The 144,179-nt window shown below is 41.7% G+C and overlaps 2 long non-coding RNA genes across 2 annotated transcripts; one reads left to right on the top strand and one right to left on the bottom strand.

Annotated features, from left to right (window-relative positions):
* Positions 1–51,086: 51,086 nt before the first annotated feature.
* Positions 51,087–113,357, top strand: LOC122459281. Its single transcript, XR_006279848.1, has 3 exons — positions 51,087–51,177; positions 107,712–107,776; positions 112,297–113,357. It is a non-coding gene; the product is annotated as an uncharacterized LOC122459281 (long non-coding RNA).
* Positions 93,375–104,947, bottom strand: LOC122459280. The gene is made up of 3 exons (XR_006279847.1): positions 104,775–104,947; positions 95,329–95,450; positions 93,375–94,172 (listed from the first exon to the last, which is right to left on the bottom strand). It is a non-coding gene; the product is annotated as an uncharacterized LOC122459280 (long non-coding RNA).
* Positions 113,358–144,179: the final 30,822 nt, after the last annotated feature.

The raw sequence follows: 144,179 nt of genomic DNA, 5'->3' as shown, positions 1-144,179 counted from the left end.
TGATTCCCCCTGCAGGAGATACAACAAAACTAGTTGCATAGGGAATCTAGGTTTCTCAAGGGGCTACCTGGAAGTAGTACGTGGAGAAAAGAAGCAACAACACTGAAGCAATGGTAGCCCGGATTTCCTCCCATCCCAGAATAGTCTCTTGCTATAGTTCAGGAACAGTAGTGGGCATTAGAAATGACCGGAGCAGAGGGGACTCCACTAAATTTTTCAGTTCTTATTTGAACTGTCTTTTCCTTTCGGGCCTGTGAGACTGTGCTGTAGAAGAGACTTCTGCACAAGATTACTGTGATCCTTCTGCTCTCTGACTGGGTGAGAAAGGCAGCGTTTTTTGTGGGTATTTCAGCACTCTTGGCCCCAGAAGGAAGCAAGAAGCACAGTGGTCCCAAAACACAAAGAGTAAACAAGCATCAACCAAACTTGTTTCCACTTCAGAAAAGCTCCTGTTTGAGCTCTCTCCATGCTTTGCATAAAGGCTGGGGTCAACTCTTACTCTGTGATCTGCCTTTCCCGTCCCTGCTTGTGCCCCCCTTTCTGCTGCTGAGACATAATTACAATTAAGATGGACATTTATTTTCCCCCCATCACTTGTGGTAAGCAAGAATTCTGTAGAGCTCCTTATTGTGAAAATATAAATGGTACTTTCAGTGCAGGGTGCAACTTTAGACTTTTCCTTCCCTCTGATATGCTGAATGAACAACTTAGCAAAATGCTCCATCAAAAACATGCTTGAAGAAGAATAACAGAGCAGTGAATAGTGGATTACTCCTAACCCCAAGCGGCTCAGCATTGCTTCAGATAAGCATCATGAAGTTTCTGAACCAGGAAGGCTGCATGACTTTTTCCTCACACGATCACCCTTCTACCCAAAATTTTGAGTAGATTCTTAGATTTTAAGGGCAGGGTGATCATTTAGTTTGACCTCCTACAATAGATGTGCTTTCACTAGAGCATATCATTTAGAAAAAATCTCAACTTTAAAAAAAAATTTCCAGTGATGGAGAGTCCACCACAAGCCTTGGTACATTGTTCCAATGGCTAATTACCCTCATTGTTAAAAATTGGCTCTTTATTTCTAGTCTGAATTTGTCTAGCTTCAACTTCCAGCCATTGGATGTAGTTACACCTTTGTCTGCTAGATTGAAGAGGCCTCCAATGTGACATTACCATTCCCCATGTCGATTCTTGAGGGCTGTGATCTAATTGCCCTTTATTCTTCTCATTAATAAGCTAAACAGATTGAGCTCTTTGAGTCTATCACTATACGGCATGTTGTCTAATCCTTTAATCATTCTCATGGCTCTTCTTGGAACCCTCTGCAATTTATCAACATCCTTCTTGAATTGTGGACACCAGAACTGAAGACAGTATTCCAGGAGCAGCTGCAACACTACCAAATACAAAGGTAATATAACCTCTCTACTGCTATTCTATACTCTCCTGTTTATGCATCCAAATATTGCATTAGCCCTTTTGGCCATAGCATGTCACTGGGAGCTCATGTTCAGTTGATCATCCTGCTTCCCATCCTGTACATATAGTCTACAATATTTGTTCCTAGATATGTGACCTTACATTCAGTCATATCAAAATACACATTGTTTGCTTTCACCCAGATGATATTTGTGATCCTAGATCACTTAGGTTCTTTTGAAAATGCTAACAACTTCCTCCCTGGAGTTCAATGTGTTTCAGTAAAAGATGGTGGATTTGACAATTCTTGTAACCTTAACTGTGATATGCCTCAAACAGATACCCTGCTACTTAGAGGTTAGTCAAAAGTTATTATCAGCAGTTTGCAATGAAACACCCACTGCCAACACTGACATTAACCTGAAGTAGGGACCTTTTCAAAGGCAATTATAAACAAAGCTTCTGCATAAAAGGCTGTGATTACTACACTGAACTTTTAATATTTGTTGTGGTAAGTTCTTAATAACAGTTAATATTCATGAATCATGTAGCTAAGCACTCAGACTTGTGACTTATTAAGAACACTGACAAATTTGTGAGGAGAAATTCTTTTAGAGTGATTTATAAAACCCAAGAGAGTTATCAAATCTCCACACATCAATTCTTGAAGTGAAAATAATTAAAGAACTAATATACACCAAAACATAAATCTAGTGCAGCATGGTTGACTAGGAAGATTTGAGCAGACTATCAATTTTCACTGCTCTAAAGTTACCTTTGCTTAAAGTATGACCAGAAATGATTTTGATCTTTTTATTTTATCAACAAGTTGTTTCTCATATGCATCTCCACTCTAAATGCTCTTTAAAGCTTCAAGAGCATTGAATTGTTTGTCACACTAAGACACAGATTCTATATTCCGTGTGTGTGCGTGTGCATGTATATGTAAAATATATATATTTGTAAAACATATTGAGTTCTTAAAAGCAATGACCAAGATTCTGAAACTTTGGTGCCTCAAGTTTAGCAACAGCAGGTGGTTGACACATCTGCAGCATAAATATGGATTTTAGGTGCCCATCTTCAGGCATTCAAGTTTCACAATTTTAGATTCTAACAAAAAGTTGGTCCTTATGAATGAAAATACACAGCAGTGTCACCCAGATGCAACACACGCAGGAAGAAGAAACACAGGATGAAACAATTACTTTATATATGTTTTCTCTGTTTCACGTGGATTATAATAGCAAAATGAGCTCTCTCGCCCTCCCAACTCCTCCAGATGCTCGGAAACTGCCAGCCAATTCTCCCACATCACATCTGTTGTTGCTCAGTTAACAGATACCTTCTTAACTAAGACACTTGGACTTGTGCTGAATAATATTCCGGAGACATATTAAGACTACAGCATGAACTATGCCCTGTAATGCCCTAATGTTTTAATAATAATAATAATAATTAATAATAAATAACCTTATAATATGTTGTCATAATAGTTAATAATAAAACCCATTAGTCAATTATTTGACTTGGGATTGAATAAACTTTCCCCAGGTAATTAGAACAAAGGTAATTAGAACTTGTTTTTTGTTAGAAAGCATGAGGCCTTGTAGAGTTTAGACTTCACTTGGCATAATAATAGTTGACTTTGTAAAAAGAAAAGGAGTACTTGTGGCACCTTAGAGACTAACACATTTATTTGAGCATAAGCTTTCGTGAGCTACAGCTCACTTCATCACAAAAGCTTATGCTCAAATAAATGTGTTAGTCTCTAAGGTGCCACAAGTACTCCTTTTCTTTTTGCGAATACAGACTAACACGGCTGCTACTCTGAAAGTTGACTTTGTAGTGACCTTTGCCTTAAACCCAGCAAGACAGGAAAAAACCTTGTCTAAATCACAGCGATCAACACTCATCCAATTGTATTGTGATATTTTTAGTTTAACCATAGTGCTTGTGGTGATGGTTACCCGAAGCTTTGTCTAACTTTAACTGTTAGCATTTAAGGTTAGTACAAACAGACCTACAGTAGCGTGATCTTCTTTTGGATGTTATTACAGACATTACGAATGAATCCTAAGTAAAGGATTACATTTCCGTGTGATGAGAAAAGTGAGAACAATGCTAAAACACTATTTCAATACAGAACCAACCAGCAGCACTTGCAGTTAGTGGCATGGGATCAGCTGTTAGACTGTACAATATATGTTTTAATCCAAAATTATTTGACCAGTTAGTACTTAATTTCAAAGAGGAAAGCTAGAAGGGGGAGGGAATAATTACTGCACAGTAAGAAAAGAACATTTAACAATATTGCATGAAGCTGATACAGGAGAATTTCAAGAGCAAAAAAGAAAGAGGTTAAGAGAAAATGCTGAAATAGCATAGGAGAATAAAGTTTTGACTCAATTTGCAATGTTGGCTAAATAACACGTGCAAAATAAAGCAGATTAGATTTAGAGATAGAACCTTTCATACAAAATGCTCTCTCTTTCTGAGGGGTAGGCCATCACCCATCTCCCTGAGAAGCACTTATGACTATTCTGCCATTTTTTCACTTTAGTCACCTTCACCGCCTTTAGTTTAATCAAAGCCACCACCCTTCCCATTCAAAAGGACTCAAGGCGACTTGTCCTGGAGCCCTCAGTGGTGCTCTTTTCTTCTTCAGTGAGAAGTCTACCACAGCTCTGGAAACTGAAGTCCTTGATTTCTCTAAAGAAAGGGTGCAGTATAGGCAGTAGGAGTGCAACTTTGTCCACAATTCCTTCTCAGTTGGCCTTCGTACTGACTTGCAGGGATAGAATAAAGCAGAAATTCTCAAAGAGCTTCATAGGGTGGATCAGAACCTCAATTAAGGATCCTTCTTGACCTCTGGCCCTCTGATTCACAGGCGTGCAGGCTATCTCTACCATTCATGATCACACAACATTCTTGTGGCAACTGCATCAGTTACTGGCATGGAAAGCCCTATCCTTAATGTGTGTCATTTCCTTTCACATAATTTAGCAGCTGGAAAGAAGGAGGAGAGCCAGCCCCCTCTGATCAGCTGGCTACCTTCAGTCTACAAGCAAGAACTCTGTGGAGCATCTGTGGTCCACAGTTTGGCAACAACTGAAATAGAGGGTAGTTCAGCCTCAGTCTGGCCCTGAATAAGGGCTTCAGGATTTGGCTCACTGTGTTTTACACTGGCCGTTTGTCCCTATTATTTCCTACCTTTGTTAACATCAGTGCATTGGTGGGAATACTAGTGCAGACATAGTGTTGATATACACTGGCAGTTTCGATATCAATGTTTTCTAACCTTGCTCATGGCTGATCTAGACAACAGAGTGGTTAAAACACAATCAGGCATGGTGCCTTGTATATGCTAATGCTCCAAATGCTGTTACCCTTGGTGAAGGTCCATTGGAGTTAGAAAATAAGCTAGTGTAGATTTGGCTGTTGTGAATGAGACAGAGACAACAAATAAATATCCTGAGTCTGTCTTTTCATTTTTCCCTGAACATGAATATAACCCCAGAAATATAAATGCTTCATGATCTCTTGCAAGCAGCTCCTGCTCTGCCATATCCTTCTGTCTCCTTTACCTCTCTTTCTCTTTCCTGTTCTATCTTTATCCTAATCCTCATTTCTTATCTCAGCTTTCATACCAAACTGCCATCCCTCCCTGTTTCATAAAATGCTTTAAATTCTTATTTGGAGATATAAAAACCAGAGCGCAACTTTGAAAAACATTTGCTTTTCAGTGAGCATGCTATCAATTTCAAATGCCTCTTCTCATTTCTCTCTGCTTCCCGCCCCTACTGCCTCCCCTCATCCCCAGTCTCTGTGGAAGCACATTTACAACTCTCAAACTTATTTGGCAAAATGAAAGCATCTTTAGTGAGGCTGGAGCAGGCAATTGGAATGCCTGGGATTCTAGCAATTTTTATTGCCTGTGTAGGGATTTAATGGTAGTAGTTGTGGAAAAATGTGCTTTGTCTTCTGCAAGCCATTCAAATGGTTGTAAAAAGGTTTTATTTTACAAAATATGTGACTGGTGGAAATCTGTCCAACAGGACTTCCAAGTCTGGATGCAGAATATGCTGGCAGCTAAGGTTTACGTTGCATTAAGAAACCATCTTTTGTCTTACCTATTTTCTGTCTGGCTGATTGGTTAGAACTTGAAACTGCTTGGCTTACCATATAGACATGCAGGGGGAGAGTCAGAATTTCTCAGTCATGAGCTTTCCCATTTTAGTTTTTATTGACAATTTGGTTCAATAACATTTTTTGTTTATCTTTGCATCAGTTCTTCTGCAGCTGAGAAATGATGGCAGACAGCTTCTTCTCCAAAGCTGACATGAACGTTGCCTCAGATACATGGAATAAAAAGGGAAGGTTTTTAAGAATGGCTGGGTTTGTATTTAGTGTGACTGTCATGTCCTACGGGATGAGTGCATCATCTTTACTAGACTTGGGAAGGAGCAGCAAAGTTCAGTGGACCAAATCCAACTGAAGCCAATAGGAATTTAACAGAGTACAGATCTTAAGACACATCTCACAGAACAGACCTACTGAAGTTCAGATCTGGATCCAATCTCCCCAGGGACTGGGGTGATCAGAACCAAGGTTTTGACTCAGACTTACCTCTGATTTCAGGTTTCAGAGGTGTAGCTGTTTTAGTCTGTTTCAGCAAAAACAACGAGGAGTCCTTATGGCACCTTAGAGATTAACAAATTTATTTGGGCATAAACTTTTGTGGACTATAACCCACTTCATCAGGTGCAGTGGGTTATAGCCCATGAAAGCTTATGCCCAAAAAAGTTTGTTAGTCTCTAAGATGCCACAAGGACTCCTCGTTGTTTCTCTGATTTTCAGTGCTTGAATTGCTAATCCAGCTCTGCTAGTTACACTAGCAAGATGTTATGCTACCAGTCATCTGTGTGGGTTTTAATGCAGCTTTACACTTCTGAAAACATCAAAACAATGAGTCATATCCACTAATGAAGGTAACATTCATAAGTGGCATTTTAGTTGGTCTTAATCACTGACGTTTATTTTGAATGTTTTATCAGTACTATTTTTGACACAATGTAGAATTACAGGCTGATGTTCAAGCAAACTAACGAGCAATTCTCTGTGTGCCCGGTTCAGTTTTCTATTTGAGGTTATATTAATCTCATTGCAGTTACAGCACACAGTACCAAACTATCAAACACTCTATATTGTGCTAGCAGAGGGTTTTGGCTTCTTAAAGAGAAAACCCATAAAGAGGGCTTAATGATATGTGGATTTTATTATGCACCTGCATGAAAAAAAAAAGTCTGCTTAGTGTAATAAGTGTACTCATTATGTGAGCTCAAAACTTCCTCATTTGGGATCCCAGCCTTGCTTTAGCATCACGAATCAGAACACAAATAAACAAATATTATCTCAGTTAAATGCCCATACAAATAAGAGCATTTTAGGATAATCATCATTGTGTTATCTGCTTCTATAATTTCTCTGCACTACACATGGCTCTTGGGTTACTTTAAACATCTGTGCCAGGCCTAGTGTTATGTGGTCCAAGAGTCCTCTTCTCTCCATGTCAAGTTTTGTGCAGAGAAATTATAGACGCTAGTGATGTATTAGATGACACATGGTCCAGTCCCTTCACACCCCTTGCCCATCTCCTTGCCCATCCCTTTTCAGTTACTGTAGGGTAAGTAACTAGTCTTTGTTTAATTCACAGAGTAGAGAGGAAGGAGGACCAGCCAAGCTTGCTTATGCAGGCAGAGTTGTGGGGGAGGGAGTATCTTGTCTACTTTGCAAATAAACAGGACAACAATCATATTTCAAGAAGACAATCATACCTTGGCTCCTGGCAGAGTAGAACTCTGTTAGCTGTCATGATTATTAGCTGAATATTAGCCATGTTGTGTGCAATCACATTCAGAACCAATTCTCTCACTGATCATTCACTTGGGCTCCAATACTATTGTTCACTGAACATGTGTCTACAGCTCTGCTTACATAGTGACTTTTTGCCATAGATTTTGCTGGATTGGGGCCTATGTTAATAGCTGAATTGTAGACAGATACTAGTAGATAGAAAAATGGGATAACAAGAGCTCAGGAGACAGTAAATCATTAGTGATCTATGGTTCATACAGATATAAAGTTTATAAAGATGTAGATTTCAGACAACCAGGATTTTTTGGGTGCTCAAAAGTTTATCATATCAGAGGAGTTTTCCATATTTAGGAGAAGGTAGAAATTCTTGTTACTGCTGCTGCAACAACGTGTGGTCAGCAAGATATGTTTTAAAAAGATGCCAGTCAAATAGTGCATAGGCTAGGAATCAAGAAGTTCTTCAAGTGATGGTCCCTGTATGTATTCTACACATGAGTACGCATACACACCATGCACCTGAATCTGGAGATTTTTAGTGAGTGATTTTTAGTGTTGGTCCATACATGCGCAGTTCTCCTTGTGCTGTGAATCAAGGGCATAAAGGGAGGTGCGGGCCAGACTCTCGCCAGATCCTTCTTATTGCCACATGGTCTTTGGCAAAAGCAAACAGGATAAATAATCAGTTTTGCTGAAAAAGTGGGGCATGCTGCCCTGGGGCGGGGGGAGAGCAGGCATGGAGAAATGTTCGGGGGGGGGCAAACAGACACATTTATAACTGAATAAAACTTAATAAATAAAGGGAAAAGAACTTGTGAAGGGTCAAGGTGCGGCTTTGTGGGTCAACTCCTGGAGACCATTAAAGTCGATGTAAGTAACACAGTGTCTACACTGACACTGTGTCAACCTAACTATGTCGACCTAAACTCTACACCTCTTGTGGAGGTGGAGTTATTAAGTCTGTGTAGCGCGTGAATTATGTCGGTGGGAGTGACATTTTCGTGTAGACACTTACAGAGTTAGGTCACTGGGTGATTGGGCAACAAAATGGCAGATGAAATTTAATGTTGATAAATGCAAAGTAATGCACATTGGAAAACATAATCCCAACTATACATATAGAGTGATGGGGTCTAAATTAGCTGTTACCTCTCAAGAAAGAGATCTTGGAGTCAATGTGCAGCTGCAGTCAAAAAAGCAAACAGAATGTTGGGAATTATCAAGAAAAGGATAGATAATAAGACAGAAAATATCATATTGCCTCTATATAATGGTACACCCACACCTTGAATGCTGCATGCAGATGTGGTCGCCCCATCTCAAAAAAGATATATTGGAACTGGAAAAGGTTCAGAAAAGGGCAACAAAAATTTTTAGGCCTATGGAACAGCTTTCGTATGAGGAGAGATTAATAAGACTGGGACTTTTCAGCTTGGAAAAGAGGCAACTAAGGGGGGATATGATAGAGGTCTACAAAAACATGAGTGGTATAGAGAAAGTAAATAAGGACGTGTTATTTACTCCTTCTCATAATACAAGAACAAGGGGCCACCAAATGAAATTAATAGGTAGCAGGTTTAAAACAAACACAAGAAAGTATTTTTTCACACAAAGCACTGTCAACCTTTGGAACCCCTTGCCAGAGAGTGTTGTGAAGGCCAGGGCCAGGGCCAACTATAATGGGGTTTCAAAAGGGAACTTGGTAGATTCGTGGAAGATAGGTCCATCAATGGCTATTAGCCAGGCTGGGCAGGAATGCTATCCCTAGCCTCTGTTTACCAGAAGCTGGGGTTGGGTGACAGGGGGATGGATCATTTTATGATAACCTGTCTGTTCATTCCCTTTGGGGCACCTGCCATTGGCCACTGTCAGAGGACAGGATACTGGGCTTGATGGATCTTTGGTCTGACCCAGTATGGCCGTTCTTATGTCAGTGTAAGCTGCCTTGTGTCGACCTAACTCTGCAGTGTAGAGCAGGCCCACAGATATACCAGTATAAAGGTGCTTAGGTCACTTATGGGAATAAGCATACCAGTATAATTGCATCCACAGCTGAGGGTTGTATACTTTAACTATATTAGTGTAGATGAGCCCTAAGGTAAAAAAACAAGAACCATTTCCCCCCTCCCCCCACCCTCACCCTGCTTTAAAAGAAGCAAGTAAACAAACTTTTCAGGGCTATTTTTATACATCATAAAGAAAAGTGGAAAAGGTGACAGCCACCCCTTTTAAAAAACAAATAAACCCCAAACTTCTTTGCAAGCCACTTAAAAAAACTGTACCAAATACAGCTGATACTATGCAAGCATTGGTGAAGATGGGAGAAAGACTGCCACCAGGGTATACGATGTGTTTAGTGAACAACTTTACTAATAAACACATCTAGGGCCAAGTCTGGGCCAGCCCTGTACAAATCTTCCCTCAGACCATATCCATTGTGAAAAAGTGATTGAGGCCAAGGCAGAGACCAAAGCCTGGGCAATTTTAACCCCAAAAGTGGAAGTTTTAGAAAGTTCTGAGTGTCTGAAAATAAATTAGAATGGTAACTGTTTTGCAATCTTATTGCTGCTCCATCTTGAGGATTGTTTTTTTAAGGTTAATAACTAAGTTTGATTGTGAAATAATTGTAATTTCATATTGGCAAATGCTGAAACAAAACAAAATATCTGCTGTAATCTTCTGGGAATATAAATTAGAATTAATTTGTAGCACATGGGAAAAGATGGTTTTAGTGAACATAAACTGAAGGATGTGACTTATGCTTTAAACCTGATGCATTAAGCTCTGTAAATTCTCCAGAGTAGGGACCCTGTCTTCATGCTTAACTGCAAAGGAACCAGTATACAGCTGGTGATTTGTTAATAATAATTCTGCATGCTTTTAGAATCAATTATATGACAGTCAATATCAGCACTATACAGCTAGATTGTTCTTGGGCATTTAATTAGTGCCTGGAGCACAGATTAGGACAAAATGATACGGGGCTGATCCTAAATTCAAATGGAGTTTTGCTTGGATAAGGACTTCAGGATTGGGCCTTTTGTAAGTAAGTGGCCATTAAGCCATGTAAATCTGTATTGTTCAAGGTTCTTATTTCATTCATTTGCTAACATTAGTTGTTCCTCTTTCTCCTGCTAGCCTGATTGCGAGGCAGTCAGGTACTATGGTAACAGGGGCCATATAAGCACATAAAACAGATATTCAGATCAGTGCAATTTTGTCATGTGGACAAAGCCAATATGTTAAAAGGAAATAAAACCTGAGAGAAGTGAATAGTTAACAAGAAGATCTTATTGGACCTGCTCTACAGTGCTTACCCACATGCTAAGGGTCCCCAGCCCATGTCTACACTGCAGCATTACAGCAGATCCCCTCACTTATTTCTTCCTTCTCTAAGCACTGCCGATGCCCAGTCATCTGGTAGAATAGATCCTGTCACAACCACAATTATCATGTAGTTAGAGGTAGCTGCTTGATCTATAAGTCGGGCTAGATTAATGGAGCATTCAGAGAAGGCATCTTTCCTGTTACTGAGCTGGTCTCAACACAGGATGGTGTTTACCTGCATCTTGTTTGAGGGGAAGGGACAGAGGACAGTCTTAGCATCCCAATAAAGCATTAATAATAATGACCTATGTAGGTCTAAACTATACAAACAAAATGGCAGCAGGGAAAAATACAGAGAAATTATTAATCCTTAGCAAGATTAAAGAGGGAAGAACTGAATATTGTCCACTTAATAAGGGGGAAGTTGCAGTTAGTTTCCAGTTCACTTCTGAGAATGTCAATGATGCCATTAATTTATGCCACTAGTGTCTTATTTTTGAAAGAGATAATGGGAGTAAATGAGCGAGCTCTGCCAACATCGGTTCAGTAGATCCCAGCTCCAATTTGTTTGGCTTCAGATAAAAAAAGAATGTCAAGTATTGTTTAATCAAAGGGAAAACTGAAGCTTATGTGTAATCCTTTGTGTTTTCTCACCCTCCTTCCACACAACCAATAGGAAAGCAGGCTAAGATAGCGACAGAATAAAGAGACTTTGTAATTGTGTTGGCAAAGGAAATTCCTAATGATCTTTTATTTTCTGTTGAAATGGTCTGTTTGTGAAGAGGGGCTTCCAGAGAAGGTTCCTAGAACTTTATAGAGTGTTGAATTGGAACAAACTGATCACTTGAGACTTCTAGCCCACTGCTTTGGCAAGGACATATAACACAGCTGGGCAGGCAAAGGGAACTACTCATTATCCATTAAAACTGGTAAACTGTGTTTTGTTGTCTTGGGGAACTGAGTCACTTTAAATCTCTCAAAATTCTCTTGCAATAACAACATTTGTCAATTAGCACCTGCCAAGCCAAACCCAGTAAAACCATACCATTTGAGGAAGCAGACACATTTCTTTTGAATTTCCTTTAGAAGTTCTTTTCAGAAAAAGTAACATGCATTTTAATGGTGTAAAAGTTTGCCTTCTTTGTGTACAGGGCTTCAAATAGATTAAACAGATGGTAAAGGCAAAATAAAATCCTTTTGTGTTTCTAATGACAGACCTAATTACTCTTTCCAATGCAACAAAGTGAAATATTGAGCATTCAATCAGCTTTTGTATGATGACAAATGGCAGAAAAGGCGAATAGTTGCAAGGGCAGCATCTCTTCAGCTTTGTTTCTTCCTCTGGAGATGTGATTCCCTTTCCATCTCGCAGAATTTAATATCAATCTTGTAACATGGTGTAAATCCCAATGGACCATATTCTGTCATGGTTCTATGCATAGAGTTCCCATTGAAACCACTGAGAGAGTGTTCTCCTTAAAAATCAGTGGCATCATGTGGGCTCCAAGATTGGCTACCTATTGTCTGATTAATAAATTTCTGTGCCTTTCAGAACAGTACACTTAAATTGGATAACCAGAGAGATGTTTACTGCACTACATTGGAATGGATTTTTTTCTTGATTAGCTGAAGTAGCAATGTTAGTCTGGTCTTTTAAAATATAGTCTTTTTGAATGCTGCTCCTGCACTGCTGTGATTTTTTCCTGACATTCTCTACAATTCCCTCTTCTGCTGGGATGCCCCCAGGTAAAAGCTGAATCAGAAAATTATTATTTGACTTTATTATTTGTATTACTGTAACCTCTAGGAGCCCTAGTCATGGACCAGAACCTAGGCACTGCACAAACAGAATACAAAGACAATCCCTGTTTCAAAGAGTTTATAATGCATGTATAAAACAAGAGACAACAGATGGATACAGACAGAAGGGGGGAGTACAAGGAAACAATGAGACAATATTGGTGATAGGCAGTAAAATACATTTATTCCTGCTATTCTAATTTATAACACTCTTGGGTGTGGCTATATAGGCCCCAGTTCAGCAATATACTTAAGCAGGTGTCTAACGTTGAGCCTATGAAATCAACAGAATGATTAAATGCTCAAACTTGCTTAAGTACTTTTCTGAATTAGGATCACAGTGGCCAGAAATAGGCTTTATGAATCTTTTTCCAATGTCCCTCACTTTTCAAAACATACATCCTGCCACACAGCTGAGACGTCTAGCATGGCCCTGTGGTTAAAGCACCAGTTCGGTTTCTGCCTCTGTCATAGATGTTTTGTGTAAATCATTTAAACTTTTTGTGCAGAATGTGGATGATAATGCTTCCCAATCTACAGTGTCACTTAGTTCATTGATTCATAGATTCCAAGGCCAGACAAGACCATTGGGATCATCTAGTCCAACCTGTACGGCACAGGCCATAGAACTTCCCCAAAATAGTTCCTAGAGCATAATTTTTAGAAAAACATCCAGTCTGAATTTAAAAATTGCCAGTGATGGAGAATTCACCACAACCCATGGCAAGGTATTCTAAGGGTTTATTACTCTTACAGTTAAAAAATTATACCTAGTTTCAACTTCCAGCCATAGGATCATGTTATACCTTTCTCTGTTAGACTGAAGAGCCCATTATTAAATATTTTGTTCCCCGTGTAGGTTCCTACAGACTTTGATCAAGTCATCTTTTAACCTCCTTGTTAGGCAAAATAGATTAAGCTCTTTGAGTCTATCACTTTAAGGCAGGTTTTCTAATCCTTTGATCATTCTTGTTGCTCTTCTCTGAACCCTATCCGATTTATCAACATCCTTCTTGAATTGTAATTGGTAATTGGAACTGACACAGGGGTCCAGCAGCGTCATAGCAGTGCCAAATACAGACATAAAATAATTTCTCTGCTACTTGAGATTCCCTGGTTTATGCATGCAAGGATTGTATTAGCATTTTTCAACATCCTGGGAGTTCAACTGATTATCCACCATGACTCCCCAAATCTTTTTCAGACATGCTTCTTCTCAAGATAGAGTCCACCATTCTGTAAGTATGGCCTACATTCTTTGTTTCTAGGTGCATACGTTTACATTTGTTTGTATTAAATACTATTTGCTGGTACTCAGCTAACCAACTGATCCTGATAACTCTGAATGAACAACCTGTCCTCTTCATTATTTACCACTCTCCCAGTTTTTATGTCATCTGCAATCTTTATCAGTGATGATTTTATGTTTTCTTCCAGGTCAGTAATAAAAATGTTAAAAAGTGTACAGTCAAAAACTGATCACTTGTGGACCCCACTGGAAACGCATCCATTCGATATTGATTCCCTGTTTACAATTACATTTTGAGCTCTGCAAGCCAGATTTTATAATCAATTTAATGTGTGTCATGTTGATTTTATCTTTCTAGGTTTTTAATGAAAACGTTTTGTGTTTATGAACACTGTATTTCTTAAAAGTCCATTAAACTGAGGGAACTGACTAGAATTCAGTATCCTAATTCCCCTCTTCATTTCTAAGAGGGGAAATGTTGCAACATTGTCTATATACCAATATCTTTTTCCAGTGGCTCAGACTCTAAATAAGCCTCACACGCATTATTACTAGGCACCTTTTTCAAAAAGCAGCACAACCTCCTGAGAGAAATAGCAGCAAAGTCCATTAAGAGTAGAGAGGCATCTTCCATTGTGAACTAAGGGTCCTTTAATGGGCCATTCTATTTGAATAGTTCCTTCAAGATGTGCAGGCTAACTATCTTGTGGGCGTTACCCCAGGAGCAAACACTTAAAATCCAGGTATAGAGTTAATACTCATAACTTCAAATACAAAAATGATACATGCATACAAATAGCATAATCATATTCAGCAAATCATAACCTTTCCATGGACATCTTACATGCCACATTTTGTAGAAGATTTGTTGCAAATATATAACATCGGTTGCAACAATGATCTATATTGTCATATTTTAATTAGATGTCACATAATGCAACCCCAAATTTAATTTGCTTTTTTTGAAACAGCATCACACTGTTGACTCATGTTGAGATTGTGACCCATTGCAACTCCCAGATCCTTCTCAGCAGTGCTGCTGCCAAGCCAGTTTCCCCCCATTTTGTACTTCTGCATTTGGTTTTTCTTCCTTAAGTGTAGCCCCTTATATTTATCTTCGTTGAATTTCATTTTGTTGTCTATAGTCCAGTTCTCCAATTTATTTATTTGCATCTCCTCTTTCCCCCCTTTTCTGTTCTGTCTCCACTTTTTCCCTTGCCACATTGTTCTTTCTGTCCTTGCCTATTATCTTCCTTTTTTGGGATCAGTTCTTTTCCTTCTTTCCTGTTCCACAGTCTCTTATCCCTTTATTTCCCAGTTACTTTATCTTTCTCCCCACAGCCCAGTATGGCAACCCCAGCAGTTCAAAAATCAGTCCTCTCCCCACTGCCCAAAATGAGATTTAAAAAAAAAACCCACACTTGTTTTTAGTCTATTTTTAAGACTTTTGAACTCCTCCTGTACCCTCTTCAATTCTAATGTGCGTGAGACAATGTTATCCACTCTTTACATGTATAGCAAGTAAGGCACTCTTGGCTCTGCAGCAGGAGCTAATGCTAGAGGACTCAATTGAGGTTGGGGCCCCATTGTGCTAGGTGCCGTACAAAAACGAAGTAGGAGACAATCTCTGACCTAAAAACTTTACATTCTAGTGCAAAGCCTGAAGGTGAGTTTGTGATATGGGAGCTGGAACTGGCCAAACTTGTGTCCTATATGGACCATCAAACATCTTTTTGATGTTAATAACTTCTGATGCCTGCTGCGCTGGGCAGGATTCAAACTGGTGACCTATAGGTGAAAGTTTCTGTATAGCTAAAGGGTGACACCAGCCACATTGCATTAGTGGGGGTTATACAAGTACCCAGTTTGACGTGGTCCTCCTGAAAAGCTGGATGACAAAGTCAAGGGAGATTGCTCTGTTATAGTAGAGTTTAGTTTTCATCCCAACTGTGCTTGAAATGATCTTATTTGTTAATTGGTGAATCAAAATATATGAATCCCTGATTCACAATAAAGGTTGCGAAAGACCCTGTGTAAACAGCAGTCAGTGTAAGAGCTTGCACTAGAACTCAAGGCTTAAGATTTAGTACACTTTCCACTAAGCTAAAGGGCATTGTGGAGAATTGGTCCCTCAAAATGACACACAGGCTGAAGCTTTTTTCCAACTTAGTGAGACTACCTACAGCGGGGGCCAAAATCACATTATGTGCAAGAGATGGCAACCCTGCATGCTCAATGTTCAGCTCTTTCTGTTCTGTTTTCAGGTCTTTTCTTGCTCTCCACAGTGTTCTTTTGTCTCTCCTTGGAGCCCTAGGTCACCTTGACTTCTTCTAAGCACCCCCACCTCTTTTCCTTCCCCGCCACTGGGCCATTACCTGAAGGAAACTTTTCTTATGCTGCTGAGCTGGTGACTCTCTGGTCTGACAAACACTCAGAGCATGTGCTGGCTCTTCAGCCCCTGCATTCTGTACATTACCTGAGGCATTCATGCAGCATGTGGGAGCAGGGATGGAATGAGAGCTGCAATAGTTAGCCAGAAGGCTGTCCTATCAGCCACTGCCTGGGAATGCCTGAAATGGGGGGCAGTGGCCGTCAGAGGAAAATCAGGGTAGCTCATTAAAAACTGGGGTCCTGATTCATCAATTCCCTGTGGCCCTCTACAGACTGCTCTGCTGGCAATGACTAGCTGTAAATGGAATACCTCAGTGGAATGGCTTTACCCTGCCCCCTCACAGTTCCTGGCACAGGGTCACTGCTCAGGTTGGGTAAGGACATGTCAAGGGTTAGCAAGGATGTGGCCAGAGCTGACAAATCTTTCTTACACTGAGGTCCACTATGTCACCAGAGATTGGGAGGAACCAAGCCATCGTTTACCACCCACCCCCCACAAACCTGTGCTGTGCACAGGAACAGAGGAAATGTGAATGAGTGCTAAGCCTGCTCCTTTTCCTCTGCTCTGGGGTGTTCTATAACATTGTATAGGTCACATTGTTGGTTGTGATGCAAGAGGTTGGGCGTGTGACAGTCTGTACCCTATCTTCAACCCTTTTTCAAGACTATGATACATTTTGTACAAATTATGCCTTGTGAAATATCAGTTGAAAACTCATAATTTACTGACCATTATTGCCCTGGTAAAATGTGTGTGGCAACACTGCATGGAAAATTATAAGATTCTACTGTATGACATAAATGCGACATATTTCAAGTGTGCAAAACCAGCCACAAACCAGTTCCTCAGAGACAAAAGGCAAACTGACACCTCAGCCAGGTGTCAACGAAATCAAATGGACCATCACCTGATTAAGTGGCCACTCTTTGATAGGAAAGAGGGTGTGAGTGAGAAATTTACATCTGAGCAAAGAAACAGTTGCAGATTCCCCTCCCCACAAACCTTCTGCCTGCTGAACCCCAGCTGGAGATGATTTTCAAAGAAGAGGAAAAAGCATAAAGAATGGGGAACAAATGATCTAATTTCTTGCTCCCTTCCTCTTTACTGACAGCATCAACGACACTTGAGGGATAAAGGAAGCATCATTTGTCTGGGGAGGGATCCTGGTTGAAAGATTTAGCTTGTAAGACTATTGGAACATGTGGAGAGACCTTTTGCTTTGAATTCACTTTAACTTAAGTTAGGTATTGTGTTCTTACCTGATATTTCTTTGTAACTAATTCTGACTTTTATGCCTCATTACTTGTATTCCTTTGACATACCTGAGTGTTTTGAATGCACATATAGTGGCTATAGTTGATTATTGTCACTGATGGCACCTGACACCAAGTGGAAGTAAGACTGTGTTGAGCGTCCTCCACTTACAACCTGCAGAAACAGGCAGAGAGCTGAACATAGTCCTCCATGGTCAGCAAATAAAACATGATTCACACGCAGTCTATCTAGGCGTCACATTGGATAGAACTCTCACATATCATGACCATCTTACAAAGACAGCAACTAAGGTCAAAATGTTCAACAACCTGCTTGGAAAACTGGTTGGAACGACATGAGGTGCCAATGCCCAAACATTACGCACTTCAGCCTTGGCACTTTGTTACTCAGCTGTGGAGAACTGCACTCTAGTAGGAGCTTGCTCATCTCACACAAGGATGTTTGACATACAACTTAATTCCAGCATGAGTATTATTTCAGGCACACTTAAATCTACTCCTCTACCAGGGTTACCGGTTCTTTGCAATATTGTTCCACCCAGTGTTCACAGAGAGGAAAGTGAAGCAAAGCTTGTGATGAAATCGCATGATATACCACATCTACCATTAACTAAAGACTTATTTCATCTGTCACATGGTTGTCTGCCCTCACGATGGCTGCTGTGGATAAGTTTACCGGGTGAGGGATTTACAGTAGAGGATGTGTGGCGAGCTTCATGGTCCGCATAGAAAGTGACAAATAATGATCTCATCTCGGATCCTACTCATCGTGAACCTGGGTTTGATTTACCGCAAATGGAGCCTTCTGAACGGTTTTGTACTGGATATGAAATTTGTGTTGCAGCAGAATTTTGCATTTTAGAGGCAGTCCACTGTGTCAATATGGACAGCCACAAACCATGACACACTTTGTTGAGGACTGCAAAATGACTGAACTTACTGAAAGTCTTTGTGCTTTGAACATTGTTGATAAGAACACTATGGCTTGGCTTGACCAGATTGCATATATCAAATAAATAAACTTGTAGTAATTTAAAAACTTTCTGTAGATAATAAGCTTGTTTTAGTGTTTTATGTAAATCAGTGTGCTTGGATTGAAGTATTTGGGAAACTTCATTTGGGATAACAGATTTGTGCATATCATTTTCTATTAATGAAATAATGGACTTTATATGAGCTTGTATTGTCCAGGAGGGGCTGGGCAGTACAAGACATACATTTCTGGGGGAAGGTCTGGGACTGAAAAGTTTCTGGTGTTGCCCTGTAATGTAATTCCTGAGTGGCCGGCTTTAGCACTCATGCAGTATAGCTAGGTGTGATTACATGCTGGAGGCTGTGTGCGAGCAGACCAGAAGTGATAGCTCTCACAGTGAAGCAGTGTAAAAGGCACCTCTGGTTGGAGAATAGAGGGGACACAACTGTCCAGACTGTACCCTGAGGAATGTCACAAGGTTGATAAAATAACAGTTGGATCCAGTTACAGGCCAAATCCACAGTTACAAGTCCAAATCCACATTTTTCTGGGTATAAAACATATACCTCCAGCCCACTCTATCAAAAACCATTTCTGCACCTAAAGCTAATATGCATTGTCATTTGGAGTCATCATATTTCACTCTTCTAATAGCAATAAGTTGTCAAAGGTTATCAGAGCCATGATGGCCTCCGACAAACCCAACTTGATTTGGGTGTACGATAGAACCCAAAACCTTCTCCAGTCTCATCACCAGAACTTTTGCCAATATTGTGACATCACTATTAATAAGTGAAATTGGCCTGTAATTGGAACATAGTGTGGCATCCTGCCCTGGCTTTGGAAGAATTGATATTAGGGCTTCCCTCAGCGTAGCGGAAGGACGCCCTCTAGGAGGGCATTAAACATTAAACATTTTAAGCATCTTGTCAGACTGGAGTTCAAGGAAGTGTCTATAGAATTCAGCACGGAAGCCGTCTGGCCTGGTGTCTTTCCCCACTTTCATATTCTTAATTGCCTCAGTTAACTCCACCTCAGTTAGGGGCACGTCAAGGTTTCGATGCTGGGCTGTAGTAATTTGCAGTAATGAAATATTTTTTGAAAAACTGATCCAAAGCATTTGTGAACGGGTTTGTGTCCAATCTGTGCAGCTCTTTATAGAACTCTTTATTAATATCCTTAGGTGATGTACATAATTTGACATATTGTTCGTGGATGGCCATGATTCTACAAGCAGAAGTCTTTTGTCTTAGGCAGTGCGCCAACAACTTGCTAGCTTTTTCACCTGTTTCCCAGAAGTCCTACCTGAGTCAAAATAGGGCAAATTCAGCCAGCACCGAGTGCAGCTTATTGAGGTCAGGATCATAGCGCATATGGAGAAGGAGTGCGGCATAAGACAAATCTCAAGCTGTTTTGCTTTTTTTCTCAAGGGCTATCATGTTGTATCCAGTTCCTTCTTCTTGGTAGACACAAAGCTTACAATTCTACACCTCAAATAGGCCTTGAGTGTCTCCCACCGTAGGTTGCTAAAAGATGTTGAGGATTTGTTTGTCTCCAGGAACAGATCAATTTCTTTTTTGAATAAAATTTTTGAACTGCAGATCTAATAAAAGTGAAGAAATAAATTTCCATCTACATGGCTGTTTCTCACCCTTGTTGCTATTTGAAGCGTTATAGGGGCATGATCAGACAGAGCAATTGTATTAATAGAGGTGTCAATTACAGAATTAACCAAGTCACTGGAGATCAAAAAGAAACCGATATGGGAATAGGAACCATGTACCAGAGAAAAGTATGAACAGACCCTACCCATTCAATGTGTAAATCACCAGATATCACATAATCCCAGCTCTTAAAGTGCAACTTCAGAGCCATTCTAGTTTTAGTTGGCTTATGCTCCTGAAGCCGAGATTTGTCCACCAAAGCACCAAACACCTCATTAAATTCCCCAGAAATCATGGTAGGGATATAATTTAGGAAAAAATATCCCATGAAAGTTTTCAGGATCATCAAGATTAAGCTCATATGTATTAGAAATGATTAGTTCAGATGCGTTTATGGTGACTTTAAGGATAAAAAGCTCTCCTGATAATGTGAAATTGACTCAGAGACCGTTACTGCCTGTGCTTTGTGCAAGAAGCTGGCTACCCTCTGGAGCTGGATGAGAAGCAGCAAGACATGGCTTTTTCTACTCAGTTATGTTCTAATTTAGCAGCCTCATCTGCTGCCAAGTGCTCCTCCTTCTCCCCATGTCTGCCAATGCTTTCTTTAATAATGAGTTCCCTTTTTTCTTTTAACTGGAGTGTTGAGACCCTTTACATTTCAGGAAATAAAAAGAAGAATCAGGACCATTTGGCTGTGTTAAGAATTATTTTTGTATACAAAGTCTTACAAACAGAGGGGGTGGAATGTTTGTGTCATTTGCTCTGTTACATTCTATCCTACACAGAAGGAGGGAAATCTAAATATGAAATGCATCGGACACTGATTTCACAGATTTTGGATTACGTTGCCAGACGCTTGCCACCTGCCAGACTTCCAGGGAATAAAAAGGAGAGGGCTTCAGATGGTGATGGGGGGAAACGGAGGGGAAAGAGGACAAAAGACAAGTTAAAACAAAAACCTAAAAACACATAACATACATATAACAACTTATTACCAAGCATAGTAGATCACAATTGAAAGCAGCAATTTTCAAACACTCAACACTAAAAACAAAACTAAACCAATTGTCAGTTCTGGAGGAGGCTGGCTGGGGAGATGCACCATCCAGGCCAGCAGCTTCATCAACATCCATTATTTAAATTATTCATTTATTTATTTATTTTATTGTATTTTATGTTAACAGGCATCATATTCTTGTCATACCGCAAAGCAGTAACTGCATTTTGAGGAGACAGAAAGGGAGCACACACTCCACAAATATAATATTTCTTAACTTAGTATGATAAAGTTATGCCCAGGTATTATCCTCTAATTTGTAATCTTTTTTGTTTGACAACCCAAGCACCAGAGTACCGGTAGCATAGCTCGGCACAGTGTGTGATACATTGAGTGGTATGGGGATTATTTGCCCAGGGCCACATACCGCCTTTTAGTTTACAACTAAACATCACTTTCCTTTCCCCACATTAAATAAACACATAGCTAATGGGGGAGAAATCTGCCTGTTCTCACAAATTATAAATTACTGCACCAAAGAACTCAACAAACAATCCAGCTGAGAAAGTGACAGACAGCCCCCCAATCTGAAGCAAATACTCACCAGCAACCACACACCACACAACAGAACCACTAACCCAGGAACCTATCCTTGCAACAAAGCCCGTTGCCAACTCTGTCCACATATCTATTCAGGGGATACCATCATAGGGCCTAATCACATCAGCCACACTATCAGAGGCTCGTTCACCTGCACATCTACCAATGTGATATATGCCATCATGTGCCAGCAATGCCCCTCTGCCATGTACATTGGCCAAACTGGACAGTCTCTATGTAAAAGAATGAATGGACACAAATCAGACGTCAAGAATTATAACATTCAAAACCAATTGGAGAACACTTCAATCTCTCTGGTCACTCGATCACAGACCTAAGAGTGGCTATACTTCAACAAAAAAGCTTCAAAACAGACTCCAATGAGAGACTGCTGAATTGGAATTAATTTGCAAACTGGATACAATTAACTTAGGCTTGAATAGAGACTGGGAATGGATGAGTCATTACACAAAGTAAAACTATTTCCCCATGGTATTCTCCCCCCCCCCCACTGTTCCTCTGATATTCTTGTTAACTGCTGGAATTAGCCTACCTTGCTTGTCACCATGAAAGGTTTTCCTCCTTTCCCCCCTGCTGCTGGTGATGGCTTATCTTAAGTGATCACTCTTCTTACAGTGTGTATGATAAACCCATTGTTTCATGTTCTCTGTGTGTGTGTATATAAATGTCTCCTCTGCTTTTTCCACCAAATGCATCTGATGAAGTGAGCTGTAGCTCATGAAAGCTTATGCTCAAATAAATTTGTTAGTCTCTAAGGTGCCACAAGTACTCCTTTTCTTTTTGCGATACAGACTAACACGGCTGCTACTCTGAAACCTGACTCTTCTATATAACTTCAATCTTCATAGAAGTGTAGGAATGGAAGGGATCTCGAGAGTTCATCTAGTTCACTCCCCTTCACTCATGGCAGGACTAAGTATTATTTACACCATGACAGGTGTTTTTTTAACCTGATCTAAAAAAATCTCCAATGCTGCAAATTCCACACTTCCCTAGGCAATTTATTCCAGTACTTAAATACCCTGACAGTTAGGAAGTTTTTCCTAATGTCCAACCTAAACCGCCCTTATTGCAATTTAAGCCATTGTTTCTTGTCCTATCCTCAGCGGTTAAGGAGAACAATTTTTCTCCCTCCTCCTTGTAACAACCTTTATGTATTTGAAAATTATTATAATGTCCTCCCCAGCCTTCTCTTCTGCAGACTAAACAAATCCAATTTTTCCTCATAGATCATGTTTTCTAGACCTTTAATAATTTTTCTTGCTCTCCTCTGGACTTTCTCCAAATTGTCCACATCTTTCCTGAAATGTGGTGCCCAGAACTGGACGCAATACTCCAGCTGAGGCCTAATCAGCGTGGAGTAGAGTAGAAGAATTACATCTCGTGTCTTGCTTACAACATGCCTACTAAAACATCCCAGAATGCTGTTCATTTTATTTTTTACAACGGTGTTACACTGTTGACTCATATTTAGCTTGTGATCCACTATGACCGTCAGATCCCGTTCTGTAGTACTCCTTCCTGGCAGTCATTTCCCATTTTGTATGTGTGCAAGTGACTGTTCCTTCCTTCTTTCCATGTTCATGATCGTCGGGTTTGAGCTTATAGATAGTGTTAAGGTCGGGGAAGGGCCTGCAGAAGTTGAGAAGGTGGGGGATCAGGGCAAGGGGGATGGGACAACAAGGGGAGTGAGATTGGGAAAGTGAGGAAGGGGGTGAAGAGAGAGTATGGAGGAGAGAAAGGCAGGGATGTGGGGAAAAGAGGTGGGCAAGGGCAGAGGAAAGGAAGGAAGTAGGAGTGATAGGGAGAGCAGAAATCACTGTCCATTTAGCTCAGCAACCTGTGTTGGGCGTCTCTGCTCTAGTGCCCCAGGGGGTGCAACTATGTTGCTCAGCTCCTCTGCAGCTTTCTGAGATACCTCTCACCCTCCCAGAAAATAGTGAGGCCCTGGTCAGTAATAAGGAGTGGTGACACAGCCAGGTATCCCACTGGCACCAATTTTAAAAAGTGGTATCTGAGCCCTCAAATTTCTACAGAGCAACAGGGAGCTGCACTGCCCCTGGTGATCTCTTTCCCCAGCACAAATACAGGAGCAAAGGCACTTAATAGCGCTCATACACCACTTAAATAAATCTTTGCACAGTCACTGCACTCCCATGAGTTCCATTTGGGATGAGTTGTTCCCTTAACTACCCTGCTAGGGTGTTTTACATTCAGCCATTTGTTGAGAATTAATCTACATGGCCCATAAGTTAATAACATAAAAGCTTGGAGCAGAAGAGATACCCCAAGTCAGCAAGTAAGTCAGTCACAGTAACTGGATATGTTCATAATTGCAGGTAGGGCAGACACAACAACTGGGAAGTAAAATTGGTATGAAAAAAACAGAACAGAAAGAACAGTTCACTGCAGGCTATTTAAAAAAAACATTCTGCTGCTTGTGGCTTTTGGAACAGAGGCACTTCCACACAAGCTTGACATGAAACTGAACTGGAAACCTTATAAAATATTTGAGCCCTTGCTGCTTGGCAAGTTCCTTTACTCTTCTAAAGGCTGAGCTGTTCAACCACAGCTTTTGCAAACGCTTGAAAAAATCATCGTCTTATTTTGTGGCATTGCCCAAAACTCTCCTCCCTCCCCCCCAAAAAGCTAGCTGCATTGTTGTGGTGGTTATTGGTTTTACAGTTAATCTGAGAAATTTGACAATCGGTGCATGAAGTTGGGGATTTAAGATTGGCTATGGGGCCAGGGCCCTATGTGCTCTCTCTAAACCAAATGTAAAAGTATCCAGCAGGCTGAGCACTTCTGAAAGGAGCCAGGGAGCAAATTTTAAGTGGTTGTCTTATGCTGCTCCTTCAGGTATGCCTTTAATTCTCAAAATATTGCAGGGACATCTTCCCTCAAGTGCTGCCACTTTAGATGTAAGAGAGGGTAAGTCTGTAAGGCTTTTCTGTACCTTGGCAGAGAATCCTTGTGCCTGATCTTCTGCTGATGTGCCTCTCCATTCTTCTTCATTCACCCATCCTGTCAGTGCTTGCAGAGAGGAGTTAATCAAGGTAACAGTCAATTGTATTGTGACCTTGATATCTACAGGGTCTGCAGCAACTTTCTCCAGCAAGGCCATCATAGCCACAGTGCCCTAAGCAGCCGCCATCTTGTTCAGTGGATGGTGGGGGGAGGGCCTGCATCTCCTTGGTTTTTGACTACTTGTAGAGCTCCCTGTAGACAAATTTTTGCCTGCTGACATTCCAGCAGTTCCTTTGTGTGTGGGAGGTGCAGGGCCAGGGGCCCAGGACTTTGGATGGAAAAGGATATTAATGGATGGCTCTGGAGCTCAAGGGATCTGCTCCTCCATGTCACACGGCACCTCCTGCAGTACCCCTGGCAATTATTATATCAAGACTGGATATTTTTCTAAAATATATGCTCTTGTTGCAACAGTAATTAATGCACAGAAGTCTTATGGCCCATATTATGCAGGTGGGCAGACTAGATGATCACCATGGTCTCTCCTGGATTTTTAATCTATGAAGCTATGTCCTGAGCTGTTGAGGAAGGGAGAGGCAAAACCCTATTTACTCACAGTGAAGGACTTAACCCTTAGAGCTGTAGCATAGTTGAAGCCAGAGGCCCCTCTTCGAGCAGCTTCTCTGGTTGTCACTTCCAAGCCCTGGATGCTTGACAAGGTGAGTTTGTTAAAAACAGGAGATGGAATGAGAGAGTTGTGTTTCTTCTCTTGTGCAGCATAACATTTCACATACCTGTTGCTAATTCTCTTCAGCATCACCATTTTATTTGTTGGACTGAAACAACTTGCAAAAACTCTGCTCTGCTTTGTGTAATTGTGTTCTTCCATGTGGGCACCCTGGTGCTTTGAATCATAATAAGCCCCCTTCTGAGCATCTAATTCCTTATCAGGATTGTGCTTCATCCTGGAGGAAGTGCAGCCTAGCACAATAGAGTCTAATAGGCTTTGAGAGAATATCTTTCAAGGGAAAGGTCAAGGAGGAACAGGTGCAGCAGGCTGGTGGCGGGTTGTGATAAAAGATCAAATACAGCTGAATAGATGTGAGCATCAAAATGGTCCGCAAGCTGCAGGTAAGGAGTAAATTGCAGACAGCATTAGTACTGTCTGAAAACATTTGAAGGAAAAAGAAACTTTTTGTCCTAAATACATACATATATATTTTGCCCTCTGCACTAGTTTTAAGGTAATCAGTTCTTTCCACAAAATTCTTATAGCTAAATGTTATTGTCTTGTTCTGTACTAGTCATTTGTTTTCAGAGCCAAACTATAGAACCAGAATGGTAACGTCGTGGAGGTTTTTGTCAAAAGGAAATCTTGCATCACTTTCAGGAGAGAGGGTGGGGGAAAAACAACAACACCCTTCTACAATAAATGGGCTGTGTGTTGCGCTATCCTGTAAAATTTATTGCAGAACTGTAAAGCTAAGTATACATTGAAGACACTTGTCTTCTGTGCCTTGGAAAATGGCCACCAAATTCAGTTTTGAAAGCATTCATTTGAAAGCTATTTGTAAAGAATTACAAGGAAGATATGACAGCATCTATAAAGCCCTAAGGGAAATGGAAATTCCAGTCCTGGGTTTGTCTCACAATGTTTCTGTCTTCATTTTTATTCCCATTGAAATACAGAAAGTTGAAAATTCAAAACAGAACGCCATCACTGCAAGGTATTTATCTTCTTTCTTTGAAGTATGCTGTCTGCATTTTCCTCTCCCATAACTCAAACAGCTGGTTAAGGATGCTAGCCAATGAATCCTGGATTTGTGAACACAAATTATTCTGTTCCTGTCTGTAAGATCGTTGGAAGTAGGAGCCCAGAATTAATTTCTGTCCCCAAAGGGCCCTTTGTCCATGCAATGCATTTGGACAGGCTCATTCTTTGTGGCTGTATGAAAGTAGAGGAACTTTTTAATTTTTAAGGGGTGCCGACACTTACTCATATTAATTATCATCCCACATTCATAGATCTCCTTTCCCCCTGAATGGCCTGCGCCCCGCACAAGGACTACTTGACCGCACTGGGATGGGACATGGAAGCTGTTTAAAAGTACATTATGGTGCTCTACAACAATTTAAAACAGGAACGAAGAATACCAGACTCATTCCTCCCAACCCACTAATCTTACTGTTCCCTTTGAGACTGATTCAAGCCCAATGAAGTCAATGGCAAGAACTGTGTTGACGTCAATGGTTTTTGGATTAGGCCATTAGTTTCTTTTTTGGAGTCTCATTTTTTTGGCCCTTCTGTTGTACTGTTCCCTGTGCCTAGAACCATTTTCTCTTCTTCTCTAAGGGCCCTCTTTTCTCTTTCAAATTCTCCCTAAAAATGCCCTCTCCTGCCACCCTTTCTCCTCCTCAGTAATGTTGCCATAACCCCCCATTTTCTCTTTTTTTTTGCCATGACTATATTGGGACATCTGGGATAACACCTTTACAAAAAGTAGTGTAGGATCTTTACCAAGTAGTCAGGGCCACAACATTTCATTTCAGGCTGAAAGGGTGGGTTCAACACTTAAAACTCTCATTAAAGTCAATGGAAAGACACTTCACTTCAAAGGGAGTTGAAATGGACCATTACTCAGAAGAAAAAGTCCCACTTACTGATTCACCAACACCACTTCCTGCTGCAGAGTCATACTTTTCCTTGAAGGTTTGTCCTAGTGAGAGCTGAGAAGATCAGAGCCTGAGATGGTGGCAGATGACAATTATTGTCTGTCTGCTATTGTGGTGTTACTACTTTGTCCAGGATTCTCATGTCACATTTGTGAGATAGAAATTGTAACAGAGTTGCTGAGACTATGTGGCAGACTCAGGGTAAAATACTCTGCGACCACTGAAGGCATTTCAGAGGCTTATAAGATATGAATTCCTGCCCAAAGGCTGACAATTCTGCTGAGATGGAAAAGATAAACTGCTCCCTATCAACAAATGTCCAGTACTGGTTTTCAAGTATTGTGCAATCTCATCCGCAGAATCCAATCCAAACAGAAATATTGTGGTGAGATCTGAGTCAGATTCTCTGACGGTGGTGAAGATGGTCATCTGATTTGTCACTGTTTCACCATAATACTGAGGGCTCTTCACAACGGATTGTACAGCTTTGAGTCACGCTCCTGTTCAGTCCTAGTGGTCAGGATTGCATAGCACGATAGATATTACTTTGGATACCACGCTGGAGTTCCCACCATTTTCTATCAAGATTATTGGACAGAGGAATGAGACGCTAAGCAATATGGTATCAAAATATTTTCATACTTTAGCTATGTTGACTCCCACTGGCTTCATAGGGAGATTGCAGCAATCTCTCAACAACTGCATCTTTTGAAAAATGGAAAGGTAAAACAAAACCATCCTTAGAAAAGTGTACAATCTCAGCAGCAAGAGCAGATCACCTAGCAGGCATAAAAAAGGCAGAAAAATGCAGTCTCAACATGAAATAATTAATGAGCTGAACTTGCAAGAAACTTGAAAACGAAGGGGGATTAAGCATTTGGAGGGTTTGCAGGACTGGGTCCTAACTGATGCAGACACAACAGTGAAATGAGGACAGACACTTGGATGGATTTTAAGCAGCGGCTGCAACTTGTGTTAAATTGAAATACAGGACGGGGTGCTACCTGCCCATCAACTATACCAGGCATTTAATTGGTTCCAGTATGGGGGTTACAGGACTCCTACCATATAACCCATAACTAGAATGGGGATTACAGGATTCCTACCATATAACCTGTCACTTGGGGTAGGTTCTCCTCAGCCTACCACACACACATACACACACGGAGCCCACGAGGGGGAGAGAAGGTGCAGAAGGGTAGTGACCTCAGCCTGTGAGGACCACAAGATCTGACCTCAGCCCACAAAGGCCACAGGGTCAAACCCTATTACATGAGCCCAAGGCCCATAAAAAAATCCCAGGTCTTTTACCTCTGGGAACCGTTCATTTAATCTTTTAACCACTTTGGAAACCACCCCCAAGTTGCGATGACTTAACAACTTAACAATTACGTCAGTTAGGTACTAAGCATATGCCTACCTAACTATTGTGGTTTGAAGATGCTGCAAGGAAGGCAAAAAACTCTGGTCTCTGCCAATTGGCTCATGGGAGAAAAAATTCCTTCTGAGCCCCAAACAGATGATTGGCTAGACCCGCAGCCTCTGTCAGGCCAGGTTCCCATTTCTCGGTCAGGGTGGGAGGGTGGCTGCTAAAATGAAGCCAAAAGAGGCTTCATAAGGCCAAGTTAAATCCTGGGATTGAGGGACTGCTGGCCAATTGGAACTGCTCCCCCCGAGTTGGTGCCAGAGACTTCCAGTGGGGTGGAGTTACCTGGATGTCCCTCAGCGAATGTCTCCTTCCCTTACTGCTGGGGCTATCCCCCTTTCTCCACCAGCCCCATCAAGTGTCCCATCCATTGAGGAAGGTTGGTGGCATTTCTAATCAGTACAAAGGGCAAAGCTCCACTTCTTTCCCCAAGTCGAATGGCTCCTTCCTGCACAACAGAGTTTCAGCTTGGCTGTGGCCAAAGAGCACTTTCTTTGACCCAGGCTCTCAGAGAAGTTGTGGGGTTTCCTTTCCAAGCAGTCCTCACCCGTTACCCATCCACTTGTCATCGAAAGGGCCAGATTCCCAGCTGGTGTCAGTCATCTTAACTCTGCTAGAACTACAGCTATGTGTATGCCAGCTGAAAAGCCTGTTCTACCTTGTTGGATTCTACAGGGCTGCTTTCCACAGGGCTGTGCCTCACAACCAGGTAGAAAGTAAAGCTAGTGCAGAATGCAGCAGTTCCACTTATAAGCGGCATTTCGCATAGGTTGTTTTACTGTCTTCGTTATATTTCCCAGTGGTTGTTTATTAATGCCTCAGTCTGAGATGAGCAGTCCTGTATTGATTTATACTGTATATTTAAGGTATGTGTTGGGTGACTCTAGCAGCTTTAAAAATCTAATAAATATCTCTGTAAAACTACACTGTGTCAACATAACAAACATTACAATTCCACAGCTTCCCTGATTTTCACAGCAGGCGACAAAGCAGAAAGGGAGGCATGCTCTATGGCAGTGGTCCCCAAATTGTGGGGCATGCCCCCTGGGAGTGGGGGTGGTGAGGAACGTTGCGGAGGGGATACACAGCAGGGCCAGGACCAGGGCCAGCTCCTATGGGGGGCATGGAGGGAGTGCCACCCATCCTCGCTCTGCCCCCAGCCCTGCTCTGGCCCCATCCACAGCTCCATTCCACCCCCTGCTCTGCCCAAAGGCCAGCTCCACCTCTAGCCCCAAACTCTCCCCCATTCCCAGTTCTGTCCCCAAACTCCTCTGCTGAGCCAACTGGCAGTAATGGGGAGGTCAGGTGGGGCATAGACAAATTCCATTCCTGAATAAAAGGGCAGGAGGCAACTGGAAAAAGTTTGGGCACCACAGTTCTATGGAGAGGAATAGGGGTATTTAATTCTACCTTCCTCCCAGGCTAAGACTGACCATGTGAGGACAGCAAAACCTGAACATTATCTTAGCTCTTTTAATAATAATAACTGGCAATTAACTTCAAAGGGCACAATAGACTAATTAACTAGGCCTTGCACAGAGGTTAAATTGCCCCAGGCACTCAAGGAGCCAATTGTGGAACTGTATTTAGTTTTCACAAGTTCCTGGCTCCCAGACCTGTGGTCCTGCCACTAGACTGCATTGTTTGCTCTTGAATTAGCAGCAGAAACCTTTAGTTTCAGAAGCATTCATCTGTCCCCTGCAGCTTATTCTCTGTTTCAAGTCTTGACCATCTGCTGGTAATATCAAAGGAGGAAATGCCAGGAAGAACAGATGAACTCTTCAGAGGCATCTCAGTCTATATATTCTTAGTAATAAAGAACAAGGGAAGAGAAAATACAGCAAATATGTTACACAATATCAACAAAACTGTTGCTAAATAGAACATTTCTTCCTTAAGGCTCGGATCCCAGTATGATGACCATATAACAAATTACCGTCATAATATATAGGATGTAGGTCAGTTCTACCATCTCATGTGTTTGTTTTTCTTCATGGCGACTATAGACCAACCATGATCACAGTCCCTTTTTACGGCATTTGGTAAATTACAACTTCAGTTAATGCAAGGGACTTCACAAAGACCTCATTATCGCCTGCTGATTTATTACCCTGGTTTAGCATTCTCTCCTAAGATAAATCTCTTAAATCCCTTTGCATTTCTTCTCTGTTTAGAATCTCCCAGGGCAACACCTTGTGAACAAGATAAAAAATGTAGCTAAAACTAAATTTAAAAATAAATACTGTATTGGTAATTCTGTTCTTTTTACCTTTTAAGTCCCTAAAGAAAAAGAGAGCCCCAGTTGTGTGTGCTTATAAAAAGAAACAAAAGCAACTATTAAACACAGTTTATTGCCTAAATGTCCCCTAGTTTGTGATTAGTATAGGATAATACATTCTAGCTTATGGAAGATCTAGTTACGCTACACCCAAATCTGTGAGTTACTGCTCCAGTCAGGAGAAAATAGATTAGCTCTGGTAATTTTGTACCATCATGCATTTCTCTCCACCTTTTATACTTGTTGTGTGAACAGCTCTTCCAGGATTTAGTGCCATAGATTGTGATCTGGTCACAACAGGTAGCAAATATAATGCACTGAGGACACCTATCCTTCAAAATGTTCCTAAGTAATGGGTGCATGTAGAACTTAGGCAAGTTGCAGTCTCCCACCTAAAATGAAGGTATTGGGCAGCTACTGCACTCAGACACTGCAACACTAGTGACAGCAGTAGCTCTCTTGTAGTACCATTCCTCTAAGCCATGCACTGGGTTGGAGAGAGGAGAATGGATATCATTCATTGTATGATGCACAGATGGTAAGGTTCATGGCTGTGTTTCCTGGGAATAGGAAACTGGTGGCACTGAAGGATGCTTGACTTAGCCAGCTACTTTTGTAAAAATATTTAGGCAATGTAAGATGTCCACTAAATATTTTTGCCAGAAAAGGTGATGCCCCAGAACTCCAGATGGAGGATGTTCAGTAGATAGATGGCATATTTATGAGTTTCACACTCCAGTCACACTTGAAAAGCTTTAATATTTTCAAGACTTGGAGAGCGTATGCCACTCTTGACTAGTGCTGTAGTTCAGCTGCAACATCTGGTGTAAATAAACACATTCCCTGTAGATTCTAAATTCCTGATCTTTTGGAATACTTTGCCAGTTGTCCTAAATTGAATATTTTCTCTTGTGCAGTCCTAGCTTACAGTTGACTGCGGTTAATGAATAGTTGTAATACTTTTTGTTAAATCTATTCTTATGGAACTATTCTTGGAGTTCCATGAAATGATTTTTCTGCATGTGCACCTAGTCAGTCTGAGGAGAGTTTTTTTTGGGGAGGGGCTTTTTAAAAATGGGGCACATTTTCACAGATGCCTCTTATGATTGCTTTTCCCTTCTTTTGAATGAAATACCCGAAGAATACATACAAATGTACTTAAATGGCTTCAAAGGTTTGGATGGCCAGATCCTTTTTTTTTTTTTTTTTTTTTTTAGTAAACAGACTATGCCAGCACAGTCACCGTGGCTGCAGCTACAATGTCTCTTTCAGTTGTGTTAGAAAGCAACTTGGCTGCCAGCAAACTTAAAGTGTTCTTAAATACATTCTTTTCAACAGAGGTTGGAAAAGTAATTGCAGACAAAGTTCTAGTGGCCAGGCTCCTTATGCTGTCAATCCAGAGTCCTGGATTATATTAGATTTCATGTCTTGTTCCTCTGGCTGGGAGTGCCTCAGCTGCTGAATAATGAGAGTAGCCAATTTTGAAAGGGGTGCTGACTTCAGAAGGAATCTTCTTCCCAATCTTTTGTCAGAAGGATGGTAACCAGGACAATGGGGTCCTCAAGATGGTGCTTTAACGTAGGGGCGCACAGTCAGGATAGCTTCACTTGTTGGACACATAGTTGCTGACTCAGGGATTTAGTCAGTAAACATTCTTATGTGGTAATTCCCCCAGCCTAGGGAATGATGTTACAAAGCTGTCGTCTGGCATTCTGCCCTGGCTTCTTGCAGATCCATGGAGCCTTGCGATGCAGTTCTTGCCTGGTATAGCTTCCATGGCTGGTGGGATCAGGGGGAGCATTCTGTGGCACCACTATTCATTCCCCACTTCCACATGCTCAATGGCCTTGTGGCCCCATTTACTTATTGTATCCCAGGGGAGCAGCAACCCAGTGGGAAATAAAGGATACATGTTAATTATTTTCATTTGCTCGTTGGTCCAGTTTGCTGTATTATGAACGATTCCCATAATTTAGGGAGAAGGCTTAGGGCCAGATGCTCCACTGGGATCAACTGGCATAGCTTCACTGAAGGTCAATGGAGCTACCCCAATTCATACCAGCTGAGGATCTGGTCCTATGCTTCTATGAGAATAAAAGACAATTTGACGTGGACTTAAACAAAAGTGCTGCTTGGTTGATTGAAAACATCATTTCTCTACCCAGTCAATTGGCCAGAATGGTTTTCTTTGTTATAAACATGCAGTTAGCATTGAAGAGGAGTTGTTAATCAGCATCCCCCTATCCCCACCCCTCCAAAGACCAAACTCCCAAGGAATATTGTCTCTCAATTAAAAGGAATGGAAATGGACAGGTGCAGATCAGGCCTGTGTAATCGGATATGCACTTGAGATTGTGATTTTCACATGAATTTGTATAAAAACAGGCATGGCAGTCTGTTCAGATTTATAATCAAAAGTGAATTGCAAGAGATGGTCCATTAAACAGAAACTATTTATGGTATCAGGCAAAGGCTGTTGCCTTGGTTAATTGAGGGGTAACAAGTAAACTACTACCAATACATAAACAGTCAAGCCTTTCAGGCTCATAAGCAGTAGTTCTACCTCATGTCCACTTATGATAAAAGGGTCTGATCCTGTGAGGTCCTCAGCGCATACAGTCAATGAGAGTTCAAGGTAGTAACCACGTGGGAAGTACCCGATACTTCATTGGATGTAGCTCAGACCTTGTTTGTTTCTCAGGATATCAACAAGGGCAAAGTTTCATTTGATGCAACAATTTCCCTGATCTCAGTTATACCAGGCAGTGCTGCACTTTATCATGACACAGTTTTCTTCCCTTGCCCCCCAAAATAACACTATTTGCACAACTCTGTGTGAGATAACTTGACCAACTGCATGAAGCAAGGTGTGCCAAGGTAGACATTTATAGAGTGAAAGGGGTATATATTTCAAATGGTCTGTTGGCCAGTAGATCTCAATCATTAATACGCACACTAATAAAATAAATTGAAAGAGCCACTTGTTCCTGTCACTTTTCCAGCTATAATATGTCAAACAAATATTTACTGAGGTGAAGATGTTTAAATTACAGGTGGAGAACAAAAATGGCATTTTACAGACACACCTCAAGTATTCTTGCTTGAAAACCAAGTTGAAAAACTCATTTTTCTGTAAGTATTATTTTCTGCTCTACAGACAGAGGAATGCCAATTAGTTATCTATTTCCTTTGGTTTTTCTTTCATGAAGAATGTCTGTCTAGGCGTTCTAGAAGATTTAGCTGACTTGTCATAATTGGATTAGTTCCTCCTGTTGATTTTGTGCCTCAGGAATATCACAACCCTGCCTTCTGTTTAAAGGTAGTTGATTGACCATGGTAAACCATCATTCTTTTTAACAGTGCTCATGCTTACCTGAACAATGACAGAGATGTCTATAATGAACAGTAGGACTCAGGCTGGGAGCTCTCATGGTTATCTCCAATAAACTGTTCGAATCAGTTTTATATAATAATAATCTATGCCTTATCCCCAGAAATTTGTATTAAATAGACTCAACTACTTTGTGGTTCAGCTCAGAGTGAGTCAGCTGCATGCTATAAGTGGCACCCTAAATGGTTAGGGCCAGTTGTGGACTAGGCCTAGCCTACTCACTGTCTTCCATGCTCTCCCATGAAAGGACCAACTACAACTGCAGTCTCTCCTAATGCTTCTGGGGCACCATGACACTTCAGGCTGCAATGCAGACCTGTATCACCACTGGCCATGCAACCCTGGGTGTCTCCCAATGCTTTGCAGTTGTAGCTCCCAGCTGGGATCAATCAGCCTACAAACGTGCAGGTCACAGCCCGAGTATCTGTGTGCTTAGGTGGCCCTGGTTCAGCAGCTTTACCCCCAGCAGCCTGTCTACAGCCCCAGAGCCTCACTCTGGCTTCCACCAGCCTTGGTTACAACCAGCAAGTTGATCCCAACACACTGCCAGTCCCAAATTTTCCCAAACAAATCTGCCCCACAATGTCCAACTCTCTCATGGACAGTTCAGAGAAATATTTGTTCCTCTTAAGCCCCACAATGCACATCACTACTTATTAATGTACAACCTTCTATTTGAACACTGTGTTGAGTTGGTTGAGCCAAACCTTTGGAGGGCTTTGAATATCAGGACACAGACCTTGATCTTGGCTCTGTATTCAATGGGGAGACAGTACACAGAGCAGAGCATCTACGGTGGTGTGCTCAGAATGAACTGCATCCTTCAGCAGACCTTATTCCTTTGTTTGAAATTGCTGCTTTAGGTCAAATCCTGCTTTTTCAGTAACCTAGGCCTTGGCTACACTTGTGAGTTATAGCACAATAAAGGAGCCCCGGGCGCACTAGCTCACTACCCGTTGACACTGACAAGGCATGTAGACCATCATGGACACTTCAGAGCTCAGTGCAACAAGGCAGGAAGAGGAGGAGGAGGAGCAGCAAAGCAGGAGCAAGGGTGCGAAGGAAGACATCCCGGACTCCCTAGATGCATGCAGCCAGGAGCTATTGTCAAGCCAGGAGGAAGGTAGCCAGTCGCGGTGGCTGGTGCTTGGGGAAGGACAAACACCAGAGGAGGTTCCCAATAAGCGACTTTTATTTTGGGAAGGAAGTTATTCGGTGCGGGCTCTTGGGGCCACAAATGTGACCACACCAGTACGCTTGCAGCTGTCAGTGTGGACAGACTGCAGCGCTTTCCCTCCTGCGCTCTGCGAAGGCAGGTTTAACTCACAGCGCTCTACATCTGCAAGTACTGCTAGTACTACATCTGGCCATGCTGCTAGTGTGCATCTGTTAATGGAGTTACTCTAATGATGTAGCTGAGGGTTGGTCCACACTGACAAAATACATCAGCATAGCTACATCTCTCAGGAGTGTGAAAAATCCACCCCCTTCCTCCCCCGAGAGATAAAGCTATGTTGAACTAAGTCCTGGTGTAGCTAGGGCTAGGTCAATAGAAGAATTCTTCCATCAATCTAACTACTGCCCCTTGGGGAGATGGGTTAATGACTCTGATGGAAGAACCCCTTCCGTTGCTGTAGTTAGTGTCTGCGTTGAGGCGCTACAGTGGCGCAGCTGCAACGCTGTAGCGTTTTAAGTGTAGACGTGCCTTGAGAGCAGAAGCTACCCCAATCAGTCTGTGTAATTCTGCTCACTTACACAGCCTTCAAAAACCAAATTTACCTGGCTTGTCCAGCACAGCAGCACACCCAAATGAGCAGCACAATCACAGTTTTAATAAATAAACAGGTTAACCATGCAGGGCGAGTTCTAGGGACAGGCAAGCAAGGTGGTTGTTCTGGGTACCTTCTTCCATGGGGTGCCAGACCTCTGTGCCACACAGCTGTTTATTTGGGTTTGCGGTTTTCTGTTTGTGTGTTCTTGTGCTGCATGTGGGAGCTGGGGAACATTGATAATGTTTCTGGCCTTTCCCGAAAAACAGCTAGGACTGTTCCTGGAACAATGTGACCCTGTCAATTTTAAGGAAAACAGAGTCTGGTCCTGGTTTCTGTAAGCCTAGCCATCTGAAGAAGCTCCCTCCCAGCCAGCTATGCTGGTGAAAATGACAGCATACTGAGCATAGGGACAAACCTTCATAAATAATAATAAATTACCACCCTGCGCTCCACATGAGCAACCACTTACCCCAACCCAGATGCATGAAATTCCCTGAGCCAAATGCTCGGCTGGTGTAAATGGTCAAAAATCTGTTGAAATCAGTGGAACAACACTCATTTATACCCACAGAGACTTTGGCCCTGATACTCTCTGACAGAGCCAGAATCTCAAATCTTCTGTCTCCCAGTCCTGTCTCTTAACTACAAATCTATCCTTCTTACCCTGTGACAGTGGTTCATCTTTCATAGATTCCAAAGCCAGAGCAGGACTGTTGTGATCATCTTGTCTGACATCCTGTATCACAGGCCATCGAACGTCCCCAGAATAATTCCTTTTGAACTTTCCCTCCCAGTGGAAAGAACAGGACATTTCTTTTAGCAATCTCAGCACACTCATCATTTTTGTTCTTGTACGACTTCTGGCAAAAAATGGAAGAGAAAGTCATTTGCAAGTTAATTAACCGAAAAGACATCATCCAAATGAAGTGTAGGAGTAAATGTGAGCTCTTTGTGGCTTTTAAATGATGTGTTACGGTAATTAATTAAACTATTGTCCTTGATAAATCTGAGTTGCCATTATTCAATGCTTTATGAATAATATAGGGGGTAAAAATAGAAAGAAATTAAAAGTGTAACAACATGGCTGGAGACATTTGCAGCAAAATTAACCTACCCCATATAGTAAGAGACGAGAAGAATATCCAAGAGTAATGATTTGTCCAGCTAAAGCTATGGCATTCTTAAACAGCATCTGAAGCGAATAATATAGCACTGGGTCTTTTTGGCATGCACTTCTGATAGCATGTACTAGGAAACTGCAGCTTTTGGACCAGATTGTTGATACCCTAACTCAAGCTGAATAATGTCTTTCACCATGAGTAGTCCTACTGAAATGGATGGAGCTTCTTGTGGATGAAGACACCATTCAATGTGTGTACATGTACTGCAGTCTGGTCCTTTATGAGGGTGGCTAAATGGAATGGATTTCCTTTTATTTATTTATCTGCACCTGAAAGATCACTAAAGTTTTTTAAAATTTGATATTTTAGGCTTTTTCATAGAATCGGAGCATCTCACATACATGAATTAACTTGTCCTCACAGCGCTCCTATAAAGTAGGAAAGTCAGATGCCCATTTTGGAGCAGGGGAATTGAGGCAAAGAGAGGGTGAGTGTTTTGCCCCAAAATCACACAAAACCTGTGGCAGAGCTTGAAATCAGGTCCTAATCTTCTGATTCCCAGCCTTATGCCTCAGCCACAAGCCCATCTTTCCTCTCTAGGCAGAGAAATTTAACACTTGGTGGATATCTTAAAACTAGGCCCAAGCTGCAAAGCTGAGATCCAGGTCTAGGGCTGGACTCATAGTTTCCAAAATTTGGGGTATTTGGATTCTATACGTTGCTCCGTCATAGAAGAAGGAACGAATTTGGATCCAAATTCACAGAAATGGTTTTGGTTTAGGACTATCTCTAATTATTTACTTTCTGTAATCCGAGTTTCAGTGTGCCACTGACAGGTAAGAATATGTACAAGTAGTGAGAATCGTTTCAAGCAACAATAAGTAAATGTAGACTTGTTGCTCTTTACATCCAGCCACAGCTCAAACTGAGAATTAATTTTTTTCCTACACTGAGAAGTTTCTGAGCTTTGCTCCAGAGAAATGGTGTCCTAAGGACTGGGCGAACTGCCGAAAGGGGGCCTGGCATTGATGTATATAATTTTTTTAATCCAGTTTCAGGTTATGCAATGGTTTCAGAGTAGCAGCCGTGTTAGTCTGTATTCGCAAAAAGAAAAGGAGTACTTGTGGCACCTTAGAGACTAACAAATTTATTAGAGCATAAGCTTTCGTGAGCTACAGCTCACTTCATCGGATGCATTTGGTGGAAAAAACAGAGGAGAGATTTATATACACACCACAGAGAACATGAAACAATGGGTTTATCATACACACTGTAAGGAGAGTGATCACTTAAGATAAGCCATCACCAACAGCAGGGGGGGGAAAGGAGGAAAACCTTTCATGGTGACAAGCAGGTAGGCTAATTCCAGCAGTTACAAGAATATCAGAGGAACAGTGGGGGGTGGGGTGGGAGGGAGAAATACCATGGGGAAATAGTTTTACTTTGTGTAATGACTCATCCATTCCCAGTCTCTATTCAAGCCTAAGTTAATTGTATCCAGTTTGCAAATTAATTCCAATTCAGCAGTCTCTCGTTGGAGTCTGTTTTTGAAGCTTTTTTGTTGAAGGATAGCCACTCTTAGGTCTGTGATCGAGTGACCAGAGAGATTGAAGTGTTCTCCAACTGGTTTTTGAATGTTATAATTCTTGACGTCTGATTTGTGTGCATTCATTCTTTTACGTAGAGACTGTCCAGTTTGGCCAATGTACATGGCAGAGGGGCATTGCTGGCACATGATGGCATATATCACATTGGTAGATGCGCAGGTGAACGAGCCTCTGATAGTGTGGCTGATGTGATTAGGCCCTATGATGGTATCCCCTGAATAGATATGTGGACAGAATTGGCAACGGGCTTTGTTGCAAGGATAGGTTCCTGGGTTAGTGGTTCTGTTGTGTGGTGTGTGGTTGCTGGTGAGTATTTGCTTCAGATTGGGGGGCTGTCTGTAAGCAAGGACTGGTCTGTCTCCCAAGATCTGAGAGAGCGATGGCTCATCCTTCAGGATAGGTTGTAGATCCTTGATGATGCATTGGAGAGGTTTTAGTTGGGGGCTGAAGGTGATGGCTAGTGGCGTTCTGTTGTTTTCTTTGTTGGGCCTGTCCTGTAGTAGGTGACTTCTGGGTACTCTTCTGGCTCTGTCAATCTGTTTCTTCACTTCAGCAGGTGGGTATTGTAGTTGTAGGAATGCATGATAGAGATCTTGTAGGTGTTTGTCTCTGTCTGAGGGGTTGGAGCAAATGCGGTTATATCGTAGCGCTTGGCTGTAGACAATGGATCGAGTGGTATGATCTGGATGAAAGCTAGAGGCATGTAGGTAGGAATAGCGGTCAGTAGGTTTCCGATATAGGGTGGTGTTTATGTGACCATCGCTTATTAGCACCGTAGTGTCCAGGAAGTGGATCTCTTGTGTGGACTGGTCCAGGCTGAGGTTGATGGTGGGATGGAAATTGTTGAAATCATGGTGGAATTCCTCAAGAGCTTCTTTTCCATGGGTCCAGATGATGAAGATGTCATCAATGTAGCGCAAGTAGAGTAGGGGCATTAGGGAACGAGAGCTGAGGAAGCGTTGTTCTAAGTCAGCCATAAAATGTTGGCATACTGTGGGGCCATGCGGGGACCCATCGCAGTGCCGCTGATTTGAAGGTATACATTGTCACCAAATGTGAAATAGTTATGGGTCAGGACAAAGTCACAAAGTTCTGCCACCAGGTTAGCCGTGACAGTATCGGGGATACTGTTCCTGACGGCTTGTAGTCCATCTTTGTGTGGAATGTTGGTGTAGAGGGCTTCTACATCCATAGTGGCTAGGATGGTGTTTTTAGGAAGATCACCAATGGACTGTAGTTTCCTCAGGAAATCGGTGGTGTCTCGAAGATAGCTGGGAGTGCTGGTAACGAAGGGCCTGAGGAGGGAGTCTACATAGCCAGACAATCCTGCTGTCAGGGTGCCAATGCCTGAGATGATGGGGCGTCCAGGATTTCCAGGTTTATGGATCTTGGGTAGCAGATAGAATACCCCAGGTCCTGGCTCCAGGGGTGTGTCTGTGCGGATTTGTTCTTGTGCTTTTTCAGGGAGTTTCTTGAGCAAATGCTGTAGTTTCTTTTGGTAACTCTCAGTGGGATCAGAGGGTAATGGCTTGTAGAAAGTGGTGTTGGAGAGCTGCCTAGTAGCCTCTTGTTCATACTCTGACCTATTCATGATGACGACAGCACCTCCTTTGTCAGCCTTTTGATTATGATGTCAGAGTTGTTTCTGAGGCTGTGGATGGCACTGTGTTCTGCATGGCTGAGGTTATGGGGTAAGCGATGCTGCTTTTCCACAATTTCAGCTCGTGCACGTCGGCGGAAGCAGTCTATGTAGAAATCCAGGCTGCTGTTTCGACCTTCAGGAGGAGTCCACCCAGAATCCTTCTTTTTGTAGTGTTGGCAGGAAGGTCTCTGTGGGTTAATATGTTGGTCAGAGGTGTGTTGGAAATATTCCTTGAGTCTGAGACGTCGAAAATAGGATTCTAGGTCACCACAGAACTGTATCATGTTCGTGGGGGTGGAGGGGCAAAAGGAGAGGCCCCGAGATAGGACAGATTCTTCCGCTGGGTTAAGAGTATAGTTGGATAGATTAACAATATTGCTGGGTGGGTTACGGGAACCATTGTTGTGGCCCCTTGTGGCATATAGTAGTTTAGATAGCTTAGTGTCCTTTTTCTTTTGTAGAGAATCAAAGTGTGTTTTGTAAATGGCTTGTCTAGTTTTTGTAAAGTCCAGCCACGAGGAAGTTTGTGTGGAAGGTTGGTTATTTATGAGAATATCCAGTTTTGAGAGCTCATTCTTAATCTTTCCCTGTTTGCTGTAGAGGATGTTGATCAGGTGGTTCCGCAGTTTCCTTGAGAGTGTGTGGCACAAGCTGTCAGCATAGTCTGTGTGGTATGTAGATTGTAATGGATTTTTTACCTTCAGTCCTTTCGGTATGATGTCCATCTGTTTGCATTTGGAGAGGAAGATGATGTCTGTCTGTATCTGTGCGAGTTTTTTCATGAAGTTGACAGATTTCCACTCTATACGGCTAAATTCAGTGCCTTGCATAATCACAGGTTTCAGAGTAGCAGCCGTGTTAGTCTGTATTCGCAAAAAGAAAAGGAGTACTTGTGGCACCTTAGAGACTAACAAATTTATTAGAGCATAAGCTTTCGTGAGCTACAGCTCACTTCATCGGATGCATTTGGTGGAAAAAACAGAGGAGAGATTTATATACACACACAGAGAACATGAAACAATGGGTTTATCATACACACTGTAAGGAGAGTGATCACTTAAGATAAGCCATCACCAACAGCAGGGGGGGGAAAGGAGGAAAACCTTTCATGGTGACAAGCAGGTAGGCTAATTCCAGCAGTTAACAAGAATATCAGAGGAACAGTGGGGGGTGGGGTGGGAGGGAGAAATACCATGGGGAAATAGTTTTACTTTGTGTAATGACTCATCCATTCCCAGTCTCTATTCAAGCCTAAGTTAATTGTATCCAGTTTGCAAATTAATTCCAATTCAGCAGTCTCTCGTTGGAGTCTGTTTTTGAAGCTTTTTTGTTGAAGTATAGCCACTCTTAGGTCTGTGATCGAGTGACCAAAGAGATTGAAGTGTTCTCCAACTGGTTTTTGAATGTTATAATTCTTGACGTCTGATTTGTGTCCATTCATTCTTTTACGTAGAGACTGTCCAGTTTGGCCAATGTACATGGCAGAGGGGCATTGCTGGCACATGATGGCATATATCACATTGGTAGATGCGCAGGTGAACGAGCCTCTGATAGTGTGGCTGATGTGATTAGGCCCTATGATGGTATCCCCTGAATAGATATGTGGACAGAGTTGGCAACGGGCTTTGTTGCAAGGATAGGTTCCTGGGTTAGTGGTTCTGTTGTGTGGTGTGTGGTTGCTGGTGAGTATTTGCTTCAGATTGGGGGGCTGTCTGTAAGCAAGGACTGGTCTGTCTCCCAAGATCTGAGAGAGCGATGGCTCATCCTTCAGGATAGGTTGTAGATCCTTGATGATACGTTGGAGGGGTTTTAGTTGGGGGCTGAAGGTGATGGCTAGTGGCCTTCTGTTGTTTTCTTTGTTGGGCCTGTCCTGTAGTAGGTGACTTCTGGGTACTCTTCTGGCTCTGTCAATCTGTTTCTTCACTTCAGCAGGTGGGTACTGTAGTTGTAGGAATGCATGATAGAGATCTTGTAGGTGTTTGTCTCTGTCTGAGGGGTTGGAGCAAATGCGGTTATATCGTAGCGCTTGGCTGTAGACAATGGATCGAGTGGTATGATCTGGATGAAAGCTAGAGGCATGTAGGTAGGAATAGCGGTCAGTAGGTTTGCGATATAGGGTGGTGTTTATGTGACCATCGCTTATTAGCACCGTAGTGTCCAGGAAGTGGATCTCTTGTGTGGACTGGTCCAGGCTGAGGTTGATGGTGGGATGGAAATTGTTGAAATCATGGTGGAATTCCTCAAGAGCTTCTTTTCCATGGGTCCAGATGATGAAGATGTCATCAATGTAGCGCAAGTAGAGTAGGGGCATTAGGGAACGAGAGCTGAGGAAGCGTTGTTCTAAGTCAGCCATAAAAATGTTGGCATACTGTGGGGCCATGCGGGTACCCATCGCAGTGCCGCTGATTTGAAGGTATACATTGTCACCAAATGTGAAATAGTTATGGGTCAGGACAAAGTCACAAAGTTCTGCCACCAGGTTAGCCGTGACAGTATCGGGGATACTGTTCCTGACGGCTTGTAGTCCATCTTTGTGTGGAATGTTGGTGTAGAGGGCTTCTACATCCATAGTGGCTAGGATGGTGTTTTTAGGAAGATCACCAATGGACTGTAGTTTCCTCAGGAAATCGGTGGTGTCTCGAAGATAGCTGGGAGTGCTGGTAACGAAGGGCCTGAGGAGGGAGTCTACATAGCCAGACAATCCTGCTGTCAGGGTGCCAATGCCTGAGATGATGGGGCGTCCAGGATTTCCAGGTTTATGGATCTTGGGTAGCAGATAGAATACCCCAGGTCCTGGCTCCAGGGGTGTGTCTGTGCGGATTTGTTCTTGTGCTTTTTCAGGGAGTTTCTTGAGCAAATGCTGTAGTTTCTTTTGGTAACTCTCAGTGGGATCAGAGGGTAATGGCTTGTAGAAAGTGGTGTTGGAGAGCTGCCTAGTAGCCTCTTGTTCATACTCTGACCTATTCATGATGACGACAGCACCTCCTTTGTCAGCCTTTTTGATTATGATGTCAGAGTTGTTTCTGAGGCTGTGGATGGCACTGTGTTCTGCATGGCTGAGGTTATGGGGTAAGCGATGCTGCTTTTCCACAATTTCAGCTCGTGCACGTCGGCGGAAGCAGTCTATGTAGAAATCCAGGCTGCTGTTTCGACCTTCAGGAGGAGTCCACCCAGAATCCTTCTTTTTGTAGTGTTGGCAGGAAGGTCTCTGTGGGTTAATATGTTGGTCAGAGGTGTGCTGGAAATATTCCTTGAGTCTGAGACGTCGAAAATAGGATTCTAGGTCACCACAGAACTGTATCATGTTCGTGGGGGTGGAGGGGCAAAAGGAGAGGCCCCGAGATAGGACAGATTCTTCCGCTGGGTTAAGAGTATAGTTGGATAGATTAACAATATTGCTGGGTGGGTTACGGGAACCATTGTTGTGGCCCCTTGTGGCATATAGTAGTTTAGATAGCTTAGTGTCCTTTTTCTTTTGTAGAGAATCAAAGTGTGTTTTGTAAATGGCTTGTCTAGTTTTTGTAAAGTCCAGCCTCCTTTCCCCCCCCCTGCTGTTGGTGATGGCTTATCTTAAGTGATCACTCTCCTTACAGTGTGTATGATAAACCCATTATTTCATGTTCTCTGTGTGTGTGTATATAAATCTCTCCTCTGTTTTTCCACCAAATGCATCCGATGAAGTGAGCTGTAGCTCACGAAAGCTTATGCTCTAATAAATTTGTTAGTCTCTAAGGTGCCACAAGTACTCCTTTTCTTTTTTCATAAGTCTTTGAAATCTGAGAGAGAGAGAGAGAGGCTTTGTGTGGCAGTGTAATGCTGTTTTGAACAACTATCAAGCTCTTATGCTCTTGATGTCTGGGTTAAAGTGATCATCAACACAGTAATGCATCCGATGAAGTGAGCTGTAGCTCATGAAAGCTTATGCTCTAATAAATTTGTTAGTCTCTAAGGTGCCACAAGTACTCCTTTTCTTTTTGCAAATACAGACTAACACGGCTGCTACTCTGAAACCTATCAACACATCTTGTAACTTATTACCAAAAAGACCACAAGCTCTGCAACACATAACAGATTTATAATGGAAAGACTTTGATACCAAGATTTCTTCCAAGCCAAAGGTCCGTGAGGATCAGCTGTATCTGGTAGAGAATTGTATTTGGTGTAAAAACCTTCTCCACCTGTAAATGGTTCCACTCTCTGAGCTGAGAGATGTTCATAGAAGTGAAGTGCACCAGAGATGAGCTTCAAAAAGCATTAAATTGATGCCAAAGTAATGAACAATTTTACAGAGTTTTTGGGGCAAAAACATTTTCTTACAGCTATACATGATCAAATTAAGCACCCGTAAAATTAATCTCAAGATAATGTCACAAGGGAACCTCCTGTTGAATAGTAAAGATATCAGAGAGAAAAAGAAACAGGGAAAATAACTGGGGAGGAATCAGACTTGAAAGCTTTAGAGATGTCTACCATAGTTTTCCAGTGAAACCCGGTAGACTCTGAACTGCTGTTATAATTACTAGTTCACTATTCTTGAGCTTCTTGAATCTACTTTAGGTCAGAGGTTCACTGGGCTGGGAACAAAGCCTTGTCACATTACCTAAAAAGAAATCAATGGTGGAGGAGAAAACCTCTCTGAACCTGTAGTCTGTCTGAAAGAGCTGTCTCTTGGTGACCTTCTGTGTGAGCAGCGTCTAGAGATAGTTTTGTTTCTGGGACAAGAAACTGTGGATTAATAGAAAGGCTGCTGTGCACTATTTATATGAGTAAACACACCTTGGAAAGAGCTTTGGATACAGCTTTAGTGTTCCAGTTGACAATGGAAAAATGGTCTATAGTCAAATAAATGCTTCTGTCAGCTAGCTGTGTGCAGGGAGAAAGGCTGTTCCAAAGATAAAGGTAAACAGGGATCTCCATGCCTCTGAAGACATCAGCAAACCTGTTGCCTGGGGACCTTATTAACATTTCTTCCTCAAACTGCAGTACAGGGGCTGTGGTAAGATGACCCCAGGGGAGAAATTCTGGCTCCGCAGAGGTCAGTGGCAAAACACGCATTGACTTCAAGTGAGCCAGGATTTCACCCAATGTGTCCAGGCCTGTCGCACACCAAAAGGGTACAGGTTTCAGAGTAGCAGCCATGTTAGTCTGTATTCGCAAAAAGAAAAGGAGTACTTGTGGCACCTTAGAGACTAACAAATTTATTTGAGCATAAGCTTTCATGAGCTACAGTGAGCTGTAGCTCACGAAAGCTTATGCTCAACTAAAAGGGTACAGAAGAAGTTGCTAATGCAGACAGGTTTGAATCAGCAGATGAGTTATTTGCATTTGCCAGACCTTATCTCAGAATATATGCCTCCTAATGACACGAGTTATCCCATTTCTGAGAACATGTCTTGTGGCATGAAGAGGACTCAAATGCTCCACACTGAATTAGCGTAAATGTATGTCATGTGAAAAACAAGAATGGAAATCAATACCGATGTCCCATTGTCTGCAATTTCTGAGGAAATATACAAACAAAATTTAAAACCAAAAGGAACTGATGTACTTTTGAAAAACTACAGGCAGGAAGAGATGGATACGAGGATTTCTGCAGGTCATTTTTTCAATGAGAAATGAAAGAGCTATAAAGCTATAGCTGTGAGATTGTTATGTCTTCATTTTCTGTTTACTACATTTTAAGATTTGAAACAACTCTGCCTATGCAAAGAAAGAAGGGATTTTGTTCTTAATTGCTGCAGTGGAGACATACACTGCACTCTCTCTTGGAGATATTACCTTTGTTCTTATTTTTACTTAATCAAATTTTTACTTAATCAGACTCAGGCTGAAAGCACATGGTTATTCTATGTGAAAACATCACAGTTTTGTGATCACTATTACACCAATTCAGGGAGTAAAACTCCAAGGAGGGGAGTATTTGGGGCCAGACCCTCCATTGTAGGTTCATTCTTTGCCATTTCGCCAGCCTCCCAAGTTAAATCCTTAAAGTGTTGTTTGTTAAGGTGGCTGATGTGGAGGCAAAATCTTTTCAGGCATAAGAGCTGGCAGTGTGAAGATGAGCAAATGAGCTTATCTCCCACCATGTGGAATGAAGCCACCTAACTCCTAGGGCTTCTTTGCCTATTTTAGAGGCTTTCTTTGATAAACACCAAATGCTGAGTGTACTGTACTTGCCCTCCTATCTATCTTAAAATTTCGATGAAAGACACTTTCAGTTGGAGAGGAAAAGAAGATATGTGCATAAAAAATCCCACACTACAGCCCTTAGAAGTTTGTTTATTCCACTGAAAACTCTACTGAAGTAAGGCTTGACTGACATCAGCTATGTTTTATCCCTGTGTTCATGTGCGCCAGAACTGGAAATGCTCAACAGCATATGATGCCAGCAGTAATCTGAACCATTGTCTCTCATCTCAACATGTACTGAGATGAGTTTTCATGCGTTTTTCATCACAGCGATTTCAATTTCTCTCAGCAGGTCCTACTTGAAAAACCTTCCAAGTCTGAGTGAAGACTCCAAATGATTGATTCAGGTGAAGCAAAGTTTGTCAAGTTCCTAGCCTTGCAAAGCAAAGTCTCTGAGTCTGAAGTAGGGGGAAGACTTAATGAGAGCAAATAGAAACCAGACACTAGATTTCTCTAAACTGCCCTGGCATGAAGGTATAGAGACGGGAGAGCACGGGAGAAGAGATTTGGGAGGACAAAGAACCTTCCTCCTTGTATTCTCTGCACAATATCCAGACACAACAGCAGTCCCTGTACTCAGGGATATGCAGGGTCTGTTGGCTCCTAGCACTACTGGGAATGCAAAGGAAGCAGAGAGAGGTGGGGCTGTGCTATCCTCTTCACTGCTCTGTGGAGCTGGCCCACTGCACTTTTCCCCTTGCATTGCAGGGAGTTTGGAGACTGTCTCTAGAAGCGCTATTGCTCTTACAGCTTGCTTGTGGGGTGTGTCTTTGCAATGGCCCAAGCAATTGAGGCTCTTGTGTTAATGATATCATCCCGGTAAGCCTGCAGAACTGACATGGACATCAAATGGCATTTGAAAATCAGAATGGCCCAGTGTCACACACAAGCCGAGAGACAGTGACATAGCTCTATAACTACAATTCAAAGGGGTCATTGGACTTTTCACCAGATAGACGAATGGGGATTTTTCACCAGATAGATAAGGCCAGTTTAAGCCTATCTGCCTATGGCCCTTATACTCATCCAATACAGCAGAGGATATAATGGGGGGAAAGTCTGAGAATACTTGTTCAGATTAAAAAGTGAACTTCAGGTTATCTTTATTAATAACCCACTTGTGGTAGCCATCCATGAACACTTGAACTCATGGTATTGCTATGAATACGTCTGAAAATGAATTTTAATCTCAAATACTCAGACTCACTGAAAGTGAATTTTGAATATTATAATCATTTGTAAAATTCAGTTTGCACCACATCAGTTCTGTCCTCAATCAGGAAACAGAAACATTCTCACCTGATTAACGTAACTAATTAACGCAGTGTAAATCCGAATATTTACAATGAAGTGTTCCCAGGTAATCTGCAAACCAAGAATTACTTGTCAAAGAAATTCACAAAGCATTTTGAATAAAGTTGAGAATTTCACAATCTGTTTGTGAGCTCTGCAAACAGGAAATAAAGGTGAAATTCGCTGAAGAAGTTATTTGTTGTGGTTATTTTCTCAGCTCTGTCTTGAATATGGAGAGCACACAGGATAATCGTTCAGGTGTTTGAATTATTTGCCCTACCTCCAATGTCTTTTTTTCTAGCATGTCTTGAGGATTGTCCCCTGGTTTACTGCCTCATAAGGACCTATGCTGGGGAAACTTTCCTTCCAGCTAGAGAAACCTGAATGTGATTCCCTTGGGAGACTCCTGCAAGAGCCAAAGGGTCACTGTAGGTTGATGTGAGGCAATCCTTCCTCACAAGGAATCTTCCACAAGTCACCTGGCACCTTTCTGCCCATGGCCCACTATGCTTGAACCAGAAACTATGATGCCTGGGTCTGTCTCATAGCACTGTGGAGAAGTACCTGCCGAGCCATTTGGGGCAACCAAAACAATTCAATTATGGCCCCTTGGTGTTCCCATAAAACGGTTTTTATTTTCAGCATTAGGAGATGAGTCAGCAATAGTGATAACAAGGATTAGACAGGGCCTGGAAAAAATGACTGTCCCAGATAATCTGGCAGTGAAAAAAATCAAGCTTCAAAGTGATTTCTACATAGAACATTTTTTCCTCAAGGACTTTGAATCTATTAAATATTCAACAAATATTGGATTGGATGTTGCTTCTCACTGCCATATCTAACATGCTATTTCAAAGGTTTTCCTTGATTTTTCAGAGTTAGACATGGAATAGGTTTTTGTTTTTAAATTTTACATGAAATATATGAAAAAAACTTCTGAAATTTCAAATTTTGTTTTTGTTGTGCCTACTTCATTTTTGCATTGCGTGTGAAGAATGAATGGGATTCAGGGGGTTGTGTTGGGTGTTGGGGATTTTTTTTTTTGAATTCACTAGTTTTTCCTCATTTTTTCATTGTGCTCCTATGAACTTTCAAAACTTCCTCACCTTTGGAAAAAATTAGGCAAAGAAAGAAAGACCAACCCTGGCATCAATCTTTAATTTGTTAAGGGGCAAAAAGAAAAAGGGGGGTTTAAAAAATTAAAATGTTGAAATGTTGGTTTCAGCAAAAATGCAAATAATTTTGAAAATCAGAATTTTTTTGCAAAAAAAGTTTTCAGATTAAAATGAAAGAATCTAAATGAAAATGTTGGCTAGCACTGATATTTAGAGTTAGTATTTTGTATAGTCATATAGAGATTGAATACAGTATATAGTAAAGGCCTTCAGGGATGAGGACTATGGTTAGCAGGTAGAGCTCACTGGAAAATTTTTTTTCTTTTCCACAAAACTAAAAAATATTCTTTGAAATTGTTTAGATTTTTGCTGAAAAAAAAAGAACTCAAACACTGAAATATTTCAGTTTAAGACCAAACATTTTGAAGAAAATGATTTTTTTTTTTACTAACATTTGTGGTTTGTTTAAAAAGCCATTTTTCATTAAAGAAAGGTCAAGATGAAAAATTTTCTGGCCACATCTACTTGCAGGACTCCTGCCCACAGTGTTTGCTTTCCATGCAGAAGTAATGGATAATATTATCACAGGCTGGCAGTTTGGCCCCTTTCAGGGGCACCCCATTCCCAACAAAGCTTTTTTAACAATGTTACTTCAAAATTGTTTAACAATCCAGACAGTGCTGAGGTGTTGTGGGACCATCTCTTACAACTGACATTTTATACATGCTCATATGCTATCCCAGCATTTCTCCAAGCTGCCTATCATTGCCAGTGGCCTGTCAGGTCTATTAGCCTGACAACAAAATTAAAAAGAGTTGCTGCCTGACATTGGAGCATGAGCTGTCAGCAAAGGGAGCCACACTAGTCACCCAAGGGGAACAGGAAGACGAGCCACTGTAATGGCTCTTTTCCTCCAGGCTGGTGAAGGGCAGCAGGAGCAAGTTTGAGGAGCTGCTGCAGCAGAGGTGGTGGTGGGTGCCTGCTGCCAATCAGGAATGCCACAGCAACCTCCAATGCCAAGGAAAAGTGGCTGCCCAGCTGGTGAAACTGCCCAGGATCAACAGAAGCCTCCCAGTAGCCAGGCTCCTAAGATCTGAGACCCTGCCCCACCTCTCACATAGCCAGCAAAGGACCTGGGACCCCAGTGCTTGAACCCAAGCTACCCAGTAGGGAGCATCAGACACTCCCAATCTGAGGCCCTTAGCACTTGAACCAGAAATCCTCAGTGCACCCAGATAGGGACCAGCAGCACCCAATGCTCGAAACTGGTGGTGTGGCACACCCCCGTCCCAATCAGGAAAAAGCCTAACGAGTGCCTCTGGGCTCAGCTGGTAATAAATCAGCACTCCTAGAGAGCCTGCACTATGCGGAGAAAAAGAGCTTTAGAAGGCAGAGTTTGTTACTCTGGAAAGAGTGGCAAGCAGGCGGGAGGTGCTTGTGTATTAGCTGACTCTGACAGCAGAGCTGCTGCAGAGACGACACCTTGTGAACTCTGCCACTCACAAGGATCCACCGGCCAAGGTACAAGCTGATTGCAGTAGGGAGGGGTTGAAGATAAGCCCTGACCTGGGGTGTAGCTGTATTTAACCATTATAAACTAGACAGACCTCCACTGATGCTTTTGTAAAATTTGAGACTGAGTGTCCCTATAATTGGAAGGACTTTTAAAGGGGAAGGGTCTCTGAAAATTCCCAATGTTCAAAAATCAGGAAATTGTCTTAAGAATCATAAGATTTATTTTTAAATAACCTTTCGGGAGCCCTTGGAGTGCACCGAGTCACATTTCCCATCTTTTCTCAGTGCCAAGCCCCTGGAAACATTGTTTTCAAGTGAAAGCTTACATAAGTGCTGGTGTTCAGGAGCAGAGGCTTTAAATGCCAGTGGCAGAGTCAGCCAGGCTTATTATTCTTACTGCTAATGATCATCAGGGCAAATAAATTCCTAATTAGGGATCACTTAGTAGATCATTACTTCTCCTTCATTGCCACAACACTTCAATTTGAGACATCCAGTTTACCCAGCGTTGGACCAAAAATTCTCAGGGAGGACATTCACCTCTGACTGGAATAATACCTACTGGTTTTCATCCAGAGATATAAAAGCACTTGACAAGGTAGGCCAGTCTGATCAGCACCATTTTATAGATGGGGAAACCAAGAGAGGGGAAGTGACTTGTCCCTGGTCACCCAGCAGTAGACACAGGAAAAGAACTCCAGTCTTCTAAGCCAATGCTCTATGCACTAAGCCACATTGCACAAAGGTGCCTCAGCTACACAAAAGCAGGTAGTGTTTTCACCATTGCAGTCCCTGCAGGTTTCCACAAGGAAGGAAACCTGTCGTCTCACTTCTATCATTACTGGAACTGGCTCCTGTAATTTGTTATCTAGTTTCTACTGGGTGAAATTCACTCTAGTTCTATTGTGTGTGTTAAGGTCACACCCTCTCAGTGGCATCTGCTCATCAATGTCTTCTGAGCATACTCGTGGGTGGAGCATAGAAGAATAGCCCCATTAATTTTTTTCCCCACTTTGACCACTGGCAGGGAATAAAGCTGGGCTCTCCAGGACCATCTTATGGATGTGCCAGGATTGAGGCAAAGCAACAATCTCTGTATATCTTGTAGGGCAACAATTGACATTGTAGGGCAACATAAGACCTGAAAGTAAGATGCTCTCTCTCATAGCCTTTGAATGGTGCATAGAATAAGCATTCTGGCATGGTCTGGCTTTCTGTTTTTTTTCTTAAAATAAAAACAAAGCAAAAACTTTGAGAAAATTCTATCAAAATCCCGATTAAAAATAGTATTATTTTCTGGTTACTAAATATCAAGTTATGATCACCCATGTAAACAGACCTCTTGTGTGGCTTTATGGTATAATCTTTACACAGTCCCATTCTGCATTCATATAATCATAGGTGCTGGAACTAAGGAAGTGGGGAGGAGGGGTGCTTCTGCACCCCTTGGCTTGAAGTGGTTTCCATCATATACAGGCTTTACAGTTTGGTTCAATGGATCTCAGCACCTTCCACTATACAAATTGTTCCAGTACCACTGCATATAATCTATTCCCCCCGCCCCCCGACACCTTTATAGGGAGCACAGAGCAGGGCTCTTCAGAAATCCTTGTTTGAATCACTGTGTATCTGGTATAAGTAAATGGCTTTTATGGATTGCTTGTATAACATAACCAGAAGAGTGCGTGGCAATATCTGATTCCACATCTTTGTATCAGAGGTGTTAGAAAAATGTTCTAATCTGTCGTACTATCTGAGAAAAAGTACATGCTTCTATCATTATAGACTGCGCTGTAATGCAACCTTAATGGCTTCCACATTTTTGATGAAATTTTACAGTACTTTGCTTACTGCTACTGAACTCTGATTCTGTATGAATGGCAGTCTTCAGGAAAGCAGTATTAGAAAGGACTCACAGAAAATCTGCCCTCAGCATTGCTTCTGTAAATAAATTAATAAGAAACAATACTATATGTTTTTATGCAACTGGATGCTGTTCACAGTGCCATCAACTGTGTACAATTTAAGGGTCTGATCCTGCTCCATTCACATCAATGGGCAATATGCCATTGACTTGCAGATGCAGGATTAATCACAGTGAGCGTGGTGGATATCAATGACGTCTCCCATCAGCTTAAATGGAGCTGGATCAAACCCTAAGAGAACAATGTAGTGCTCCAACTCCCTTCAACCTAGAACTGTGAGAAACTTTACAGCAAAACTTTTCAAGCGAGCTTGGGCTGAATTTCAGATGCAAAGAGGAATTTATTGTTGGGTGGAAATCACGGAAAACCCTGTGGTTTCACGTACTTTTGACCTGAAACTTGGCAAAATTTAGCAATTTCAGGTTTGGTTTCAAATCCAAAACCTAAAGCAAAGCTCAGGGTGTGCAAAGATGACACAAAGCATTCTTCGTAGAAACTTAGCTTAGAAGTACTTCACCCTTCATGCTGGATTGGGCTGGTTTATACTTAATCCTTTTCTTTCCTGTGAAGGGGCCAAACGAACAGTGGGTAAAATGGTGAAAGCAGCTCAACATTTTGCAAGCACAACCAAAGACACTGTTAGTCAGGAATGGAAATAATTAAGTCCATTTTATATTTTCAACAGAAGCGTGACCTCCAAAAGGGGCTGGCAGTGTCAATGGGAATTTGCTGTTCCACCAAAGATTTGTTCAAAAGGTTTATTCCGTATCATAGATGACATAGATCTGGAAAAGACCTCCGTGTATCTTGCCTGACCCTCTGTATCAACCAGGATCGTCCCTTGTGCCACTCCAGACTGCATACTCTCTGCCCTCTCACATCTTGTTTGTAATGAACTGTACCTTTAAAGAAATCTTCAGGGATTTAACACACCTCTGCACCCCCTATTTTTAAGTATTAATTTGGTTTAGGTAACTTTCAGTTAGTGCTTATAAAAATCCACATTTATGGACTACTTCAAAGGAAGAACAATAAGCATTTGGCAGAAATAATAGCAGGTTTTCTTCTTTACCCCGCAAAGGCATTATGGAAAAACTCCATCAGGTGGAGAAAAGATTGATACATTTGCAGACAGGAATGTTACTGGAGAAAAGAGGGTTTTTTTCTTGCATTAAAAAGCACATTCCTGCAGAGACCCAGAAGAACATTATTTCCAGCCCTCTGAATAGTCACAGAAGCCTGCTTCTAAGAATCAGCAGTTTAACTGTTCCAGCAATCCCTTGTAAAGTAGTCAGAAGTGCATGTGTGTGTCCAATAAAAACACAGAAACTTTTGGGTTTCCACATTCTAAGTTTTATTATAAGCATGGTCTTTTCCGTTCCTGTGGGAAGGACATCTTATTCATTCTCCTGGTCCTGCTTGCTGCTATTGCCTTCCTAAAGGATAGATGTGCAAATAAGCATATTCTTTGAACACTCTTCAAGGGTGAGCTGTCTAACTGAAGAAGTAATTTTATTCAGCCTCTTGTAAAAAAGTGTCTGGCTTAACAGAACACCTGTGATTATTGCTCAGCGGAGCAGGAAAGGGTAGGGAGAAAGAGAATAGGGAATGCCTTCTGTATTTCTATTGCATTGTAAAGTGAGTGTATTTGTATTTTTTGTGTACAGACTTTTGCTGCCTGATACAGAATTATTAGCTCACAATTTGGGTCAGGTAAACAAGAGGTGAAGCATTCTACTCTGAGACTATGAAAAGTAAACCACCCTTGAATCCCCAGAGAGCCAAAACATACAATTTCAGACAAGACTTGATGCAGTGTGAGCTATGTTTTCAAAGGGTTTGCAGCATTACATTGGAATTTTGCATCTATAATAGCAATTGCTAATTCTACTTGTGCTTGTTAAGTATTTTCAAGGGAGAGCACAATTAGGAGTCTATTTAGTGTGCCAGACAAAAGTTGCACTTGCTTAGAGGAGTGCATGAGGCAGGCCTGCACAGGAACCTACCATAGAAATTACAATGGCTGCAACTGGTTGTAAGTGGCACCGGCAGCTTACAAATTTGTTCCTGACAATTTATCTGGTAAAGCTTCCACCAGGTGCAGCTCTAAACTAACAACATTATTAGTCCAATATAGCAACAGCCTGCACTGGTGATTAGCTATGGGTATGGGCTCTGGCCAGAGATGTGGGGTTTGGTGTGCAGGAGAGGGCTCCAGCCTGGGCCAGGGGGTTGGGGTGTGGGAGGGGGTACAGGCTCTGGGCCCCGGGGGTGTGGGCTCCAGGGTGGGGCCAGAAATGAGGGGTTCAAAGTGTGGGATGAAGATCCAGGATGGGGCAGGGGGTTGGGGTGCAGGGGTGGGGGATCCAGCTGCAGGTACAGCTCTCAGGCTTTGCTCCTTTGACCAGTCAGATGCTTTCCTGTTTTTATTCAGTCTAAATTTTCCTTTTAATTTAAATTCTGCATGCTATGGTGACTGGGGCCCACAACAGCCTCTGCCATCCAACACCTTCTCCTCATTTAAGTCCTTCCTGAAGACCCACTTCTTCCACAACACCTACAGAAAACTAGCTAAGTCATATGCTTATTTACTGTATTTATTTAGTTTATGAGTTTGCCACTCATTTGTGGGAAGAGCTTGGAATAAGGACTGTGGCATTAAAACCAGGTGATTGGTGTGGGGGAAAGATAAGGAGGCAGAACTGCAGACAGAGAAGGGAAATTTGGTGTGTTTAAATAAAACAAACAAATGAACAGCCTTGTAACTACTAAGATAGGTGCCTATCCCTTCCTATCTTGCTTGCACATTGCATCCCCTCTCCTCTCATCTAGCTTGTATGCTTTTCAAGGTAGGGGCCACATTTTCCTCTGTGTTTAGAAAGTGCCTCACCCATTCTGGGATGCTACTTTGCTAAAATAAATAATAAATATAATTAATTTAAATATCTAAGAAGGTGGATGGTGTAGATTCTATCATTTCTAGTTCTATCCCATTGTACTATCATTTTAAATAATTGCTCTGCGCCTTTATGTTTATGCCCTTCAAATATTTGCAGTACAGACTGTTATCATGTCTTCCTCATCACTTAATCATTGCATAGCCCGCTATGTATACTGTATTTATCTCTTTTAATCTTTCTTTATGCAATAAGTCTATCCCTCCAGCCCCTTAATCATTGCTCTGAGCTGAATTCCCTCTAATTTGTATACAGGGTGAAACACTGATCTATGCAGTAAGCCTGTCAGGAGAGCAACAGGAATAACTATCATTCAGAGTTTTGAAAAAAGAATAAAAATAATTCAGAAGAAAAAGAATATTATTGGGAATGACCAAAAACTGAAGGAAAGGGGTAAAACCTACAGTAGACGGAATGTACTGGTTCCCTAAGGCAAAACGATCCACACTATTAAGTTGCCAATATTCCACAGTGTCATGAATTCCCTCAGTTGTGCTTTTCATTTCTTGTCAGCGAAGCTTTGCTAAATTAAGAATAAGTTGAAGAAGATTTCATTTAGAAGTGTTAGACTCAGTGCAGTCTCTCACAGTGGGAAGGAAGGGCTGTCCCATGCAGGTGTGGAAGAAACACATTCAAAAGCAACATAGAGGTTTAAAACAGTAAAACAAAAAGTCTGTTCAAAGAATAAAGGTGCTAATTTTCAAAATATAGAATTCTGTAGGTACATAACAAGTTGCTTGTGTATTGAACTGGGTGAATTTTATTTACCTGTGATATACAGGAGGTCAGAGGTTCTCAAATTTCATTGCACCGTGACCCCCTTCTGACAACAAAAATTACTACACGACTTCAGGACAGGGGACTGAAACCTGAGCCTGCCTGAATCCCGCTGCCCTGGGAGGGAGTGCCAAAGCCTGAGTCTCACTGCCCTGGATGGGGGAGCCAAAGCCTGAACCTCACTGCCCTGGGTGGGAGGATCAGAGCCGAAGCTCAAGGGCTTCAGACCCAGGTGGGGCTGAGGGGCTATAACCTGAGTCCCACCATCTGGGGCTGAAGCCCTCGGCCTTGGACAGCTTTGGTCCTGGGTGGTGGGGTTTGAGCTTGGGCTTGGGCTTCTGGCCTGGTCCCCAGCAAGTTTAACACTAGTCCTGGTGACCCCATTAAAACTGGGTCATGACCCACTTTGGGGTCTCGACCCACTGTTTGGGAATCGCTGGACTAGATGATCTAATGGTCTTCCTGGACTTAACATATATCAATCAAGGGACCCAAACACGGATTCCTGGCTTCAAGCCAGGAATCAAATGTAGATTTAAGTTTAATGGATAAGGTGGCATTGTCTGAAAACACTGTAAGTAGATGTAGGCAGAATAAATGTACCTGAACCTATATCTAGCATCAGTTTGATGGAGTAGGAGTGATCTCACGGTCTGCAAATGTCATCAAATGAAATCAGCTTATGAACAGGGAAAGGTGAACTGTAATTATCTAGATTCCAGACAGTTAGAGATGGGATAATGAACTCATTTACCTGTGTTCAGAAGTGAGGCTTACATTTGCAAATGTCTCCTAGTATTCCACACGATTCATTAGTTATATAGAACCAATGTGCTGGCTGCTTTTGGCCTGTTCTACACATGTTGCAACAGATTAAATGTTTTAATACACTCTGATATCATTGTGAATCTGGCTTATATCAGTTTAGCTTGCATATGTACATTTCTATAACCAATTATATTTAGGTTTAAACTGATGTGAGTGTCCATACACAAAGTTGCACCAGTTTAAAGGGCTAAATGTGTTTAAAGGGCAAAAAGGGCTAATGTGATTGTTGGATGTATAAAAAGGGGGATATCAAGTTAGGGTGACCAGATGTCCTAATTTTATAGGGACAGTCCCGATAAAATCATGAATGGTGTGGAGAAAGTGAATAAGGAAAAGTTATTTACTTGTTCCTATAATATAAGAACTATGGGCCATTAAATGAAATTAATGGATAGCAGGTTTAAAATAAATAAAAGGACGTTCTTTTTCACTCAGCGCACAGTCAACCTGTAGAACTCCTTGCCCGAGGAGGTCGTGAAGGCTAGGACTATAACAGGGTTTAAAAGAGAACTGGATGAATTCATGGAGGTTAAGTCCATTAATGGCTATTAGCCAGGACGGGCAAGGAATGGTGTCCCTAGCCTTTGTTTGTCAGAGGGTGGAGATGGATGGCAGGAGAGAGATCACTAGATCATTACCTATTAAGTTCACTCCCTCTGGGGCATCTGGCATTGGCCACTGGGCTGGATGGACTTTTAGTCTGACCCAGTATAGCCATCCGATGCATCCAATGAAGTGAGCTGTAGCTCATGAAAGCTTATGCTCTAATAAATTTGTTAGTCTCTAAGGTGCCACAAGTCCTCCTTTTCTTTTTACGGATACAGACTAACACAGCTGCTACTCTGAAACCTGGACTCCATTACTTGAAGTCTTTAAAATTAGCTTAAATATTCTATAATATATACCTTACTCTAGCTCTAGGTGAAATTCTATGGCCTGTCTTTGTGAGTGGGGTAGGCTGGGGTGTGTGTATCAGGCTGAATGGTCACATGTCCCTTCTGACCTTGGAATCTGTGAATCCCCCCATCCTCAGTGGGCCCTGGAGAGAACAGGAAGTCCTGCATTGCCTTCAACATGTTCATAACACTTACAGCTGTGCACTAAGACAATTACTATAATCAAATCTCAGGCTTCAGAACTTCTGCCAGTTGCCTGCAAGGGTCAGAAAGGATTCCACCCCGCACCCTTTGCAATGCACAATTGGCCAGATTTGTTCTGGGTTTTTTTGCCTTCCTCTGAAGCAGTGAGGGGAAAAAAAGGGCAGAAAGAAGTCAAGAGGTCACTGTAAGTACCAAAAAATAGGAGACTCACATTTAAAACACTATAAAAAGTAAATGTAATTTGACTTACAAAGGACAGATGACCAAAATTGAATAGTGGCCTTATTACCCCCTTTTTAAGCTCTGTTTTATGTCTGAGACGACTTCCGTCAGAAACCTGGACTGAGCTGATGGGGTGTTGAAACCACCTTTCTAGTTCCTTGGCTCCTCTTTTTAGCTTCATCCAATCTGCTTCCCTTTTTCCTTTTTTCTTTTCTTAATTAACAATAACTTTCCCCTGAATAACAGGAAACCAAGATGACACCATAACCAATCTACCCCATGAACCAGAACAACCCACAAGCAATTCATATTTAACAATTTCCCCTCTCCTCACTGGGAAGCTGCAGCACCAGATGGAGCTGTGCGAGGGTGTAAGGAGCCAGCCCCTCTCACATGGCCTAAAATAACAGTTGCTACTCTGAAACGAGTCCAAGAGAGAGTGCTATTGATATTAGAGACCCCCTCAGGCCGGGCAGAAAGGTGCACCCCCAAGTAACAGCATACAGGGCTCTCTACTTATTGTATTGCAAGGGCAGAAAGAGGAAAGGAAGAAATAAGAAACCCCTGCAGCATGCTCCCTGCAGCTGGGTCTCTCTGTTTCTTCCTTGTGGGCTCCATATATTGTATGAATAATAGAAATTGATAATATCCAACTTCCTTTCTGTATTAACCCTTCAATAGCTCTGTCCTATGGATGTTCACATCCCCAGTGGTCCCTTGCTCCATGGCACACACAGTGTTTGTTACATATTTTGTTGTCATTTTAAAATCTTTAACAGAGATGCTTAGAAAATTGTAAAGCCAGTACAGCTCCTGTTAGTACTCTCCACATGTGCCCAATGTAAAAATCCCCTTGTTGCTTCAAACCTCTTCTCAACAGGATTTTTTAATTACACACAAAAATTCTGTTATTAGCTATGTCAGAGATGGGGGCATCCTCTGCTCTCTGGGACAGTGCCCCCGACCTGAAGCCCTGGTTTCCCCAGTCAGTAGGAACTAAGAATGCTGTGGAACCTGCATGTCTGGCCTTTGGGGAAAGAAGTAATAATACTTGGCATTGTTGTTTAGTACCTACGGGGTGTGAATAAAGGAGAGAAACTGAAGGAGAGAAACACATCAGTGGAGCTACATCTACATCAGTTGAGAATCTGACCCACAGAGTCCGAAGGCAGAGATAGACACAAAAGTGGGAGGATCTGGATACATTCAGGGTAGTTAGGATTAAAGGCCTAGGCAAGCTATAGTCAAGGAATTATTCTAAACCCCACTAGGGCCATTTTGCTGCTGTCCCTCCATTTGCCTACATAATCCTTAAGTTTTTACATACTCAGTCACTTTACCAAACTCTCAGACACAAGGTTCTGGAATTAAACAATAATGTTGACTGGAGCTAGAAAGCTCTATAATGTTCTCCTCCGTCAGTGTTTTAATTACAGGATAGTGTTTGCTCAGGAAAACTAAAATTAGGAGTGGCTGAAGGGATTTTGATATGAAGGGGAAGATATTTTGTTTTTTAAAGCAAATTATATTCTTGGGAAAAATGCAAAACCAGAAAGACTGTGATGGCTTCTCCTGAGCCATAGGGTGGAGGAGTCATTGCAAACCAAAGGTCAGACACAAAGAATCTTCTATTTATAAGAGAACAAAAGCATACAAAGAGAAAGGGAGATGGTTTTCTTTCTCCTTTTGCAAATCAATCAGAGTTAAGTGTACAATGCTCCCGTGAAGAATAAAATGACTTTACTGAATTTTAGCTGTATAAATGCCAAAGAACAAAGGAGGCCAAGATAGAAAAATGATTCAACCACTGGTGTGAGTTGGGGCAGAATGTATGGCCCCTTATCTTCCATATGGAGTGTGCACACATTAGAAACTAGAGATTTAGCCTACAGCACTTTATCTTGATCTCAGCAGGGGTCTCATGGCATATTAGAGCTTAAATTACTGGTTTTGAGAGGTGCCAAGCATCTGCAGATCCCATTGACTTCCAACAGAGTGATGGGTGCTCAGCACCTGCTGCCCATTGGTACTAAATTACTGGCTTGGGCGTAAGATTTGAGCAGATGGTATAGGCATGTGTTGGTCATTGCCCTATTAAATGTCACTGTTACTGGTTTTGTACTGGTAACCTGAAGTTGTTAATGCCAGCTATGTAAAGATTGTTTCAGACAGTGCCTGTGGTGGTAGCAGAAGGAAATGTAACAAGAATGACTTCAGTGTCCCAGCACTTATAAAAAAAGCCAATAAAGTAGGTTTTTAAAAGCATTTTGCTTTGTGGTGGCTGCATAGCTGCTGTAGTCTGAATAATAGTTATGAACCAAATACTCCTAGGGGGAATTCTGCACCAAAAATTAAAAATTCTGTGCACATTTTACAATTCTGCATATTTTATTGTCAAAATAACACTATATAATCATGCCAGTTTGAATTATTTTGGTAATATATTTCAAAATACTTGTCAGCAGCTATGTCTGTAACAATACAGACACAAAAATAATTTCCCCAGGAGTAGATATTTAAAGAAATCCCTATGATAACCGAATTCCTGTTTCTCTGCCTTCTCCCCTGAGCCCCGTGGGGGCACTAGTAACCCATACCCCTTCACCCCCAGAGTCCAGCCACAGGGCCCCTCTAGTCCAGCCATCTGCACACCCTACCTCCCCAGAGCCCTGCCACAGGGCACCCTGAGCCCAAACACCTGCTCCCCCTTCCCCGCCAAGAGTCCAGCTGCAACCCCCCAACCCCCATGGCCCAGGCACTTGCACGCACCCCTACCCTCCTAGAGTCCAGGGATCTGGAGGGAGAAACAGCCTGATACTGAGTCCCAGATAGTTATGGAGTTTCCTGTGCACAGCCCTCTCCTTTCTTTGGCACATGGGGGAACTGCAGCTGCCTGGAACCCTCCAGCTCTGTCCCCTCCTCCCCAGCAATGTCTTCTATTTGTGAGCTGGGCAGTCACAGCTCTGCAGCTCATTTCTGTGGGGTGGGGGGGGAAGGGGAGGGAAGGAAGGAAATTCTGCACAGAATGATAATTTCTGTGCAAAATTCCCCCAGGAGTAACTTAAGCAGGCTTTTGTTCTGATTCCTTAACATTTAAACATGTGTGAATGGGAGGGAGCAATTATTTCTTGTTTTGTTTTGAATTTTGTTTTAGGCAGTTTTGAAGATGGTTGTTAGCAGCTGCAAAGAGTGTGGTTTGTGTCAAGAGTCCTCCGGTCTCACACTTCCTGCTTCAATTTTCTTTTTCCATCTGGGATTGGTGTTCGTGATTATAGAGAGTGAGACTATGTAGAGATTAGGTTGACCTCCCTGGGTGCTATGGCTCATGCTATTAAAAACTGTATGGTTCTGAGAACACTGCTGCTGCTTCACTCTTTTGGCTATGCTAGGTGCAAAACCACTACCCTGTTCATGGCTACATACAAAAAGCTTTCTTTGCATCACTCACTGAGAATTTTGCCCATTTGGATTATGCCTGTATTTTGAATATGCCATGTGATATAGTGTTTATATATCCAGGGCCTGATTCCAAAGAGTATATCTACACTTCGAGCTGGAGGTATAAATTCGAGCTCAAGGAGACAGACCTGCACTAGCTCTGATCAAGCTAGTGCACTAAAAATAGTGTGTAGTCACGGTGGTGGAAGGGACTAGCCACCCTGAATATAGGCCTGCTTAAGATGTCTGGTATGTACTTGTGGCAATTAGCCCCTTGCACCACTGTGGCTATGCTCCATTTTTAGCACACTAGCTCGGTTATATCTCCTCAGACTGGAATTTACCCTCCAGTTTGAAGTGTAGACATACCTAAATACACTTCCATCAATGGAAAGACCTACTGACTTCATTAGGATTTAGATCAGGCTCTCGTTTAAGGGAATGTGTGAACGGTGAAAATACTGGAATATATCGTCCATTAACCTGTTCATTGGCATATCTTTAACTGCTCCAGTTTGTAGTGTTCCTTGGGATACAGTACGTTATATACACATCAACTTTGGTAAATTCTTTGGGGAATGCAACATCTTTTGTTCTGTATTTGTACAGTAGCTAACACAATGGGGTTGTGGTCAATGACTGGGGCTCCTAGCTGCTGCCACAACTCAAATAATAAATAACAATAAGTAACAATCTCAACTGAAAGGTTGCTGTTTACATTAAATTAAACAGTTGCTGTTTAATTTCCATGTCTTTTAAAAATACTGAGCTAAAAAGTTGTGTTCCCTGTGGAGCTCGAACTCCTGGCTCCCCTGCTCTTCTCTCCCCTGCAGAGCTTATAAACTCTTCATGGTTCCCATTTTCCCTTAGCACACAGTGCCCTGCAGAGTCCAAGGAGCTGTGCTGGGTCCCCAACCTACCGCTGACCTCTGGTGCTAATTTTAATGACCTGTAACTCAAAACCAGTCTTATTTTATTTTTATTTTTATTCAGACTTTTTTTTCCCAGGGGCAGAGCAATTGGGGTTACCATTCTGCAGCAACCCCCTTGCCACAAATGGATACTTTGGATCTGAGTGTAGATCTCCCCCTTCTCAACATGTGGAAGAATGAATCGTTAACCATCCTTACCTTTCCTTAGACCCCCATGGAGAACTTGCTGCAGGTTCAGGGATCCACTAGTGGGTAGGGGCAGGATGGGGGTGGGTACCCCAGGATACCCAGCAGCAAGAGGCAGAGCAATTTAGTGCAACCATAGCCTATACTAACTTCTGCAGTGCTGCTTCCAAGCGAAGGAATTGAGCAACATAGAGGCAGCTCCAATAGAGATGAGGCAGAGGTGCAATGAGCCTGAAGGCACAGAGGACCTCTGCACATTTGGGCCTATGCACCTAATCTCTGCAGATCATGGGTATGTGGAATTTGTGAGCTATACCCTATTTTCTTCCATGGGGGCCAACCTGTGCCCTTAATGGCAGAATTAAGAAGAAACTCTGAATGAGCATGCATGGCCTCTGTGTTGTCCACCATTGCTACCAACTAATGGAACTCAAGTAGTAGAAGTCTGTTCTCTGATGCTGAAGATCCAGGATCCAAAACCTTGCTGACAAAGTATTGGGGAAAGGGATTTGTTACATTCCTCCAACTCTGCTGGAAAACTTCCATTGAATTCAGTGGCAGTAGTATCAGACCCAAGTACTGTAGTGGATCATGCTATACACCAGAAAGCCTTTTGGGTTCAAGGCCTCAACCCCCAATATGAATATCTGGCATTAAATGTACTCCATAGTGACAACCCTTGGATTGCCTCACCTTCATAACCTGACTGAGTAATGTGAAAAATTACACAACCGCATGGAAAATTAACCTCACTAAAATATATTGGCATTAAGTACTGAGATTATTAGAAGAAATGTTTTGTTAAGGGAAATCAAGAGGTTAAAATGTGCTTTGGCTATTAAACTATTATGCTAATGATTATTATAATCTGAGCTAATTTGCTAAATATACTTTCTGTGTTTTGACAGGTTTCAGAGTAGCAACCGTGTTAGTCTGTATTCGCAAAAAGAAAAGGAGTACTTGTGGCACTTTAGAGACTAACAAATTTATTTGAGCATAAGCTTTCGTGAGCTACAGCTCACTTCATCGGATGCATCCGATGAAGTGAGCTGTAGCTCACGAAAGCTTATGCTCAAATAAATTTGTTAGTCTCTAAGGTGTCACAAGTACTCCTTTTCTTTCTGTGTTTTGTGGGCCTTTGTTTTTAAATAGGTTTGAAAGCTTGTAATAACGCTATGTGGTATATCTGAGCAACATACAAATAGAATGTATGTAATAAATGAGGCATGAATTTGTTTTGGAGAAGCCTGTTGCAAAAACTGTTTGAATGTATTACAGTACAACTCTCTAAGCAGTTTGCTTAAATGGTGTAACTTTTACTAGAAAAAAGCAAGTCTTCTGGAGGATCATGTTTTGGGAACATTGTTGTTTTTTCTCTTTGACAGCACCACAGATATGCTAGGCACTTTCCAGGTACCATACCTGCAATTAAGGAGCTTACATTCTAAAGTTAGTCTGTCAGAAAGCTTGTCTACACAAGAATCCTCAGAATAAGTAAGGTGGATTAACTAAAAGTGTGATGTTAAAGTATATTATTCAAAGCACATTAACCCCCTGTGTGGATGCTCTCATTCAGAGGTCAAGGGGTCTTAGTTCATTTTAAATTAATTTGAATTTAATTAAAAAAAGAACTAGATAAATTCATGGAGGATAGGTTCATCAGTGGCTATTAGCCAGAATGGGCAGGGATGGTGTCTCTAGTCTCTTTTTGCCAGAAGCTGGGAATGGGTGACAGGGGAATGGATCGCTTGATGATACCTGTTCTGTTCATTCCCTCTGGGGCACCTGGCATTGGCCACTGTCAGAAGACAGGATGCTGAGCTAGATGGACCTTTGGCCAGTTCTTTTGTTCTTATGTCCGAGGGTGTCTTAATTACAGAGAGGTTAGGGGCCTCAAGAAGGATCTGTTACACATAGGAGAAACTTCAATTAGTTCAATAGGCCCCCCCCAAAGAAGTTCAAAAACCGTTTTATGCTGAAATTTAAACAAATTTTAAAAGTGTGATTCAAATTTCTTGAAATAACATATTTCTAGCACATTGGCTTCAGTGTAATTGTGCTTGCTAACACTAGGGCTACATTTGGATGTGTGTAAGAGAGAAGGTGGATCTTGGTTATGAGGAAAAGAGAGCTGAATGTGTTGATAGTCTGAGATAAATCTTCAGCATTTATCTCCAGGGGGATTTACTCATTAGAAATCAAATGATGCTAATAATTAACTCCTATGCTACATAAATTGGTGGTTACTCACAGTTATGCTGTGCAGTTCTGCTTTTCTGAGCCATTCAACTTAATCTGGTTTAATTCAGGAAGGTTTTGATGATGAAATCCTACAGCTCAAAGAAAGGAAATAGGCTCCTTTTTAGTGAGAGAGAAAAATGCTGGCTGCTTGCTAGAGATTCCAGTATGCAAGAACTGAAGCAATTGCTACTGTTAGGGTGCCATAGAAAATGAAAACCTTCAGGCTTCAGGCATATTTATTTAATTAAAGAAGGTTTACACAGTTACAAGACAACTATTTAATAGGGGAAAAACTGCATTGCTCTTCCATGCCTTATACAGCATTTACAAAATTTCCAGAAGCTCTGGCAAAGCCCACAAATGCCCTGAAAATGTCTATTTCTGTCACAGATCAGGAATAATGTATTTCACGTATTAGCTATGACAGTTTTTTCACAATATCAGTCACCAGAAAAACCCAGAGTCAATTTTTTTTATTAGTAATTTTGTAGTGCAGTGCAATAGTATTTGTAGGATACTGGTTTAAAACCTAAATATTTACAGCCTTTCAATCTCCTTCTTAAGACCCAATGTACTAGTAAATATTATATCAAATAAAGAAGAAACTTTTTCCTGCCTCCTGATTATTCAGGCTGATGTGGCTCATAGTCATCTTCTCAGGGAAGAGTTGTGGGGCCTGTATGGCTGATATTTAAGGCAATGAGGATTGAAAATAACTTGGGGAAAACTGGCAAGTGCCCTGATCATCAGGTTTTTCAGTGTCATTAATATGGCTGTCAACTGAAGCCTTAATACTAACCATGGCAAACTTAAGAGGATTAGTACTCCTGTAAGGACATACCAAATGCTTGTTGTATTCTGTTCTGGAGCCCGTGTAGCTTTGTTATGTTGAGGCTATATCCATACTCCACATGAAATCAATGGTAAGTGCATGTGTAATATTTGGTTAGCTGATAGGTGATATTTCATCTGATGGCACAATCAGGTGTTCACAGGTGGGGCTATGCTGTTGTTGTTGTTGTTGTTGTTTGTTGTTATTAATTATTTGTGTTACCACAGTGCCTAGAAGCCCTAGTCATGGATCTCTAGGAATTCATTGTGCTAGGCACTGTACAAACACAGAACAAAAAGACCTTCTATTCCCTAAAAAGCTTACAATTTAAGCATAAGACAAGAGACAACAGAAAGATACTGACAGAAGGGAAATAACGAGACAATATTGGTCAGCATGTTAGGCAGTGGTCTATGTGGATGTGCTATGTAATGTCTTCTCGGGTGATGTGACATAGCATGCATTCTTAATTGGTATGGACAGAGGTTGCTGGTCTTCTCACCCAGTATTATTTGGGTAGTCTTTTGCAAGCATGTGGCACCAGCCTCTAGTGATTGAAATCCATGAAAACCAGAAATAGCATCTACTCAATATGGCTAGTTGGGATGTAATCATATTATCTCCCAAGAACATGAATGGTAATGCATTTTGACACTGTACATTATTCATCAGCTGCGCTGTGCTTTGGACATAGTGTAAAGTGTCATTATTTCTGTGGGCTTCCCATGCAATAAGGTCACCATTTTCTCATAATTTGCAGGCGAGTTAGAGGCACCATCTTGTACTTGTCTGGTTGACTTATCTTATTTCTGTTTTACTGCTTTTTGTTTTCACAGTGTCTATGCATCAACGCTTTCTGTGGTGCAGATCATAGATTTCAATCATCTTCTGGTTTGCCACTTCCTCCATGTCCAACAAATTGAAGACTTTAAAACAAAAGACAGTTACTTAGGCAATTTGGTGGTTAAGCTTTGTGGATAGTCTAGGGTTTTGTTTTGTTTTTTAATATGATGATGCATACTATGTTCTTGTGAAAGAGCAGCTCTAACTATCACAGTCTCAAGCCTAGAGCTTTTATTTGCAATATTAAATGACTGTATAGTTTATTTTAAACAGTATATGTAAACTGTAAACTGTATAGTCTATTTACATTCCTGTTTCACACTTATTTCATTGTTTGTATTTCCAACCTGCATTGTGTATCTTTGACTGCTGATGAATTGTTTGTCATGTATACACAATGCATTTCCTTATACTGTAAAAGAGCATTCTCCTTTTCTTCAGCGGTTGGACCCCATCCACCCAGCTGAATTCTGTAGAGGAAGAAAGTTACAAGCACAAAGTTTGAGCTTCATTTTGTTTACTCTCTTCTAAGTGTCATTAGATTGGAGGCACTTCGTCATGTTTGAGGGGCTTTTGGATAACAAATTATTCAATTTGGAATTCAAAGAACATTTATTTATTGAACAAAAAGGCATATTGGCCATCAGATTACCGTTAATCAGTGGATTAAATTATTAAAATAATAAATTTGACCTCAATCATACCGCATGCAAACCCGTTGACTTTATTGGGATTGGCTAGGGTGTAAATGATGGCAAAATCTAGCCCTACTGGTATAGACTTATACAATAGATTAAACAAGATATGCTATGGCAGATGGCACAATAGATTTAATTAGCCATCAGGATGTTAGATGGCATGGAGAGTTAATTAATTATCCTTTTGTCTGGCAACCCTTAGAAAAATCTAGTACAAAATATGGAGGAGGAGTTCATCTTATTGTTTTCTTAGGAGATTTACACTGAAACAAGGTATGATCAAGCACATAGCCTCAGACACTCTACCATGCTTACTGCTTCTGCAGAACAAATAATGAAGTTATGATGATGATGAATGTTCTGACAGTGGCTTTCAACAAGCTTCTCATTTCTGAATCTATCAAAAGATAGCCAGGAATATAATATATTGAATCCACTTTCTTTCCTATAGAAGGATAAAGAAACATCATTGCATAGCTTTGTTTTTGGCTTGAACACCAGACCATTCGCAGTAGAGTTCTGGTGTTTGACACAAGTGTGCGTGGGGTCCATTTCCTATATCTATCTTGAATACTGAGAAAGCATTAACCACATGTGATAAATGATAAGGGTTAGCAGCATTAGCATTTAGAAAAGCAGAGGCTTGCTCTTTGAGAGAAGAATAACACAATCATGACAAAAGGAAGGTCCCTAGGGAACTCTCTAATGTTTGGCAGGAAGACATTAAAGTGTGAAAGAGGATTAAGACAACATCCCCCTGTCTGTTTAGTCTGCACTTTCACTCTGGAAGCAGGTCAAAGCTACTTGGTGCTACAAATTGAGAACTTTGGTGTTCTTTATTGATGGTAATAATAAATCCTTAGTGTGCTCCTCTGAAATATGTCAGTAAGGATTAGCCCCATTTTACTGATTGGGAAACTGAAGCAGAGAAGTATCAGGGGTAGCCATGTTAGTCTGTATGCACAAAAACAACAAGGAGTCCGGTGGCACCTTAAAGACTAAAGAAGTGGTTTTTTTATCCACAAAAGCTTATGCCCATATAAATCTATTAGTCTTTAAGGTGCCAACGGACTTCTTGAAGCAGAGAAGTGACTTGTCCAAGGCCATGGCAGTCAGGGGTGCTGGAACAATTTGTATAGTGGGGGTGCTGATGGCCATTGAACCAAACTGTAAATCCTGTATGTGGTGGAAACCACTTCAAGCTGGGGGTGCAGTAGGACCCTCCGCACCCCTAGTTCCAGCATCCTAATAACCCTGACCAGGACTCTGTTGCATTACGTGCTATATGTACCCTGTAGCACAGAGACAGTCCCTGCCCAAGGGAGCTCACAATGTAAGAGTAGCCCATACATGACAGGTGAATAAAGCAAGAGGGGAGTTGGAGGACAAAGTAACACCAGAGACAGGTGTGTTTCTGCATGTTAGCAGACACAGGGGGTTTCCAACCTAGCCATACACCAGCTTCTCATTTCCCCTCCCTCTGTTAAGGAAACCCTCATACTAGCTATAGGCCCTGAGCTCCCAGCCACTGCATCTACCCTTGCCAGTGGTGTCCTAGATCCTCCCAGACTCCTGCTCTATCCATGTTACTGTCTGTTGCTTTTGCTGCTTGACTGGCATGCAGAGCACACAGGTCTCATCCTGGGTCAGGCCCAATGCCACTGCCTTTTCCTGTCACTTCTGGAGTTCCTGGCTCATTATATTAGAATACATTGGTTCCTATATCATGTAGTGTGTTCTACACATCTGTCAGCTCTGATGAAAGTTCCTCCACTTCTTTGCTCAAAATTAAGGATGTTTTTATTAGCCAAGGAAATTATATGCCAACAAAGTAGCAATTATAAGGGGGTTAATGGGGGAAGGTTCTTATTCTGTACCAGCTACTTAATATAGCCAATTAGCCAGTCCACCCAACTTGACTTTAAAAAAAAGTTGTACTTACATATATATTAAGTACTGATAAAATCCAAATGATGAACCTAGGAGTTTGTCTCATATTTCTGCCACTTCACTATGCACAGGATCAATACACTATAGTATTTAGAGCTCTCTTCCCAGTGGAAATTTGTCTACAAGGGATATCAGCAGTGTTGTAGGTCTCTTTTTGTGCCGTTTTTTTAAATCACAGAGCAAATCTAGCACATTTTTTCTGTATTGGGAAAAGGATGGGGGTGGGGAGAAGTGCCCCTGTAATTTGCAGTCAGTTTTTGTTTCCACCAAGGAACAAATACTTTTATGATTAAATAAAGAACACAACCTCAGGAGTGTCCTCTAAAAATAATTACACACTGATCAGCTGTTGTAGCCTTATACATTTACACACACCCTATTTGCATCACAACATCCATCTCCCAGTATGAATAACACATGAATCCTTATGCTCTATTTCAGCATCTACTGAAGGCTATACATTTGTTGGTAACACTTTAAATGACGAGTCCTAAACTAATACACATTCATTTCCCATTTGATAGGATAGTTACTGTATACTAAATGAAAAGACTGAAGTCAGTGGGAGTTGTGTGTGCTCAACAGTGCTAAGAAATCTAAAAGTTGTGGAGCATGTAGCTGTGTAACTGAAAGGAAACACTGCCATTTTGTTTTGGGTATATTACACCTTAGAATGTGGAGGTGTTTCCTTTCTTGATGGTTTGTCTTAGTCTTAGGCTGGAGCTATTTCTCCTCTCTGGGGCCTGAGGGGGGATGGGTTTATGGGTGGTGGGTTTAATAGGCTAGGGGAGGCTAAGCCTCCCCAAACACATGCCATGGCTCTGCCCACACTCCACACTGAGGCCCCGCCCTCACTCTGCCTTTCCCCCAAAGCCAGCGGGGGCTCAGCTCCTGCTAGTAGTCTGGAGCTTGGGGCTTGGGCTGGCTCGCTGGCTCAGGCCCCGAGGGGCTAGGACTGCAGTGGGGGTCTCAGGGCTACTCTGGCTCGGCGGGTGATGCGGGGGAAGAGTAGAGGCAGGGCCTCAGTCAGGGCACAGGGCAGCACGTTAGCCTCCTTGAACGGGGGGGTTCACCTGCTGCCCATGGATGATGCCTGTTATTCCTGGCCCTACTCCCACTCATCATTGTCCTCTGCATGGCCAGGGAGGTGTGAGAATGGTACAATAGACTGGCTGATCTCCCTTCCACCACCATATGAAGACATTTACCCTCTGCCCCTGGATATGGAGGGACAGTTGTGTTTGCTTGAGAGTATTCTCTGTAACTTATCTATTACAGTCCTGTACAAACTGATGCTAACCCCAGAACTTTAAAGGCTACAGTGTTTTCATCATATATTATTCTGAGGCAAGAGAGGCCTTTCTGTTTGTCAGAGTTATGGCTAGCAGTTCCGCAACACAGGGCAGTTTGCTTCACAATATCTCTAGGCTGAGGTTAGGGTGTTTTTTTTTTTAATGGTTTTGTACAAGTAGATATTTGTAAACCTTGTTCCTGGCTATTTCATTAAGTTGTTCAGTTGTGCTATCAATAAGTTTAGCTAAGGAGATATACCTGGAACATAGATGGGTTTCAAAGATGCAAACAACCATACACTAAAGGCCTGATTGTTGCATGACCCATGAGGGTGCATAACTGGGGGAGAGAGCTTTGGCACTTGGGCCAGCCCTGCTATGAGCCTCTTTCACTGTGAATGGTACTTGGTCACAGAACTAATTCCCTTTGATTTCAGTGGGACAGCTCACAGGGCAAGGCACTGCTCAACATGAGTAAGGTGGCAGAATTGGGTCCTATGGCTGGAGAGAGCAGGTGTAGTGCAGGACTAGTGCTAATAGCCCTAGCTTTCCCAGAAGAGTCAAGGTTAGGATGAGGCCCTACCCCTTCATCACAAACTGTCAGGGCTGGCTGGGTGCAGATTGGGAGGAGTGTATGTCATGTCCTTTAACAGGGCGGCAGAGCGCCTACTGCTGGGGCCACAATTATTCCTGGTATTCTTTCCCTCTGCCTCTCTTCATCCCACTACAGTCGCACTATGCTTTTAAAGGCACCATCCTTCACTTAGTACATTATTAGACTCAAAGATGGCAAAAAACTCATGTTATAGGTGTAGCATCATGTTTGGATAAGAACATAAGTAACGGTGCAGTATTGCTCTACCGGCTCTACACGGGTACTTGATACACCAGTGATATACACAAACATGCTGTATCCAGTTACAGTCCAGTGATGGGTACAAAACAGGCTGATGTGCATGTGGGTAATTGGTGTAGTATTGTTATACTTGGGTAGATATGCAGCTGGTGTTTATTGATTATGAATAAGAGATGGTCTGTTTCGAGAGAGATACCACAGTGGAGCTTTTGTGTGGTTTTAATGTGCCACGTGTTATGGTATCTACGTGTGCCAAATTTCAATTGATGTGGGTGCCTTTTTATGTAAATGCCAAAGTAAAATCTGACTGTGTGAAAGACAGTAGCTGAAGTTACACAGGAGAAAAATATCGTTATTGGTGTATGAATGCTAGCAGGACGCAGAGATGCAGAATGGGAGTGGAAGTTCAATTCTCTCCTGTGTGAGTAGTAGGTGTACAAAGTGGCACTGTTGCAGTGTTTGTGTCTTTTAAGTCCATTTTGGGCCTCTTTTTGGGATCATACTGCCTGAATACAATCCTTCTCTTTTAAAGAATGGGACGCTTATTTGCAAGTATAGGCTTGAGTAAGCTGTACTTGCTTTATCCATGTGTCAGTAACTGATCTAATGATATGGCTATCACCAATCCCGCAGTACATACATACATGTGCCATTTATTGAGCTGTTAATCTGAAGGTGCTCTGTTTTGTCTTTACATTCAAATGAAAATAGAGTTTGTAAATTGATCTGGGTTAACCAGGTCAGAAACTATTTTATATGTTTTGGCTGGGAATGGGGGCAGTGGCATATCTGTGGACTGTATTGAAACTAAGACCTTGGAGCAGCCAGGTGATCATGCTTTGAGTGATTCCTTGGCAGAGCCTGGGTATTGTCATGATAATGAAGAAGGGATGGCAGAAACTGATATGGCTTTGGCTTGTTATGACAGAAAGCAGATCTATAGTGTAAGTGGCAGGTAGGGCCAATATCAATGTATGCTTTTTGTTTTCACTAACCCCCATACGAAAAATCATATGTCAGAACCTTTCACTATCTTGGTGAGAACTTGCTTCAGTGCTTCCCCCTCGTTCCCATGCCGTTCCAAAACTGGCCTGTTTATCAATTCGTCAGACAGTAGGAGCACTTCATTTGCATGTAGAGTAGCTTGCAGGAGCATAAGGAAGAGGGTAGCTAGTTAGTCAACATTATAACTGTGTAGAGAGAAAAGAGAATATTCAGAGGTTGAGCTATCAATGGTCAGGATGCAGCAACCACAGCTCAGATTCACAAAGGTACTTAGCCAACTAAGTCCCATGTTGAACCCTGGAGGCACCTAAACCCAGTGCCTAAACATCCCTTGATGTCTACCTTTTTGCCTTAAATATGCAGACTCCTGTCTCCTGCCTAAGCTCCAGGGCCATCCATGAACCAGGCAAAATGGACATTCATCCCCCTAAGTCACATATGGCACCTGATCCGGTACGTGTGCTCACAGGGTGCCTACTGTATTGGGTCCCCTTCAAAGCCTGGTGACAGAAAAACCGCGGCACCACACCCTTGTAACTTTTAGCCCAGTGGCTGGAGCATTCATTGGGATGTGGGAGATCCAGGTTCAATTCCCATCTCTCTGCCGGAGGTGGAGGGGTGGGAGTTGTACAGGGGTCTCCCACCCCCTCAGAAGAGATGCTCTAATCACTGATGTGGGGCTCCCTCAGTCTCTTCTGTTGAAGTTTATCCACTGTGGATAAATAATTAGTCATTGGGCCAGAGAGAGAAAGAGATGACTCTGTAATCCAGTGGCTAGGGCACCCAAGTGAGAGACCCAGGGTCCGGTCCCCCTGCTCAAATGATTTTTTTTTATTTATCTCCAGTAGAACAGCTTCTTCAGGAGAGATTAAGAGAGCCCGGCATAACAATATCCCATAGCTCAGTGGGTAGAGCACTCCCATCAGGGATGTGGGAAACCCCTGTTCAAATCATTTCTCCCCTTGGGCAGAGGAGGGAATTGAACCTGGGTCTCTCACATCCTCAGAGATCATGCTTATCAATGGGGTAAGAGTTATAAGGTGAGTTCTCACCAGGAATGACTTAAATGCCTATCTCTGGTAAGACAGTTGGTTCTCCCCATTTATTGTCTAGGGAGCCTAGGTAGATTAACTCAGGCTTTGTGGATTGCAGCATTCCTGTGATTTTCTAGGTGCCAAAATGCTCAACGTTACAAAGCCTAAGTCCCTTTGTGGATCCGAGCCCACATTTCTCTCTGGGTCCCTCAAGAGAGCTGTGCTCCTTTGGGACAGTACAGCATACAAAGCCCCAGGTGAAGCATCTGAGAGCTGGAGATAAAACCATATATGATGAATGAGTTCATCTGCAGAAGAAGCTACCAAAGATTTGTTTATTCCAACAACTGGCCTCATTTAGGTTATGCTGCAGGACCCTCCTTTTTGATCAGCTTTTCCACCATATTCAAAACGATTTAAAACAGGGTTGCTTAAGGTGGGGACTACAAACAAGTGCCAGGGGATTGTGACCACCCTGCTCTTATGTTGCTAAATGGAAAGCGTGTGTATGAGGGAGTCAAGTCTGTCCCATAATGGTCATGGTGCCTACGGGTCAGCCCACGTCTCCATCTCCATCACTTAGCTTAGCCTTTTAAGATTTTTTTTTAAATAAGAGGTACTGGTCCAGAGTAAGTGGAATAAGTAGTGTTTTGGGAGCAAATCAGTTACTGTTTCTTTAAGGATGTGGGGCCTGGAGCCTTGCAAGGTGGGCTGGGCAAAGCCAGTGGTGCTAGAACATTTTTAATAGTGGGGGTGCTGAAAGCCAACTGCCTTACCCCTGTCAACTCCCCCCACCCCGCAGAGCTAAGGCCAGGACCCTGGGCTCGTGGGGCTGGCAGCCGAGACTCTGGGAACATGCACCTCCACCAATCAGCACCCCCACACCTCTAATTCCCGAGCCTATGGGCAAAGCTCCCCTTTTGCCCCATCAGCTGAGGATGAGCTACAACCCAGCTCCATGGAGGTGAGCTGGGAACTCTTGGCTTAAGAGAGACTGAGTGTTTAAAACCCTCTGGGGAGGACTTTCTGAACAAGGGCATGAAAGCTGACTATAGCTCTGTTTTATGGATCCAGAGTGGGTGTGAACTGGGGCAACTAATAGGGTTGCCAGTTTTGGTTGGATGTATTCCTGGAGGTTTCATCACATGACATAATCTTTAATTAAATATTAATCTGTAATTCCTGGAGACTCTAGGCCAATCCTGGAGGAACCCTAGCAACTAACTAAATGAGTTACTCTTTGTAGAAAGACTTAAAGCAGACCCTGTGAAAGGGGTATACATTCTGAACCAATTTAGTCTGGGTAATGGATTGAACCTAAGGGGGGTGCTGAGTGCAATGCATCTGCAGGGCCATGAGAAGCCACAAAGAGGTATACTGGAGGGCAGTGTCAGATGCCATGGTCCCAGCTAGACCCCTTGGCAAGGGACCACAGTATGGTCTGGTACAACAAAGGAAGATGGGAAATGGAACAAGTTGAGAACAACTTAAAAATAAAATAAAATAGATGAATGATTATTAATTGTGCATGTGAATGCTTTTCATGCTGCAGTAGCCAACAGAGAGCCTATGATTTCTGTGAGTCTTGAAATCTCTCTGGTTAGAAAACAGAGTTTTACAACTCCATAGCTATTTTATAGAGTTTTGAGTGTTGGTGGAAAAACTACAGAATAACTGAAGAATTCCAAAAATACAAAAGAAGGCGTAGTTTTTATTGGTATAAATGTGAAGAACAACTTGGTCTTTAGGCAAAACTGGTTTTGACTCATGAGCAGATAAAAGGTCAAACAAGTTTTAGGAAGAAAACACTTATTCCTCAAGACTCACAATGTGGAAATTACTGTGTAATTAAACTTGTCACAAAAGGCTCAGCCTATCAAAATTCAGGCTGAAATGAGCTTTCAGCTTTCTTTTCAATAACTGGAGATAGGTTTGTGGCCACAATTGGGTTTAGAATATAAATGATCTTACATCCTCTATGCGGTCAGTATAGTATGCAGGCTCCATAATAATGAAAATACTGGGCTTAATTTCTTCCATGAGTAGTAGAATTGTAAGGATGGCTTCCTCCCTTGTATTACCGACTTGATATTTAAGATATACATAGTATAAATTGAGGCAGCTCTATTGCCTCTCCAGAATTGAAAATGTAATTTAATTCCTACATTCATATTTTCTGTTTGATGAACTGTGATTACCTATGTAGGCTGGCTTTCCAGTATGAATTGGGATTTATTTGTTTGGGTACTGAGTCAGGTCTGAACCTTGCATACTCCAAGTTCTTAAATGTCGGAGGCCTGTAATCCTCTGGTTCCTTTTTTCAATTTGTAAAACCCTTTTAAATTTCAGATTCAGAATTACATAACATGTTGATTTACCTTGTAGTTTTACTAAAATACTTTAGTTATTGGACAGGTTAATGAGATTTTCTGAGGTAGAGGGGCAAGTGCTGGTAATTAATCAGTGTAACCTGGCTGTGCTGGTGCTGTGAAAGTAGATGAATCCCAGTGGGAGATTTAATAGAAAAACATTAACTTTCCAAATGGGCTGGATGAAGCCAAGTGATTAGAGCATAATTCTTTCAATCCCAGCAGCTCAAATCATTTTGAGTAGTGAACTTCATAGGGCATTTGTGGGCCATCAAATGTTAATTGTAGAGTATCAGTTAAAATTGCCACCTGGAGATTTAACACTGTATATTTGGAAGCAGTCCATGAGATAAAGATATCGTCTCACACAGGCAGAGCTAAGACAGCAGCATTCCTTTGGGATCCATGACAGTCGCATCATATCTCATAGGAAGGGCAAGAAATGTTGGAGGCAGTGCCACTTCTTTGTCAAAGCAGAGAGCCAATCATGGCCATATCCTTAGCCAGTCATGGCCTCACCCACCTCCACCAATCACATTATTAAATTCCCTCCCTCATACAGAAAGGCAGAACACTCCACACTCGTGCACAGAGGAAAGCCCCACATAGCTTTCCATGTTCATTTACTATGCTATAGTGGCCCTTCGTGATGGTTGACCAGAGACAGAAATTAGCTTTTGGGTGTCATGCAAGGCATTCTTATTTAGGTTAGCCTGTAGCTGATGTTTGTTCTTATTACTCCTGATGAAAGAGCAGTGGTGCTAATGCTACTTACTCTGGTGGGTGTCTGTAAGTATTTTTTGTGGTCCTGAAGACCTAATTAAAGATATGGCACATTTATGTGACCGCTGCCACTGCCTTTGCATAGATTCCCAACGTTCTCCCCTCTTGCCTCTGCACCCTAGAAATGCACCAGTCCTTTAGGGCCTTCTTTGCGGATGGTGGGATTGAGGACTGGATTTGCCCCAAAGGTAAGGCTGAAATGTGAGCAACAATTGACTCCAGTCCTGCCCCGTGGTGTGGAGTGAGGGCACTATTACCAGTGATGATGATGAAAAACAAAATCAATCCTGGTGCAGCTCTGCAGTGTAGAGCTCTCCAAGCAGGAGTTTAAATAGACCCATTTAACTTACTACTGGATTTTCACATTGCCCATTTTTCCTTTTGTTATTCTGTACAAAGTTTGCTTACATTATGTGAATTCCAGCAGCCAGCAGTGATTGATTTGAAACACATTCCTGCTGCAAACCTGCAACTTGGAACCACGTTCCGTTCCGTAGCTATTGTTGAACAATGCTGTGCTTTGTAGATGGTAGCATAACAGTTGGGGAAATGCAAACTCTGACAGAACAGGTGCTTTTGTGAGATGTATATTTTAAGCATTCAACCTGGACCTTTTGGATTAAGGTCGATAGTGAAAAAGGTAACTGCCATTATTTTGAGCATTTACAGATCAGTACTCCAAGTGCAGAACCTTTTTACATCTTTAATTACAGCTACTGAATGCTTGCCACCCATTGCTGGGGCTTCAAAGACCAGAAATGAAGGAAACGCAATTCTTCATGCGTCAGAAACTCACTGCTTGATTTTTTCCCAAGATGCTGATTACCCACATCTTCCCATTGATTCACATGGAGGTACTGAGTGCCTCCAACAATCAGCTCATCAGTCTTTGTGAGAATGATATCTGGTATCTCTTGTTCTACTGAACTCCACAGCAAATATTAATGTGGCCTGTGTTTTACTTTGTAATCCAGCAATGTTTTTAATTATGCTTTCCCTGGCTTCTTAAAAATATTGCATGAGATGATTTCCATCCTGCTTTTGGGAGAAGCATCTGAAAAGGCTGTGTAGCCAAAAATCTTTGGCTGGCACATTTCTGCCACATTGCTGAACAATCAATAGCAGACTGAAGGATGGGAGAGGACTACCGAGCTGCAATGTATTACAGTTCTTATCCTGGTCCACTTGAAGGCTTTGATCATGGATTGGGGACCATTATTGAAAAGGTGGAATTTGTTGTTTTATGGTAACCTCAGTCCTTGGTGTACCGTATCTAAAATGAAGCACCCTGATGTCATGGAGATGAGTGCTGTGTAAAAGTTGTTTAGACAGATGCTAAATTAGATAAGAAAAATAAGGATGGACTCCCTTGATGTCATTCTTACCTAAACTATTGTCTTACATTTTATCTGGTACATTCTGTGATTTCTTATGTGATCATTCCCTTTATGACATGAAAACGTTTTATTCTACAAGTGGCAAGTACATTGACAGCACAGCATATGTGCTTAAGTATAAACTGACTAGCAAATACCTGTTAACTGTCGCCACACACACAATGCTCCCATATTCAGGGGTACCTCAAAAGCCATCTTGTAAAATCCATCCTCAACGTACTGGTGGCCAAAATTCCATTTCTTGCCAATCAGTCTTTTCAGTCCTTCAGTGTCATTCCTGGATAGATCACTTCTGGAAATGACCAAAACCATGGCTGAGCCACAGAGAGTAGACAGCAACTTAGGTGGTGAAATCTAAGCAAGACTGATAGTTTTGAAAACATTCCTGTATGTCAAAGCAGAGCGCTGGTAGAATATGTATACCGCATGGCCATCCATCCCTGCCCTTGTCCCTGGAGTGGAGTTTGAGTTTGGTTTTCCCAGCAGTTAGATCACTGGGGAGTGATGTGAAGGAGGGCAGCCTTAGCCGCTTTTCAGTAAACTGAAATTCTGCTGAGTCATTGCTCTCCTACTCCCTGACAGAGTTAAGGTCCTAGGTGAACACACACTTACCGTGACTCAGCCACATGGCAATGGTGCTTGTTGTCAATGGGAAATACTTAGTAGAAGGAATGAAGGCAGTTTCTGCACTGTCAACTTTCTACCTCTCTCCAAAGTGGCCTTCAGCCTCTGTCTCATTTGGAGTTGTTGCACTGTATGGTAGTAGTCTCCAGTGCCTTTCAGCAGCAACAAGTTGCCAGGAGGATGTGACTACTCCTGTCTGATGCAGACCAAGCAATGGTCATTCATGCCTTTGTCATCTCCAGGGTAGGTTAGTGCAGTGCTATGTATTTAGGGCTACTCTTAAAGTCCACTCAGAATCTGCAGCTGGTGGGGAATGCAATTGCCCACCACCTGTTGGGGGAAAGCCTTTAGGAACACGTTTTACCAGCTTCTTGTTCGTAGCTGAGTGCAAGTCAGTGTTAAAGACCATCTACAAAGCCGTGTGAGCCATCTCTCCGTCTGTCCCCATGGCAGCAGTTAAGATCAGCTTGCTCTGATTTATCCCACAACTGTTAGCAGGGCTTTCTTTTTATGAGGGACTCTTTCTCTGGTATTGGCTGCCCTTCGTGATGGTTGACCAGAGTCAGAAATTAGCTTTGGGGCGTCATGCAAGGCATTCTTATTTAGGTTAGCTTGTAGCTGATGTTTGTTCTTATTACTCCTGATGAAAGAGCAGTGGTGCTAATGCTACTTACTCTGGTGGGTGTCTGTAAGTCCCCCCTCCCCCCCAAAAAATAAACATGTACTCTAAATATCTATCTTAGGTACTGATGGCATCCCTATTACTGTAATATTTAATGACCTTACAGTTTTGAATGTGTTTATACTTCTAATGCTCCTGTGACCTAGGGAAGTATTATTTCCCCTATTTTATACAGAGGAAACTGAAGCACAAAGAGACTAAGGCTCCCTTGCTCATGTAGACGTTCTCATGCTAGCTCTCACTGAGCTAGCCCTAGTATAAATAGCAGTGTAGCGGCAGCATGGCTTAGCTGTTCTGTGCACGTACCCACCGGTTTCAGGAAGCTTTGTACTCTGCATGGCTGAGCCATGACACTGCGGCTGCTATCTGGGCAACACTGCTATTTCTGCTTGTGCTACCTCAGTGAAAGCTAGCACAAGTATATGTACAGGAGGAGGGGAAATCACACCCTCTACTGCAGGCAGCCTAAATGACTTGCCCGAGGTCACACAGCAATCTGTGGCAGAGCAAGGAATCCCGGCCTCTTGAGTTCCAGGCATCCACCCTAACCACAGGACCACTCTTCTTCTCCCACATAAAAAAGAGACGAGACACCATATCAAAGGCTTTATTAAAAACATATGAGGATGAGAAAAGGAGTACTTGTGACACCTTAGAGACTAACAAATTTATTAGAGCATAAGCTTTTGTGAGCTACAGCTCACTTCATAGGATGCGTTTGGTGGAAAAAACAGAGGGGAGATTGATATACACTCACAGAGAACATGAAACAATGGGTTTATCATACACACTGTAATGAGAGTGATCACTTAAGATAAGCCATCACCAGCAGCGGGGGGGGGGGAGGAGGAAAACCTTTCATGGTGACAAGCAAGGTAGGCTATTTCCAGCAGTTAACAAGAATATCTGAGGAACAGTGGGGGGTGGGGTGGGGTGGGGGGGGGAGAAATAGCATGGGGAAATAGTTTTACTTTGTGTAATGACTCATCCATTCCCAGTCTCTATTCAAGCCTAAGTTAATTGTATCCAGTTTGCAAATTAATTCCAATTCAGCAGTCTCTCGTTGGAGTCTGTTTTTGAAGCTTTTTTGTTGAAGGATAGCCACTCTTAGGTCTGTAATCGAGTGACCAGAGAGATTGAAGTGTTCTCCAACTGGTTTTTGAATGTTATAATTCTTGACGTCTGATTTGTGTCCATTCATTCTTTTACGTAGAGACTGTCCAGTTTGACCAATGTACATGGCAGAGGGGCATTGCTGGCACATGAGGGCATATATCACATTGGTAGATGCGCAGGTGAATGAGCCTCTGATAGTGTGGCTGATGTGATTAGGCCCTATGATGGTGTCCCCTGAACAGGTATGTGGACAGAGTTGGCAACGGGCTTTGTTGCAAGGATAGGTTCCTGGGTTAGTGGTTCTGTTGTGTGGTGTGTGGTTGCTGGTGAGTATTTGCTTCAGATTGGGGGGCTGTCTGTAAGCAAGGACTGGTCTGTCTCCCAAGATCTGTGAGAGTGATGGGTCGTCCTTCAGGATAGGTTGTAGATCCTTGATGATGCGTTGGAGAGGTTTTAGTTGGGGGCTGAAGGTGATGGCTAGTGGCGTTCTTTGTTGTTTTCTTTGTTGGGCCTGTCCTGTAGTAGGTGACTTCTGGGTACTCTTCTGGCTCTGTCAATCTGTTTCTTCACTTCAGCAGGTGGGTATTGTAGTTGTAGGAATGCATGATAGAGATCTTGTAGGTGTTTGTCTCTGTCTGAGGGGTTGGAGCAAATGCGGTTATATCGTAGAGCTTGGCTGTAGACAATGGATCGTGTGGTATGATCTGGATGAAAGCTAGAGGCATGTAGGTAGGAATAGCGGTCAGTAGGTTTCCAATATAGGGTGGTGTTTATGTGACCATCGCTTATTAGCACCATAGTGTCCAGGAAGTGGATCTCTTGTGTGGACTGGTCCAGGCTGAGGTTGATGGTGGGATGGAAATTGTTGAAATCATGGTGGAATTCCTCAAGGGCTTCTTTTCCATGGGTCCAGATGATGAAGATGTCATCAATGTAGCGCAAGTAGAGTAGGGGCATTAGGGGACGAGAGCTGAGGAAGCGTTGTTCTAAGTCAGCCATAAAAATGTTGGCATACTGTGGGGCCATGTGGGTACCCATCGCAGTGCTGCTGATTTGAAGGTATACATTGTCCCCAAATGTGAAATAGTTATGGGTGAGGACAAAGTCACAAAGTTCAGCCACCAGGTTAGCCATGACATTATCGGGGATACTGTTCCTGACGGCTTGTAGTCCATCTTTGTGTGGAATGTTGGTGTAGAGGGCTTCTACATTCATAGTGTCTAGGATTATGTTTTTACGAAGATCACCAATGGACTGTAGTTTCCTCAGGAAGTCAGTGGTGTCTCGAAGATAGCTGGGAGTGCTGGTAACGTAGGGCCTGAGGAGGGAGTCTACATAGCCAGACAATCCTGCTGTCAGGGTGCCAATGCCTGAGATGATGGGGTGTCCAGGATTTCCAGGTTTATGGATCTTGGATAGCAGATAGAATACCCCAGGTCGGGATTCTAGGGGTGTGTCTGTGCGGATTTGTTCTTGTGCTTTTTCAGGGAGTTTCTTGAGCAAATGTTGTAGTTTCTTTTGGTAACTCTCAGTGGGATCAGAGGGTAATGGCTTGTAGAAAGTGGTGTTGGAGAGCTGCCTAGTAGCCTCTTGTTCATACTCCGACCTATTCATGATGACGACAGCACCTCCTTTGTCAGCCTTTTTGATTATGATGTCAGAGTTGTTTCTGAGGCTGTGGATGGCATTGTGTTCTGCATGGCTGAGATTATGGGGCAAGCGATGCTGCTTTTCCACAATTTCAGCTCGTGCACGAACCTGTCATATGAGGATGAGGTAACTGTTAATTAGGGCAGTCTTCCATTTTTTGTGGGAGCAAATTGGAGAATTTTAGGCATAAATTATGCCTGCAAAAAGGGAAGCTGGGCCCTAGCCTCAGTGACCCATTATGTCTACAGTGCATTTTGGACATCTGTTGAACTTTTATATTGGCCAATCTCGTTTATTTGCTTTTCTGCTAACCTAGATGCTGCCAAGAAACATTTAGCTCGTTGAGTCCTTCATTCCATTGATTCACTTTTTCAGAAGTGTACTGGATCAATATAACATGTACTGTTTATGCATGTACAGTTCAAATCTGCCTGAAGTTTTGGGGGTCTGGCAACCATTAGATTATGTGCCAAAGACTAAAGGACCTTTCTTGTCTATTTCCTGTGAACAAGACCTTGCCTCTCTGTTTTTTTAAAGCAAACAGTATAAAACTGGCAGCAGGCATGCTGTTCACAATATTTTGCCATCTTTCTGATGCAAGATGAAAGATAATACAGAGCACTAAGACAGGGATTTTGCATAAACTTAATAGAAAAAAACCCGTGATTTGTTTTCGGTTAATCCAATTTCTTAAAATTTCATGTCCCCCCCTCATCCCTCCCAGTCCCAAGGCACAAGTATCTGCAAAATATCTAAAAGAGAAAAAAGTTGCCAAATATTGTACTTGAACTGAGATTAAAATTGGATTGTTCAGGATGAGCTATGCTGGGTTCTGAACCTTGAAGAAACATTCCTTTCCTTTCCTAGTCCTTTATGGATGTTCTTTATTGGATGCTTTTCCTAAAAGACACGCTCTAGGAATTATTTTGGGAAGTTCCATGGCCTGTGCCATACAGGAGATCAGATTTGATGATCACAATGGTCCCTTTCCCTTTTGAATTGTTGAATCTGTGTCACTGACATGCTTTGGTGGACATCTCTCTCTCTAAAAGCCTATGAGAAGTGTTGGCAAACCTTTGTTAGTTCTAATATTTCAAAGGGAACTAATGTTCACGAAACCCAGAGTTGGAATCCAGTTTAACTCTCTCAGGGGCATGCAGTAGTTGTAAAACAGTCAGCACATATACTTTGTGCAGACTAACATGTTTATGTTCTTTTATGCTTTCTCATGTAAAGCACAAGAGAGTGTAGATTATACAAAACAATAAACACTACACACATGTCCTGCCTCAGTTTCCTCACCACGGCAGGGCATTCTTTGGGCTGGAATCCAAGTCCATTGGGTTGTCCAGGATACTTGGGGCCAAGATCTGGGCTTAGGGAAACAGGCCAGGCCTCTGTGTCTCACGAAGCAACAGCTGCCATTCCTGGAGCCCTTCCCCCCCAGCTTCTGTGACCTTGATCTCTCCTCCCTCACTCTTCCTCTTCCTGTCTGGCCCCTGTTCAGGTGCATTTCTTTATCTAAGCCCTTTCTCATTACCTGGTGTCTTTTGTTCTCAGGTAAGTTCCCACTGCTTCTGCCTTCCCACTGCCTTCAGAGGAACAAGCTAAACTGTTTTTTCTAAGGATGCAGCTGCTTTTTTTAGCATAATCTATTGTGACGTCTAAAGTACTGTTGTTAATTGTAAGTATTTCACACTGGCCCTGTCTGGTGTGTCTCTGCTACAGGAACTGTAAGCCACAGTACATCCACAAAAATATAGGCACAGATGATGCAGCAGTTTTTCATAATAAAACTTCACAGTCTCAATCAGCGTTCATAAGTTGTACAGATATAGCCCAATTCATCATAGCCTCTAATTAATAACAGTGCAATCACTTAGAGAAGAAAGCAAATGGCAATTCAAAAGACCACGCAAAAAAACCCCAACACTCTGGTGTATATAATTTGGTGTTACACAGTAGGATGGATGACATGAGAGATCTTAATTTGTATGTGTTGACAGTACTGAGACTCAGGAAAATAAAGATAGTTTGTCAGGGCATCCGTCTCTGCAGATGCTGAACATCCACGATTTGTTAATTGGTTAGCAGAAATAAATGAATGGTTCCTTTTTCCGCTCCATCATCTTTCATATTTTTTCTGGTTTCAGATAGCAGCCGCGTTAGTCTGTATTCGCAAAAAAGAACAGGAGGACTTATGGCACCGTGGAGATTAACAAATTTATTTGAGCATCTGCTTTCGTGAGCTACAGCTCACCAAACAGCTCTCCGTCCAAACACACTTTCTTTCTAACTCTCAGTATTTTAAGGCTACTCTACCTTGGGGATCTGCTACATTAAACACATTCTATGTGCCTTTCTTATAACATTTCCTCTTTGCAGAGCTCAGACTGCTTGCTTGCAGTGGGTGTTGTGTGTGATATTAGATGTGATGAAACAAGATGAGAGAAAAAACTAGAGCCCATTCAAGTTTGACCTAAATGAAGTGAGTATGTCCAGACAACTCCACTGAGAAGCCTTGGCTTCCTCTTTCTTTCTTTCTTTCTTTCTTTCTTTCTTTCTTTCTTTCTTTCTTTCTTTCTTTCTTTCTTTTAAACAAGGTGACCATTCCTGTTTGAACAAGATATAAACTATGGGTGGTTAAAATAAAACAAAGCATGTAACATTTTGCCATTTAATTCACAATAAAATCTGGGGCAGGCCGGTGAGAGTGATGTTCTGTTGTTAACTTGATAATATCTTCCTTGTAGTGAAAAATATATTTATGTTCAACACTCACATGACCTAGGGAAATGGTCTGTTGTAAGTTTTAGATGCAACTTTATTTTACTGCAGTGTTCTTTGATGGATATTGGAGAAATATCTTTACTACCCTCGGATATCACACACATACAATTACCTGCATGGAGTCCCAATGAAGTTAGCGGTGTATCATTGAGAGCAGAAGTTGGCTCCTCACCTTTCAGCACAAAATACTTTAACTTTTCTGCCCTGATTTTTTAAAAAAACTTATTAATCATAGACAGATTTCTTTTTGCTCTCCTGCTTCAAAAAGGGACCCCTCAGACTCATATCTGCCTCTTTTTGGTGGCGGTTGGTTTTGGGTTTTTTTTGCAAGATAACTGAAGTACAATGCTTTGTAATTTTGTGTAGATATTCCTCATTGCATCACAACAGATGTCCCAACACCCCTTGCAGCTGCTGTATGCAAGGGGACTATTTTTCAGTAGTAGTGGAAAAGCAAGTGTCACAAAGGCTATGCTATCTATGGACTTCAGCCCACTTTGTGAAAGTAAAATAAGATATTTCATCTGTGAAATCGATGGCCAAACTCCCATTGATTTCAAAGGTGCAGGATCTGGTTCATGATTCAGACCTAAAAATTAAGAGCATTTGTTTTACATTGGTACCTTCATTTTCATTGCAGCTCAGAAGCCTTAGTGGTAAAGCTGTTACAATCTTATTCTATTTCAGATTAGCAGCTGTGATAGTCTGTATTCGCAAAAAAGAAAAGGAGGACTTGTGGCACTTTAGAGACTAAGAAATTTATTTGAGCATAAGCTTTCGTGAGCTACAGCTCACTTCATCGGATCATCTTATCCTATATCTCTTTTTACCCGCAGCTGTCAGTGGTTCACACTCCCCCTCAGTCCCATGTGCGATTCTGAATAAGTTTTGTCTATTTCCTGAGTGAAATGAAACCTTTGTTGGTTTCACTATGCTAGTATATTGTTGTAAAATGTCAGCAAGGGACTCTCAAATATTCCCCCTAAGCTTGCAATGAACTCTATGAACTGTGCTAGGGATGTATGTTTTCTGAGAGAAGGGGTGAGGACTTTGTTGCTTGTACATTTGTTTTCTTAAGTGGGAAAACAACAAAGAAACCACTATTTCATAACCATAAGCAAAGAGGGAGACAATGGCACTGAGCACATAAACTTTTAGTAGCTGCACATGCCAGAATGTATGTTTGTTCCTGAACACTTCAATTAGTGTATGGTTTAATTGTATGGTAAGTGTTGAAATTGTATTACTTGGAAGCGAACACTGGGTTGAGGGAGGACTTAATGGTCTTGTATGATCAATCTCAAGAAATCACATTGCTGTGTTTATTAGTATTTCTTTGATCATTGCTGTATCCCTGTCATTTAAAAAAAATAAACAACAATGGAGATTAGATGCCACCAGCACTTAATCAGGATTTGCTCAGGTCTTGGCACATAGGGTGCTCCGTTGCCATTGGGAGGTGGAACGCAAACAAGGCTTTTCTGAAAGTTCTCAAATCAATAACTACTTACCAATGTGGCATTAGAGGGACAGCCAGCTGGCTCAAGTTTCTGAAGAAACCCAAGAGGAAGGGGCAAATACAGTCTCTGCAGAGATTTCCACCGTCCTGTTTTCATGTGTCCCAGGCCCACATAAAAGCCCAGCTGACTGTACCATTTGTGCTTTAACTCTTGTAGACCTTTTTGCCCATGTTATGAATTCCTAACTCACCCATTCCTCTTAAAAATGGCAGCCCCTCCACCAAAACCCAATTCAGATATGTGGATTGGGCTCTATGTGGATCATGGTGCACATTGTTCTGTAACAAAGGATCACAGCTTGGACTTCAGATAACATGATGTTGCTGTTAAAGTAGGAGCAACTCCAGAATGAATGCTGCATGGAGGAGATTTTCCATCCGCTGTTTTCCACTGTATACATTCAGTGTGCAAACTTGTTATTGCTTCTGAAAAACACGAGTAAATGCTTCCAAATATGAACCTATTATACTTCCCTCAAAGGGGGAATCTGACTTAAAACCTGAAAGCCTACTGCGTGATGCACAGTCTCTGGCACAGGAATTCCTTAAAAGCTCATGCCAGAAAGAGTACAACATTTTTGTGAGGCTTGTGAACATTTACTCAAATTCAAAGCATTCATTCAGTCTCAGTCGCTCCATTTGTGAACAATACAGTGGTCACATCCTTTGCCAGCACAGTACATAGCTTTATATTCTGCAACACTGAATACTTCTTTTTCTTAGCTGTTTTCTCAATATTTTTCAGTGCAGGAAAATGTCAAGGCTAATATTTTCATCCGATTCAGGCATTCAAGTTGGAAATGTGTAAACAAACCTGGAGCCAGTGAAGCCCTTCCCCATCTAATCTCCCTGCTCTGAGCAGCCCAGTTGGGAATAAGCCTCAAGAAAGAGCTCACACCCATTAGCTACAGAACAAACCAGCACTGTCAACCTCAGATATTAAAAAATCAAGAATCAGACCCCAAAATCATACCTTTTAAAAAATCTGGATTTTGTGATTGGGTAATCCTTTTAAGGGTAGTAGTGCCTAGAGGTCAGTCCACTCCCGTCACCTGGCATGGGCACTTAAGCTTTTGAGAGGTCTTATACATACAAGGATCTAGGAGATATTGATAGAGAGGAAGGGCAATCCTGGGAATAAGTTGAGTTTGGGAGAAATCCTTGTTTCTGTTTCTTTAAGGACCTGGGACCAGGACCTTTGCAGAGTAGGTGGAGTGAAGTTTCCTCTTTTCCTCCCCAGTTGGGATGAGCTTTGGGAAGGGGATCAGCATATCTTCTGCCTCCTCCCTCATAACAGAGAGAAACACCATCAGGAGAAGGTCTGCCTGTAGTGTTGACCCCTCAAAGAATAAAGATAAAGAGACTGATTTGCAGGAAAGGGCCCAGCTGGAGGAGAAGCTGACTGCAGCTGGCCAAAAGTACAACCCAGCTCTGGAAGGAACAGGGGGAAAGGAAACTGATTGGGATTCTTATACAGACCCTGAGTGTGTGTGAACTCAAGAGACTAAAAGAGGTGGCAGGCACCCTGTAAAGAGTTAATAAACCAGCCCCCCCCAACCCCCCACAGGAGGGATTTTGTTTTGAAGTAATCTGGTCTGGGTAGTTGATTGGAAGACCCTGAGTGGATGTTGAGGACTGTGCACTGTCAGGGCCACAAAGCCGTGTACTTGAGGGAGGTGTCCCATTACAGGTTCTTATTTACAGGTTCTTGTTTACCTTGTTTTTGAGCCTTTAGGGTGTAGTTGGTGTCACAGTTTCAGGGTAACTGCACTTATATTCCTTATCTGTGGTCCACATTGGGCACCCAGTCAAAGGCTCCTGGCTTCTAGCTGCCATCTCTCTTGGGCAGAAACCTGCGTCTTTCTCTCCTGATCAGGTTTTTTTCCCCCCAGGCTGCACAGTTGTAGGGATATTAAAAGATTGACTTAACTCTATAAGGATTAGGTTGAAGACAGTTCCCTGCCTTACACTGTTATATCCCCAGCAAGCCAGACCACCTCAGCAGGTCAGCGTCTGTGCTCTGCTTTCTCCCCAAAGGGTACGAGCAGCATAATTGCTAGCAGTTATAAGTTATCTAACAGCCTTTTCTAAGCAAGCACATTTATTCTTAAGATGAAAGTACTACAAAGAAAACATTAAAAATAATCAAAGAACCTGCATGCATGTTAAAATGCTTACCAGAGGTCACGTTTAGTTCCAGCTCTGGTTCTAGTAAGTGTCAGTCCTTCAAAACCCTCAACTGGTTTTCCCTGTGGCTATAAGTCCATAACTATCAGCAGAGGCACTGACTTTCCAATGTGCCTCGCCCTCACTCCCCCCCTTCCCACAAGGCCCCCATTCTGCCCTGCATCTTTCTGCCCTGCTCCACTCTGCCCTGCCTCTTCCCTCACCGTTCCACCCCTTGCCCCAAGCACTCCTCTCCCTGCCCCCCCAGCGCTTCTTGCGGAACAGCTGATTGTGGCGGGTGGGAGGCGCAGATCGGTGGGGCCGCCAGTTTGTGGGAGGCACTGGGAGGAAGGGGAGGAGCTGATCGTGGGCTGCCCATGGGTGCTCCAGCCCTGAAGCACCCGTGGAGTCAGCGCCTATGACTGTCAGATTCAGAGCCAGAACAACCAGCTCAGCACTTCATCCATTTCTTTATACAGCTTGGGCCTTTGATCTCCACTCTCTGGCAACAGGTTATCAGCAGACAAAAACTTTCTCCTCAGGATGTAGCTTCAAAAGGCAAGATTTTTGCATAATGCGGGGAGGGGAGATTTGCATTAACCTCTCTCTAGGTGTCCCCCAGGAAGTCCACTTCACACTTATTGTCCCAAAATTCCATTCTTGTCTTTCATGTTTTCAACTTTCAACTCCTACGCCTCATATCATCTTTCTCCCCTAGAGAGGTTACATACAATCCCAGCCCTATTTATAGTAGTAAATAAACTTTCCATTTAATGTAATGGATCCCGAAGATAATTAAGCTTAGTTCAATCAGGTTTTTCAAGGTTGTTGCAGGAAATTCCTGTCTCTATCACACTTGGGTCACACATTCCCCAGCCTTTCTCTGCATCTATAAGTATTAGAAACTTGCTTTAAAAAAATGAAAGTTGAGATTTTTGCATAGTCCCAAGACTTTGAGAGCTGGGGCTTCAAGAAAAACACCAAATATTGTGACAGTTGGAATTAAATTGTAAGCATTGCTTGAAACACAACACTTGTTTATAAGCATAGGACTTTACAGGCATAGGATTTTACAGGCAAATATAAAATTGAGGGCCCTACTCCAAAGGGCCTTTGGTCCTGGTTGCTGTCTCCCACTGCAAAACCTAAAGCAGTGAGCTCAGAGAGGGAGGAATTAAAATCCTGTGAGGTTCTCCTCACAATGTGTTGTTTTTTGGGGGGGCAGGGGGCGGTTAGGGTTTCTCTCAGGAAGGAGCAGGGGTTTGAGGCCCCAACCACCATGGATTTCAGGTTAAGGCAGCAAGGGCTACCACTGTGTGTACGGAAATAAAAAGGATTCTGCAGTGCCTTCTAGTCCTTGTCATGGCTCGTCACCAGGTCCCCTCCCAGGGGTTTGCAGCCCTGGAACCTCCTCCTTAAAGGGGAAGGAGGAAAATTCCACTACGTGGAGAAGCTCTGGAGTGCCCAGCACAGAATCCACTCATGAGTCATTCTTATCTAGAAGTTTTTGTGGCCCGTATCCCTATAGTATTTGAGCACTTCACCAACACAAATAGATTTCAACCTTACAACATCCCGAGCAAAGGGAAGTATTATCTCAATTTACAGATAGGGAACTGAGGTATAGGGTAAATTAAGCATCTTGCCCAAGGCCATACAGGAAGTCAGGTGACAACTTTCTGGCTTACCAAATCCAGACCCTATTCACAAGATCATCCCTCCTCTAGACCGTTTTCTGCAGAAGTTGAGGGGGAGGGATGATGCACATTCTCCCCCATAGTGGCTCCAACACCAACAATATTCTTCCCTTCCTCATGGATCCCTCCATGTTTGGCTTTGAGCAGAAACAATCTAGCCATAATGGTAAACCAGAGACGTAGTGAAAAGGCAATAGCCCTTCGGACAGTGGAGAGGACAGCAGAGAGCAAGAGGTGAAGATGGCTGTAACCTAGATCTCATTAAAACACCACACAGTTTTTCACCTCATCAGTGCTCAATTCCTATTTTCCAAAATCAAGTTGTAATGAAGGACACAGGCAGATGGGAATCCAGCATGCCAAGGGAGTAATTTCTTTACAACAACCAATATCAGATTTCCACAATGCATTTGTTAGGATGAAGAGAAATTGTGATGATAAAAGTGTGAGACCTGTAGGATGCTGGTTATTTGTATTTTGATAGCACCTACAATTCTTAGGTTTTTAAGGGCAGAAGGCATAACAGGGCACAGATATTACTCAATGATTCCTATATCTAGCCCAGCAACCAGGGGGGGAACTAGAGCATATCTTTTAGAAAGATAAAATATGCTAGGTGCTTTCCAGAGTCTAAAAATACAAAGATGGACAAGGGCTAGGGGAAGGCATTACAGCACATAAGCATTGTGACCAGGATAGTGATAAGTGTGCATTTTTGGGGGAGTGGGGAGGAATTTTTAAGTTAAACACCCTCACTTCCCCATATCCTCCTACTGTTCCTTTTCACCATTCAGTGCCCTATCTACCTCCCTCCAGCATTCTCCAGCTCCAAATCCAGATTTGCATGGGTTGGAGATTAAAATTTGGTCCCAAACTGACTTTACTTAGCGCTATGGTTAAAAGTGAAACCACCGCTGTCCCATGTCAAAGTGAAAATTTGAATAACCATAGCTTGAAGCATTTATTAATTTCTAGAGATAGCAGGAAGTAGGCAGACAAGTGACACATATCTGATGACTTGAGTAATAGCATTCACATTTACTCCTGATCTCCTGTGGGTCTGATACCACTCTTGTCACTGTGGCATCTGAGTACTGCTGCCTTCTCAGTCGTATCCCTTACCTGGCTCACTACTAACTCTTATGTGTTAAGGGTACCAAATTGTTCTGCAGATTAACTTGGGGAGCACTGTTAAACCAAGGGTTGAAGAAATTTACAATCTTGGGGAAAGAGATTGCCATGGACAGGAAAGTGAAATAAAGGATGATGGTTGACAGGGAAGAGTAGGGATCCTGCTCCCATGAGAAATTAGTGGCAAACACCCATTGATTTCAGTAGTGCAGAATCAGGTTAATTGAACCTCTTGATATCCAGTGAAGAGTGGGTGGGTGGGTTATTTCAACCTTCCTGTTGCTATAGTTTAAAAATGATATTAAAACAATAGTCCTAGCTTGTTCTCTCTCTCTCTCCAGGCATTTTGTTTTCATGAAATTACAGCTTTGAAAATGCACTGTGTGTTTAGTCGGGGTAGGTTGCCTGGGATGTTCATTAAATACCAAAGCTCAGGTTTGTGGCAGTTACTAAAAATAACTGCAAGACAGTGACAATTTAAATTTATATATCATTCTGGTTATTTGTGCTTTTCTGAACCAAATGAGGAAAATGACTGTCTACCACACTGTACTTCCAAATCAGCATTTGATATACAGGACCTTCCAGAAATGGAGGTTGATACAGTTCTAAACTCAGATCAAAATCTGCTTATAAGAGTATTTTGAAAGTAAATGTTCACAGCTTGATGCTTAAGTTTTTTTGCTGGGAGTTCAGACTATTGCTTTCACTTTCTCGATCTAACTTTCATCCTAACATTTTTCTATTTCCATTCTCTTACTGTATTTCTAAGAACCCCATTTAACAGCCTGGTATTTCTACTTCCCACAGCATGACTTCAGCTTCTCTTTCTTATAGGCTATGGATCACTCAGTGGATTTCAGCTTGTAAACAGTGTACCCTTCCACTTCTTAGCAAATATATATTTTAATGTTTGTATGCTATCTATCCAGATAGCTAAAACCCTGCTTCAACTGATTTCCATTCACCTCTTTGGGGAATAGGAATCTAGTTATGTTCCACTGCATAGGCGTGGAACATAGTTCTCAACTTGCCTACAACCAAATGTATAATGCTGACCTTTAAAATCTGTGGTGACCCAGACCACAAATGAGGGACTAGATGCTACATATCTGAGGTGAAACTTGAAAAGATGAAGGGTTCTGTAACATATGGCACACTGTGAAAAGTTTTCTATAACCTCAGTTTTATGAATCAGCATTTCTGTGTCAATAATTAAGAGTAAAGAGTGGGATGATGCCAGGTTTGTATGGGCTGAGTTAAATTTGAGTTAAAAACTGAGAAGTATACCTTATAATTAAGTAGAATTAAAATGCACTGTATGATGAGGAAGGTCTGGTGAGACCTAATGAAGTGCAAGCATTATATACTTTTTTTCTTTCCTCCTAAATCTGTTTAGCGCTAGTGACCAAGTTCTGGATTGACAGATCTGGAAACTAAAATCCTTTGTTTATCCATAGTATAGGTACTCTGTAGGCAGTGGCAGTTCAATCTTTCCTCTTATACTGCTCCAAAAATGTTTCTTAACCATGTCCTGGAGAAATGTCTTCTGCAGTGATAGGTAGCCCAGTTTTCATATCTTTGCATTCTTTGGGTTCTGCTGAGACTGCTAGCAGGTGTCCTAATTTACACCAGTTGTTGTCACTGTGTCTTTGTGATATGGACATGTATCTACTAGGAAGAGAACTGAGATCATCAGGTCAGTTCACACAGGCCACCAAACAGCCAGCAATGGTGGCATCTATTTGAAAATATTAATTCACATACCACAGCGACTGGTTCTGCAGTCTTGCCTTGTCAACTTTGGGTAATTACTAGTCAGAATGGCTTTATCTATGTTCACTGTGAGGTCAAATTTCAAGTTTATCATCAAGGTGTAAGACATTGATTTTGGTTCCAAATTGGAAGCCTTTTTTTCTTTTAATGCTCTCTCAGTCTTTCTAAAGTTCCCCTGCCCCCAGCTACTTCTTGATCCTCTCTAATATTACTTTTCACTTTCTGAATGCCTTTCCAGATCTCCTCTCTTTTTTGTTTTGTTTTGTTTTGATTTGATTCCTATGGCCCTCTGGAATGAACCCAGCTCTGTCTCAATTCCAGTACTCTGGGCTAGTCTTTGCATTTATTTTCAATACCCTTTTAAATAGGGTGACCATACTTCCCAAAGGGAAAACAGGACACTGCACGGGTCTGGCCTGAGCACCTCCCCATTCCTGTGGGGCTAGCTCCAGCTGCTCACCCGAGGTGTCCACCCCCCACCCCATGAGACTGTCGCTGGTTGCTCAAACCCTGCCGACCTCCTGCGCACTAGAGCCCTTCCCCCCCATCTCTGCTCACCCCTCACGCATTCCTCTGTACCCCATGTTTTTGACAAAGGTGGGCATTTGTCCTGGTTGCTCTTGCCTATGGATTAAAAAAAGGATGTCCCGGCCAAAACGGGATGGATGGTCACCCTACTTTTAAACAACTTTGTTCTCCCCCCACTGTTGAAGTTCATCAAAAATCTCTGAGATCTATTCAGTTATCTTCTTGTGATTTTATATTTTGTTCAGACTCCTGCAATAGAAGGGAAGAAAGAGAGAATCATAGACCTGAAAATATGAGCAGTTGCTTTCATGTCTCTGAAATACGCCCCAAAAGCATCAAATCGATTCTTAAACATATGTTGTTACCTGAGCAATCTTGCCCAGACAGTCAATCAAGACATGTTTTTTTTCTGTCCCTGTTCAAAACTCTGTCTTCTCTTCTGAGATAGTTTGTTTTGGACTCCTGTGTACACTGAATGCAAGTGTGCTGTAAAATGAAGCAGATTACAGTGATCTCTGAAAGTTCCTGTGAGGTAACATGAATCTTTTCAGAAATATCTGCTGAAGGTTCCCCAGCCCTGGCATTGATGGGAAATTGAAAATAATAATTTAGCTTGCACTGAAATTAACTACAGAGGATTTGAAAGCTTGCAGACTCTTTCCAAGACTGCAAATTGCAGATTAAATAAAAACCTTCAGTGTTTCTTTCATTTACTCATTTCATTTCCTTTACTCATAACTACTAGTAGGAGCAAGTTTATATTTTTCTTTTAACTTTACTTATGTTTTGCAATTTGGGGATTAGAATTAAACCAAATATTCTTAGCGAGGATTTACCAGTGCTATAGATGCACATGGTAAAGTATTACTACTTGATCTACCTGCATATTTTTAGGGCCAGAACCTTAACTAGTGTCAGTTGGTGAGCCTCCATTGACTGCAGTGCTGATTTACATTAATTTAGGATCTGGTCTTGATTGAAGTTTTAGCCTGCTCCTCACTCTCCCCTTTGCTGACAGAGAGCGAGAAGTGAGGGCTAGTTTGCTAGGCAAAGAATTCTTAGAAGTTCCTGTGATAAGATGCAGCTCTCACCATATATACACTGTCAACTGTATTTCAGTTTACTGTTTTTAATTGAAATAGAGCATTTCAGAGCCGCTGATAAGCAGCCAAAAAGTGCTCTCATTTCTCACACAACCATATCAGAAGCCTAATATCAGGGATTGTAAACCAATTTCCATCCTGCTTTAAAACCAACTTGATGATCAGAGGAACACTGTGTAAATGCAATTTTTAAAGAATATATTAAAATTAAACTTTTAAACATGCAGGGAGTTAGTTATTCCCTATTTTCAAACTACTCCAAGGATCTAACTCCAGGGATAACTGGTAGGGGAGTAAATTACTGTAGCCTGTTGTGATTGCTCCTGCCAAGTCCTGCTGTTTGCAGCTGCAGTAGCAGTCCAGGGGTTCACTTTTAAAATGGGGACTGGTGCTTCTGAAAATCCTGCCCCAGGCTCATAGAAATCTAAGGAAAGACAAATGATCCTATGTCATAATGTGGCTGCTTTCATTATTACCACCAGTATTGGCTCAAAATAGGTTGGTCAGTTCGTCTTCTAATCGTGAGTATTGTTTTTTTTCTCTTACAATAATCATCCAGATGTAGATGTTCTCAAAACCTACACACATATGTCAGCTATGTTGCATGGAATACTGGCTCATTATTTATCAGCTTACTCTTATCTATCTTTTTGTATACGCATGGAAAATGCTTTCTCATAAAGGTCTTCTGTTCGCTTAGCCTCTCACATGCCTCTGATACTGTGCCTCCACTCCTGAACAGATCATAGAATCATAGAATATCAGGGTTGGAAGGGACCTCAGGAGGTCATCTAGTCCAAACCCCTGCTCAAAGCAGGACCAATCCCCAATTAATCATCCCAGCCAGGGCTTTGTCAAGCCTGACCATAAAAACTTCTAAGGAAGTTCTAAGGAAGTTTTTTTACCACCTCCCTAGGTAACGCATTCCAGTGTTTCACCACCCTCCTAGTGAAAAAGTTTTTCCTAATATCCAAACTAAACCTCCCCCCAGCAACTTGAGACCATTACTCCTCGTTCTGTCATCTGTTACCACAGAGAACAGTCTAGATCCATCCTCTTTGGAAGCCCCTTTCAGGTAGTTGAAAGCAGCTATCAAATCCCCCCTCATTCTTCTCTTCCGCAGACTAAACAATCCCAGTTCCCTCAGCCTCTCCTCATAAGTCATGTGTTCCAGTCCCCTAATCACTTTTGTTGCCCTCCGCTGGACATTTTCCAATTTTTCCACATCCTTCTTGTAGCATGGGACCCAAAACTGGACACAGTACTCCAGATGAGGCCTCACCAATGTCGAATAGAGGGGAATGATCACGTCCCTCGATCTGCTGGCAATGCTCCTACTTATACATCCCAAAATGCCATTGGCCTTCTTGGCAACAAGGGCACACTGTTGACTCATATCCAGCTTCTCGTCCACTGTAACCCCTAGGTCCTTTTCTGCAGAACTGCTGCCTAGCTATTTGGTCCCTAGTCTGTAGCAGTGCATGGGATTCTTCCGTCCTAAGTGCAGGACTCTGCACTTGTCCTTGTTGAACCTCATCAGATTTCTTTTGGCCCAATCCTCTAATTTGTCTAGCGCCTTCTGTATTCTATCCCTACCCTCCAGCGTATCTACCTCTCCTCCCAATTTAGTGTCATTTAGGGTGCAATCCACACCATTCTCCAGATCATTTATGAAGATATTGAACAAAACTGGCCCGAGGACCGACCCTTGGGGCACTCCACTTGATACCAGCTGCCAGCTAGACATGGAGCCATTGATCACTACCCGTTGAGCCTGACAATCTAGCCAACTTTCTATCCACCTTATAGTGCATTCATCCAGCCCATACTTCTTTAACTTGCTGGCAAGAATACTGTGGGAGACCGTGTCAAAAGCTTTGCTAAAGTCAAGGAACAACACGTCCACTGCTTTCCCCTCATCCACAGAGCCAGTTATCTCGGACCTGCTCCAGGATTTTTCCAGGGACTGAGGTGAGGCTAACTGGCCTGTAGTTCTCAGGATCCTCCTTCTTCCCTTTTTTAAAGATGGGCATTACATTAGCCTTTTTCCAGTCATCCAGGATTTCCCCTGATCGCCATGAGTTTTCAAAGATAATGGCCAATGGCTCTGCAATCACATCCGCCAACTCCTTTAGCACTCTCGGATGCAGCACATCTGGCCCCATGGACTTGTGGTCGTCCAGCTTTTCTAAATAGTCCCAGACTACTTCTTTCTCCACAGAGGGCTAGTCACCTCTTCCCCATGCTGTGCTGCCCAGTGCAGTAGTCTGGGAGCTGACCTTGTTCGTGAAGACCGAGGCAAAAAATGCATTGAGTACATTAGCTTTTTCCACATCCTCTGTCACTAGGTTGCCTCACTCATTCAGTAAGGGGCCCACACTTTCCTTGACTTTCTTCTTGTTGCTAACATACCTGAAGAAACCCTTCTTATTACTCTTAAATCTCTTGCTAGCTGCAACTACAGGTGTGATTTGGCCTTCCTGATTTCACTCCTGCATGCCAGGCAATATTTTTATACTCTTCCCTGGTCATTTGTCCAATCTTCCACTTCTTGTAAGCTTCTTTTTTGTGTTTAAGATCAGCAAGGATTTCACTGTTAAACCAAGCTGGTCGCCTGCCATATTTACTATTCTTTCTACACATCGGGATGGTTTGTCCCTGTAACCTCAATAAGGATTCATTAAAATACAGCCAGCTCTCCTGCCTATCATCTCCATGCCAGTTTGTGTGGTGGATTTGTGAAGTGCAGATATAAAGATTAGCATCAAACCTCTAGTCTCATTTTTTGAGAGTGACCTTGAATCGGCATGTCCAGAAGTTTAAAGTTAGTGCAGTAGGATCACTGTCCCACTGAGACCCTGTATTTACAGGTCTTTCTGCATTTTCATTCTCACCTAAACCCTATCTTGAGCGTGTTTATAACTCTGTTCTTTACAGGGATCTGGAAATTAAAATTTGATACACAAGCTTCCAGTCCAAAAGTAAATTTTGTTTTCCAAGCACATTTGATTTTATTGGGTCACATTTGCTTAATGGCAGTCAGGTCAGAGGGAGCAAGAAATGAATGAATATACTCTGAGATGTTTTTGTAACCCTTATACAACTTTAACTTTAGCTGAAAATATCTGTTAGGATGCTATTCCTTAAAGTGCAATTCTACTTTGAAAACAACTCTTTAACCTGGGACTTTTCTTACTCATCCATTCTATACCATGTGTGTGTTCATGGTGAAAGCTGCTAAATCTAATGATGAGACAAATTTTTACCTCTTTTTTCTTCTGCTATCCCTGCATAGTCAACACTGCTTAAAGAGAATGAACCAGGTTTTATATCTCCTTGAGCATTATAAACAGAATTGTTTACCAACTTGCTCTTACAGAGCCAGTGACCCATTGCTGGTAATGTGGCTATTCAGGTTTACTTGAGGGCACACTCTGGACACAGAGGGGTTGCAAAGGTGGAACTGAGGGCATAATTTGGCAGAACCATTATTACTGGTGATAATGCTCAAGAAGCAAGAAAATCGAATTTGAGACTCAGATCTCAAGCTGAGTTTACAAGATTTGGAGTTAAAAAAAATCTTTTTGCCTGTGAACTCAGCATGTTTCATCTGTAAGTCACTGAAAGAAAAATAAACATGGAACCAGATTGCCATTTGTCACGTGACTTTTTTAAGCATTGAAGATGCATTTGAAGGAGAATCACCTGATGTGAATATTCCTTTTTCTTCCCTCCCCACCGCCCCCCAAACAACTAATATAGATAATAGCTACGACTGTAGTTCAAACAAGGCCTGTTTGGAAGGCATAGGAACTACTAACTATGTGAATTTTAAAATGAGTATACTGTACTTCAGTGCTTATTCTGTATAACACTCTGCTTGTATATGGATTACCTTTATTAAAATATAGATTCATAGTTTTAGGCCATCCATCATGAAGGAAGCTCAACTATAAAAATTACAGTCTAGCTTCCTAAGTGGCCTTCTTCTACCTCCTATACTCGCCCCAGCTCCACTCCAGCTAAAATAGCTTCCCACAGCAGTCAGGGGTTGTCATGGTTGTAGCATATGAGCCTTCCTCTTTCAGAATTGGCAGCATTACTTCCATGACAATGTTCCCACTTCCTGTTGCTCCAGGAAGTGAGGGGCTAGAACTGGGATTGGAACCAGGTCTTCTGCAAAGCAGGATAAGATCTTGTAGATGTTGTTTGGCTTTTCCTGTAAAGTAACATTTTTAACTACTTTGATACATTTTAGTTTCTACGTGGCAATGGAATGTGGTTTTGTTCTTTTAAACTCGCAGTTTAATAGAGATGCAACAGGTACATGGAGTACTGCTAGAGATCCAGTTTGCTCCATGTACCTGGTATGGAAGACAACAATGAGGTAGTTAACAGTGTGTTGGCACAACAGGACATATCTCCAAGGGGACAGTCTATTTCAGTAATATGAGGATTAAAGATCAAGTATGTACTGAAACAACTGATAGTTCAGAAAGAGCTGTTCCAGTCCAGGCCATAAAAAATCTCCAATTTAATTGTCTCTAAAGCAGGGGTGGGCAAACGTTTTGGCCCGAGGGCCACATCGGGGTGCAAAACTGTATGGAGGGCCAGGTAGGGAAGGCTGTGCTCCTCAAACAGCCTGGCCCCCGCCCCCTATTCGCCCTCTCCCACTTCCCACCCCCTGAATGTTCTCCTCAGAATTCCTGACCCATCCAACCTCCCCCCCAGGGATCCCACCCCTTATCCAATCCCCCCTGCTCCCTGTCTGCCCCGACCCCTATCCACACGCCTGCCCCCTAACAGGCCCCCCAGGACTCCCATGCCATATCCAACCCCCCCCTGACCCCTGACCACCACCCCCAACCTCCGCCCCATCCAACCACCCCTTGCTTCCTATTCCCTGACTGTCCCCTCCTCAACCCCCTCACTGATGCACACGCTCCGCTGCTGCCCCTTACCATGCTGCTCAGAGCGGCAGGAGCTCGCAGCCCCACTGCCTGCCCGGCGGCATAGCTGTGGGGAAGGGAGAACAGCGGGGGAGGGGCCAGGACTAGCCTCCCGGGTCAGGAGCTAAGGGGCTGGGCAGAACGGTCCCGCGGGCCAGATGTGGCCTGCGGGCCGTAGTTTGCCCACCTCTCCTCTAAAGTACACATTTGCCCAATAGACCATAATGGAGAATGAGCTAAATTTGTTTCTAGTGTAACTCGAGCTCAGTGGAGTTTCACCAGGGATAACTTTGGCCTGTTAGAACAATAATGTATAGGCTTTAGGAGTGTCTTATACATTTCAACTAAAATATTGATTTGTCTCTTTATTTGAAAGATAAATCCCCACTAAAAATTATGATAAAACATATGGAAATAACAGGCACAAAACTACATAAAAATAACAATCCATAAAATAAGGACATTTGATAGTTAAGTCTTCACTCTATTCCATCAGTAACTTGAACCTGCTGTGCTTGAGTGTTGCACAAGGATATAGAATATAACTGCGTGTTTTTATCTGATATCCTTGCAGAACAAAGACACTGCTGAGTGAGTTATGAGAGAAATGGAGCAGCAGCCTTAACTATGATTGAATTTCCTCAACCTAATCCTTATAGGGTAAAGTCAAATCTTTTAACATCCCTACAACGTTTTTCATAGCCATGATTAATAGTTACTGTGCTAAAATATCTTTATTTCTTTATTCTGTTACCAACTTCAGCTTTCTCGATTTATTTATTTCATTTGCCTCTTGTGTTTTGTTGCAGAAATCACAGGTGCATGATAACTCTAGAGAAAGAGTAACAGTTATGTAGGTTTTGGGTGCAAGGACTGTCTTTTTCAATATGTGTCAGTACACTGCTTAGCACAACAGGGCTGAGTACAATGCTAAACACAACTCACTGACTGCATCCCTTAGGTCTACATTAATACTGATAGAAAGTAATGAGGATTATATATGTTTACGTATAAAGAAGCAAGTGACCATCTCAGGATGGTGAAAAATAGGATTTTTTTGCCTTTCTGGGAAACCTACAGTAAATCAAAACTATAGCAACCAGAAGCATCCCATAGTGACTCATAAAATCCTCTGATGTGGCCGTGGGTGATCAAAGCATGCAAGTTAATTGATCCAGCCTCTTCTGACCTTTTAAGAACAAGCTTCCCATGAGTCCACCCTTAGTCCTGTACTTCTGTTCTCTCACTCGACAGGGCATTTTTCTCTGGTCTTCAGGGTATACACTGAGTCACTCAAGAAATTCAAGGACACATGCTACTAATCTTTAGGCATATGTTGTACCCCATTATTTGTATTCATCTTAAAAGTAATTTATTTTCACGCATTCTTAATATTTGTTTTGCTAATAGCTGAGAGTTTGTAGGAAGCATGGGAAGCTGCTTTCTCGTGATCTAGTGCATTGTGCTGCAGATGCTGGTGGGTTCATTTCGCTTTGTATCTATATTTCATTGTGGGCAATCTTTCAATCCAATAATTTTTTTATGTAATACAGTTAGGGATATAGGCCACAGCAACAAAGCTAACCTGCTATTATACTTAGAAGAGGCCAAATGCAGACCTGGTGTTCTGCCAGGGCTGCATTTCAGAGTCCTACATAACATTCACATCAATACTTTGTCTGCTGAGGGCAGTTTCTATCTGCCATCTCCCTCCAGATTCTGCCTTCGATGTTAGCTAGCCCTCTTAAATTGATGGCATTCCTTTAAAGGGTGACTCCTTCCTATTTGTATTCTTTGTCTTGACGAAGGGTATGTTTGTATTGCAATCAAAAGTGTAATTTGCAGCTTGTGTGGGCATTTCCATGCTAGTTTTTATCTAGTTAACATGCTAAAAAATAGCAGTGAAAATGCGTTGGCATGGACATCAGCATGAGCTGTGCAAGGACACTAGGGATTCTGGATATATACTTCTGGATATAGTCTTGCATAGCTAGCCTGTGCTGCATCTTCAATGCAATTTTTAGCCATGCTAGCTAGACAATGTCTACTTGAGCTGTAAATCACACCTTCAATTGCAGTGTGGACATCCCACAACTATGGCTTCACATCAGCTCCTTTCGTAAAATGTCTGAGGAATATATGTGCCTGTCATAGAGGAACATCTCATCTCTTCTATCCCAGATTTCAATTCGGACTTCTCGTTTGCTTCTGTTGACCAAGGCTATAGCAACAGACATTCCTGCAGGTCTGCCTGTTGCCACATATACAACACTGCAACGCAAGCCTCTTTCCATTCTGCTGCATTTTTAATTTATGCCTTCATATTTTCTTACCTTGACCATTGCAACTCCCTTCTCTCTGTTTCACAAGTCTCAGCTCTCCAAAATCTTGTACGTACAGAATGCTGCTGCTGTCTTATGTATTATAGGAGGGCAACCATAGCTGAAAACAACTCCAGTGGCTCCCCATTTGCTTTTGGCATTCATATCTGCTTCGAAAATGTTTCCCTGATCATGTGTTTACCTTAGGCTGGATATGGATTTAGTTTGCATAGGGGTGTGTGTGTGCACTTTTTTGGCCCTAAAATTTTACAAGCATGCAGGATAGTGTAATGGGCTGGCAGACTGAGATTAGGGATGAAAGACCACTAGAAGAGGGACTATATGTGTTGGTGAGAGAAGGAACTAGAGGTTGGACAAAGGAGGTCCTGTAGGGAAGACCCTAGGAATGTTCAAGTTTGGGGAAATATCTGTTGTGTTATTACCAACGAAAGCAATCCCCAAGAAGGGGCTCAGTTTGGACTATACATATAGGTGACACGACTCTTCTGTTTGGGGAAGCTGGGTGTGAGCACCAGAAGCTCCCTAGAAGTGTGGGGGGCACTGGTGCCCAGACCATGCCCTGCCTCCCACTCTGCCCCGAGGCTCCACCCACACTTCACCCCAGCTCAGCCTCTTCCCCCGAGGCCCTGCTCCCACTTTGCCTCTTCCCATCCCCACTCTGCCTCTTCTCCTGAGGCCCCCCACCCACGCCTCTCTATCCTTTCCTTCAAGGCCACCCGCGGCTCACGCCTCTCCACCCCTTCCGCCAAGGCCCTCCCACCCGCTGTTCACTCTTCTTCTCTCCTGAGGTCACCCACCCACGTCTCTCTGCCCCCTCTCCCGAGGCACCCAATGTTTGCCTCTTTTACCTCCTCCCCATGGGGGAAGAGATGGGGGTGTGAAGAGGCGGAATGCGGGTGAGGCCATGGGAGAAGTGACCGAGTGGGAGTGGGGCCTCAGGGCAGAGCTCAGGTGGGGCCACAGTCCGGGCGCTCATGGCATCCCCATTTCTTAAGAGCTTCCAGTGGCGATGCTCCAAAGGTGGCAGGCTGGCACCCCTCTAAAGGGAGGTGCACTGCACCCTGCGTTTCTTGCCCCATTTGGGGAGGCTTAGCCTTCCCAGGCCTCTTATACCTGCCAACTCATGGACTATACAGGGCGGGAACTGCAGCTGCTTGCAGACAGTGGTGGCAGAGTTAACATCAAGCATTTCCAGAAAAAAGGTCCTGTGGCCTACTACTTGTTTTACATATTTACTCCTGTTCCTATATTTCTTTCTTTCTTGTGCTTCAGCTACATTATTTAATATTTCGAGTTGTGGATAAATTTTGTGTGCAAAATGCTTAAGCATGTGCTTGAGTACAGTTCACTTTGGCCCCACTTCAGCAAAGCAATGTTTACCTTTTACTTTGTCATAAACATCTGATGTCTAAGACTGATATCAGTGATGGCCTATGATAGGGGAACCTCTAAGAACTCTGTGGGTTGCAATGCTCTGCAGAAGACTGTGTGACCAACTTCAGCTAAGGCGGGCAGCATTTGCTCCCGTCACTGCTGCACCTCATTCAAATAATAGATAGCAGCTCATATTTCTTAAAGTAGGCAAAGTTAGCTTGTCAAGACTTGAGATAATGAAACACTAGCAGCAGCTTTGCAGCTCCTTTTTGGGGGACCATGTACATTTTCAATAGACAATCATAATATTCTGAATTTTTCTTGGCTTTGACTAATGTACCTCACCAATGGAGAGATGGCAAACTCAATTAAGCACCATAACTGATTGCAAGAGCATCTTACATATGAATTTACCTTGTGTTTTTTCTATAAAAGTGTAAAATATGGCATTTCATGTTATCTTTTGAAATATTTCTTCTATTTTTTAAAAAGAAATACAATCCAAAGCAGAATCAGATGAATGCCTCTAAAGGATATGTTGCCATATAAAAGCATTTAATGTCTGAAATGCCCTTGTTTGGATTACCCTATACTTTTATAGTTAAGTAGTGCAGTGGGACAGAGAGTGCTCTTTTCTTTCTTTCTTTCTTTCTTTCTTTCTTTCTTTCTTTCTTTCTTTCTTTCTTTCTTTCTTTCTTTCTTCTTTCTTTCTTTCTTTCTCTTTCTTTCTTTCTTTTAAAACCCTGCCCTCATTCATGCCGGAAAACACAATATATGTTTCTGGTAGGGAGGACTGTTCAGTTCATATTTATGGATAGATCAGTACCCAAAACCAATAGTGAAAGCTAGTGATCTTGTAGATGGAGGAAACACCTGTAATTTGCTATTGGCATCACAATGACTGGGATTTAATCTTTATTCAAAAACTATATGTGTTTAAACACAGGATCATCATTAAAACAATGTTTAGACCTCATGTAAACAAACAGTAGCTAAGCAATTCGCTGCATCCCATGCAATTCACAACTTTAAGGAGATTTAACCCTCTTTTTATTGTATATTTTCCATAAAAGTTCTACTTACTGTATTTAGCAGAAATGAGTTTGTTTCGATGCACTAGACACACTGTGATTTGAAGGGAACAGGTATATTCTTACATGTCCTGTCAGAACATCTTTTGACTCCCTAGGAATATCAGATAATCAGTTAGCGTCACTGGTAGAAAGAACACTTACACAAGTCAACCCAAAGAGAGAGATGGTTGCAGGTCGGTGTGAAGAAGATACTGACTTTGCTTTTCCAGATAGGAGAACACTGTTCAAAACGTGTATAAACAACAAAACACACTAGGGGAAGAGCCATGGAAGCTGTGATGTATGTGGCTATGTAAGTGTCATCATTGGTTTAGCTGCCTATATTTCTTGAATCTTTCTGTCTGGAGGCAAGATAGCATTTTGTGTCCAGATGTGGACTGCTCCCAAGGGGGAAGACAGAGTGCTTTCTCTTGGAGATTTTTACTTTTGCTCCTCTTTATTTCTGACGTGACCATGGATTTATATAATGCATTATGGTATTTTCTGTTTTATTATCTATCCCTTTCCTAATGTTTCCTAATATGTTAGCTTTTTTTGATTTCACTGCTCATTGAGTGGATGTTTTCAGAGAACTATCCATGATGACTCCAAGATCTCATTTTTGAGAGGTAACAGCTAATTTAGACCCCATCATTTTGTCTGTATAGTTGGGATTATTTTTTTCAATATGTATTACTTTGCACTTGACAACATTGAATTCATCTGCCATTTTGTCGCCCAGTCACCCAGTTCAGTGAGATCCCTTTGTAAGTCTTTGCAGTCAGCTTTGGACTTGACTATTTTGAGTAATTTTTTATCATCTGCAAATTTTGCCACCTCACTGTTCACCCTCCTTTCCAGATCACTGATGAATATGTTGAACAGCACTGGTCCTAGTACAGATCTGCTGTTACCTCTCTCCACTGTGAAAACTGACCATTTATTCCTATCTTTTGTTTCCTATCCTTAACCAGTTACTGACCCATGAGAGGACCTTTGCTCTTACCCCCATGACTGTTCACTTTGCTTAAGATTGTTCAATGGTAAGAGACCTTGTCAAAGGCTGCTGAAAGTCCAAGTACACTGTATAAGCGGATGACCCTTATTCACAGGCTTGACGACTCCCTCAAAGAATTCTCATAGATTGGTGAGGCATGATTTCCTTTACAAAAAATCATGTTGACTCTTCCCAGTGGTGCTGGAACAAGTTTTATAGTGGAGTTACTGAAAGCCATTGAACAAAACTGTAAACCCTGTAGCTGTTGGAAAACACTTCAAGCTGGGGGTTGCTGCTACACCCCTGGCACCTCTACTTCCAGCACCCCTCCTCTGCCCAAGAAATTGTGTTCATCTGTGTGTCTGATAATTCTGTCATTTACTATAGTTTCAATCAATATGCTTGGTACTGAAGTTAGATTTATTGGTTTGTAATTGCCAGGATTGCTTCTGAAGCTTTTTAAAACATTGCATTACATTAGCAACCCTCCTGTTGTCTGTTACAGAGACTGATTTAAGCAAGAGGCTACATAGCACGTTTAGTAGTTCTGCAATTTCATATTTGAGTTCCTTCAGTGCTCTTGAGAGAATACCATCTGGTCCTGATGACTTATTACTATTTAATTTATCAGTTAGTTCCAAAAGCTCCCTTATTGACACCTCAGTGTAGACTGCACACCACTTGTGACAGTACATAGGGTACATAGGGTAGCTGAACACTATGTTGAAAAGCAGGCTGTGTCCATGCTGTGGTGTGTAGCTACATATATAAATGAAAGGCTCTGACGGGGAGCTGCAAGAACCTTCCCCTGCTGCTGGAATCTTTCACTGCAGCAGGAAAAATCTGTGTCAGTGGGGAGGCAACAGACACAGTATAGATTGGGGATGCATTGCTTGGGCCAGCAGAGAGCCATTCAGGGCACTGGTTCTTAACCTTTTTTCATTTGCAGACCCTTAAAACCTTCGAATGGAGGTGTGGACCCCTTAGGAAATCTATTGTCTGTATATATAGTTGAATTCCGTTCAGTCAGTTTTCAGTCTAAGTCTTTTGTGGACCCTCTAGACATAATCCACGGACCCCTAGCGGTCTGCGGACCAGAGTCAAGAACCAAATGTAGGATACATACCCACAGAGTTCAGGCTCGCCTAAGCACTGCCTCACCGTCTATACTGTCTTTGTACACGTACTCGGTGACATGCAGTGTGTGTATCTACACACCACCGAAAGGAGCGTGTAGATAGACGTACCTTTAGTTACCCATCTGTACATTGGGGATGAGGTTGATGATAATGCTCCCCTAGTCATAGGGGTAGATCTATTAAGAGTGTGAGGTGCTCCGATACTCTTATGATGGGGGACCTAAGACAGAGCAAAATGAAAATACCATGAAAATCTAATGCTTTTGCAAATGCCCAAATAATCTCTTATCAAAGAAACATCAACTACATAAAACTAACATATATGAATAGAACAAACATCTGTCATCTTGAGTCTTCATTTCTGAAAATATCTTCATAGCAACAGTTTAGGAGAAAAGTCAAGCTTGCAGAACTTCTCAATAGAACTGCCACAGATTCTCTGGTGCTTTGAGGCAAAAGCCAACCAGTGCTTTTTTTTCTCAGCACTTTTCTGAGCTAGTCGTGCTAAATTACTCCCAGGAAATAAGTAATTCAAGAAATTTGTTAGTCTCTAGGTGCCACAAGTACTCCTTTCTTTTTTGCGAATACAGACTAACACGGCTGCTACTCTGAAACCTGTTAATTTGATAGAGTTACATGAAGCAGCAAAGGGTGCTTAATAAAAACATGATGGTGTCTTGCAAATGATAGCAGGTATTTAGTATCATGGTATTGCAATGCAGAGAGCATTGACTGTTGAATTGAAATTAAGACCTATGGCCAAGAGAGAATTATTAAACTTTAGCTAATATGTTTATTGCTTTTCATACAGCGTCATTGTGGAAGATCATAATGCCTCAGTAGTTAAAGGAAAATGAGACAAGAACAATATAGCAGGTAAGGCACTATAAATTAGCTTTTAAAAGAAACACGGCAAATGTTAACCACTGGACAGAGCGAAATTCAGCTGCAAAGAATTTCATTAAAATGACAGTGTTCAGTGTTTCATTTGATCATAATGGAAATTTATGACAGACTGAAATAACAAAGTTGTCCTAAGAGAGGGTGGGGGAGATGCTCGCTACCATTTATTTAACTGTGTAATCATGGGGCTAATTTTCTGTTTGCTCTGTGTCTTTCAGAAACCTCCCCACCTCCCCAGCACCCATTTAATAAGATCACCTGTTTACCAAGCAGTCTGGTTTATATTCTAATGGTTAAAACATTTTTTTAAGCCCTAGTTTCTTTCAAGTTGAAATACCATCACTTTTCAGATTCGAAAATCAGATACATTCCACAGTGCTCAGAGTCAAATTCTGCTTTCGGCCCGATGTGTATGAACCACTCTTATTCAAAAGGTTCAGACCTATTTTAAGGTTGTATGTTGCCTAGGAGGTGCTGAATTGTCCCCTGGAAATATCCAAAGGTGAAATTTGGCCATCAGTTTGAACTTGGAAGTGATAGGTTATGGACACAGCATTTATTAATGCTGTAAATTTTTAATCATTTGTCACAGCAAATCCCCCCCCCCCACACACACATTTATTGCACTTCCATTACATCTTTCCCTCCCCATGCCCCCCCGCCTCCCCAAAAAAGAAAAAGACTGTGCTGGATACAGTTTCAGTTATATGTTTTCATGAAGTCTTCTACTTTTTTAAAGTGCTTAAACACCATTTTATTTAAAGACAGGGACTTTTTTCCATGGATGAACGAAATTAAATAAAAATATATTTGGCATAAGCAACTTGTAAAAATATACAGAGAGGGATATAAGATAAATGACTGCATTTGCTGTAACTTCCCCCAAACCAAAAGTTTCTAAGGTGCCACAAGTACTCCTTTTCTTTTTGCAAGACTAACACGGCTGCTACTCTGAAACCTGTAAAACATAGTGGACTAGAGCCTCAGATGATTTCAGTGGAGTTACACCAATTCACACCAGCTGAGGATGTGGCCCAGTGTCCTCCCATTAGCTACTCTGACTGGAACTTCAGTATATGAGAAAGGTAAAAGTGGACAGAGTTAATGCTAAACTGAACATGTGTATAGGAACTGTGCAATATTGGGCCAGATCTCACCTGTTGTAAATTGACAATGCTTCATTTGCAAGCAATGACATTTGCAAGCATTTGACAATGCTTCCACATTGTTGGCTCATAGGCAATTTGTGACCCACTATAAACCCAAGATCTGTTTCAGCAATACTACTGTTCAGCCAGTTATTCCCCAGTTTGTATTTGTTCATTGGATTTTTTTTCCATTCCAAGTAAAAGACTTTGCATTTGTCTTTATGGCATTTCATCTTGTTGATTTCAGACCAATTCTCCAATTTGTCAAACTCAGTTTGAATTCTAAACCTGTTCTCCAAAGTTCTAGCAAACCGTCCCAGCTTGGTGTCATCCACAAATTTTACAAGTATACTCTCCACTCCATTATCTGACTCATTATTGAAGATATTGAACAGTATCAGACCCAGGACAGATCCCTGTGAGACTCCACTGGATACATTTCCCAGTTTGACAGCAAACCATTAATAATTACTCCTTTCAAGCAGTTGTGCATCTACCTTACAGCAACTTAATCTAGACCAGTGGTTCTCAAAGCTGGTCCGCCGCTTGTTCAGGGAAAGCCCATCAAAGAAGGAGAATAGGTTGGTTTGGCATGATTTGTTCTTGACAAAACCATGTTGGCTATATTATCTTATAGTCCTCTAGCTGCTTACAGACAACTTATTTAATCATTTGTTCCAATATCTTTCCAGGTATTGAAGTTAGGCTGACTGGTCTATAATTCCCTAGGTCCCCTGCCCTTCTCCAGTACTCTGGGTCCTCACCTGCCCATCATGAGTTCTCAGTCGTAATTGCTAATGGTTCCATTTTCTTCAGCTAGTTCCTTAAATACCCTAGGATAAATTTCATCAGACCCTGACAATTTGAATACATCTAATTTCTCTAAATATTCTTTAACTTGTTATTTTCCTGTCAGGCTTTTGTTCCTTCCTCCTTGATGTTAATATTAATTGGGTTAAGTAACTGGTCACAATTAACCTTTCTAGTGAAGACCAAGCAAAATAGGTATTAATCACTTTAGCCATCTTGATATCCGTTATTCCCTCTCCTTCCTGCTAAGCAGCGGACCTACACTTTCCTTCATCTTCTCTTGCTCCTAATGTATTTGTAGAACTTCTTCTTATTGCCTTTTATACTTCTTGGTAGGTGTAACTCATTTTGTGCCTTAGCCTTTCTGATTCTGTCCCTATATGCCTGTGCTGTTTTTTTGTACGTCTAGGAGTTTGTCCACTTTTTATAGGATTTCTTTTTGATTTTCAAGTCTTTTAAAGAGCCTCATGGAGCCACATTGGCCTTTTACTATTCTTCCTATCTTTCTTTTACATCAGGATAGTTTGCACTTGTGCCTTTAATATTGTCCCTTTGAGAAATTGTCAGTTCTCCTGAACTTTTTTTGCCTTAGGTTTTCTTCTCATGGGACCCTCCCTACCAGTTATCTGAGTTTGTTAAAGTCTGCTTCTATGAAGTCTATTTGGCTTTAGTCTGCTGCTCTCATCTCTTCCTTTCCTTAGAATTTTGAAATCTATCCCTTTTGTGATTGTTTTTACTCAAATTGCCTTCAGATTTATAACCAATTCATTCCTGTTAGTCAGAATCAAGTCTAAAATGGCTATCCCTCTAGCTACTTCCACCACCTTCTGAGACAAAAAGTTATCCCCAACATATTCCAATAACTTATTGGATGTTTTTTGTTTTGCTGTATTACTTTTCCAATATATGTATGGTTAATTAAAGTTGTTGCCTGATCTTTAGATTATGTAGTAATTATATTGATTACTTAAGAATCCCCAGTTATCACTTTGAGGGTTGTTAGGTTCTTTCCCCAAGATCAGATTCAATATTATTCAAATTATTATATAGTTGGGAATCCCGATGTGCACAATTGCAACACTCACACTATAGGAACCCTTTTATATTTACAAATAGAGTTAATTAATACATTTAGCACCGTCACAAACACCCCAATACAGTAAGAAAGATAGAGATACTACGGGATGCACATCCATATAGAACAACCTGAAATGTTAGTCATCATCTTCCATATCACCATCACCTTCTCCGTCCACAATGGCCATCATTCTGGCACCTCAAAAGGAATACATCTCTCTCTATCGCCCCTTGGCTTGGATGCCTTTTTATAATACGTTACGCTAACCCCATTATGTTCAATGCATATTCAGTAGGGGATTTTCCCCATTTTCCTTATTTGTATTTCCTGACCTTACTAATGTTGGAGTGTCTTTTTCTTATAGGTTAGTATATCAATGATCTCAACTTATTATCATTTTTTTCATGGGTTTGGCATGTCTGATTTTCAGCTTCCCAAATACTTGGGGTTTTCTATTTATTTGTGCAAAGTTTATCTGTTCAAAGTGCCTAGGCCTCAAGCCTTATGCTAACTTCCTGAAGCTAATGTCTTACAGGGTTCAGGCCTGTAGGTTTCTTGCATTGCTGCTGAATATAATGCAAAGCAGTAAATATAATAACAAACTTCCCCATTACTACTAGATCTTGTGTTCTGGATAGTTGTTATTTGTTCAAGAAATACCTCATCCACGTCCTCTTCCTGAATTCCTGGTTTATAGTAAATCCTTACCATGATATCACAATATCTAGGCCTCTGTTAATGTCATCTTATTTTAATACCTACCTCTAGCCTTTTGTCACGTGCCCCCTTTGATCCCAGTTTAAAGCACTAGATGGTGAATTGGTGTCTGAAAATGCTTTTTTCCTTGGTCAGGTGGACCCCGTCTCTTCCCAGTAGTCCTCCTTCCCCAACAGTATCAGATGCAGTGGGAGTAGTCTCTAATACCTTAATCCAACATGCATTAAGGCCCAGATTATGGTGTTTACACATCTGAGTAGCCCCACTAAATTCATTGGGGCTACTCACGTGTTTACAGTTGGACATATGCTTAAGTACATTACTGAATCAGGTTCAACAGAGCTCAACAGAGCTTCCATTAAACTCAGTTGAAACATTTTTATTGCCTTTAATAGGAGTTGGATTGAGACCTACATGTTTGTGATATGTACATATACCAATGTGGAATGAGCCAGCCATCTTGCAGGGATTTAGGGCACATTTTAAAAGTTTTAAAGGTTGTGAGAACAGTAGCAGTATTCCCACTGACAACATCACTCCAGACAGGCAAAGCAAAAACACATTTGTAAATTGAGAAAAATGAAGGAAGTGCTGAAGAGTTCCAGAAATCTTATTTATGGCAGACTGGGGGAGTGTTAGGCATAGCCACAGAAGAAAATACTGAAGCAACCCAGGAGGACAGATTAAGACTAGGTAATCTTTGCACATCTTACTAAAACAATTGTGTTGTCACATCCTAGATGCATCTGGCAGGATGGGGAATATTACAGCTACGAGGCACATATGCCAGAAGGAAATTAAGAACAATACACATCTGTCTTGAAGACTGGCACCTTTTAGAGCCAACATTCTAAACAAAGGAACAGCATGTTACAAGTAGCCTCAGCATAACTATAAATGTAAAGTAAATAGCAGTTTGATATGTAGACACAAAATATGCTGAGAAAAAGGCTCTGCTTATGTTTGTTTCAAACTATCTCATGCAAACTTTTCTCTAAGTTGCTATAGCCGAGTAGTGGGCCATTAGCTGAGGTACTGTGATCAGTCAGGGGTCCACTTTTATGCAGTGGAAGGGATCATAAAAACATTGTATGCATTATTTGTATTTAGAGACAGGGACATCACATCACAGAGAAGAGAAGTGAGATTTCTTCTCTAGCTCATTTAAAGTCACACCTTGATCAGCATATGTATTTCTCAGAATCTCACCAGCAGAAAGACTGGAGAAAATTCAGAGAGAACAACACAAAGTATTGGTGAACTGGATGGATGAACATATAAGAAATGATAACAAGAAAACTATACAGCTTGGCTAACTGATGACGAAATAAAAGGCATAACTGTCTGAAAGGATGTAAATTGTAAGGATGTAGAGGAATTATTTAAGGTAGTAAAAAGGGGTATTTAGGAGTTGGAGCTGGTTGAACATTTCCAAAATCTCAAGGAAAACATGACAAAAAATGTCCAGCATCTTTTGACCAGCTCTAGTAGGACTGTTAGGATGAAACTACAAAAGGGGACCATTTAGGCTGAACTTGAGGGAAAATGTTCTAATGTTAGGTCCACTGTAAGACTAAAGAGCAGTAATACAAAGTAAGTGGCAGAACCCTCATTGCTTCAGGCATCGAAAACTAGACTAAATGAAGAATTGGAAAGTATAGTAAGAGGAATGATGGGGGAACAACAAGATGAACTGATAGGTCTTTATTGTGTTCTATATCCATATTCCATGAATGAATTGAATGATTCTCTGAATGAGTTTATTTATACACTATGGACATCTGTTCCTTTAAATGCATTAAATAATAATGTCATCAGAATGTAGTCAACCCTAATTGTTTCTGTGACTAAAGTTGGGCCCAGAAGATGCTCCTCTCTCTGAAGCCCATGTCCAGTGGTGGTGTTACTTTGCTCTGTCTTCTCATCATGCTGCAGGCTCTCAGTAGCTTTTGTGGTTAAGACTCAGTTCCAGAGGTTTCTCCCCATCTGCCGAAGAAACTCTTCTTTCTGTCATTCTTTCCCTTCTGGACACTTTCTCCCTCCCTCACCTTGCTGTTTTCCCAAAATCACAGCCCTTGCACACCAGCCGTCAATGTTTTTAAAACAGCTCAACATGCTCATTCATAGACATGAGTTGGTCTGTTCAATGTTCTTCTAGAGTCTTCCACTCCTAACATGAAACTAAGTTCCCTTTATTTCTAGGTTCAGGATTTAATATCCATAAGAGCAGAGCCAAGGAAGCCCAAAGGATGGTCTGTGGCAATCAAATTTTGCCTTAAATAAAGATCTATGGATATTTTGTTCAGTGCATCTTATTGCTCATAAGCTGAGTACCAGGATTGTTTCCAATAAATGTTTTCAATACTGTATGAATTTTGCTATTGATATCTGAGACCGGGAAAAAAAGTGGAAGAAGAGTGTGAAGTAAACCTCAAGAAACTTTGCAAACAACAATTTCTCTCTTGTTCAGCCAGGAGTGAGGGCACTGAAGGAGATAAAACTGCTATCTTAAAAGAAAACCCAAAGCATTAAGTAGAGTCACTGTTGCTACATTTATAATGACGTTGTGTATTCAAGATTCAATTACAGTAACCTGCCTAATGCAAAGTTTCCAGTAAGTTAACGATCTCAGCTGGGAGGTGGAGATATTGTGCAATGTTTGCTTAACCTGCATTGGTACAATTGCACTGTTTGCTACCCCACTAGAAATGAAAGCAAGTTTAAAACTTAGAAACTGGGTTGATACTGAAAAGATAGGATTAATGTTTTTATCAGCTGAACAGGACAACTTAAAAACTCCATTAGCTAAGTTGTGTTCAAAGCTGTATTTTTTTAAAAATGGGTTGAGTGGAGTAGTTACAGTCTAACACACATTACTCTGATGAAGGTTAGGCAAGGAAGCCATATTTCAGTGCTGGAGGAGATATATATGTCTGCACTACACAACGAATTGAGCTTGTTTCCCCCTGCCCCTGGACCTAGATGATAATTATAATAATGTCTTTAGCTGAATAGGCACTTTATCCAAGGTTCTGAGAGTGCTTTTACAAACCTGAATAAACTAAGCCTCTTGGCAAGCCTGTGAAGTAGGCAAGTAGTAGTATCCTTATTTTACAGATGGGAAAAACAACAAGCCATTAAATCTCAGATTTGCAAAGTTGTTTAGTCTCCGAAATGACATGCTCAATACTATTCAGAGACAGTGAAAGGAGACGGGACTAGAACTCAGGACTCTTAACTCCCAACCCGTGTGCCAAGCACTAGACATATATCTTTGGTGGAAGGAGGATTTTTGACAGAGTAATGTGTGGTTAATGCTCCTAAATCTTTACAGCTCCAACCATATTTTTGGTTGTGATTATTAAAGTTTTGCAAATAGATATGCTTTGAAGAGATTAAGATTATATTTTGTTGCTGTGTATATAACTGGGATTGGTTATTTCTCCCTCCTGGGAAACTGTTGGTAAACTATCTCTTTAGTTATCCAGATTTTACTGAGCACCTCCAAAGAGTTCAAAACCAATCCACAAATAGCTGTGGTGTTTCTAGCCTTGAAATACCACAAAGAATTTTTATATTAATGTCTAATTCTATGAGGAGTGTTCAATTAAATATATTTCAGTTAAACCATGCAGTGTTCTAATACTTAGCAGTTACATCGGGCTGAATTGCGGCTTTGCTGTGAACTCTGAGCAATGCACTGCCTCAAACTGGAAGACAGATGGTGACTCTGAGAGGAACAGTCAGCTTTCCAGGTTTCCCCTTGCTCAGGTACCATGCACCAGATCTATACCTGGCAAATCCTACACTTTACCCACTCTGTTCCCAGAGCAGCAGTGCAGCTATATACTGGCTGACATGTTGGGAGAAGCAACAATGACTTGGCTCACACTTCAGTCTGTCCTGCCCAGATGTGGTGTTAGGGAACAGTGGCTCTGCATAGGCCACACAGAGGCTTGGCTATGTGTCCCACTCTTCTGCTACCTCCCAGAAAGAGGTGCCTTACACTCCCTTGCTCTCCTGTGCAATCAAGTGAGTTGGGCCACGGCCCATAGTGCTTTATATTTAAAGTGCTGTACAAGCCATAACTAACTTCAGTAGGACTAGAGGAGGCTATACTGCATATAAAGGAACAGAAGCACATCCAGGGTTTGGGGGGCTTCCCTCTTGAAGAGGAAGAGAGAGAGAGAGAGAGAGAGAGCAATGCCTGAGAGAGCCTACTCTCTTATAGAGATGGAGACCATCAGGGTTGAAGGAGGTCTGCTTTCTTGCTCAGTGTCAGTTCATTCGCAGGGATTAAACCAAAGTGCGATTAAGAGCTTGTTGCTTGGATGGGTCTGTTTAGAATTTTTAACTTTACACTAAAATCTGTGAAAGTGGAGAAAAATGATCATTTATCAGACTCTTTGCTTGCAGGACCCTCTGTCTATTAATCAGAAATCTTTACATGGGCTTTAATTCAACTTGCCCATAAACAGCTCTGCGTGGCTGCTACAGTGTGGTCATCACATACTCCTTTTTCTTCCTCTTTGTGCTACTGAAATGTAATGAGGAAAAGGAGTACTTGTGGCACCTTAGAGACTAACAAATTTATTAGAGCATAAGCTTTCAAAGTGAGCTGTAGCTCACGAAAGCTTATACTCTAATAAGTTTGTTAGTCTCTAGGTGCCACAAGTACTCCTTTTCTTTTTGCAAATACAGACTAACACGCCTGCTACTTTGAAACCTGAAATGTAATGGCAATCATGCATTTTCTCCACAGGACTTGCTTTTCTTACTTCACCTGCTAACAGCTAAATCTTGCCTTACAATGAGAAAGGACTGGATGTTAAAGATCTTGTTGCTTCAGCATTGTTGAAATTCCATAGCTAGTGTTAATGAGACATTGTCAACTTGAAAAACCAATCTCAACATCTGTCTGAAAATGTTTTTTACCTCCTGTTGTTACAAGTAACCAATTAAATTAATCGGCTGAAAGAAGAGAGAAAATATCTTTTCTCTGTTGTTTTTTTGTAGTTTGTGCATTTGGCAGCACTTTCTTTAGTTGGCTTCACAGTCAGTTTCCCATGCTAGTGGTGATCTTTCATGCAAAAAAAGGAAAGAAAAGCATTTTTAATGATTGGGATGGGGTGCAGTTGGGAATTGTGACTGTAAAACTACCAACGCTATCCGGGATGATTCAGGGAGAGGTGTAGTACCTGAAACTACTCTTCACTCATTTGGGATTCAGGTCAATATGTCGCTTTAATTTTTGCTTGACTTTGTTACAATTTGTTTTTAGTTCCTGCCACAGGAGGAAAGGGCTGAACATGGTACTTATCATGGGAGGTTGCAGCATTTCCAGTTTTAGCTTTGTGTTTTCCTAGAGTAAATACATTGGGCCAAGTTTAGCACTGGTGTTAATAGGCACGGCTCCATGATGTGTGGCCTGTATATGCCAATGGGGAGTTTGGCTTACTGGGCATTCCTAAACCTACTAAAACGCAGTGTCAATTTAATACTGTATCTGAAACATACTCTGCTGAGACACCATAGGTCTGATTTTTCATTTAATCCCTTTTAAACAAATCATTGTTAATATGATAGCATTATTATTTTTTAGAAGGGTCTTAGAGATCAAGAAGAGATGGATGCAGTTTTCCATTACAGGTTCTGAAGTGGTAATATGTGCCCTAATTCTTTTCTGTCTGCAGAATTCCACTGAACATGAAAAGTCCTTACTCATGGCTATAAAGGGGTATGGAATGCCTTCAAATCCAAAGCCAGCTAGAGTTTTGATTTTGTTTCAAAGTCTCATATTCACAAAACATACAACTCCTCCCTCAATGTTTTTAATTACAACATTTGGGCTATCTATAGGTTTTAAACATGTTTAGTATGGTTATTGATAATATTTTCAGCCAGATCCTCAGATAGTGTATATCAGTGTCATTCCATTTAAGTCATTGGACCTAAGCACAAGTTATGCTCCTAAGTAAATTTTTGAAATGAAAGAGATGGTTATGAAAGAGTTAAAAATGTGTATGAGAGTTTCTTTTGGAGAGGGCTCTTGCATTGAAGATTTACAATTTAAAAACAAAATCACCTGACCTTCCCATATTGGTCCTCCTTGTTTTTCTCTCTGCCCCATCCCATGCTACACCCCCTTCTTTTATTCTTTGTTAACTCTTCAATAGTTAGTGAGTGCGTGCTGGGAAAAAAGCCTGACCCAAAATCACTAAGTAATGCCATCAAGGCTGACCATGTAACTATGTTTGGAGCTGTCCTTGGCAAATTGCATCAGACCCCCACTAATCCATAATTCTGGGCCATAATGAAAGTTAGGGAATATTCTTCAGCATAATGGAGAGGGCAGTGCTGAAGGTTTTCCTGTTCTTCAGTGGAGTGTGAACAATGAATAAATGTTAAAGATGCAATTTTATCTTACGCTGTTCTGTGAGCAGGTTTTACTGATGCATCCTCGTCTCCCTCAGTGATATGTTATAGCCCTCATAGGAATATAGGAATTTCCATTCTGAGTTAGACCTGAGGTCAGTGTCATCCCGTATCCTGTCTCTGACAGTAGCCCAAACCAGATGCTTGAAAAGAAGGTGCAAGAACCCCCCAGAGACAACAGCAAGGAAAGTAACCAATGCCTGGGCAGGGTGTCAAACAACCATCAACAGCCATTGTCCAGCAAGGGAGCTACAATTCAATGACTCACCAACATAAGGCCACACCAAGGGAATTGCTCAGCCTTGCCTAGGGACTCAGCAATGCCCACCAGACATGCCTGGACTTGTGTTCTCCAAGCACATGGACTAAGAATATAAAACAGAATACAGGAGGCCCATGCTTTGCTTTTCTCCTGCCCCCTCCTATGATGCAAGCAACAAGGACACCGAGAAGACTTAAGACTTCAATGGAGGTGACTGGCGCAGGTTTCAAGGGTGAAACCTATGTACTATGAACTGCAATATCCAGTGGGGTGAGAAAAACTGCTAATCTAGATGTTGTCCAGTCTAATAGGGTTAAGAGTTTAATCTACATGCTTATATTTTATTTTATTTTATTTTATTTTGCTAACCACTCTGACTTTGTGCCTATCACTTATAAACACTCAAATTTATGTTTTGTATTCAATAAATTTGTTTAACTATTTATCTTTATCAGTGAGTTTTCCTGAAGTGTGTGGTAAATCTGCTCAGATTTGCAAAGGCTGGTATATGTCCACTTTACATTGATGACAGGTTTCAGAGTAGCAGCCGTGTTAGTCTGTATTCGCAAAAAGAAAAGGAGTACTTGTGGCACCTTAGAGACTAACAAATTTATTAGAGCATAAGCTTTCGTGAGCTACAGCTCACTTCATGAAGTGGTGAACCACTTAATAAATTTGCACTGTTTGTCTTGAGCAGTGCAAGATAGTATATTCCTGAGGTGCAAGGCTGGGAGCTGGGGGGCAATTGGCTGGTGCCTTTCTCTGTGTGATTCATGAGTGGCTCTGGGAACATTCATGCAATCTAGCTGGGTGTGGAGCCCCACGTGCGGTTGTGCTGAGTGAAATGGGGCCTGGAAGGGTTTGCTGCTTGTCACTAGGAAAGCATTGTGAGAGACAGCCCAGGCTGGAGAGTTAAGGGGGCACGTCGGTCCCACCATTCCAGACTGCACCCTGGGGATCCCCTCACAAAGGGATAATCTGTTCACAAGGAAGTTCTCATCTTAATTTCTAATGGATAGACATTGGTATAAACTCTGAAATGTGAGGTTTTATATCTTTTCCAAAACTGTTTGTTAACATTAATTATTACAATTCTGGATATTTTTGTTATCCTTGTAAGTGTGCAGCCCTTTCTCTGAGGCCAAGGAGTTATACCGTCTAACTAAACTTTATATGAAAAAGTATTTTCATTTATGAGTTGTACATATGCCACCTCTTGATCTAGTTGATCCCCGTGTTCTTGTGTTCTGAGACAAAGAACAGAAGCTCTGGATCCAACTTCTCACTGCCTTTTCTAAGCTAAACAATCCCAGTCTTTTCAATCTCTTTTCCATTCCCTCAATCATTTTTGTCACCCTTCTCCAAACCTCCTTCTGTTCTGCAAATGCTCCACTCAAATTTCACACCTACTGAATATCACATTAATGCAAACTATACTATTAATATATATTACTTACATTTTTTTTCTGACCAGTTTACACCAGTGTTTATTTTGCTCTTCACTGGTCGACAAGAAACTTGCCTGGGAGATGCATCAATTTATAACTTGTCTGAATCTGACCCAGGCTCCTGGGAGTGTTGTAAAAACAACACTTTCAGCACTTGTTAAGAAGGAGTGCCTCACTTTGTATAGCATCTCTTCTGGTCAACATGGCAATGGTGTTGACTAAATCTAGATATTCAATTACGGCTCTGAGTATAAGTCTGGTACATCCAGCAATAGGTATTTACAGCATTTACTGTAATGAACTGTTATATATTAAAGAGTTAATGAATGACACCTTGGGCCACCTTAGTTAGACCTGTTCAACCCTATTGCTATGACAAATGTACATGACAAAGATATTAGAATGCATGACAATAAGAAGTTGATCAAAGGAAACCGGGATGCTGACAGTGAATAAGAGGTACATCATTCAAATGCAAGGAGGCTGGCCATGTGAATATAAATCAGCCAGTGGCTTATCCTACTTCACCCTTGATGCATTTACTATCAAGAAGAAAACAGAAGTCTTACAGTTGAAAATGGCTGCTCATTCACCCAAGAACACAGAAATTTTGATTAGTTATATCCCAAGATAACCTTTTCTGTACTTGAATTCTCATGGCTGGGTTCCACAGACAAAAGTGTGTGTCTTGACACTGCTGAGAGAGGTTTACTCCAGCTGTATCTTGGACTCCCTAAAGACCAATTGAGGATGCCTAGAAGGCTTTAGCAAAGGCCTTCAATCACTGTCGCATAAACAAAATATTTTTCAGGATTATTTCCAAAGTAACCTGCATGGCCTTTGAATATCTTAGCATAGTATTTCTCATCAATATTTGTTTATAATTGAATATGAAGGCGGAAGGGTTTCTTAATGTATTTTCTGTAAAAGAGCACTGTCGGCCTGATTCTCAGCTGGGGTAACTCGGTGTAACTCTCTTGTCTTTAATGGAGCATGTTGTCTTCAGTGTTGTCTGATTGATGCCAGCTGACCGTAGATCTCTGAGATTTAAGGTAGTTGCTTAGAGAAGGACTGATTCTGCTCCTGTATCTGGCCTGTAAGTAGAGTACATTGAACTATTCATAACATATATTTGTCAAATTTAGCCCCTTTTTCCTCTTCACATGTTGTCCACACACAAATGATGATTTTACGACTGTTGTTCAGAATTGCTCATTGACTATTTCTGAGAATGAAATTTGGCATGTGGGTTCTTTGTGACTTCTTTGCTGTACTGCTTCAAATGTTTCATATTTATGTGATCAGAGCTGGAACAGGATGAGCTGGCCCTTTAAGGGAGTCCTGGGTTCAGCCTCCCCTGTGACTAGTTTACTTTACTGTCCAGGTGTCATAGGATGGGAACATGTCATTAGAAACCAGACCTGCTGAGAAATGTAAAGATAGCCTGAGAGTTCAGTCAGTCAATGTTTGGGAAGCTTGTTGAGGAAGTGGCAGGTTGATGGCAACTCTCCAGAGGGCCAAGGCAGAGAGATCCGAAAGGAGTAGGAAGGGTCCTGCAGGAGACCCTGGGTCAGACAGGACCTGGGAATGGGCTTTCCTCACCAGCCAGGTGAAATGTCCTGGCTGGACCTAACTTCCAGGAAGGTAGAAAGAAGAAGCCTTAAAAGGAAGAGACCTTGGGAAGCTCCAGGTAATAGGACCTGGGTTTTGGGAAGGAGCTATTGAGACCAGGAAGGGGTTGAGGGAACTGTAGAGTTGTGGAAAGACTGGTTTTAAGTTGATGTTGAGCTAATTAATAAACCAGCCCCCAAGAAAGGGGTGAGATATGGCTCATGAGAGCCTGCGTGTGGCTATTGGGAGCCCAGGAAGGGGAAGCAGAGGCAGTGGATGGGCCCGATGCTGGGTTGGGTGAGCCCTGCTACAGAGCTATACATTATAATATTTCTATTCCTTGATTGGGTGCCTTATCAGCTAATTGTGCTTTTGTTTAAGCTGGGGAAAGTGTGGGAGGATTTTAGAGAGACAGAATGATCAGAAGATAAACAGATCTAGGAATTTAATCTGGTCACTTCAAACATTTGCCTTTCTCCTTTTCCATAAAAAAGAACAATATATTTGTCTGCAAACATAGACCAAGATGTTAAAAAAACCCTGTATTTCTTTCTTACTGAGAGACAGATAAGCCAGATTTATTGGCTATCCAGGAGAATTCCTATTCAGTTGTCTGTTGCCATGCTGTCTAACTTTATTTGCATGCATGTGTGCAGTCCTATTGGTTGTGGTTGTATATCCGCTCTAGCTCGTTTAATTAGCTGCCTCAGTGTCAGGCCTCTAGGTGGGGAGCTGGGTGGTGGGCTGATGAAGGTTGGAAAAATTGCTGTGTTGAGTGTTCTGCCATATACAACACTTTAATATTTGCTAAATGCAATGATCAAATGTCCCTATTCTGTTGCGGCTGTCACTCTTGAAAACAATGTAGTAATTACATGTGGGCTGTGGCGCAGCTGTGAAGGGTACTGCTGCATATCCTTGTCCTCTTCACAAATTGTCCTGGGACCTTTTTTCTCCTCACTCATTCCCGGCCACCGTTCACTCCCAAAGCCTAGAGACTGTATGGTTAGGACGAACTTCTGAGCTATCAAGTATTCAAACCAAGCGTTCAAATAACAAATGTATTGTCATGAATACAAAATCTGCTAAGAGGTTGCAAAATGTTTGAGAATGTTTTTTTGCCTCTGCTTGCCCAGCTATAATTACAAGTGTTCCTTCATAGCCTTTAAAGAACAGCTAAAGAGAAATTAGTCATGCTTGCTGAAATGATCATAACCCCCTGCATGCTGTAGATATAACAATCTTCCGCAGACTGATTTCAGAGCTCAGCAGCAGCAGGCACAGAGTGACATCGTCACGGAGTGGCAATGCTAACTCTGACTTGCTTTGCTTTGGAGTGTAGACACATGTTTACCATTGCTTAAATGACTGCATCATAGGAATATGAAATATGTACAAAGATTACATTTAGTATCTATATTTTATTGGTAAACATTTTGCAGTTGGTAAACTAGGCATGCTCTATCAAGCTGGAGATACGAGAAGCGATTGTACTTTAGTAAACTCTTCCTGTCACTTGTCCAATCCTAATGAAAAGTGTTGTGTGACACTGCAACCCAGTGAGTCAATTTAAACATACCAAAGGTGTGTTCCTACATCCTGGAGATCATCAAGATCCTGTGCAGAAGATTTGGCTTGCTTTTCCTATCCTGTTATGGAACCTACGTACATGCACTGTAATAGTATTATACAACAACAAATGAAGCCTTTCTCCTTCTTATCTAAAGATAAACTGCCTGTTTAAAAAGGGTGTTTACTCATCTGCGAAGCCTCTAAAAGGTCACACACATCTGATTACAGCTGCAGATATTATATTTGACAACAGAAAAAGTAAGTGAACACCTGTGATGCAATTGTGAACAAGATTGCTTTCAGATTAATGTCTCCAAAGCATTTGATATTTTTTGGCAGAAACATGGTCAGTTGTTTGATATACTATAATGAGCATGCCTTTGAAAGATAACTACTAGTGAAAAGCTCAAGCCCCTTCTCCTCTGTGAAAATAAGATTATAGCTATGGGGAAGTAGATTTGTAGGAAGCTTCTAACTTCTGTGCCTGATGAAAACAAAGCAAACACTTTTGTAGATGGAATTCAACAAAGCACCAATTTTTCTCCATCCTCCTATTTTATACTAATAACTTCTTCTGCAGTTCTACCAGGGCAAATATGTAGAATTATGCACTTCTACTATATGCTTGTTTCATCTTACAGCTCTTCGGTCATGCAATAAAATCCATGCACTTCATTCAATTCCCTGTTGATATAACACTGAAACGCAGGAGAGTTCAGAGTGTTCATTAGAGCAAATTGGAAAAATTCTATCCAAGCAACGTTTCAGTGAAAAACAGGAGAAATAAATTTTAGTATTAAGTAGTGGTGGACAATTGGACAAACCTCAAAAGGCTTGGTTGTTTGATTCAGAGAAGAAATAGTTGCTTATCTGGGGAAAATTTATCCCTGTTGCAACTGTATTTATTGCTTTATGCCAACTCTACTTTTCTTTGCTGTTACAGTGCACTCCTTTTGTAAGACTCACATCCGTCCCGCATTATTTGATTCTTATAAGCGGTTGCTTCTTACAAGTGGAGTATTTTAATTACTATAGGAAGGATTTTGTTCCAGTGGTTTTGATCACTATATGCAATTGATTCTTATATCAGTGATTTCTATACCTAGAGTGCACTGCATTTAATATTTGCAATTGTAAAGCACTTTAGGATGCTTTTCTAGTAGGTGCTATATAAATAAAATGTGTAACTGTCGGAGCTGGAACACTTATCCCTACAATTAACCTTCTTGTTATTGTGCTATACTGACATCTAATCCCAAGAGCTTCCACAAAGAATGCTCCTTTGATTTTTAATCTGAAGATCTCAAAGCACTTCATAAACATCCATAAAGCCTCAAAGCACCTTTATCCACAATTAACTGATACTGGGGTTAATTGCTGCAGATCCAGCTACTATGTCGTGCACATTGTCGAGAGTCACAGTCCTGCATATCAGTATGCTATTAATGTCCTTGTACTCTTACATGACAATAGCCCCTGGTGGTTGTCTTCCCAACTCCAAATTGATTCCCAACTGACTGGTAGCAATCTGGCATTGCAAGTTTCCACAGTGCAATCGCCACTTGCTTCTCAGTTGTCAGTGTAAGTCTCATTTTGGTGTCCCTATGTTGGAGGGCTGGGATGAGTTCAGCACACAGATCCAGGAATGTGGTCTTGAGCATCCAAAAGTTCAGTGGCTGCTGCTCATCATCCCAAATGTGTGTGTATATAAATCTCTCCTCTGCTTTTTCCACCAAATGCATCCGATGAAGTGAGCTGTAGCTCACGAAAGCTTATGCTCTAATAAATTTGTTAGTCTCTAAGGTGCCACGGGTACTCCTTTTCTTTTTGCTGAATTACTATGTGATCCCAACAGACGGTGCTTATTTTTCAGTCCCAGAAGTAGCATTCCACCATCTCCAGCTGCTCCATAAATGCCACCAACAACCCTGAATTGTTTCTTTCTATGTCCCACAGCAACCTGGCCTTCAAGGAGTCATCATGTTTTCCATGACCCCTTTTGAGGCTCTGCAAATACTGCAGGATCATGCACCCTGTATTTGCAGTGCTCATGACAATAGTGCAGAGTTAGGCAGGCTGCATACTTCTGTCAGAGATGGCTGACAGAGAGGAGAGACGTGGGATTTTGAAAAGAAGGCATGAAAATTATGGGATGCATATGAAATTATGGGAGGGAGAATACTGCATCATGGGAAGTTGACCTCAATGTTCCTTTCACGCTGTGTGACTCATTTTGGCCCCATCAGACATTACAAAAACTTGCTAAAAGACAGTGGAATACCTACCCATGGTGCACTACACTCTGCATCAACACAAGCACTCATGGTGAGTATGTGCACTGCCCACACAAGGAGCCACACATGCATGTGCCCAAGTGATGTACTAACTGTGGCGGCTGTATGCCAACATAACTTAGATAGATGCAAGTTTGTTGTGTAGACATGGCCTTACTTCTGAATTACAAAACGGGAGGTGCAGTGTACTTCACTGCAGAATTTCACCAAGAGACTTTCAGAGTAGCTACACCCACTTACACCTGGTCACAATTTTTTGCCAGATGTACAGTCCACTTGTCGATAGGCTCAGTGAATGAACCATTATTTTCACTTTCCTTCTCTGGTTCGGAATCAAAATTAATTGCTTTGGCCTTTTGAAAAAACAAAGAAAGAACTGATGTTTGGGTGCATACATGGGTGCTGTGGCAGAGTAGGTAAAAGGGTCCAAGTACAACATTAAAAGTACATTGCAGCCAGGATATTGTACTACCTAAAATTTCTTTACCAAATCAAATAGATTTGCAGTCTAATTTTGCAATTGCTACCATAAAGGATTTTTTTTTATTTTGCAGGGTGAGAAATGAGTTTACTTGGGACCTGCTATGTGAATAAATAAGAGCAGGCAGTTTTATTTGTCTAGGATTTTTTGTTATGATAAATAACTGTTATTTGAAAATATTATCAGACAGAATATCTTGGATGTTTCTAGTTCATATGAGAGTGTGTGTTTTTTTCAAAAAGACGTTCCCATTAAATCAGATCCAAACCAAATCTACCCTTTCCAAAGGAATATCACTCTGGGCAGCAAAATCCTTTATATCTGGAGATTGGTTTCAAAATTTCACTGGGGACTTGATATATTTTTTGTGTTGCTAGAATTTGGTATTTTCTGATATCTTCCTATAATAGATTGGAACATAATGATGATGATAGACTAACCTGTAAGTAGTATCTAATTTGTTCACTTCAAATTTTGGGATAAAGTTTAGTAAACAGAATGGGATAATCCTGAGTTTTATAGTTGGTCTTTAAACTGAAAAATTTCAGTTATCTTTTAAAGTATCAGATTAAAGCCAGGCACCATTTTAAATAAAATCTTCTTTGTTACATACTTTTTAAACCTCATTTTACCAATACCTATGCAGAAAAATTTATTTATGTGCAGTGCGTTAAATGCCTCATTCCAATGGTTGACGCTTAAGTACAGCTATTATATCTCAGTACTCCTCTGATCTCCAAAATTCTTAGTGTTTAACTTGCACTCTGAGCAGAATTACACTGACTGACAACTGTAACAACTGACTTCATAGTGAACACCCAGCCAGCATTCTACTGATGTGTTATTGTAAATTAATCCCATCTACTTGTCTACAAGAACCTATTAAGGTAGAATACTAACCAAAAAGCAATGAGTTTCAGCAGACTTAACAAAACTACTACTTGCAAGGCATTTTCAGCCACACCTTTTATTATTATTATTTATTATTTATTTATTATTTTATCCTTTTGTTGTTTCTTGGTAAATCTAATTTTCTTCTTCTGTTTTTTCTGGAAACAACGTTTCAGACTTTGTTTCCACATACAGAAGACCTATTTTGGCACTTCTGACCATCCCATTCTGTGGATGATTAGATTGAACTAAAGTGGTTGACAGATGACTAATTGACTTGTTACAAAATAACAGGTCTCACTGGAGAATGAACAGTCTCAACTCTATAACCTCAACTCAGTGAAGTGTGTGGAATTTTCTTAGCTAAAAGGAGAGATCAGTTTAAGATTTTTATGATGCTGCTTACATATAATTTAGCAGCTGGTCTAATTAAAATAGAAAACGCAAGTCTTATGTTTTTATCTTGGACAGATTTAGGCTTATAGTGTAGGTTTACAGTCCCGTCCCACAGTGTGTATGCCTGCACGTGCTGGTCGGGGAAGACGGAGTAAAGAGAGGCCATGCACCGATGGGTGCTGAAAGCATTCATGCTGAATGAGTCAGTATTCTTCTGTGTGCACTGGGAGAATGCTTACACCTCAGGAGCTTCCTCCACCCTTTAGAAGGGAGCAGCATGTGCCTTCTGCCCTCTCACAGCTCAGCTGCACTGTGTTCCAGGGAATCTGATATCAGTGGCTGTGTGAGACTCATGCAGTCCCTGCTGGACTGTGGTTTGCCTCTGCACAGCAAAGGGGGAATTCCTTGGATACTCTTCTCCCACTTCACAAACTTGCACAGGGCCAGCTACAATCTCAGAACCCAATTCACAACTCCTTTACACCAACTAAGCACCAGTGTGACTGCAATGGAGTCGCCCTAGAGTAAAATGGTTACCTTTGGTAACATTGCTATGTCTTAATACATTATTCCCTATATTCCCAAAGACTTTGAATATTAAAGTGGGCCTTTGTACCTGTAATAGTCATTAGAAGTGGAATTAGTTCCCAATAAGCATTTTCAAAGACGAGTTCACTTGGGGTGCAAGTGAATTGTGGACAGCCCAAAAGATGTTACTACCAGGAAGGTTGTCCTGCGAAGTTGCCCAGGAAAATACATGAAAAGAACATGAAAGAAGTGAGTCTAGGTACAATTGGTAACTGCAACCTCAAAATCTTGCCCCAGAAACTACACCCGGGAATACCTACTGATGCCCAGTTTGAACACAAGCTGCCCTGCATTGAATCACTAGACCAATCTTGTTACATCCAGCAGCACATAAAATCAATCAGGCAGTCAGCTTTGTGGCAGCTTGGAACTGCAAAACCAAATGCTGTGACCTAACATTGGAGCCAGCCCCAAGCTCTGAGAGGACAGACTGCCATAAAACCAGCCAAACTTCCTGTGAGGAGTTACTAAGCAATGTGGAAATTCACACGCTCATGAGCCATGCTAGGCATGCGGGGGTGTCTGGCAATCCTGTGCATGGGAAAGACAGCAGGAAAATAGACAAATAGTCAGGGGAAAAGCCACAAGGCTCAGGCAGAAGCCACTCTGGCTTCTGCCATTTGCACAGAGCAGAGCCAGAAAAAGTTATTTATTAAGATAGATTCCCCCTAGAACGGGAGCAACAGCAGCAAGTTCCAAGGCGGTTAGATGACATTGGACAGGGCACAATCAGACCCTGTTGCTGGTAGTTCATAGCAAGAGGAAACCACAGAGACACTGCTCATGCTTTGAGAACAGTAACTGAGCCCAAACTCCCGGCCAGGATGGTCATACTGCGGTGTGCCAAGACAGCCTGATGTACATTTCCTTTAGTGGGCTGCCCATATAGCAGGTATCTGTCTCTTCATCTTGCATGGACGTGGGGAGCATGCTGATGGAAGTGTGCATAAGAGTGCAATTGCTGGTGTAAATAGGAGTGGCACACAACATATGCTCCTAATTTGCATCATCTGAAAAATGAATTTATTAGATGAAAATGACACAATAACCATTTTGCATTTGGGGCATAAATGACAAATGGGTTTGTATTGTGGCCTGTCTGTTTCAGTTCACTTGAATTTGAACCCACATGGTTTACTGCCTCCTCTCCACAAAACACAGATCACTCCTTATGCTGGCTGCTGGGAATGGGAACAGGCATGTACGCAGCAAAGGTCTGCTCTGAAATCAGTGAAAGCAGGAGCAAGCCCTGAAGGCCTTCTCTACATCACAGATTTGAACGGTTATTGGTTGGACCAACGGGATATCACTGTTGTACAGGTCAGTAGTGCACACTAGACATTCTGCTTTGAATTAAGGACTTCACTCACTGGCAGAACCTTTAGAAAGCCAAAGTCAGACCAGGTTTCAGAGTAGCAGCCGTGTTAGTCTGTATTCGCAAAAAGAAAAGGAGTACTTGTGGCACCTTAGAGACTAACAAATTTATTAGAGCATAAGCTTTCGTGAGCTACAGCTCACTTCATCGGATGCATTTGGTGGAAAAAACAGAGGAGAGATTTATATACACACACACAGAGAACATGAAACAATGGGTTTATCATACACACTGTAAGGAGAGTGATCACTTAAGATAAGCCATCACCAACAGCAGGGGGGGGAAAGGAGGAAAACCTTTCATGGTGACAAGCAGGTAGGCTAATTCCAGCAGTTAACAAGAATATCAGAGGAACAGTGGGGGTGGGAGGGAGAAATACCATGGGGTAATAAATTTGTTAGTCTCTAAGGTGCCACAAGTACTCCTTTTCTTTTTGCGAATACAGACTAACACGGCTGCTACTCTGAAACCTATTTCCCCATGGTATTTCTCCCCCCCCCCCCCCCCCCACTGTTCCTCTGATATTCTTGTTAACTGCTGGAATTAGCCTACCTGCTTGTCACCATGGAAGGTTTTCCTCCTTTCCCCCCCCTGCTGTGGGTGATGGCTTATCTTAAGTGATCACTCTCCTTACAGTGTGTATGATAAACCCATTGTTTCATGTTCTCTGTGTGTGTGTATATAAATCTCTCCTCTGTTTTTTCCACCAAATGCATCCGATGAAGTGAGCTGTAGCTCACGAAAGCTTATGCTCTAATAAATTTGTTAGTCTCTAAGGTGCCGAAAGTCAGACCAGCAGCTCATGCAATGGGAGAGCACTTGATACCACTGCCCAAGTCCAACACAGCATGCTGTCCCTATGGATGATCTTTCATGGGCAAAGTTCTTTTGGGTCTGCACCACAATCACAGACCAGTAGGACTGAGTTTTCCCAGGTCTCAAGGACAGTCAGGAATGGCCACAGAGCGTGAAGATAAGATCAAGCTTTTTCTGCACCTCTGTGGTGAAGCTGACATTGAAGCGCCAAGCTTGGATGAGAGCCCCACTCTCCATGAAAGAAAGCATGGTACTCACTCTGGTGCCCGGCTGACCAATACCAATCCGGGACAGCCAGATTAAATCATTTGAATTTGGAAGAGCATTCTGGATGGAGTTGTATTGATCACAAATAGCTGTAAATGTGCAATGTGGCTAATGTGCCAGAGATCAGTGAAGGATTTAAACAGTGGAATTTTCTAAGCTAATATGCCACTGATGGAACCCATGTGCCCATCCTCTGCACCCTCTCCCCAGCAATCCCAGGAGTATGTTAGCAGAAATGGGTACTACTCTATGGTAGCGGTGATGCAGGCCTTCGTGGACTATATGAGGTTCAAAAACTGGGTTTTTCAAGAACAGTCAGAGTGAAACTCTCTTTCCATCTACCAGCATTGACCATGATGGTGTTCTCTCCTCATTTTAATGTTTCAGTTTATAAAAAAAGAAGGCTGGATTGATGGTGGCCTATATATACATATGTGGGAAGAAGATATCTGATAGTAGAGAGTTCATTAATCTAGCAAACAGAGACATAATCAGATCCAATGCCTGGAAATAAGGCATGCATTTTTATGTGAGAGTAATTAACCATTGAAACAACATACCAGGGAATGGGGTATCAAGGCTTCACTTGTCGGATGTCTTTCTAGAAGTTATGCTCTATTTCAACTACAAATTATTGAGCTTGACGCAAGAATTATTGGGTGAAATTCAATGACCAGTGTTAGGCAGAAAGACTAGATGATTCTATTGCCATGTTCTGGCCTTTAAAGTCTATGAAAAAACAGGGAAAAGATGATTCAGTTACACACTGAACAGGTGCAGGATAGTGGTTGTGGAGTGTGCTTTTAGGAGATTACCACAATAAAGCAAAGACCAGTAGTAGGGGGCATATAGTGTCTGAAAATTGGAGGTGTGTATATTTTCCTTTCCCTGGTCTGGCGCAGGAATGGAATGCCTCGGGGAAGTATGTTCTGGACTGAGGGAATGATGGTTGAGCAGGAGATACTAGAGTAGGGGCCAGTTATTGTGTTAATGGGGCAGTCAGTTTCTTCTGTTGAGGGTTAATGTTAGAACTCCCAGCAGACCCAGCATTATGAGATACTGTTGGCTTCTGTTAAGACTTCCTGGCTACTTGGTCATCTGCTCCCTGAGACATGCTTCTCGCTGGGGGTTCATTCTTTCATTGAGATCCATTATTTGTTTCTCATTTTTAGCTACTTAGGAGATGACAACTGAATTTCCCTAGTTTTTTTTTTTCCTTCCTGGTGTGCCCTGTAATCTGCCGGGAGCCCTCCCTTCTTAGTGACCATGAGAAAAGCTCCACAAAAGATGTAACAATTGGCAAGTCTCTGTTCCTTGGCCTTGCTAAGCTGCTCTAGAACCATAATCCTATCTACATCACACGGACTTTTAGGTTGTCTTTGAAAATTGTACTGGGTAGGAGGGCAAGTCTGATGGATAGGGCACTGGATAGGGGCTTGAGAGACATAGGTTTAACTCCTGGTTCAACCCCAGATATCCTTTTTGACTGTGGGCATATTGCTGAATCTACCTTGTGCCTCAGTACACATCTGTTATATGGGGCTAGTGTTTCCTTACCTAACTGGGGTGCTGTGAGGATAACAATTCTTTAATGATTGTGAGAGATAGGTGTGGGCAAAATCACCTGTGTAGGCACGATATAGCTGCCTGCTGCTAGCTGCATGTGTTTTTGTGGCTGTGCCAACTTCAGCCATATTGTCTGACAGGCAACGTTTCTGATTTTCAAACAGTTTTGACCCTGTTAATTTTTTACAAAAATTGTATTTAGGTAACTGCTGCACCCCTAGATTTGGGCCTCCCTGACCAAGCCTGTGCCCACAAAATAGTGCTTTTGAAAATGTAGCCTGGTAGCAATTAGCCACTTTTAAAAAGAAGTTCTACAGATGCACTGTATGATTTATTGTAAATAAGACCATATTTCACACACACACACTGAATCACTAGCAGAGCCAAACCCAAGGCACTATGTATGCACATTTTTCTTTGTATTTTATCTCAGAAAGCTTGGATGAGTAAACTGTGAATCGTTGAGCATTTCACAATGGTTTCTTATTAAAAACTGCTATAACACTGGACAATGGTGCTTTTGCTCATTTTGTTACGTGTGTGTAACACAAAGTTAAGCTAGAAAGATTTTTGCAAATTAAACTGTTTGGACTAGAACATTAATGGAGACAAACTGTATGAATAGCTTGTTTGATATACTATTGAATTGGAATGTTGAGATACTATAGATTTTTAGTAGAGACTCTGCCAATGGGACTGCATTTCCAATAGTCTCTAACTCTTGTTGCACAGCCTGAGTGTTCAAGTGTACATTTAATAATTTTAAAAAGAAATCCAACATTACCTCATGACAATAAGACTATTAGTTTAGATGTTAATATTAAAAAAAATAAGCATGCTCTAAAACAAGTAGAACCCTTCATTGTGCACCCTAGTATATAACTGCCCTGGACACCCTGGCCTTCAGTTCAGAGCACATAATTCATGTTGCAATTTATTATCAGCTGCTAGAGGCCACAATGGAGATCATTGCTTAATTATATCCTGCTTTTCCTTTCTAGTTCCAAATTACTTGTAATTTAAGTTGCTGCAGTTTGTTGTCACTTTTATCATTTAACCTACATGAGTGGAAATGAAATTAGATCAGTGGTTCATTTCTTAAAATACAGTTAATCTGAGTAACTTGTCTTTTGCCAAAAAAATGAATGCTAATTACAAACATGATTACACTATAGGGCTAATTAGCCATTCAGGAAGATATGTAAGACCATAATTTTTTGTATTTTATCTGAAATATTGTAGTCCTACTTACTGTTTCTGCTACTGTAACTTACTGTTACTGCTCTCTAGTTTCTGCTTTCCTAAATATAGAAGCCAAATTCTTATTTACATTCTAGACTCTGATTTCTTAACTCTGTAGGGCCTGATTTTCACGGGGCTAATTAGCCTTCCAGGAAGAAATGTAAAGCCATAGTCAAAATTGTGGACTATGCAAAGTAAGTTAATAAAAATCAAAATTGCGGTGGAAGCCTAATCGAAGGATCTGCAATATCGCAAATTAAATAGGACCTTAATTATAAATAATGTAAATAATGACTATAATCCTTGATTTTGTAAAAATTAGAAATGTTCCAAGCAGCCTACTCTGCATTATTTAAATTTTTTATTATTATTTTCACTGTTTTGGGATTCAGGGTGCAAAATCTAATATTTGTTATGTCGTGATTTTGAATGTTTTGCCTGGAGAAGCTGTTGACTGTTATGAGCCAAAGGGCATGAGGACCATGAGGAATCCTTGTGTAAGATGCAGGGGCTATTAAATATAATGTAAACACACACATTTTTCACTCTTTTCATAATTTGCTCGGTGCATCTACATAACTCCTAAACAAAGGAGAAAACTCATCTCTGACCATGTAAGGAGTGCATCCTCTGAGGTCACTGGGAGTTCTGGATATCAGGGAGATTAGAATATGAGAACTGAGATCCATCATATATGGATCAGTGAGCAGAATTTAACCCTAATACAAATAGAATTGCAGTAAGTAATTTACAAAAGGAAGATTTAACAGGCTGTAAAAATGCTTTCTTATTTTTGTTGACTGGGCATATAACTGTACAGTACAAACATCCATACTTAATTTCCAGCTCAGTAATGTCAGGGTGAAAGTACTGTACTGATTCACTGAAATCTTATCTCTGCAACTCTTAACTCTTGGGTTACTAATTTTGTTTGTTTTACCTTTATACTCTAGGATTCTTGAAAGGTAATATTCTCTCTCATTACTACAACATTAGCTGAATTTAAGAATTCTTTGAATATTTGTAATTTATATCTTTGTGTAAAATACATACATGCACGCAGGTATATTTTGATAGAAATGCAGCCATAATTAAAGTAGAACATGGCAACTGTAAACAATACATATCAGTGCACATAAGATAGGAAGTGAAGAATAATCTATTTAGTTTTAGCAGGGTTATTTTGTGTACAGAAAGTAAAAATAATTAGAGAAAAATCACCAGAATGCTGGTCTAATAACATACAGTGGCAAAATAGTTCCATAGGAACCTAATGACCATAAATGGCTAACACTTCAGATTTTACTTGAGTTTTAATATTGGAGAGGCAGCTTGGTCTAGTGGCTAAGGCACTGTCATAAATATAAAGGGAAGGATAACCACCTTTCTGTATACGGTGCTATAAAATCTCTCTTGGCTAGAGGCAACATCCTGTTACCTGTAAAGGGTTAAGAAGCTCAGCTAACCTGGCTGGCACCTGACCCAAAGGCCAAAAAGGGGACAAGATACTTTCAAATCTTGGAGGGGGGAGGCTTTTCTTTGTGCTCTTTGTTCTCTCTTGGGACTGAGAGGGGCCAGACAGAAATCCATCTTCTCCAACCCATCTAATCCAAGTCTCCAGTATTGCAACCAGTATAGGTAAGCCAGGCAAGGTGGATTAGTTTATCTTTTGTTTTATGTGAATTTTCCCTATGTTAAGAGGGAGGTTTATTCCTGTTTTCTGTAACTTTAAGATTTTGCCCAGAGGGGGATCCTCTGTGTTTTGAATCTGAATATCCTGTAAAGTATTTTCCATCCTGATTTTACAGAGATGATTTTTACCTTTCTTTTTTTTTAAAATAAAATCCTTCTTTTAAGAATTTGACTGATTTTTCCATTGTTCCAAGATCCGGGGCTTGGGTCTTTGATGATTTTGTAACCAATTGGTTAGGATATTATTCTCAAGCCTCCCCAGGAAAGGGGATGTGTAGGTCTTGGGAGGATATTTTGCGGGAAGACATCTCCAAGTGGTCTCTTTTCCTTTTAAAATGCTTGGTGGTGCATACTGTTTAAGGACAAGGCAAAGTTTGTACCTTGGGGAAGTTTTTAACCTAAGCTGGTAAAAATAAGCTTAGGGGGTCTTTCATGCGGGTCCCCACACTTGTACCCTAGAGTTTAGAGTGGGAAGGAACCCTGACAGACACTAAACTGGATTCAATTCCTGGCTCTGCTGCTAACTTGCTGTGTGACTTTAAACAAGTAACTTCTTCTCTTGGTGAAATCCTTGTTTCATTGAAATCAATGGGAGTTTTGCCACAAATCCTCTGATTCTGCTTCTTTCCCCACCTTTGTCTTTTTTGTCATCTTAGATTGAGGCCTTTTGGGGCAGGGACTGTCTCTCACTGTGTGTTTGCACTGTGTCTAGCACAATGGGACATCAGTCTTGCTCGCTTGAAGTCCTAAGCATTAATGTAATACAATCAGAAATAATTTTACAGTTGATCTGAATTATCATGAAAATAACTTAAATACATATATATGCTCTTAAAAAAAGGTTTTGCTCTGTTTTAGTTTAAATCCTGTGTCATGTGATTAAAAGAAATGCTACAGAAAAATATGTTCTTTCTGCAGGCTAAAAACTAGGAAACTGAGGAATGCACACAAAGGGAGAACAGACTCTATGGAAACACCACCTTCGGTGTATTACAGTTTTATTCCTGAGGGAACAGCAAATCTCAAGGCACATATTTCTCTAACGGGGGTTGAACTTTGTGAGGTTTCACAGCTGAGCAACGTTGAATGACCATCCACATGGCTTGACTTCTTCAGTCCAGTATTTCTTTTTCACCATCTCCATAAAGAAACTGAAAAAGTATCTGTTACAATGACCAGGTTTTGCCATTCAAATCTCTCTAAATTACAGGCTTTTCCTCTGGCCATTTAAAGTGGAGTCTATAATGCATGGCTGTGTTACTCTTTGACTTCACTGTAACTTGTTATTACTACACTAAACTGTAGTGGTCTGTACAAAAGGCTTTTCTATAAATATCTTCCTGGCTGCAAAGCTGACATTCCCAACCAGTAGCTCCTGCATTATTGCATCATCTGGTTTTCTGCTCCTCTGCTGAGAATGGTTTTGAGCCATTTTGAAATAAGAAGCCTGTAAACACTTGACGGCTGCTGGACTCCTGAAAATCTTATTAGCTGGAAGTCAATAATGTTAGTATACAGCTGGCTTTCATCCTGCTCATCATTTTGGTGAGGACAATTCTTTTTTCAGATTCCAGGGCTTTAAGGGACAGGAGGCAATGGAAGAAGTGATACAGCTACTATATATTATGTTTGTGTTGCCATTATTTAATAGTGCCACTTGGCTAAAGTTCATGAATAAAATCCTGGTTCCATTGAAATCAATAGCAAAACTCCCATTAACTTTAGTGAGGTTGGGATTCCACCCTATTTCTTTGTGTCATGCTGATGGCTAGAGGGATCTCACATGATAGTCTTCACTGAGCCCTGCGTTATGCTTTTTTTTTTTTTTTGGTCAGCAGAACTCCTGGCAGATACTGTCCAGTGGTAGAAAGTCTGGCCAGAGAGAATACAAGGAACTTGTAACCCCCACTATGCCTGAGGGCCTGCAGCCAGTCAGTTCAGCCCTCCCCAAATTGACTAGGCTGGCTAGAATACCTAGGGGGTGCACTGAGTCAGTACACCCAGGGATAGCTATTGCTGACAGGGCTCCAAGTTAAAGCTGCTCTCCCATGTCTGAAACCATGCCTCCCTGAGCCATACATGGCCCTATTGGATAGATTGTATCTTGTACCTCCTTTATGAGCAAGGAAAAGTCAAGTCAAATTCATGTATCTAATTCGATTTAATTAATCGAATCGGACTAGAAGCTCTTAGGGGCAGGGACTGCCTTGTAGGGTATGTCTACACTAGCAAGTTTCTGTGCAACAAATTATACCACTTTTATTAAAGCACTAGAATTAAACCGCTGTTGCATGTCCACACTGTGCTCCTTGTGACGCTGGAGCGCATCCACATAAGCAGCTCTTGCAATGGCAAAGACAGCAGTGCACCGTGGTAGCTATCCCACTGTGCAGCTGGCCGCAGGATGCTTTGGGAAGGGTTTGCAATGCTTCATGGGGCAGGCACAGTCACATGATGCAGATTTCCCAATCCCACTGTTCCATGGGCATCCTACTACATTGCCAGCTGCTTTTCAACTGAAGTGGGGGGGCAGTGTGTGTGACAGGGAGTGTGCGTGTATGGAGAGACTGTTTTGGGGGTCAGAGAGTGTGTCAGCATTCTGTCTTGTAAGTTCAGATAGCATCAGGAAGCAACTTGTCCTGAGGCAGGGGGAGGGGGACACCCAGACATCAGCCCCCCGGCTCCCTGCACAGCAATCTCTCTCTCTCTCACGCACATGTGCACACACACACACACACACGCCTGCCTCTCTGTTCAACAGCACGAGCATTCCACGTTAATGGTTTGCTTTGTGTCCCGGAGAAGATCAGCACAGCACGCAAAGGATGTCAGAAATGGAGCTTTGAAAGGGGAGGGGCGCATCTCTCCAGGGAAGCCGAGTTCAGAACAATGAGCAGAGCAGCTACTTGAGGGATCATGGGATGCTTCCGGGGGCCAACTGATGGCTTTCTGTGCTTTAATGTGTTTACACTGCCAATACAGCGCTGGAGCCTCTACACTGTAAGGCTTACGACTCTCGTCGAGGTGGGTTTTTTGCAACACTGCAACTAAGGAATTTCTGTGCACCAAGTGGCTTGGCCGTGTGTACACCTCGGGAGTTACACCACACAAAGCTACTTTACTGCGCAGTAACTTGCCAGTGTAGACAAGGCCTTACTATGTGTAATGCCAAGTACAATGGGTCTTTGATCTTCTTTGAGGCTTCTCGGCTCTGCTGTATTACAAATAATGAGGGGATACAGAACTGTCAACAATATTTGGCACTTATGGCAAATAGTATTTCCATATTGAAAACACGGTACAGACATTAACTAATTAGTTCCTTTACACTTTTGAGAGATAGTATTGCCCAATCTAAGTGTTCAAAAATCATGAGTCAGATCCCCAAAATCATGAAATTGGTTTTAAAAAATCTAGAATTTTTTGAAAAAAAAATTAGTCTTTTTCTTGGCCTTCTAGTATTTGAGCCTTGAGGCATCACATTTTCCAGCTTTTCTCTGCAACTGTGGGGGCTAGAAACTTTCTCTTTAGAAAATGTTAGCTGAGATCTCACATAATCATATGACTCCCAGAGCTGAGGCTTTAATATCAATTCCAAATATCATGAGACCTGTAATTAAACCTTGAGAGCAGGCAACAGTGAGGAAGATGGCTTTGATTCCTGTGTTACAGATGGGGAAAGAGAAGCAGAGGGTTTAAATGAGAGTGACTTGCTCATTGTCAAGTGTTTCCACCCCGTCCCCAGGAGTTTAAAAAAACGTGAGACAGGCAGGTCCCCAAAAAATCATGAAATTGGTTTTACAATCATGAGATTTTAAACAGACTGCAAACAAACAAATCTGAATTCTTTTTATTTGCCTTCTGGTTTCTGAGCCTTTAGGGTAACCTTGCTTCACATTTTTAAGTTTTTCTTAAGTTTTTAAATGAAAACTGATTCCAGCAGCATGGGTTTCAATAAAAACACCAAATATCACAGGAGCTGATGACACAGAGATCACTGAGATTTGGTGGCTTCTTGCTGCTTAGCCGGTTACTCCTTCCTCTAAACCATGCTGCCTTTCAATATGTTATTGCCCCCTATTGAGAAGAAAATCATGGAAATGTACCTGGTCTGTGGTTGTTTTTGAAACCAGGGTTTTCCTTAAAAGAACGGGCTAGATGCGAGCTCTGTTTGTTGAACTGACAATGCAGTTCTCTGACAAAAATACCAACATGATGTGTATTTTTTTATTTGTCTATGCACACAGTCCTGGATATTTGACTTTTTGATTTTAACAGGCTAGTTTTATGACATCCAGTGAAAGGAACGACTGTATGAAATGCTGTGTAGTAGTTGTCTATCGAGGCTTATACCTATAGGCATAACATTCTAAATTACATAACAACAGTTCTACAGTAGATCAAGTGATACTGTCTAAACAACTACAGTAACAAGGGTTCCAAGGAACTGAAAGCTTTAGCTGCCTTAAATCACTGGAACTGTTGTGTACATATGCCATAATAAAAGGGTATGCATATGAAGTCATATGCAAAAGTCAGAAGTATATGCAGTTATAGCAGACACAGATACACCAGGTGATCAGTTTAAATGGACAACAATTGAAAATGCAAACCCAGACTGTCTATCAGGACTTTGAACTCCTTCTTTTTCTGTAAGAACTAGTTTTCACAGACACCCACACCTCTATCCCTCTCCTTCTGACATTCCTCTTCTTGATCTGGTAAGCCTGTCCCACCTTTTGTATGAAACTTAAAACCTAAGGCCTGACCACTTGCGGTCACTAAAAATCACATGGCACTTTTTGCAAGAGTAGGGTTCTTAAACCTCATGTCCTGACCAAATTCCAGTTTGAGTAACTATATTCAGGGGGCCTGTGTGGGGATTCCCTTAGGCCCAGCACACTATGCTCCACGGTATAGAGCTCAGAGCAACAGTACAGAGGGAGTGGGAGGAGAGCATCTCAGTCCAGCTGAGCCAGGTGAACCGAAGGGAGAGGGAAAGGAGAAAAGGAAGGAACTGAGTCCTGAATCCTTCTTGGATTGGAGGTAAAAGCAGAATGTCTCCTTGTTGGCCAGCTCACCTTTACCAACCCTTTGAGAGAAAATGAAAAGCAACTGCTGCCATCAAACAATAGAAAGGGGAGGGTGCAAGGTCTCTTGCAGAAAAGCATTACAAATTAATGTGTCTTGGGCAGTTGGAGAGTATGGGAATCTTCAACACTCCCCCTAGGAACAGGGAAAGGAAAGAAGTCATCTTTCCTGCCTTTCTCAAGGGGAAATGTATCACCATATCTTTCCAATGTGGTAAGGCAAGGAAGGGTGTGCTTAGAAAAATGCTAGATTAAAGCACTCTGCCTGCCTAAAATTAGATCTTAAAATGTTGTTTTTCTCTTAAAGTGTAGGCAGCACTTTCCTTGGTCTTGTTACCACTGGCCAGATGGAATAGCATTGCTACTTCTCAGACTCATGAGGGCTGCTAAAATGTTTTTTATACAGAGTTTCATACTATGGTCCAAGTTCTGCTATCATAAAGCTAAGACTTCCATGGTTCCAATGGGAATTGTGTTGTATAACTGAGCACACCATTTGGTCCCGGAAAGCAGAATTTGGATTTTAGATTCCTAATGCATGTGGTATTTTATTCCCGGACAGAGCATGTTTGTGGCTGGTGATTTCTGCTGCTATTGCTGCTTAAGGTCATCTATACATGCAAAATGTGTCTCAGTGGGCACTTGACAGTGACAACGTAAATAAATATTTTAATTTACATAAACATTGCCTGTACATTTCCAGAACTGTAGTAAATAGTCTCAAATCCCAGAACCATTTAGACCCATCAAGTATCACATTGTTGGGGTTTATTTTTGAATAAGGTTGATGTACCACATTATTTCATTGGTCATAGTCCAGGTCTAAGGTCTGACTGAATGCATCCGATGAAGTGAGCTGTAGCTCACAAAAGCTTATGCTTAAATAAATTTGTTAGTCTCTAAGGTGCCACAAGTCCTCCTTTTCTTTTTGTGAGTCCAGGTCTAGAGGATGAGTTACCATTTGTTTTGCAAATGGCTATGTACCCTCCTGCAATAAAAGAAAATCTAACTGGACAGGAACAAAGTGTGGAGACCAAATGGCTTTTAAAAACTATAAACGGCTCAGGAAACCTCCCTGAGCTTGCCACAAATCATTTAAAAAAATTAAATTACCCTCCACCTGCTAGTAAGCATGGAGAGTGGGCACTTAAAAAAAGACTCTGGACATTCACACTCAAATTGCTCATGTCTTGTTGCATTCCACTGCCGGACACATGGCCACCCTGGAAATACAGTTACTTCCTGTTCTGAATGGGTCCTCTCCACCTGACAACAGGAATGTAAAGCTGTATTGTGTGGCTGACCAAGACTTCAGTTCCCCAGAGGTACGTGGGCTCCACCTACTCCAGTGGCACAGAGGCTAGTGGGGATGACATAGGGAAAGAAAAACTATTGACACTAACATCGTATAAGATGAGGAACAATAGAGGCCCATTCAAGAATGGATGGTTTAGCCACAATAAATCCTGCATCTTGGCAGGGGATTAGACTAAATCAGTGGTTCTCAAAGCCGGTCTGCTGCTTGTTCAGGGAAAGTCCATGGCGCACTGGACCAGTGTGTTTACCTGCCACGTCCGTTGGTTCGGCTGATTGCGGCTCCCACTGGCCACGGGTTGCCGCTCCAGGCCAATGGGGGCTGTGGGGAGTGGCACAGGCCAAGGGATGTGCTGGCCGCCCTTCCCACAGCCCCCATTGGCCTGGAGCGGTGAAACTCGGCCAGTGGGAGCCGCAATCGGCCGAAGCTGCAGACGCGGCAGGTAAACAAACCGGTCTGGCGCACCAGAGGCTTTCCCTGAACAAGTGGTGGACTGGCCTTGAGAACCACTGGACTAGATGACCCTTGCAGTCCCTTCTAACCCTATGATTCCATAGAGATTTCAGTTCAGGGCTTTGATACCACAGAAATAAGCATCTTTGAAATAGCTGAGATATTTTGGGGGCAGATCCTTGAGTGGTGACAATTTGAAGAGCTCCAGTTCATCCAGTTGAGGATCTGACCCATAGTTTTCACAATATAGAGCTCTGCAGGCACATGAATTGAGTGGCATGCTTCACTAGTGCACTATGGCAACTGAACCCAGGGATAGTTTACGTTCTGTACACTAAAAGAAAAGGAGTACTAGTGGCACCTTAGAGACTAACAAATTTATTAGAGCATAAACTTTTGTGAGCTACAGCTCACTTCATCGGATGCATTCACGAAAGCCTATGCTCTAATAAATTTGTTAGTCTCTAAGGTGCCACTAGTACTCCTTTTCTTTTTGCGAATACAAACTAACACGGCTGCTACTCTGAAACCTGTTGTTCTGTCCACTGTCCACTGTCCACACTGAAACATTATAGATAACTAGATTCAAGTAGAACTGGTGCAGCTGAACTAGCAGCTAGTGTAAATTCATTGGAGTGTAGCTGTCCTGCAGTGTCACATAAGGAGTTTAACGAACACAAGGACCTGCATTTTCTACTCAGGACAATGACTTCAAGTATCTAATTGCCCGTGAGAACTGCAGCATGATTTGGTGAAGTCTGCTGCTTTCCCATGCTGGTGACATGCTTTTGCAGAGCTTCATCTGTTGTACCCTAAGTGCATTTTGCAGCCACAGCAAAAGCATTATTGCTTATAATGGAATAGAGAGCTCAGACCTGTGCAGTGGACTCTGTGTACTTCCACAATTGCACTGTTAATGAATTAACTGCTTGAATGCATTCTGTAGTCCCCCAAACAATTATTTTAGCCTGTCATAGCAGATTGAAGTTGGCTAGTAACAAGTACAGCTTTCTGTGTAGTTTAATTCTGATTCAAGTCACTTATATTATGGATAGTATGGTGTTTTCTTTGAGAGAGTCTCAAGTAATTTTGTCAGATATATTTTCATACTTGCACTTGGAAGTTCCCCAGGCATACCACCTTTGTGTATGTATGTTTGCGTGTGCTGTATAGCCTAAATGTTCAAAAGTGACAAGTGATTTTGGGTGTCCAACTTGAGACACTTTATAGGAGTTCGATTTTTAGAAAGGGCTGAGCAACTGACCTTTAAAAATCAGGTGTCTCAAGTTGGGCACCCAAAATCACGAATCACTTCTGCAAATTCAGACCATATGTAATCGCAGCCCAGAATCATTCTGCTCTGTGTTGCGGCTGCACATTGGGTTTGAGAAAGATGCCTGGACTAGACCTACTAGGATACTTCTTCTTACTAGTAGGAGAACATTCACCACTAGTGTGTGTTAATGATGCGTGTCTCGGGAGTTCAGCCAATCATTTCACAAACTTTGGTGGTTTATTGTTGCACCAAGACAAAACCATGTAACAAATACACAGAAATGGGAAAAGCCCTCAAATATTTAACATGTAAGTACTAAACTAGGCAACCTGCAGCAGGATCCCAAGAAGTGAGTCCTTTGTCGTTAGGTTCTTGGCACTTCCGGGCCTTGAGTGCAAAAACTCCTTCTCAACTGCCATTACCCCATGGCTTTAATCTGCATCTAGCTTGCTTTTATAGTCCTGTAGATTCCGAACAAACTGGTACCTACTCTCGAAGCATGTCTTTCTCACCAAAACTGCCCACCTCTTTCTGATTTTTCTTTCTATCCTAGCTGGGCTGTTCTACCCACCTGCAATGAGTAAACAAAATTAGACACAACAATCAGGGCTCCTCTGGAGACCCTGTGGTAGCGCCATAACTTCCCAGAGATTGTCTGGCTGGGTACTGTAAATTCATTCTCTCTAGTAAAGTGTCAGAAAGCACTGGAATGCTCCAGTGTCATTTATACCCGTATTTTCTACTTTCCCCACTGAATGATGGGGCATGCGTCCAGTTACAAAGTTATACAGGGAAAAAATAATTCATGGCAGTATTACCATGTAAATTGCATAGGGCATATTCTGCCTTTCACAGGGTAATTCCCATTAAAACAGAGTTAAATATAAAAAAGAGTGTTTTTAATTTATAAGGCGGGGGGTCGCATTCAGAGGCTTGCTGTGTGAAAGGGGTCACCAGTACAAAAGTTTGAGAACCACTTCATTAAAATGAATCTCCTATAGGAACATATTGTAAATATATTTTAATCTCTTTATCTATAAATTGTCTGAAAAACCCTTAGCGCAGACACAGCTAGATGCACTTGTTTGATGCTCAGAAGTCAAAGGTTCCTTATCATGCTCGTAAAACATTTTTAATATTATATAATCCACATCATAGGCAGCTAGGGTGCTGGTCAATGTAAACCATTAAAATCAATATTTAAACAAAATTGGGTCAAGTAACCAGCTGGTCAAAATGGCTAAGGAAAAGAGAAACTAAGAAAGGAAGGGTTGTTCAGAAATAGAAGGTAAAATGTCAGGGATTAACTGATCTAATTAAGAAGACCTTACACTGAGTCCTGAAAAGCTACTAGGATTCTGGTTATTGATATAAGTGGTGGTACTAGCTTGTGTCTAATGAACAGTTGTGACACTATGAGAGCAGAGCTCAATGGGCTGAAAGAGAGCATAAGCAAATCACAATATCCTAGTACCAATCATGTATTTGCATAGACCAGTGAATGTACTGAATGAGCACTCTGTCAGTGGCCACACTGATTCTTTTGGCATGCC

This window comes from Dermochelys coriacea, chromosome 3 (genome assembly GCF_009764565.3).
Source record: "Dermochelys coriacea isolate rDerCor1 chromosome 3, rDerCor1.pri.v4, whole genome shotgun sequence".
NCBI classification, from domain to species: Eukaryota; Metazoa; Chordata; order Testudines; family Dermochelyidae; genus Dermochelys; species Dermochelys coriacea.
This window is presented reverse-complemented; position numbering and strand designations above follow the sequence as displayed.